Source organism: Prinia subflava, chromosome 1, assembly GCF_021018805.1.
Source record: "Prinia subflava isolate CZ2003 ecotype Zambia chromosome 1, Cam_Psub_1.2, whole genome shotgun sequence".
Lineage (NCBI taxonomy): Eukaryota > Metazoa > Chordata > Aves > Passeriformes > Cisticolidae > Prinia > Prinia subflava.
Window position 1 is genome coordinate 40,129,869 of NC_086247.1, and position 144,179 is coordinate 40,274,047.

At 36.9% G+C, this 144,179-nt stretch overlaps 1 protein-coding gene across 3 annotated transcripts; it reads left to right on the plus strand.

Annotated features, from left to right (window-relative positions):
- The first annotated feature begins 40,563 nt into the window (after nt 1–40,563).
- Nucleotides 40,564–106,133, plus strand: RB1CC1 (RB1 inducible coiled-coil 1). 3 transcript variants are annotated; one of them, XM_063394247.1, is made up of 25 exons: nt 40,565–40,807; nt 52,841–52,992; nt 53,522–53,640; nt 55,601–55,728; nt 58,008–58,134; nt 58,397–58,567; nt 68,743–68,945; nt 70,058–70,493; nt 74,250–74,420; nt 76,224–76,408; nt 77,332–77,518; nt 77,600–77,681; nt 78,521–78,582; nt 79,583–79,686; nt 82,110–82,236; nt 87,281–89,196; nt 92,892–93,051; nt 95,254–95,362; nt 95,483–95,723; nt 97,295–97,346; nt 98,378–98,425; nt 101,355–101,413; nt 103,126–103,262; nt 104,770–104,840; nt 105,168–106,133. In XM_063394247.1, the coding sequence occupies exons 4-25, from the start codon at nt 55,658–55,660 to the stop codon at nt 105,243–105,245; spliced, it is 4,797 nt and encodes a 1,598-aa protein (XP_063250317.1). In that variant the 5' UTR covers nt 40,565–40,807; nt 52,841–52,992; nt 53,522–53,640; nt 55,601–55,657; the 3' UTR covers nt 105,246–106,133. The 3 variants fall into 3 exon arrangements, with proteins under 3 accessions (XP_063250326.1, XP_063250317.1, XP_063250308.1); XM_063394256.1 differs by lacking the exon at nt 52,841–52,992 and having other exon boundaries at nt 40,564–40,807; nt 103,126–103,253; XM_063394238.1 differs by lacking the exon at nt 52,841–52,992.
- Nucleotides 106,134–144,179: the final 38,046 nt, after the last annotated feature.

Sequence of the window (144,179 nt, forward strand, 5' to 3'; positions counted from 1 at the left end):
TTCGCAGTTGCCTTTAGAAAACAAAAACAAGGGGAGATAAGGACTTTCAGAAGAAATCTAGACTGAAACATTTCATGCAGAATCGAGAAATGGGAGAATGACCACATGCTTGGAAAAATTGCATTTAATTCTTTAATGGTTCCCACAATCACAGAATGGCTGAGGTGGAAGGGACCTCTAGAGAGCATCTGGTCCAATCTCTGATTCAAGCAAGGTGACTTAGAATTAGGGCTGTGTCCAGCCAGCTTTTGATTCTCTCCAGGGATGGAATCTCCAAAATCCCACTGATAAACCTGTGACTCTCCTTGGTCACCTTCATGCTCAAAAAGTGCTTTTTGTTGTTTAGAAGGAACCTCCCTTGTTTCAGTTTGTGTCCATTGCCTCTCAGTGATTGCCATAACTGGGAAAGCAAATTACCTGGTTACTAGCAAAGGTAAGTTTTTGGCTTTTGGAGGTTGTTTACTAAAATGGTCAAAACCTACCCGCACTATTTTTCCCCTTTATTTAATTCAATTCCACTTGCCAGCAGAGAACTCCTTAAAAAGAGAGTTAACTCTGTAGCTGTGTTTCATAACTGTAATCATCTGATTTGTGAGAAGTGAGAAAATGCAGATTGTGCATGGATTTCATATCATCTCTGTGAGGTGATGCAGTGAAGCTTGAGGAGGATTGTGAAAAATCTGAATTTGTAGGCCTGGAGTCTGAGTTGTTCAATCATGTAGTGATTAAGAAGCTGCAGCCCTTAAGAAGCTGCAAAATACAATTCACCTCACCTTAAAAAATGGACTCTTAATACCTACACCTTCTGGTTTTATGATTAATGCTTAAATTGGAAGCATCCAACATTCCTCTTTCAGAGGGTGATAAAAAGAACAAGAGGTTGGGATAAGAAATCTGCTACTACCCTAAGAAAATGCATCTTAGGAGAAGGTTTCACATGACACTGTGATTAGTACGGACCTGGCAACAGTTGGTCTTAGGTTTTTATGAGCATTTTTGCAGAAGATTCAGAAGAACCAGTTCAGTCCAGTGTCTATATAGACATGTTTGTGTTCATGTGCAGTGCAAGATGCCTTACATACATACTTTATCATAATTATCAAGAGAAAAATTAATCACCACAGAAACACCTTAAGAAATTCAGTAAGCAATAATTTCATAGTAAGCATTTTATATATAAAGATAAATACTTAGTTGTGAATAAATATTCAGAAACAATTCCCTATAAGCTGATTTATTATTCATAACAAATAAAAGGACTTGATAGTAATTGAAATACAGAATAGTACAGAATAACTTTTTTTTCAAATCAGTGACAGATGCTTTTTAGCTTAAGGTGATATAAAATATTGGGACACGACTTTGGTACCTAACATGTAGCTGCTAAGATTTAATGTTTCTGAACAGCTTGCTTGGATGCCTTTCCAATGATTTGCAAAGCCTTGACGATTTCACAGTGATTAACTCTACCATATGCCTTTTTTTTTTCAAAGGCCAATTTTGCCAGGCCATCAGTTTATATGCAGATTAAACTGGCAAGTTTGACCAAATTTTAGAATCAAGTAAAGTAAATGTTACTTGTAACTTGTAAAATATTGCTTGTAACTACTTTCAGTTTTCTTATTGCAACTGGAAAGTTACAAAATAAGGATAGATAGGTAATAAATGAAATTCCCATTTGGGATGACAACTGGAGTAGCAGAAAATTCTGTTGTCATGGGATATAGTTAGCAGTTATTTTACATATACATCATTTCACTCATCTCTTGTTGGCAAGAGCTCTTGGCACCACAAATATTTACAGTGGCTTATTCTCTAAGAGAAGGCTGAGAAATATTTTCCTTTCTCTTTGTTTATGAATGACTTGTGTTTGGTGCCAGAAAGAAGGCAGATTTCTAAGTACACAATAGAGTTTTTGGGCCCTAGAAATGAACAGAAACAGGCAGGTATGAGTAAATACACCATAAATTAACTCAGTTGGTTAGAGCACAGAAATAATACCAAGATCATGGGTTTCATCCTTGCATGGGCCTATCACTTAGGAGTAGGATGTGATGACCCTTGCAGGTCCCTTCCATCTCTAATATTCTGTGATTTAACTAGCAAGGAAGGTGGTTAGAGAAACCCTCCCTCAGCAGCACCCCATTGTCCAATGAGAGGGTAATAAGTGTTGATTCTGTGGCCACAGACAGTGAAGTGAAACAGAATAGATACTGGGTGGCAGGAAAAGGTGAGGTGTCTGCCACAGTAGCCTATAAACCAAGGTCAGGAATTCAGTAATCAAAAAATGCACTTTATTACTATTGTCCATAGCTCAACTAAAAAGTACACACATAATCTCATAAATACACACACACACACATATATATGCATGTAACATGTGACAGTTCTGATTTCTTTTTTCCTCTGCCAAGGACAGGATGAATAACAAGAGAAATGCCAAGTTCGAGATTGGACTTGGAATGTTTATTATCTCATCTATTTACAGTTCTTACAGACTCACAAGCTGTGAGCCCAATCTAGCAAGCTAGAAAACAAAGGCAAAACGGAGTGCTTCTAACTCCTTCCAAGGTTATTTAACTGCTAAATACCCAGTAAGATGACACCTACATTATTTATATTTTTGATCTAATAATGACCACTTAAGGCCTGCAATGCAGACCTTTTTCACTCAGTTACAGAAAATCACTTAAATCCATGAAGAAGAAGGAAGAATGTAAAGAAGAAGGACCCAGACAACGCCCCAAACCTTCCATCTTTACTCACACACTTTACTATATACAAAAATCTTAAATCTAAGTTTTTCACCCTGTGAGATTACACAATATTATTCAAACTACACACCCACAACCCCCATGCTATCACACAATCTCAGAAGCCTGTTCCAAGGCCTCAAGTCAAATGTAGTGTTTGCCTAAATGTCAGTACTCCTCAGCTCAGAAAGCCTGAAATTTTCAACCTACAGGGTTCCAACAGTAACATAGTCTTACAATTTAGAAATAGGTTGGTGCATAACCTCCTGCTTTTGTCCTGAGATCTCAACCTCTCTCTGACAGGAGGGAAAGAACATTTTGCTTTCAGAAAACGGATGAACTGCTTATATCTGGTTATAGATGGCTTTACTTAGATAATAATGTTTTCTTAATTTATGGGTATGTGAGGAAGTTTTCCCAAGGAAAAACTAAATTCAAAGCCTTGACTGCTTTTTGCTCTCAGAAATCTTGATGCTATGAAAGGCACAAGTCTGAAAAAAAATGCAAGGAGAGATTTAGGTTTTAAATTTACCTGTGTACTCGGATTGCTGAACCCTTCTAGTGTGTCAGACCTGTTTGTCAGAGCAGACACACAACTGAGCTTGTGGTTAGATTACAAGGGAGATAACTGCTAGATGACAAGAAGGGAGGGATCTGACACTGATACTGGTGAATGCTTGCAGCTTGTTTTATTTCTGTGAACCTATTCATTAAACCTTTGTTAACTTTATTGTCTAATTCTAAATATGAAAATGAATCATTAATATTCACTTATCCTGTGTCCTTTGCAAACACTAAAGCACATAGATAACTACTTAATAAAACTACTGAGGGTCTTAAGGGAGAACAGGGGCATGTTCTTGCTTAGAGGAGCTAAAATAGCCTGTATTTGTAATACAGCTTCGCTGTGGTGGGAATACTTTCATGTAAAGAGACTCTACAGGGACTCTCTGATGATGGGAGAAGCCACCAGAAATTCAAGAGTGTAGAAGAGATTACAGGCGACTTTGCCCCTGAAAAATACCAGCTGTGTTAATTACCAAGACAGCGTCACCCCTGATGAGTCACAGATACAGCCAATAAAGATAAATGTGATAAAAGGGAGTGGGTTAGCTGGTGAGGGGAATCATGAAGGAGGAGGAGCCTTGAGAGAGAGGGATCCAGAGGACCATGAAGTAGAAGGATGCTGAGGACAGAGAATCACTGCTGTGAGGTCAATCTGGGTCTGCAGTTGGAGCCTGTTGTTGGAACCTGCAGCCACAATCTAGCCAGGTAAAAGCCTGCACTCAGAGTTCAGCAGGAAATAACCAGCAGTCAGAGCCTGCGAGGGAAACCTACAGCAGGAGCTTGTGCAGCCAGAGTCAGTGAATGGTTGGAGTCAGGATGGCTGAGCTGTAAAGAGGAATAAACCAGGACCCTTTCCATGCTGTGATAAACAAGGAGTCTGCATCTCTGCTCATTTCTACTCTCTAACAAGTGGGCTGATGCAACACAAAGGTTTGCAGTATGTTTGTAGATAGCTTCCTGTTCTTTTAGACTGGAGACACCAAGAAGAGGTACTGAAAGCAGTCCTGATTTACATTTGTAGATCCTGTCACTAATTTTTATGTTCCAGGAAAAGGTTTCTATGCTGAACAGGTTATGCGCATTCAGAATTAGGGGAAGAATAATTTTATTTCCCTTAAATTTATTAGCTGTTATGGTGAAAAAGTTAGCAGGATCCTAAAAAAAGCACAATGGGTATTCAGTAAGATGAAGTTTTTTCTGGAGGGGAGAGGTGGGATGCTCAAGGACTAAAATAGGTATACCTTAGAGGGGTCAAAAACTTAAATTAGGGGAGCAAATGAACATGGAATAAGAAAGAGGAAATGAAGATGACAATTTAATGGATAGCAAGGAAATGGAAGTATTAGCTGTAATTAAACACTTATCGGGGAGACAGAAAATTAAGAGAGGCTGAAGTGAGGAAATAAGTGATTTACTAATCAAGTCATCTAGGGGAAATCGATAAATGCATCAAGGTAGTACAAGGTAGAAAGAAGAAACTGCACCACCATGAATATAAATGACTCAATAAGAAAGACTATGCATAAGTATTGCAGATCTAAATGAACAGGAGGTAATTATATCTCATTAAAGGGCAGATGTAGGAGTACTTGGAAGTATTGCCCACACTGATCATTTGAGACAATATACACTTCCCACGATACTGGTAAACAAAATCCATTAAGGAATGCAATTGGACATAGGGATTAACATTTCTCAAATTTTAAGCCAGGTTAAATAATAAAATTAGAATAAATTAGATGTCAGGTCATGCTTAGAGGTGAGTTTCTTAAAGATGTAATTAACTTAGTTTGAAGTTGTAAACTTCTTTTTGTTTTTAAAAAAGGTGCTGTAAAGTGTAGAAATTTGCCACACCTCAAGAACCTTTAAAGTCTCTTTTGTTTTTAAAGGTAATGTCTTCTTTGAGATGAATCCTAGGAAAAAAAGTTTAGTAGACTAAAGTAGATTATGCGTAAATAACAAGAATAGAATGCAATGAATAAAACACTTCCTTCTTTGTTGGAGCACAGAAGTTTTCTTGGGGTGACCAGAAGGTGGAAAAGGAAGGTCACTGACTCTGAAGAAACTTTTATTGTGCAAAGGAATTGACTAACAGAAGGAGGTTTTCCCAAAGCTCTTTCATGGAGACAATATAGAAAAAAATGAGGGATGTGGGAAACTGAACTGCTGACATCAAGATTTCCATTTTACTTATGATATCTGTCAAGGAAAATGGAGAAGTTCTAAATCCTTTGCAAACTTTTTTCCTTCCCACTATGCATACACATGTTCACAAAGAGAAGACATGACACTTGGAAAGGCAGTAGTAAGAAGTAAAGGAGAAAATAGAAAGAAAATGACAATAAAGAAGAAAAATATATGTAACAAAATGCCAAGGCTTGTGGACATGGTGAGGAAATAGTGGAACTGTGTTTCATCTGTTTCATAATGTTAACCCTTGTGTTAGAAAAATGTTTTACTGAATATACTGAAATACTGCCTTTATTTTTGGTTGTCATATTCAGAAGGGTCAAAAAATTCTCTTTGTTCCCTCTCTCTCTCTGCCCCCTAAAAGCACAAGCTAATGCTTACTGTGTCCTTTTAAAGAGATATACAGGAGAAAAGCTTCCATTCACCCTGAGACCCACTTTGGTGGAAAATGAGTCGTGAATACAGAGCCCAGTGTAGCCCACATGAAATTTGTCATTTGCTTGGTGTTGCAAATTAATCTTAAACTGAGTTAGCATATTGAAAAAGTGGATGTGTCTGAAATAAAATTTATGTAATACATTAATTATAGACTAAATAACAGGAAGTAATTTAGAGAGCCAAACACAAATGGTTAGATCAAGGGTATCTATTTTCATGCTAACCCTATGAAGACAAGATAGGTGAGATTGCTACAGAAAAGAAGAAAAATTTTGATTCACTTTAATGTTGACCCTTAAAAGTTTGGTGATCTGGAGGCATATTTATGAGCAAGCCTCCTCATGATTTCTGGTACCATGGCATGGCAGGTGGGTCTTGATAGAATTAGAATTTAAAATGGTAGAATTTAAAATCACATCTTCCTACTGCAAAACATGGAGATATTTTCAAACCAGAATAATGAATTCTCTACTTTGTAAGCCCCAAATAGCTGAGGTTGGGAGGCAGCGCTGAAAACAACCAGCACCCAGTTCAAAGCCAGGGCAGGATGCTCAGTGCCACAGGTGGATCCCTAAACCCAAAGGTTATAAGGAGTGTTCAATTTCTTTCTTCAAAGTTTCACAGCTGGAGAAAGAGTCCTGATGTGTTTTTAGAGAAATAGCGTATCATGTAGCCACTTTTTTTTATGTGCGTGCTGGGAATCTGGGAGGCGTAGCAGTAACCAAGCAGAGGAGGTAAATAGACATTTTTGATTAGTGCTCTGAGAAATGTTACAGCTTGAGGCAGGCTATTCTAGACAGAACCCCTGTGGTAGAGAAAAGATCCCTTTGTGGCTCTCCAACTTGTTTAAATATGCTAGTTACTTGTTCAGCAATGTTATTGGCTATTCTGCACATATAGCAGAGAGGTATCTGCTGAACTTGGGCAGCAGACCCCCTCCCTCACTTCCAGCTTGTTTTTATGGGACCAGAGTCTCCCCAAGGTGAGACAGCAGCTGGATAGAGGTTCCTGGGGTTAGTTTGGATTCAGAGAGAAATTTAAGTCACTCCCTCTCACTTTCAGTGCATTTTTAATTTGAGCTGAGTTAGGCAGATGGCAACATATTCATCTGTAAATTTGTTTTTTCTGCCCTTTAAAAGGAAATTGAAAATAGCAGATAAACTGAATTCATAGGTAATTAGAATGACCTGTTAATTGCCACAGTGTAGCTTGACACTCCAGCTGATTTGCACATTATTTGCTCAGAGATAATCTTCTGACATTTTCTAAGGGCCCTGAGCAATCTGTGGCTGAGCACCCAGCTGACCTTGCTGCACTGGTTAAACTACAGGTTGCCTGAATGATTTGTGATTCCACATCTCACTACACCATTTAAATGCCTGCTCAATTGGATTGGCCACTGGTGAAGGTGAATGAAATGAAGCTGCTGAGCCATTCACTAGGGAAGCAAGGTAGAGGCGTATCTTCCCACTTCTTGTCTCACTACAAGGATATTTCCTCAGGGATGAGACGGAGAAGACTGTTATAATTTCTGAGTTGCTGGAGGATATCTCGAATCATATATTTGTGCAAAATAAGAGCAAAAATCAACTAGTAAAAATTCTATCTGCCTCTCTTAAAAGTAAAGGGGTATTACTACTGAAGGAAGGAATGGAGTCTTCCTGTTAGTGTACCAGGTCTGAAACTGAAAGATTCAAATGTGTAAATCCTTTTCTGCTGTATTCTAGACAGGGTTAAAAAGCCTTTGTTAGGGAAGAGGATGTGATGACCTGCAGACTCCTGCAGACCAAAGTGATGAGTGGTAATCACACTGAGGACAAAGTAAGTGAAGGATCAGGATGAGATTTGTTTGCACCCCTGGGTGCAGATGATGATAGCTCAGTAACTGTGAGTGGTGCCTTTTGTTATGCACTATCCTATCAGGCAATGCACTGGAGGGGAGGTAAGATAAAGAGCTGATTGATATGATTGTCCTGAAATCTCAGTTCAGGAGAGAGGAAATACATAAAACACTCTTCTTCTTTACTCAAAGTAGAAGGGTATTGTCACCCTTTTTTTTGTCACCCTTTGTTTTGAAAACCTTTTTAAGCCTTGTGTTATATTCTTCATATTAGAGTCAGAAATTTCACCTTATCACATTTTCTACTATAAACACTAGCCATGTTTTGCTAACTGTCTTTTATTGTTTACATATTTCTAAGTAGGAAAAGAAATGTGATTGACAGTTAGCTCGACCAACGTGGATTGAGAGGTGGAATTCCATCCTCCAATCCACGGGCACCATGGGAAATGTATAAAACTGAGTTTTGTAAATAAACTCGCCTTTTTTTTCCTGCTTCACTCACCAGCGTGTCCTCGTGTGGTTCTTCCCGTGTCCACTGTGACAGGGTATGTAATTTAAATGGAATATATATATATATTTCTACTTTGCCACTGTTATAGTATGAAACTGCAGAAACAGCAGTCAAATAGAAAGTATGGGAATAGCACAAGGATGGAATGGTTTTAACAGTAAAGAGAGGAGAGATTTAGATAAGATGTTAGGAAGAAGTTCTTTATTGTGAGAGTGGTGAAACACTGGCACAGGTTGCTCAGAGAAGTTGTAGATGTCCCAGCCTTGGAAGTGTTCAAGGCCAGTTTGGATGGGCCTTTAAGCAACCTGGTCCAGTGGCATCACTGCCCATAGCAGGGGAGTTGGAACAGGATGATCATTAAAGTCCCTTCCAAACCATTAGTTACCATGATTTTATGAAATATTTTGATTCAGGATGAAAAGAAGTTTCAACACAATTTGGGAGGAGGAAGGAAGGAAAAGAAAATCATTGATTTTGGATAAATTTTTGGCTTGGTTTAGGTATATTTGATAGGCTCTACTGTCTTAGTAACTTGATAATTTGAAATTAAATTTTGGAAAGATTTTTCAGTATGGAAAGCAACTTCCAAACTGACTTTCAAATCACCTTTTCAAAAAAAGTAGAATCCTAGTTTAATGAAAAATAGTAATGTTCCAACTCTTGGTTTTCTTCCACAAGAAGAGTAAAATCAAGAATAGACTTTATTCAAAAGCAACCAAAAGCCTGTTATTTAGACACCAGTTAACATCCCAAGCCTCTCTTGCTCTCAAACACTGCATTCTGAACCAGAGAAAATCTTCTTTCACAGCTGTTATTATTTCAATGATAGACTTCCACAATGTCTTTTTAGAAATTTGATTTTTCTAATTACTCATATATCCATCAAATAAATGCCACTGTAATATAGCATATGTTTTATTTGAAATCCTAATTATGCTAGATATATTTATGGAAATTCAATTTCCTGTTTTATTGTTCTATTTCTTAAACACATATATAACATATTTCAGAGCACAGCAGGACTGCATAAAATAAAAGGGTTGGGTACTGGTTAATATGGAAGGCTATCATTAGTGAAAATTAAATTAATTGTATTATGCATGACATGCCATTGGTGTTTTAATGAAAATACTAGAACAAAACAGCAGGATTTCTTGAGAAGAGAAAAAATCCTGTAAACAAAACATCAAATACCTCACCAGGAAGCATTAAATTTCTGAAAACTAGAAAGAAATGAACCTTAATTTCTAGCCTAATGGGGAGATTAGAACCACAGTCTCTAAAATACTGTCTGTACTTTCAATTCACATCAATGACTTTGCTTAGTCTTTTTAGCCCATTACTGTTAAATTCAGGTAGTCTTCAGAGTAACTTGTTTCACACCACAGAAAGATTCTTCAAACTCTGGCCCACTGGATGGGACTGGATCATATTTAAACACAATGTTCATATTTGTCATTTACTTCATTCTGCTTGAGAAATTCTTGGAAATCTTTAAAAACATTTTTTCTTTTCAAATGAAGTAAAACTCCATCCAAGTAAAGACTTTAAATGTTCCTTTTTGTGTCTGTGTATGTGTAATTTTGTATTGATTACACAAATATTGAAATGATCCATGAGCTTCTAGCAAGATAATTGCTGTGATATCTAGAATGTCTGTTAAATAAACAGAAGTTAGTCAAGGTTGCCACCTTGACTACCCACCAGAATATCCATAGACTTTGAAATGTATCCCAGGGTTTTTCAGTGTAAGACATAGATTTTGTGGTTTATATTTGTGCAGTGCCAAAATGGAGGTATTAAAAGCCTTTTTAATTCATCACAGGACCTTGCAGCCTGTTCTAATCTGGAGCCTGAAAGCTGCATACACCATGAATCTCTCCTGAGTATTTACAAATTCACTTCTATTTTTAAAAGGCACCAGAAGGAAAATTACCCCTTCTGAACACTTTTCCAAATAGAAGAGAGCCTGAAGCATCTATTCAAATTTCTCTCTATTTTTGTGAAACCCTTAATCCAATATTGATATGTAATATTCCCTAAAATGTGAAAGTGTAAATACTTAGGCTGTGTACAATGAGGTATTTAAATCAAATGGGCATTAAGAAAATTGAAGTACTGCATTACTGCAGTAATCTGTAACTGTTGTTTGCTTGCTTAGCTGATTTCCTTTTTCTTTACAGGTGAGAATTTATGTAAACCATAAATTTTAATTTTTTCATTTTTTCTCAGGTATGTAATTTGGTGTTTCACTGTACTAGCTCTTCAGCTGTGAATTGCACTGCAGACCAGTATGACACAAAATGATATATTTTAATGGATTAAGAAGGTGACTAAGAGTTGTTCAAGTGGGAAAACAAGAAATTAGTTGGAGCAGAAACAGAGAAGGACTCTGGGGAGTGGTAGTGATGCAGATGGAAAACAGGAGTCTGTAAAACAAACCTTTTGACTTGCATCTGTGGAGTGAACTTGGAGTGAGAGTACTATCCAAGACACACTGCCTAACATGATGAAAAGTAGGACAGCTGGCCAAGGGCTTAGTTTTCATATGGGGACTGATATTTCAAAAAAAGAAAAAAAGAAAAAAGAGCCTTTTATAGAAACAGCCAAATCACTGACAAAATGTAGTTAGAAAGCTTTAAATCCTACAGAATTCAACAAAATTGTTTGATTTTTTTCCCCCCCAACTGACTAAACTAGAATGAGAAAAACAAAACTTTCAAATGTAAAATGAAAAATATTTCTTTTCTGGAATTGATGATGACAAAAAGAGGTGTAACATAAAGTACTTTAAAAAGGTTTTGAAGATGATTAGGTCTCTGGTGTTCATAGGAATGCTTTTAAAACTGTTTTGAGGCCGATCTATCAGTGCCTAACACAGATAAGTGGAGATGGGATGCTGTGCCACATCGTTTTCAGTGATATCACAGCTAAAAAAAAAAGGAGAAAAAACCCCATGAAACCTGACAAATCTTATTTGTTTTTTATGGGTCTTATTAGGGGAAAAAATATTGAAACTAAATAATTTAATTCCTGCAATAGGTTTCCTTCTGTTCTCCTTACATTTTGTTACTCAGGATCAAGAGACTTTCTTTTGTTTGTTTTCAAGCCCCTGCTAGTAAAAACTTCAGAGGTGATTTGAGATATGTAGGCTTAAATCAGGCTTAAAAAGTTGCATTTATGCATTTGCTATTATTTCCAGTACTGTGCATCATATGGTAACAAACCTTTAAAAAGGTGGTAGGCAGTGCTATGCACAGCTAAGGAGGATTGGCTTAAACAATATCCAAAGAATCAGACTTACCTGAAGATAAGTCAGAACTTTTGGCTTTTTCTTTGATTTTAGTAGGTGCTACAGAAGGATTAGTTAAGAGACACTTATCACGTCCTCATATAATGACCTTGAATTTTAAAATTAAAGCAATACTCTGATGTCTCAGGTCTATAAATGTGTATCTAAGTGGTGGCTATGGCTTTCTCATTGGCAGGGAACAACACATAGTGTTGTGCCTAAATGCTCTCTGTAAATTACCAGCTAGCTTGCCTAAAGGTGGCATCTGAATGAAGCAGATGAGTAACAAAAATCTCTTGTAAGGCTCAGAATTAAAACTGGTCTGTGAGAAGGGAACTGCTTGGGCATTTTTCAACATTTTCATAGGAACAGTAGGATAGAGTAACACTACTTCAATAATATTAATTCAGATGCAGTGGGGCCACTCCTTGTGGCAGATAGTAGGGCACAGAAGCAGATTCCTCAGACATCTTTGGTATTTTTCTCTCAATTTCTTACCTTTGTAACTCTGATATTTTTTCAATATCTCTTATCCTGTTTTGAATTTCATTAAGCTTTTGTCTTCACTAATTGTCACATTTGTGACACACTTTATCATTTCATCATCTTAGGCACTAAATTACTGTTTCTGCTGTGTAGATTTGGTGCTTCTGGTTTCATGCACTGGCTAGGGACTCTCACCTTGACATTTCACCTTGACATTTCATTATCTAGCTCTCTTCAGATGTGTTCAAAAACTCAGTGTATATGGTTTTATAACTACCCCAAATACAGGCAAAGTTTGTATATCTATTCTACCACTGACAACTAACTTGATGTGCATCCCTAATTTGCCCCCTCTAGAGGGATTTGGTTTACAAAGCCTTTGAAGAAAGAGGCAAGATTCAGTGCTGAAACACTGCGTGTGCTTAGGTGCATTGGATCCATGCCTAACTCAAATAATAAAAGGCTGTGGCATTGTCTTGGAAAATGCTAATGGACAAGGATCATTAAAGAAGGCAACAGTCACACAAATGTAGTTGTCTTGGTACTCTTCTATTACATTTCCATGCCTACATAAAAGGTAATTTTATAAAAACCCCTCAGTTATTGAAGTATAATTTCATTTTGAAATTACATCTTCATTTGATTTTAATTCATTAAAATACAAACGCATTTACATTCTGTTTTCTTTATTGTCTGTGTAGATTGGAAAAGCTGACTTGCCATTCTTTCTTTTTTTTGAGGCTGACTCTCTCCTCATGCTCATGGTGATAGCACTACACTTATTCACAGATACAATAGTACATTACCAGATGGATGAAAACAGATGGGCTGGTTTTATTTCTTCTTTTTTTCCTTCCTCTTAGTCTCCAATAAGGCTAAATTTCTTGCACCTAGTAATTTCCCCAACTTTTGTATGGGGGGAAAAAAAATCAGATCTTTCATAAAGTAATTATTTAGCCATAATAAGCAAATCATGCCTGGAAATGTAAAAATATTTAGAAAGATATTCATAAAAAATTATGCAAAACACATAAGTCAATACAGTTCCTCCACTGAACTGTAAGAAACAATTCAAATGCAATTTTTTTATTATTAGCCTTTTATTTAAACTTCTGGCCTATAATATCACTGATGCATTTTGGAAATTTAAATGAGTACTTAATTTTATTAATCCTTCTTAAGAATACTGTTATAATTCTTAAGAATACTGTATGAAGTACAAATAAGGTACAAAGATGTATGAAACCTAGCACTTTCGTTGCCTTTAAATTCAGGTTTGTGCCTATGAAATCTTCCTTGGTCCTCGTTTTATTCTTCAGAGAAAAAATAAAATCAAGACCCCCTTCATCAAAGACATTTCATGCACTAGTGAAAAGCTAACCAGGGATGTTTCAGACATTTTAACTGTCTGCTTCACAGGAAGCACCATCTTCTAAAGAGAAATTTGACTGATTGTCTGCTGCAGCCAGCCCAGCCAACTGAAGTGATGTGTTTGGTACAGGGAGGATGTGGGCAGAGCTGCAGGGAAAGCAGTGACTGACACAGGCTGCTTCTGTCATGGTCTCTGTGTGAAAATACAGTTCAGCTTCTTGTGGAATGAGGCAGCTGAGCCTGAAAGAGCTGTGACCTCGGCTAAGATATGCCTGAACAAACAACTATGCATGCAAAAAAGCAGCTTTTGGTAAGGAGGCTGAAGGTAAACACTCATTGGTTGGTTTTGGTTTTGATTTGTTTCTGTTTCAGCAGCAGCATGTTTGCAACAAGCAGCCAAGTCTTGCAAAAGAATATGTAGAAAGGATTTGTAACTACAGAAAAATTCCATCCCCCACCCCACAGCAAGTAATAAAACACAAAGCCTTTGGGAAGGCTTTACAGATTGATAGAGGCATGGAATAGTTTGGGATGAAAAGGACCCTTAGATGTAATCCAGTCCAACCCTGCTGCAATGAATGAGGACATCAAGTAGATCACGTTGCTCAAACCCTGTCCAACCTGACCTTGAAGTCTGCGTTTGTTACCTCTAATGTGCTCTCTTCGGGAGAAGCGCAGGGAACAAGGCTTGGACCTGGCAGGCATTTGTCCCAGTCCTTCATTGAGGCAGCTGGACATATCTGGACAGTCTCCACCTGTAGATGGAGGATCTTGTCCCTTTTGGGGTGTCAGAAGGCATTGAGAGGAAGCAAAGAGTGCACATTTACTGTGGTATGTAGTGTTCCTCTTCAAGGAAGTTTCAGATTATCTGGAAGTCATATGCATGGAAGGTCAGTTCTAGTGAGGAGTGTTTTAGAAAGGCTTGAAATGTAACTGAGCCTACTCAGTCCTTGCTGAACTAGGTTTTTCTGTTTTAATAATAATATAAAAGCCCCCTGTCGTGGTTGCAGGGGGGAGGTGAATTTTTCCAGGGGGATGTGGGCAGGCCAGTCAGTGATCAGCTTTTCTGCTGGCACCTGGATTGGTCACTCGGAGGTTTGGACACTCCTCTGAGGACACAAAGAGTTAAAAGCAGGACTCCAGGGGGGTTCGATCTCTTTTGGGTTCTGGTTTCAGCAGGGAAACATCTCCTCTCCCCTGCTCAGCTCTGGGCTGGGTGGGGGAGGGGAGCCACGTGGCCGGGCTCAGGAAAACCACGTGGTGGAATTAAAGTAAGCTGGGCCCCCGAGGGGAGAAGAGAGTGGACAGGACTGGAACTGAGCTGCCCCAGCCAGGATGGAGGGGTAGAAAACTGTGGAAGTGCTTTCTGTGTGTGCTCACCCTCCCCCCTCCGGGAGAAGGTGCCCAGCCAGGTGGGAGCTGCCGAGCCTGGGAGTGCCTGAGCCTGGAGCCCTGCCGAGAGCTAGAAACTGTTAACCCTTGCTTGGCAGAAAGAAACTTTTCTTAGACATTGATTCTCACGACTGGTAGTTTCGGAGGAGAGAGGGAAGCGGCCTGGGACTGAGATGGTAAAAGGAGATGAAAAAAACCCAGATGGGCAGAGATTGAAGAGGAGTGGCTTTTGAGCTGGACTTTTCTTGCATAATGTTAGCCATGGACTGAACTTAAGTCTCTTTTGAACATAAACTGCATTTTGAGTAGATACAGCTGCCCTTGCTTTTGCTACAGTGACTGGCACTTGAAGAGTGGAGCGAGCAGAGAAGAGAGGGGGAGGGTGAGGTGGTGCCCTCTGCCCTCAGGGCAGACCTGCTCCTGGAACCCCGGCCCCTGGGTAAAAAGGGGAGAGCTTGGCATGCAAGTATCCTTAAAAGAGCCCTGTATGCAGTTTTCAGCCTGTGGACAGCGGTGAGAGCGCTGGACATAGGAAAAAGAGAGTGTCACCCTGGCAGACTTCTCCGGGCGGTGCCACGGGTGACATGGAAACACATAAGGGGTAGACCCGTGTTTTCTGAGGAACAGTCTGTAGTGTGAGAGAGACTCCTCTCTCCCTTGCTGAATTGAAGATTGGGTTTTTTTGAGTGGTGATTGTTTGATTTAAAACCCAAAGGTGTGGTCTATGGAGAGTAATGTGTGGGGGGTAAAAACTGGGAGAAGAGAAGAAATGTTCTGAGAAGTTTTTATTTCTGTCTCTGTGTGTGTTTAAGAGTTTTCTGTCTCTGTTCTTATGTCATGTAATAAAGTTTTGGTGTTTTTTTGTTTTCAAGATTTAAGCCTGCTCTGCTCTGTTCCTGATCACATCCCACAGTAGTTGTTAGGGAAAAAACATATATTCACAGGTGCATTAACATCTAGCCAGTGCTAACCCATGACACCCCCCTACAACTAATCCTTTGCTAACATTTTATTCTTTTTCCTTTTGGAGAAACTCACAAGGCATCAAGTATGTCTTAATGATGGGACTTGGGAGGATGACACTATGTATGAGACTAAGTTATAAAGGAACACTCTTATGCAATATGTCTGTACTTATCAAAGATGGAATATTGGCTTCTGCTCCTCCTTCCGCTTGCCTGTGATGCATTTGAATTCCATTTAAAAATGTGGAGTTTTTTGGTACAGGCAAGAGACCTGGTCTGTGACTGTTCTTTAAGGTTTCCAAGTGTGGGATGGGTGTTGAATGATGCATCAACACTGTCTTGAATTCAGCTTTGCCTGAGCCTTATAAAACATTCCAGTGTGAAATCTGTCCAAATTTCATGGAAGTTCTCTTAGAAAGATATGGTACCATCAATAGGCATAGTAGTCAGATTTTATAAGTAATAGTAATTAAGAGAGAAAAAAGCTACGTTTTTCCAATTCTAAATGAAAAACAGCATGAACTGCAGAAAGGATTCTCTCATAAAAACACGTGCTGTAATGTAAAATTGTTGCATAGGCATAAGGAAAGAGACAGTAAATACAGGAATTTTATTTTAAGGCCAAAGAAGAAATAGAAACCTCATAGCTATTTCATGACAGGACAGAAGCTGGTAAAGCTGCAGAAGACAATGAGTCTACTTCAGAAATGAATGGGATGATAGAAGTTCTAGTTAAGTGGAATTTTAATAGCACTGGGAATTTTCATTGCAATGCTATTGCACTATTACAGCCCTGTGTTTTCAGAAATACTCAGTTTTATCTTTCAAGAAGGTCTCTAGGGGTAAAATAGATTCTGATTCCTCTGACAGGTTAAGTCAATCAATTCCTACCAATGTTAAAATCCCTAAGCCCATGCTTTGGGGAAAGCTTTTGTAGTCAGAAGCATTGCAAGAAAAATTCTCAAGTGTACACAAATGTACAGCTCTGCCTATACCTGTCTTCTCGAATACATTTAAGAGTGTCCTGATTCTGGCCACAATAGAATTAGTTTTTGTAGCAGCCAAGAGAGGATATGTCTGGGATGCAAAGGTTATTCTGTACCACTTTGTTATTTTCCAGGATGGGGAAGGGTTCCCTTCCCAGTTGTGTAGTGTGGTGAAGGGGGAGGTCAGGTATTATGGAGGTTTCTGTGAGAATAATTTGCCTCTTTCTCGTACCCTCTGTCATTAGTATTGTTGCAATTACTGTTCCTTTTCTTATCTCATTGTTTTTTCCAGGAAATTGTTATCTCACCCCCTGTTCTTTGTGCCTCCAATTCCCCTCTCCAGATCATTTCAGGGAGAAAGCAAGGGGGAGTGGGGGGCAAGTGAGTGGCACATGGTTTGGAGAGACTCGGTAGAGGCACAAAATTGGGGAGTACCATTCTTAAACTGCTACAGCCTTCTTGGAAAATTAATCCTGTCTTGGCTGGAACCAGGACAAAGAGCTGTTTAAACCACCCTACATAAAGCTCCAGCTTTACAGAAAAGTAGTTGTGATGATGCCAAATCTATTGAACGTGTACAGGAGCTGGACTCTTGTGTTTTTAAAATATCAAAAAATGCCTTATTCCTAACCTTCCTGGGCATAATTTTCATGTATTCCTCTTTGTAACTGTCAACTTCATTTTCATTTCATTGTTATCAGTCTGAATTTCTTGTCTCTATTTCCTGTGTGCTATGTATTGGTGTTTTGCTTTCTCAGTTTTCTTTTAAATTCAACAAATTCTGAATTTTAATTTAAAGGGCTTTCCTTCTCTGGAACATGCTAAGATATTTTAAAATAATTCCCCCTTTTTTAGCCACAATTATAAAATTTTATTTTCTTCCTCTTCAGTCTTGCATATATATACTTTGACAATAAATAAAAAATAAGATAATTCATCTTAATTTTTGTCTAATCTTTCTAAATTGAAAATTAACCATCTTTTCACTTTTTACTGACCATATTAGAAATGAGTTTTCAGCTTCCAGACACAGCAGGAGCATGTCAACATTTGGGTATTGGACTAACAGCAAATGGTCATTAATTTTGTCATGAAAATATGCAGGACAATGTAAATAATTGTTTAGAAATGCAAAATATAAACCAGAGGGAGAACAAAAGGATTAACCCACCTGTCTACAGCTATTAGTAAAATTGCTAGTCTACTTTTTGCCTGGAAAATGAAAATCAAATCTGATTGATCGCAGCATTTTTATCTCCACAATTTTCAGCGACAGACAAAGTATTACAGGGTAACAAGGCCTACAACAATCCTAACTTGGTTCCACACATATAATTTATCTCTCTATCCACACACAGTTAAGCAGTATGGTATGAGGCTCATCTAATTTCCTTCTTCCAACACAGACACCCACCACTGAAGTTAATGGCTTTTACACTATTTTACAGAGCTATCCTAAGTAAGTTAAATTAACAGGAACATTTTTATTCAGTGCTTGCAATGGATAGTCTCTTGCTAATCTCAGGGGCATTAAATGGTTCATACAGAGGGTGTGTCTAGTTAAACACATCCAAGCACTGATATATCCTCAACTTGTCTCATGAATACAAACAAAATGGCTGAACTGTATTATATGATCAGAGCTCCAAGAAGCTTGAGTTAATGTCAACATTACCTTTCTTGCTATTTTCAATCTGCAGAATGAAATTATAGCTGAAGTATTTGGAAAAACATGCATATTTTTAACCTTTGGAAACATGGATGGAGCCACTGGTAAAGCTAAGGTTGAAATCACGACAGTTTCTTTAGGGTCTAGAAGTCAACTCTTATGAGCAAGAGCTCAGGGAACTGGCATTGGTTAGTTGGGAGGAAAAAAGGCTCAGGAGTGACTTCATTACTTTCTGCAATCACCTGAGAGGAGACTGCAGTGAGGTGAGGGTCAGTCTCCTCTGACATGTCTCAAGTGAAAGGATGACAGGAAATGCCCTCAAAATGTCCAGAGGAGGTTTAGATTACATATTAGGAAAAAAAAATCACTGAAAGAGTCATCAGGCATTGGAATAAATTGAGCAGGGCTGTGGTGGAGTCACCATCTCTGCATGCATCTTCGTCATCTGCGTGTGGCACTTGGGGATATGATTTTGGGGTGATTATGGTGGTGCTGGGTTGACAGCTAGATTAGAGGATCTTGAAGGTCTATTTCAACCTTGATGATTCTGTGATTCTGGGGTTCTTGCCTTGCTGTACTTTCTCCAGCATGGAGGTGTGTTTAATTCTCAACTGTACAGTGTGAAATATTTGATTTTTTTGTAATTTTTAGGAACATTGCTTTAATAAAACAGCTAGTTTTAATGTTCACTTGTTCAGTAAGAGCATTCTTGTGAGACCTCTTGTATTTTCCTGTATCACCACCTGTGGCAGTGTGTTAATTTAATTGGTTATGCTTTGTATAATTTTGTACTCGTTGGGTTCTCTGTACCCCACCCCCGATTGTTCCTTTGTTTAACTCACATGACTCCTGCACCTGTTATGCGGCACACAGTTAGCTGTCTGTTATTTCTCCCGCCTTTGTAAAACCCCTCCTACTCTCTCCTGATTAGTCCAAAATATGTTCTCCTACCCCTGGATCCCCTAGCAACCTGCCCTGGTTGGCTGGCAGCGGCTGACCACCCCCTTTGCCCCCCCTCCGACTCCCTCGGACAAAAACCCCCTGCACCCTCCTCGCCCCGAACAGTCCCGGGCTGGAGAGGTGTTTGTAATAAGCCCTCTGTTCGTCTGGAATTTGTTTCCTCCTTTCGTTCCACTGCCTGTCGAATTTCCATCGCTCACCCGAGCCCCTGATAAGACAAGAACCCACAGGAGTCAGTACTGCCTGCGCTGCTCGCGGTCTGACCCTTGCAAACGTCTGTCGCGGCATCTGGGCTGGTCGTAATAGAGCCGTCGGCTCTGAGTGAGCATCCTGACAACCACCCATCAAAGGCAAAGTGGAAAAAATACAACAGCATCCCTTACTGAAAATAAAATTTACTTAAGCAAGCTTAGTCTGGAGTCTTAAGTTATTAACAGATAGCACTATATATCTAAGAGCAGACAAGCCTATTTTGGCCCTCTGGAAATAATAAAATTACTATTTGCTATGTATTCCTAGTCTTCTTCAAAAATTGCACAGTCATCAAGGATCACAGGAAATGTGGTTGCATTAAATGTGTTCTAAGAGTATGTTTTCACACTAACCACAAATAGAAAAAATAAAGTTCTTTACTTTCACACATAATACCTAAGATACCATCCCAAGAAAACAGACACTGGTTCTTCATAGTGGAGCAGGGGGAGTATGAGAGAGCACAGGTACCAAATGAAACAAGAGAGCTGCTGCCTGGATATACAGAAGAACTTTTCCCCGTGAAGACCTTGTCAGTCACTTACTTGGATCTGGTAAAGCATGTCCTGTTCAGCTCCACCATGTGAAGTAACAACACACACACACACACACACACACACACACACACACACACACTCACACTCCTAGACATGCATATGGTTTATAGACATAAAATCAGGATAGGTAAAAATTCAAGCTGTCCTTTGGAGGGTTTCAGTTCTTCCTGAAGAATTCTGAAACATGTACAAAAAAAAGTAGTTCAAACTCAAGAACACCTTAGTGATGCTTTAGATAGCTAAAGCAGATGGAAGAGCCTGTGTGTGAACATTTTTTTTAGAAGTTTGGAAAGGCATCAAAAAAAATCCCTAATTTATTTTTCTGTACTGATCGTCTAATGAGAAGAGAGAATTTCCCTTCTCTTCTGTAATGTCTCTGCTAATTTCTTAATACTCTCCTCTTCATTAATAACAGCAAGAAAGTTTCATATGGAAAAAAATCATGGGAGAAGTATTTCAGTATAATTTCTTAAGAAATGACACAAATGTTGCATTGCACTGACCCAAAATGTAGTCTGAATTTGGTATTTTATCAATATTATTCAATGTATATATCATTTGCTGTTGGGTTTCATGAAAATTATTGTTCATTCACACTTGCAGTCTTCTAAGAGATCAACTTACCTCAGCTTTCCAAGTATCTAACACAGCTTCTCAGTGTACCAGGACCTTTTCCTTCTGGGTGAGGATTTGATGTGGAATAAAAGCAAAAGTAATTAGTTTTGGAATTCTTTGCAGGATGAGATTTCTATTTTTCGGTTCTCTTTAAACCCAGTCTTCTCTGTAATTCTCCCTGGCCATGTTCTGAGAGGGTAAATAATGTGATCAAGTTGGACAGACAGATCTCCAGGGATGGAAAATACTAGTGGAGAAAATTAGCAACCTGAAAACACTGTAACCAGGTTCCCAAGAAAAAGAATTGAAGCTGTCTTTCAAACAAGAATTTCCACGTCTTGTACATTCCACATGCCAAATTGTGCCAAACCTCCAAGTAGAGTTACCAGCATATTAGGTTATTTCTTACAATAAAAGAAAAAACTGCTTCCAGCCCTGATCCCTGCTTCTGTACCGTCTTATTAATATATTGTGATCAACTGGAAGAGGAAATTCACGGCTGAAAATTAATCCAGTAGTGAAAACAGGCTGTTTTTAGCTTGTCCCTGTTCCTTGCCTATCAAACAGCTCCACAATCATAGTGATGCAAATGAAGTAATGAACTGGAGCAATAGCTGACATGACTGTTCAAAGAAATATAAGTATAAACTCATGATTTTCCTTCATCATGATGAGTTGGGTATAAGTGCTTATGCGTCTTCTTTCCCCTTATAAAATTATCCTTTGAGAGCTGTGAACTGTGAAATAATTTTAATGAAATACCAGCTCTGCAGTGTAAAGATGTTAAGGTTCATACTGCACATTGCTTCATCACTGATCATCCTAGCAGATGCAGCCAGCTAATGGGATCCTCTCCTGATTCTGCATTTCCATTTCAAATATTTGGAAACCAAATACACATAAAACGCTCAACGAAATCACCAAAAAATTCTTAGGATCCTCTTCCCTCACTCCATTTCTTTCCAGATTTTATGGATGTATCTGTTACTGAACAAGTAGAAATATGACTTTCGTAAATACATTTATATGGTGAAATGGATAGTATTATTAGTTCATGCTGTCTTCCTTAAGCATATATTTGTGCAAAGAATAAAACTGAGTAGATATTGTGCTATCTTTACTTTTCAGAACTAACTCTTAACAGCATTCTTGTCTCTTGCCAAAGTTTTTCTTTGATTTAGTCTCCTCAGCTTTTCTGCATGTTTCATTTTATCCTGCTGTTTGATATGATTATTGAATTGTCTTGAAGACTGAATATCTTAAAACAGCAGCAATCTCTTGTCTCTTGGTACCAAGTAAAAGATGGACAAACAATCTAATATGGTTTCTTTCTGCTCACATTGACATGCACCTCTAGGGTCTTCTCAAGCCAGTAATGAAACATTCACTGAATGTGTTCACCAGACACTGAGAAAGCATGTGAATAACTCACTAAAATCATGTTGCATATCTTTCTGTTATGAAGACATGTTTCTTATTAAATAATGTAAATGCTGTTACCTAAATGAATCCTTAAATACTTCCACTAAATTATTGCTACTTGTAAATGGATAAAATAAAGTTGTCTTTTCAGGAGTTGTTTCTAACTCAAAGAGTTATTCAACTGACTTTTTGTTGTAAAATTAAATTTAGGTAAATGGTCAGGTTTTTAACTCTTTTAGATCAAATACATGCAGAAGTAGGAGCACAGATTTTTAATTGGTTTTGATTGATTAGTTAGTTTTGAGGGAAAGAGGTCTGCTTTGCTCAAAAAAATGTGTGACCATAAGTCTGTAATTAGTGATGACTTGTGAAAGTAGTGCAAACTCAATTTATATTTCAGCCACAGCTGTACAGACTAATGCTGTTTTTTCCATATTTGTTACTCCTGTTTGTGCTCCTTTGTGCAAACTCTATATTGCTACAGTATATTCCCCTTGTTTCTCAAAAATTATCTTCAGTTTAAGTGTTTGTTTTGTTCTGCTTTTAAAGAATGGGTTTGAAAATACTTTTTCAGAGCATTTCTTTAAGCCTGTAATTTCAAGGAGTATAATTACAGTTTTCAATCATTTATTTTTAATACTTAGAGACATTTAAATAAATATCTGTAAGTATATCTTGTAATAAATCCCTTAAGATATTTGGAAGAAGAAGCTATGCAAATAAGTTATCTATTAGTTAGAATCATCAAAGAAAGATTTTTTAAATTAATTTTTCCCCTTTAATATTTCTTGTCTGTATCCCTTCTGATTCCCATTATGTACATGGGAAGACATAATATTTTAGACAACTATTTTTCAGATATCCCTATCTCTTGATCAACTAATCATGACCTTCCATACTAAGAAGTTATTTTTCACTGAGTTGAACTCTATTCACCTTTACTAGCAGCAGGGTGAATTTCTAGAGGAGGGGGAAAATATATTTTTAAATAGATTTTGTACTCAGGGATGGAAAGTTGAAGATAACAAGTTGTCACAGTTACGGTACAATTTTTCATTTCTCGTGATGTGGCTGCTTTTGAACCTGCAGGTTAGCGTTAGGTGCTTCCATGCTGGCATCAATTTGGAAAGAATTAGCTGTGGGCTTGAGTGAATTTATCAGCCTGATACCACTAGGAAGAATTTCTAGTGAATTTGCTCTAGCACCAAAACTGTTGCTGTTCCTTTCAAACTTTTAGGTGTTTCTGTAACTCAAGCAAATTTTTCAACTGTCATACATTTTTCCAAGCCAAAACTATGGATCTAGTCAGTGGAAGTGTCTTTCCTTTATATATGCATACTACATTGTTTGATTATCCATTACCATGGTCTCATCTCCTGCAGAAAAGCAGCTTTTTCTCACTGACACAGTTCCAAGGTGCTGCTGTTGGAATGGAAGATTATTCAGGTTCCCAAACACTTGTTGCTATACCAACCCAACCGATGGCATGGCCTTGCTGCTGAGCAGCTGGCTTGATACAAATTGAGGTTTTTCAAGCCAAAATACAAACACATGGCGTGGTTCAAATAAAAGGTTTACAAGACAATCTACAACTCCTGAAATCTGCCTTAACACATTTGCTGAACTAAAACTCCAAGTTTTCATTTAAATAGTGCAATTTCTATTCTCATGAAAAATAAGCTGTATTTATGAAAACTAATTAAGAAAATATGTAAATGATTGCTAACAAAACTTCCTACTGTCATTGATGTTCATGATCTGTCAAGACACTGAAATTAAAATTAGAGAATTTTCATATATATAATCTGGAGAAAAATCTGATTTGCTCTTGCAAAATTCTCTGCTCTTCTATCACACAGAAAATTATTTGATAAAGTCTCAGTACAAGAATGAGGCAGTATTTCAAAATCTCATTAGAGCTGACTTACTTAAACAAATATAACTTTTTTTTTTTAATTATCCTATTTCTTAATTAACTAGCGTGCTTTATTACCGCTATACAATAAAGGATGTGCAGTCCCAAATAAGTCAGGAGTAGAGGTTTGACTCTGGCTGGCTGGAGTATAGCCCTGCAGAAAATAGCCTGGGATGATGGTAGACAAGAATTTAGGTGAGGTTTCAGTGTTCCCCTGTAGTGAGGGTGTGGCTGCACTAGCAAGAGTGCATCAAGAAGTCAAAGGGAGTGACTATTCTTTTCTAGTCAGTATTTGCAAGGGCAAGTCTGTCCTCTTCTGTGTCCTCCTTCTTCCAGTACAAAAGAGTCTGAGACACTTGAAAAAGTCCCCCAGAAAGGCTCTAATATGGCTGGGGTGCTGTAGTTTACCATATGAGGAGACACTAAAGAAAGTGCTTATTTGAGGCTGGAGAGGAGGAAACTAAAAGTCTAGTTGGTCTTCAGCTACATAAATGCAGGCTATAGAAGGCTCTCTATAGTGCATAGAATGACAGGCAGTACTCTCAAGTAGTAGCAGAGGAAATTCTGACAGGTACAAGGAAAAACAAAAAATAAAAATGAGAGTGATTAAGCAGTGGAATATGATAACCAAATATGTGAAATCTCCATCCTTGCAGATATCTAAAAGATGGACAAGACAAGAAATCCCTTCTGGACTAAAATATTCTGTGATTCTAAGGTCAAGTTAAGCAGGATATCTGTTCTTTCCCAGGAAAATAATAAATGGCTACATTTAGTCACTCTGATAAGGTCAGTGAAAGCAATAAATGCCTCCCTAGAACTGCTGAAAATGAATTAAACACTGCCTTCAGCTAACCCAACATTAGAGCTATCACGATCTGTCTACTCTTTGCCACTCACTGTCCAGTGACACATGTTGGCATTGATGATTTATCAAATAAATGTATCAATTGCACAGCTGAAATTTACTTTGTTTAGTGAAACATCCCTGAACATCTCTATCATCTCATCTGCACTCTGCCTACCAGGCTTACAGTTAGTCTGCCTCAGAGATGAAGGGGTTTGTGTATCTTCTGTCTTTTAAAACTATGACACAGGCACTACTGTACTGCATTACACTGATATTTATAAACATAGGTCTTCATAAAAATGTAATCTTGACCTTATTGAAAGGAGTGGTTAAGCCCCACTAATTGCAGTAAGGAATGCACTCTGATCCCTCTTCATGGAAATGGTGTATGGGGAAGAGTCTGGAGAGAAACACCCATAATAAGGAATGCGTGATGCTTTTCCCAGTCATTTATTCAACAGTAGTAGCTGCAGCACTTCTATAAATCAGACTCAGAATGTATCTCTGAGAATATATGTCACAAAAAATGCCACTGGAGGCAGCATTACTGTACCACAGATTAGAAGTCAGAAAGCTCTGCTATTTACCACAAAAGTGTAGAAATGAAAGGTTGTATGTATGTGCCACAGTAAGTCTCCTGCTCTGTCGAAAGATACTTTATGCTTTAAAAAGGTTGCACAAAAATTTTTGAGTCCAGCATTACTTTATGCATTATCTATGAAACATTTCTTTTTCTGTATTTAACTTCCTTCTACACCTACAACAGCATTATGTCAGGAACACCTTCAATTTAAGTCTTTTCCAAATGATGACACAAACCAGCTGGACTGTATTTTCATTTCCCAGGAATACTTCCTGGCCCAAAGCATGACTCTGTTTAACAGTTTTATCTTTTTTGACCCTGTGAAATAAAACTTGAGCAAAAGGTAATTATTCCCAGGCAAAAATCACTGACACATATTATTCACTATCTAGACAGTGACTGTGGCTGTCTGTAGCCCTGAAGCAACATCATTTCACCATTTTCAGGTTACCTCTGAATAAAGAACAACTTTTGATACTCTTTAAGGGGACTTCTGCAAGGACTCCTCACTGACTTACAAAACAGCATGTGGCTTGGAAAGATATCTCTGTGTTTTTTTAGTTTTACTTACTTTGCAGAGAGAAAAATGTGGGGCAACACTGGTTTAGCACGTTTTGTTCTGCCTTAAAGTTTCCTTGACTGAAAATAACCAGTCCTCTCTTCAGTTTTTTGTTGGTTTGTTTTTTTTTAGCTGCCTTTTTAAGTAAGCATTTTTATCAGCTTATACCATTAATCTTACCTGAGTGACAGTAATGAAACAATTCACCCATCACTTTTGGATTATTTGTTGTGCTATATTAAGGACTGTTTGCCAGATATGAGGAGCTCTTTGTACTATCAAGACAACTCATACTGCTCTATTGTACTCAATATGCTACTCCAGTATCCTGAAACCAATTACATCATGTGGTATGTTAAAAAAAAGACATACTTTCACTCACATGTTGATTTAGATTCACTGAAGAAATCTAAGATAATTCTGTTTGTTATTTGCTCTAGACCATGTTTCATAAAAACTTCAATATTCTTGAAATGCATCTTGGGTGTAAATTTATCACTTTTTAATAAGACAGGAAATAGTCTTTTCTAGTTTTCCCTCTACAGTCTAGATCTGCCTCTCAAGAGGCAGTCTGGATCTCATATCAAAATATTCCAAAGTCTTCTGAGGTCTGGAAAAGGCTTTGTGATCCAACCTCTGGAGAAGGCTCTCTTTTTTGGTGCCAGCCATATGTTTGTAACTAAGATTGTTAGCCAGTATTTTCAATTTAACTTTCCAGAACATACTGTCTCTGTTCACCAAAAGGCATTGTTAGTTTTAGATTAAGTCCTGGTAAGCTATCTCATCCATCTAAAATGCAGTGTCCCATTCTCATCGATTTATATAACTTTTCCATTTTTATTGGTAACAATTGCTTTTTCTTGTTTTCCTTTGAAACAGAAATATGTTGCCAGTTCCTTGGTTTTGCTACATGTTTAACTATTCTGTTTTTATTTTGCTCATTCCAAAGATGCTTATTAAAAATGTGCTTTTATTCATCTATCATTACACTGGATTTATTATTGATAACAAGAATAACTCAAAGCAAGAAAAATTCAGATGAATGCTTTTTCAGACTGCAGATCTTTGCTGCATTTGAATTCATAGATAAAGTACCTGTTTTAAATTAGTTTTCCAAGTCCTTAATGATGAGACTGTTAGTGATGAGACTGTTAGAAATTTTGCTTTCTTTCCTTACATACACAATGGAACTTTTTTTTTGACCAAATAAATAATTCAAAAGCAGAACTTTTACCAGAGTATACTTTACATTTATCTGGCTGCCTTAACTCTGGCTGTGAGCTGGATGCAGGAAAAAGAAAATTGGAAATGATGGAATAGTACCTTAACAGGAGCTGACATAGACATTCAACATCTAGGATTTTGGATGCTGGATTATTTTTCAGAGAAGGACATCTAGTCTTAAAATGACAGTGAGCCAAAGCTCAAGCTCACTGCTCCCAGAAGCTGTGGTTTTCAGAAATAGTCACAGTGTATATGAAAAAAATCTTTGGCCTTATTAATATATGTTAATTAGAACTAAAAGGAATGTTTCTTTATTTTTTATACAGTTCCCTTTATTTTTTTTTGTCTGTTATCAACCTCTTCCTTCAGTCTAATATGAAATGAAAGTGCAGTAAGGGTCCTGTCTTTCTGTTGTACAAGTTCAGCTCTTAGCTGTGTCACAAAACCAGTAATCCCATTTATCTTTGAATTAAACATGCCACACCTTTCTAAGAAAATAAATAAAGCTAGGCCATTAACATTCAAAATACTAAAATAGAAATATATTTAAGCAAAACTGACAACATCAAAATCATCCCTTCTTATATGCAAAATATCTAATACCATAACATCAGTGATCATAGTAGATAACCTTACAGAATGTGTTTCCAACTATCAGTTATCAAAATCTTGTTTGCAATTGCTATCTTTCACTGTCATCTAGTGTACAAAAACACTTTCTGCAAGTGCTTGGAGATGAACAATGCAAGAATATGCAGAAGAACGAAACACTAATTTTTCCCAACCTAATTTAAAAACTTTTAATTAGAAAGTAATTCCTAAGGTTTACTCCTGTCCATCTAGTTACTCAGTCTTGAAAAGTCTATACTGCTGAACACACATGGCCAGCAAGGAAATATGAAATGGAAAGGAAATACAGAGCTTTAAAGACCAATACCATTACAGAACATAGCAGAGCAGGGATTTCACGTCTCAGTTGTATCAGGGCTTTAAGGGCCACAAGAAAGTACAGTCAAAATATGTCTGTCAATTTGAACAGAAGAAATAAGTATCTAGTAAAGAAAACCATGAGAATATATTGCTAAATAAAACCCCCACCCCCCCAATAACTAAAATATTAATTGCCCAAATAAGAACATGCATTATATTTCATATGTTCCCATGAATTGTTCATCTTTTCTACATAAAGTAGCAAGAAAGCAAAAATTTCATTAGCTCAAGTTCCTGTATTTTAGCTGATTTTCTGTAAACAGTTTCTTCTATAAGTTTGAAGTGTCATTTCCTTGCATTTTTTTAGCTATGGTTATTTCTGAATTATGAACATGGTAATTTTCAATTGGAACATAACTTTGAATCCATTAAGAAGTTCAAACAACTTCAATCCTTTGTGAAATTGAGTATATGCATCTAGTAAAATATCTCTTTATCAGTACTTGAACATTTGATGTCACACTGTGTTGGACCTCTAAATTTCTGCTTGCTGTTTATTAGTGCATTAGAAATATTCAAGGATATAACTTTCGGAAATAGTAAAAGACTTGCAGACAACTTTGCAGTCATTTGACTGCAAAAGGAATAGAATAAAGTTAAAATAACTTTCTGAAAAATCTCCTAGCCTCAAAAAAGACTCTACAAATGATATTATGCATTGGAATTCAGTAGATATTCCCAATGTTGTCCTTTAATGAAAAATATCAAAAACTAAATCCATCCTTGCTAAATAAGAGTTTGGAAAAATACTTAAGAACCAGTTAGAGAGAAATTAATAAATTGCATAGGGGTGGCATGCAGGTTGCTTTTTAATGTATATATTTTCTTGTCTCTTCTGGGATGGCTGTCTTACTCCTAAAAAAAAAAAAATAAAGGAACTATTTTAAAAAAAATCTTTAAAAACTCTAAAAGGAAGTGTGCAAACTTATGAAACCATACATCAAGAGTGGATATTCATCCCAGGCATACTCCACACCATGCATGTTTAAAGAATTTTAAAAAGCAACTCCTATCACCAAACTGTGAGCTCCCAAAACTCGCTTTCAGAGAGATTAAAAATGTAAAGACTAGCAATGACCTCTAGTGTTGTGGTTTCAGTACTGCAAAACACTCTTGCTAGAAATAAACCACAGCATCCTTGGAGCATCCAAGTAATTTTAGACGGCATTATTCAGTTACTAGTGCAGCACACAAGAAGATCCTTTAAAGAAGTGAAAATGTTTTTTGTCTGTTGCCTAAAGCTAACAGCAGCAGAAATACTCTGCTATTTCTCCAGTTTAAAAAAAATTGAAATTTTAGGGTTGAAAGTGTCTACATCTCGTGATACCATTGATAACTTTCTGTACTCTTCCCCTGTTTCAAGAACAAGGATTATGTATCAGGTGAGATGCCACTCTGGCTGGCTTGTAAGCCCAGGGCAAGTAGGGCAAGGGGAGCAGGAGATAGTGAATGGAATTCCAAGAGGAAGTGTAAATAAGAAGGTATTATATTTCATGCTAATGCTGGACACACATATATTGGACCATTTGACGCGAGAGGACAAAGCAGTGTTGCTTTCTAAGATGACCTTCATGCCATTGCTGTCTCCTTCACAAGCAAATGTTAATGTTTTATATTGGTTTTATTAGCCATGAGAGTAAACAGAAAAAGCCTAGATACACAAATGTTGTTGTAAAATGACAAAGTTACAGTACTGGCACCTAAACCGATTGCCCATTGAGGCTTGAGAGGAAATGCACTACTTGTCTTTGGCACACCACAGAATTCTTGGCCTTACTCTTACAGCTCAGACCTCGTTTTTAGATTTTTTCTGCACTTTTTTAAGAAGCAGGATATTTTTTTTCTCTACTACATATTGAGCAAAAAAGTCTACAGCTTCAGTGAAATATGAAAAATTGTCTTTAGGGACAAATTACCATGGCAGAATTTAAAAGGTTAAAAAGATCATACAAAATTCATTGTGCAACCATTGTGTGGGTAACCCGACCATTGAGGGGTGCTTCTAAAACACAGCTGAATTGAAATTACAAAGTGATCTTCCAAGGTTTTCCAGAGCTTCCTCTTGTCACCAAGCACTGAAGAGAGTAATGTTTCTGTGTCTAAGTCCATTTTTGAATCTTGCTTACTCTCACTTGTGCCTCATTTTTTTCCTTCTTAATATTTCCTTCTTTTTTTCTCTCTAACAAAATGTTAAACACATTGCTGAGTTGTTCCTTATAAGTAAGAGTTTTCATGTGCTTTTTATCAGTTTGATTTTGTTTAAGTGCCTTAATTTTACTGCCACTTTCTATATCAATGTGGATATGCTGTTTTTTTTCAGAGTACACCTGGAAATACTCTAGCCACTCTTTATCTGCGATTTGAGATTATTTTTATCACAGAGTTTCAGCAATGTAGTCCTGTGGCCAGACATCATAAAACCTCCTGCCACGAGTTTGACTCTGCTAGCTGGAAGCAGCACTGTCTTGCAGCATAGCTGCAAGAGCACGGTGCTCAGGCTGGTTGCCCCATTGTGGATTTCCCCTCTGCTGGCTCTGCAGCCTTGCCTGAGCCACACGATATTTCCTACGGTTGTGTAAAGCAAGTTGCCCTCTGCTTTGATGGTGTGAGATCCCATACAGAGCAGTAGCAGTGTGTGCTCATCCTCAGATTAGCTGCCTGCAGTAAAATCATAAAACAGCCCCCTTCATGCTAGAATAGACTTCACCAAAAAGTTAATAGGCACAATGACCTTAAGGCTGTGTGGGGGGAAAAAAGACTTTTTGGGATGGTAGTCTGGAGAATTTCTGAATTACAGATAATTGCATGAAATCCTTGAATTTCTATATGGCATTGGACAGCATAATGCAATCCCAGACAGAGGCAGGCTCATATTATAAGGAGTATTTGGGACAGACCAAGGTTTCTCCTCTTCTGCATCCTAAGCAAACTCAGAAATTGCATTAGCATGCAGAGAAAAAAATAAACAATTTTTTTAATGACAGTTTCTCCAGCACTGTCTTTAAAAACAAGCTCATAACTAAAATAGAAAAAAAAAAACCCCACCAAAACAACAATTTCTTCTTTAGATAAACCTAGATTAACTGAGTCTTTGTGACTGTTCAGTGACAACCAACAGTTTTTATTTTATATTTAAAAGAGATATATTGTGTTAAGATTAAGGGACATGTAAGCTTGGCAATTACTTTTGACTAACTTTTCAGAGATCAAAGTACTGAGAAAAATTAATTGAAAACACACATACAAATTAAAATGTAGATGAAAATTGAGTATCTTACAAAGGATTTAATAAGCAGATAAAAAATTTCACCATCTAGAGAGCTACTGCTATGAGCTTTTTCAGATTAATCACTTATATAAAAATACAGTTCAAAATGAAAAAAAAAAAAATCACTAACAAAACTAATCAATATTATGTAACAAAACAGAGGAAAAGAGAAACTGATAGCAGTAATGTGAACTCGAAGCTATGAAACATAAGCAGTCAAGGGAGGGGTCAGCTCTTTTTTCCTCCTAGAGTCCTAGAACTAAACATTGAGCCTACAACAAACTGCTGAAACTATTCATGACATGAAAATTATCTGCTGCTAATTAAGAAAGTGACTGGACAGAGGTGGAATTTAAGTAAGTTGAGCTAACTTGGGGTTTTATGCTGTAGTCCACTAAAGTTAGTATAAATAAAAATGAGAGAATCAGGGAAACTTCAGAAGATTAGAAATATTCATGTTAGGGCAATGTTCAAAAAGGGCAAATAGATAAAATGCTTAATCTATAGTCTGACCTGACAACACACTTTTGTGTTGTGTCTACAACACACTTTTTCTTTATGATGCCAATGGTGCAATTTAGTTAATACAGATAGAAGAATTAAGAACAGTAAATGCTGCTCAGAGTTTTGTGAAAATGGACTCCAACCAGTAAATTTTAATTGACTGTAATTATGTATGTGAGCTTACTGAAGTTAATTTCTTTCTTGTTGAATAAGAAAAGAATGCTAAGCTTTATGCACAAATCTGATTTTGTACCCAGCATGTAAAAAAAACCAAACAAAAACAAATGAAAACCCCAAAACAGTCTTCAAGGAAACAGGAATATTGTGCAGGGATTTTGGGCATCTCTACCTGAAACCTCAACCCACAAACCAGCCAACATCACAGCAGTCACTCTGTAAATGTACATCACCAGGCCCTCCAGTGAACCAGACTTGGAAATACAGTTTGACACAATTTTTCTTTCTTTTCTGTGCTTAAATAATCAGTAGGCATGTATTGATCTCTATTACCTCTAACTTGCTTATTTCAGTAGAAGATAGTAACCTGTAATTACTAGGGGTTTGCATGTGTCAGTTTATATTTGGTTATCCTTCATACACTGGCATAAAAATGTACTAAATGAGATAATTTTAGAAATTTCTTTTAGAAAGACATTAGTATTTCAAATTGCAAAATAGCCTACCACAATCTCCATCTATATAAAGAATTCACATTCTACACATATTTGAAAAATCTATACATGTTTTTAAAATGCATAGGAAACACAAATGATGCAATCAAACCAGAAGCCATCTGAGCTGCTGTATTGGAAAGCTCAAGTGAAGAGCAGATTCCAAAGCTGCAAAGCTCTGAAAGAGGACTCTACCAGCACCCACGCCTGATCTCATCAATGAATATAAAAAAGCTCCTAAGAATGAGTAATGAATGCAAGTGCACTCAGAATAGTCAGATTTCTTTTTTTTTTTCTTTTTTTTCTTTTCTTTAATGATTTAAAACCTATTTTAAATTAGTCTACTCCTACAATATCTTTTAAAATAATGTAGCTAGGAATTCAGGGATATTTGAAATATCCCTGCATTTGTATTTGCATTTGGTAATGAAAAGAATCATCATTTCAGTGTACTTAGTTCATCATTTCAGTTTACTCTGTTGAGGTCACTGACTAATTCTTTGAATTGAGACCCTGAGAGCTGTAAAAAAAGGAAGATGATTTTGTTTCTATTCCATTCAGAAATAAAAATTAAAGAAAAATGACTGAATACTATAAGTTACCAGAACAAAGGACAAATAGTATTCAATATGTTCATAGATGATATTTTAAGTTGGCAATTCATCTTTAAGTAGTTACAAAGTGGGTTTTATTTATTTGATTTAAGGCTCTTTGTAGTTTATTTAAATATATTAATAAAATATATTAAAGTGTTTTGGTATCATGAATTTCTAGTTTGTATTACTAGAAAGGTTGGAAGGAGAGGGGAATTTAGATGCTTATTTTAAAAAAGGCAATTAGTACTTAGTAACAAAATGTAAAAAACCCCAAATGGCTAAATTAGTGATTCAGATTAAATATTGCCATACTTTTCTAGCCTCTAAAAATAGACTGCACGTTAAAAGCTAAATATAGAAGGAGTGGACATAATCTAGAGGCATTTGAGTTTGACTCTCTGGAGTGCCTGATGCTGTACATTTCCAGGCCAGCTGCTGCAATGCTGGCTGGCTTGTGGCCTGTGGTTTCAGCTGGAGATGCCTCAAATCCCTGCTCCTGGCACAGCACTGCCGTTTGGATCTGGATTCCCATACTGTTCTGTGGGTTATAGTAAGAGACAAGTTCACTGGCATACTGGGCTAAGGGAGAAGCTGAAGCTTGTATCCCTTGATTTAGAGACTCTATCTTTATGGTTACCAAACCAGGAGAGTGAGCAATGCAAATGATGAAAGGATCAGAATATGTTATCTGTGAACAGAAAGATCATTAGAATGCTATTTTCTAAATGGGGATAGTATATTTTGTTTTTTGTGACTGTAAAATACATCAAGTTTCTAGCAGTACAGGCCAAACAATTCCTGATACAACTTCAACGTGCATATGTAATTGATTTTTTGTTAGCAGGAATTAAACTTAAATTTTAAAACTACAGTTTTATATGTGAACAAAAAGAGCTGCATGGATTAACAAGGAGCTCCTGGACAAAAACAGAAATGGGAGGCCTACAGAGGGTGGAAGTGAAGTAACCTGGATGGAATACTGGCAAATTGTCCCAGCAACCAGGGATCAGGCTAGGCCAATTAAAACCCTGAAAGAATTAAACCTGCCTAGGGATATCAAGAACAGTAAAAGCTTCTCTAGGTACATAAGTAGTAAAAGGAAGACTAGGGAAAATGTGGGTCCTCTCCAGAAAGGAATCAGGGAGCTGGTTACCCAGGACATGGAGAAGGTTGAGGTACTCCACGACTTTTTTTGCCTCAGTCTTCACAGGCAAGTGCTCCAGCCACACCACCTGAGTTGCAGAAGGTAAAGGCAGGGACTGGAAGAATGAAGAACTGCCAGCTGTAGCAGAAGAGCAGGTTTGAGACCATCTAAGAAACCTGAAGGTACACAAGTCCTGATAAGTCGCATGCATGAGTCTTGAGGGAACCAGCACAGAAAGTGGCTGAACTACTTTCCATTATATTTGAGAAGTCCAGTGAAGTTCCCATTGACTGGAAAAGAGGGACCAAATCTCTTTAAAGGAGAAAAATGAAATACAGGCCTATGACTAATACCAGTTTGCTCACTATTGTGTCCCCAACTCCAGTCCTTAGTAAAGCTCTAAGATACAAGAAAGAAGTCTTTTACAATGAAGGTTTTAAAATGATGGAATAGCCTGCCTAAGAGGTGGTGGATGCCCCATGCCTGGAAACATTCAAGGCCAGGTTGGATGGAGCTCTCAGTAACCTGGTCAAGTTGAAGATGTCCCTGTCCATGGCAAGAGGGTTGGAAGCAGATGATCTTTAAGGTTCCTTCCAATCCAAACCATTCTATGATTCTATGAACATGTCTTCAATGCTTTAATAGGAAAAACCAAAGCTGATAGACAGTAAAGACTGAGAATTCTATTCTCAGTAACACTAAATATTCAGTAATGTTGACACAGCCATAACTTTCTACAAATACTATTAACAATATTACTGTTGTTCTTTGTAGTCTGCACTGTAATGCTTGTCTGACCTTGTACTCATTATCATCTGAGTGCTGAGGAGAGCTGATGGTATTGGAAGGTCTCTTACACAAATGCAGCCTCTTAAATGAAAAAGCACAACAAAGGATTTTTACAGGATTATTCAGGATGTGTGTTTTCCCTTGACAGCTTCTGTCCTTAACCACTTCTGAGGGTATGTCCATTCTGACTTTTTAATCTGAGATTTAAATGTCCTTTGCATATTGCTGCACAGGACCAAGAACTGATCTCATGACCTAGATGTTAAATTGATCCTAACTATTCCCTTCCTGCAAGAAGCTCTGGCAGCAAACAAGAAAAATCACTCATGAATTCAAAACTTGTGTAGTCAGAAGCACTGAAACTTTGAGAAGCCATACGATGTTAAAATCACTGGTTAGGTATGAACCATAATGAGGTCAGAGGGAGTGGCATGCTTTCAAAATGGCATCAGCTGTTCTTGAGTCACTGACCATCCAAAAACAAATTAGTGATTGCTTATGTCCATAAGCAGTCAGTGCTCTCGAAAAGAAGCAAGAGATGAGATAGGACTTGGTGTTTGCCACAGACTGCCTGGCTACATTAAAGGATAATTGAAGTTCTTGAATCTCTCTCAAAACATGCAGGAGCACTTGTGCTGTTGGAGGCTGGTGTTCACTTTGCATATTCCAGGTCAGAACAGTACTTTGTCCTTTAAAAAAATATTGGTTTCTGAAGCGGTTGTTTAGTTGGAGGAAGACCTAAATTGAAAACAAATACTTGTTGAAGATTACTTTGCAAGATGTCACAAAGCATCAACAGAGAAGGAAGGAGCTTGGGTTTAGAGCATCAGCTTGACCTAGCAGAGGAATGAATAGAGCTGTTCCTAGTATTTGAAAAAAGGGAAAAAAACAAACAAAGAAATGAACCAACAAACTCCCAACAAAACAAAAATCAAGGGAAATAGAGGAAGATAGCAATATGTTTGGTTTTGACTGGGGCAGAGTAAATGTTCCTCTTAGTATTTGGTACAGTGCTGTGTTTTTTTATTTAGTGTGAGAATAATGTTGATAACACACTGATGGTTTTGTTGTTGCTAAGCAGGGCTTATCCCGAGTCAAGGACTTTCCAGTTTCCCATGCTCTGGCAGTGAGCAGGTGCACAAGAAGCCAGGAGGGTGAAGGGTCAGCACAGCTGACCTGAACTGGCCAAAGGGATGTTGTATATCATAGAGTGTCATGCTCAGGGGATGAACTGGGGGGAGTTGAGGCTGGGAGGGGCGAATTACTGCTCAAGGCAGGGCTGGGCATTTGTCGGTGGGTAGTGAGCAACTGATTTAGGCATTACTTGTCTGTTTCAGGTTTTATTTTCTCTCTTCTTGTTGTCTATATTATTATTATATTACTTTGTTTGAATTATTGAACTGTTTCTATCTCAACTCATGTGTTTTACAATTATTTCCTGCTTCTCCTCCACATCTCACTGCAGAGGAGAGCTGTCTGAGCAAGCAGCTTTGTGGTACTTGGTGGCTGGCTGGGTTTAAACCAAGACACAGCAGTAGGGGAAGCAGAAGTACACAGGGTGAATTTCTGGCAAGCAGAGCTAAAGAAAATAGGAAGATGTGGGTTTTGAAGTACATTTGGAACTAAATAAACACTGACAGTATTGGCCTGTTACCAGCACGAAGATAACAATTGTACAGAAAAACTGTCACCAGACTCATTGATACTGTGGGACTGTGCCCCTTGGCCATGACAGTGTCCCTTGCTGCCAGTCTTGGCTCCCAGTTTGCTTTCCCTTAAAGAGCAGCTCACTCTTTTTGCTCTCTGACTACAGCTGCATAAATACATAGTTTAAGAGATACATTGTTTGGTATGCCAAATTTAGCACACAAAATTAAAAGCACACAGTGAAAAACTCCTTCAACCTTCTTGGTTATTTTACAGAATGTGAAAAAATATATAGGTGGATCCTAAACAGTGTCTTGAAAGAATAATAACCTACCTTTTGTACAGCACTTTGTGAAGAATTCTCAGTAACCCTGATTCAATGCTTTCTTTTTGTGTATCCTAGAGCAAAAACTTCTTCATAAAAAGCTGCTTTTTTGGGAATGAAGTGCTAGATATAATATTAAATTTTAGGTTTTGTTCAGACAGGCTCATGAAAAAACCCTGTAATTAGTTGTTTGGCATGAAGTGTCTCTGGAACACTTTGAGAGGAAGCAACATAATGAAATGTTACAAGAACAAGCCAGAACAACCTGCTCTGCTAGCAGCATTTTGCTTACTCCCCAGAACCGAAGTTCCTGCTTCAGTCCTGCCTGAGCTGCCTCTCAAATCAATCTACAGTTGTCCCACACATGCTGTAAAAACCAGAATCATGCTTAAGTGCCTGAAGCCTCATTTTATGCAATTGTTGAAAGCCTGACTAGCAGAGGTGCTTTGCCAGAAAACTATAAGCCCTGTCGGCACTGCTGCTTTCGTGCTTGAAGAGATGCTGCTGCTTCTCTTGCCAATGCCTCAGCTCCTCAAACTTCAGGAGGTAACTCTCAATAGTTGCTCCTCAAGAGAATTTTACTGAGATTTATTCATGCTTCAGGCTTACCAAACCTCAAAGGTTTTTTTATTACCTTTTGAAAAGAGTGCATGCCACTTGTTCTGTCAAGTTCTATCTGGATATCATTACTTCCACACTAAAGGTTAGTCCTTCATCACAATCAAAATTTTATGAAGAAGATGACCATTTTAGGAGATGCAAAAACCAGAACTCAGCATCTGTAGAAATAAAATAACACAGTTTTGACATAATCAGTGTTATATTACAGAAAGCTGCCTTGAATTGCTTTGATAGAAACTTGTATTATACTTCCCATTACATTACATCCGTTTGAGTACTGATGTCTCCACAGCTCTGTTTATTGTTGTAGCTTGAAGTTCCAAACGTGTGTCTTTCAGAATATGGACACATCTCCCAAAAAGCTGCAGAGTTGGGGAGTACTTGTTTATGAGGTGCCACAAGGTGGCAACTGGGGGCTTTCTTTAAAAGGACAGGAAATTCCTGTCTGGACAGGTTGTGACTGTTCAACATAGTCTTTAATGTGTCAAACAGGCAGGAAGCTCCCCAATGTAGCAGAGGTGGCTCCCACAAGTTTACTGTGCAAACCATAAGCCTGGTCCAGCTTGTGAGAAGTACCTTAACACACTAGAAGACTGCAACTAGGTCACCCCAAAGTCTTTTCTGGGATGAACAAAGCAAATTCTCTCAGCTTTTCCTCATAGAAGAGATCCTCCATCCTCTACTCATCCTGGTGGCCTCCTCTGGACTCTTTCCAGAGTGTCCATGTCCTTCCTGTGCTTGGGACCACAAGATGCTTGCACTCTTTTCAGCAATCCTCTTCTTAGGTACGGAGTATGTTCTATATCTGAATATGCCCTGGCCACAACACTACACTTTGACATGGCCTGCTCCCTGTGGTGTATGTTATGGAAGGAGAGGTGAAGGTAGGCAGCAGAGAAAGTACAATCCAGCTGTATGGTGTTCTCAAGGGATCTTGGTTACAGGATGTCCTTGATGCCAGTACTGTGATCCTCTCCCACACCTCCCAATCAAACAAGCCTCTGGCTTGCATTCCTCTTAAATTCACTCTTCTCTGATTTATGTGGAAATGTCCTCATCTCCATATAAGAAAAGTTCTGTAGCTAAGCCTCTAAAGAAACTTGTAACAAAACAGAAACCAAAAGTGACATTTTGCTTTCTCAGACAAGAATAAAAGGTCAGTTCCCACCTTACAGCTCATGGACTGCTTTATGTCAAAAGTTCTCTGAGTACCTGAACCTGGGGGATGAGTCCGGCCTGGACATTGAGTGCACCCGGGGCCATCCTCACTTGCTGGCACAGGGATGAATTGAACATTTGCTAATTTCTGCCCAGCAACTGGAAACGCAAACTGCCATCCTCTTAAATGCTGAAATAATAGTCAATGCCTATGGCAGGAAAAAGAATAGAGTGACAGAGAGCCCTTGATTCCCATGCTATGAATCCTTCTCTTTTTATTTCTTTCCAGTTTGTCCTTGCTAGCAAGTCTCAACTTTTAGCCTCAAAAAATTCTTGTGTGTTTGCAAATAGACACATCCTTTGGTTGGACTGGCCATGGTAATCTCACTTTCTGTAAGTGACAGGGGATAGCTAGAAGTTTGGTAGGAACTACTGTCTCTGTAGTTGTAAATGTTTGATAAGTTTCTCTAGTAGAAGCTGAATTTTTTCTGTCTGTGAAGAATGTAAGAAAATTTTGCAAATCATCTAAACCGATTTTTGTAATATTTCTTTTTATAATTCCAAATGTCAATGAGGCATCTAAGTTATTTCAGTACAGTTCTTTACAATAAAACTCAAAACATACCAGACAGATATCTAAACCTCGCTGTAGGTTTCCTAAACTTTTGATCTCTTGTCATCTCAGATTAAAATGAAATTGAATAAGCTTCCTGCTCGGTTAAGGCCATGGGCCTGACTTCCAAAAGCCAATCACGTCCTGTGCTGGATCAAAAGCAGCGCAGCCAGCAGGGCAAGGGAAGGAATCCTGCCTCTTTGCTCCGCTCTCCTGACACCGCACCCGCAGCGCTGCATCCAGCTCTGGGGTCCCGCCAGAGGAAGGACATGGACCTGGTGGGACTGAGTCCAGAGCAGGCCGTCAAACTGACCAGAGGGGTGGAGCACCGCTCCTGGGAGGAAAGGCTGCAAGAATTGGGACTGCTCAGCCTGGAAAATAGGAGGCTTTCGGGGGTGACCCGACTGTGGCCTTCCAGTATTCTAAGGGAAGTTGGAGGAAACACGGGTCAAGACTATTTACAAGTGCATACAGAGACAGGGTGAATGCGTTTAAGTTGAAAAAGAGTAGGTTTAGATTAGATACTAGGAAAAAAAGCTTTAGTGTGACGGTGTGAAGAAATGGAACTGGCTGCCCAGAGGTACCGTGGGAAGATCCTGAACACATCCCTGGAAGTATTCAGGGCCGGGGTGGATCGAGCCGCGAGCACCCCGGCCGGGTGGCCGGTGGCCCTGCCGTGCGCGGAGGGGCTGGAAGCGGAGCGCTCCCGCCGCCCCTTCCACCCCACAGCGCTCCCGGGCTGCGCGCGCCCGCCCGGCCCTCGCGCCGCCGCCGCTTCCGCCGCGCGGTCCCTCCCGCGGGCCGCCCCCTCCCGGCAGCCCTCGCGCCGGAAGCGGCTGACGACAACAACAAACACCGGCGGCGGCGGCGGCCGCGCCAGGCAGGGCTCCTCCGGTCCCTGCAGCCCCCGGCCCGCCCCGCCGAGCCGCCTCTCTCGGCCCGCCGCCTCTCCCCGCTCGGCCGCGGGCCCCGTCGAGGCGCTGCGCGCCCCCGCGGAGCCGCCGGGCCCGGCCGCGCGGCGCGGGAGGGACGCGCCGCCACCGCCGCAGGATGAGCGGCGCTGCCCGCGCGGGACCCGGGGGTGAGTGCCGAGCGCTGCCCGGGGACGTGCGGGCTTCCCCCGCCGCCCCGCTCAGCCCCTCCCAGCCGCGGGGAAGGCGGGGACTCTGGTACCGGGAGGGCGGCCTTGGCGAGGGGCGGCGGTCCCGGCGCTGGGCGCAGGGCTGTACCCGGGGGGCGGGCGACAAAGAACTGGGAGGCGCGGAGCGGGGGTCCAGGAGGACCGGGATCCCGCGGCTGGAGCCGGTCCCGGGCGGGGGAGCGGCCCCGGCGCAGCTGCTGTGGGGAGGTGGTGGCTGGCAGCCCTGAGAGGGGAGCAGCGCCGGGCGGGCCGGGGTGCTCCCTGCCTGCCCAGGGCTCCGCTGCCGGGGCGAGGGATTCGCGGTGAAGTTACTACAAGGAATGACTCAGCCTGGCAGCGCCTCCGTGCTCGCCGTCGGCGGCGGTCGGGCGAGCGCCGTGCAGAAGCGTTGTGTGTTTACAAACGTTGTTCTGCCTCTCCCTCGGTTGTTTACTTGGTCCTGCTCCCCAGGAAGCATGTGTCCTGAAATGAATTTTCCCTTCGGTTTTTTCCTTACGGCTCTTTAGTAGACTTTCGGGCTGTTCTGTGGATCAGTGCTCGCTTTTCTTTCTCGCTGACCCCCAAAAGTACTGGCTGCCAGTGATCCAGAGATAGAAATCCTAATACGAATGCTGGGACAGTTAAACGAGCTGACCTTTGTAATGCTCATGTTTCTTAATTAACATCTTCTAGACATGAAATAAAAAGTTATGTCTGGTCCTGAGAAATCCAGAAGTGTTAGTTTAGACCTCATATAACGATAGCTTTTCCTTTCTTTCTTTTTTTTTTTTTTTTTTTTTTTTTTTTTTTTTTTTTTTTTTTTAATTGTAATTACCTGATATGTCCTGGCCATGAGCCATTTCTTGTGGTTCATATTTTAAGCTTTCACCTTTATTTCTTTATGGGAGAGAATGAAGAGGTTGAGGTTTGGTTCTTTTTTCCTTGTATTCACATATATGTGTGTCAGAAGTAGTTTGTGCTGTTGGAGTTATGGAAGAACACTTCTGGAGTTGTGTTTTTAATTTCATGGTAAAAGGTACCTTAGCAGTGCTGGAGAAATAACAAGAATGGAAAAACATGTTTCAGACAGGTGAATATTATACAGATGAGAAGTACTGTGAGGAATAACACTATAAATAGAATCAGAATTGTAGAATGGCCTAGGTTGGAAGGCACCTTAAAGATCATCTAGTTCCAACCTCCCTGCCATGGGCAGGGACACCTTCCACTAGACCTGGTTGCTCAAAACTCCATCCAGCCTGTCCCTGAACACTTCCAGAAGATGGGACATCCACAGCTTCTCTGGGCAACCTGTTCTATTGTCTCACCATCTTCACAGTATTTCTTCCTTATATCCAATCTTATCTTATACTCTTTCAATTTAAAGCTATTTCTCCTTGTCTTGTCCCATACATACCCTTCTAAAAAGTTTATCTCCATACATCATGGAAGTACTAGATAGTAATAATAATAAGAAGAATGAAAACATGCAGTATTATGGTATATTTAAGTTGTGAATTTTAAGAATATTTAGTATGTAGTGCCTTGGGAAATTTTTGGAAGAGGAAGCACATGAAGAAATGACCTTACTCTTACCTTGTGGTCTAATATAAACTTTTGTGCCAAGAAGCAAATATTAACAAGAAAGACTTTAGATGTTCTAACATCATTAAGTTTAGACTAAGATGTGCATAGGATATATTTGTACTTGCTCTAAATGCTGTCAGGAACTCAAAATGGCTTTATTATGTTAAGAGTAGTAAAGAAAATTACTTGCTGAAGAGCACATCATAAAGGACTGCAGCTGTGCCAGTTCTAGAGCTGGAAATACCAACGGGATTTTTTGGGATAATGGATTACTGTAAGATAGACCTAATTGCACGTTGGGAGTTTGTTATTGTTGTCCACTCTGTACAAGTAGCTGTGTGTTTTGTAGATCGTAAAATACCAATCTCTCTTAGCCACAGTTGTGTTGCTCTAGGCTTGTGCTCAGTACAGATTTGGGTTAGTAGTTTCTGAGATCGTGTTCGAGGGGCTGTCTCTCTCCCCATGTCAGGTTACTATATTTATAATTAGAAGTGTATGCAGCAGCCTTGTGCTCTGGCTGGAGAAGAGGGCAAGGGTTATTTCGAGGTCTTTTGTGGTGTCTGTTTAAAAAACGGTGTGTCCCTGCATGTTGTCTGAATACAGCCGTTAGGTAGCCTTGTCGAAACTAAGGTGGAAAACATAATTTCTAAAGTGAACTTCAGTTATTTTGATTTAATAGGGGACTGAGTCTTTGTTGGGCATAAGGGAGTAGCACATGTTGATTTGTTTTTGATAAGAGTGGCAGTTACAGTGGAGTCACTGGAAAGAATTTTTCTGTATGTTATCAGTGTGTCCTTAAGTCTTTATTTGGTTTTAAACTAGCAGATACTTTCTGTGAAAGACTGGCCTAGAGTGGTGTGAGGGTCTTGAGACTGAAATTGGACAGTATGGGCTCATTAGCACGTTGAGGTAAAGTGAAAACAAGTTCTAGTGAAATGTTATAGTGTGTGTACCCAGTTGACATGAGCCACTCCAGTCATTTGGATAGTGCCCAGGAAGTCATGTGTCTCCTTCTGCATTTGCAGTATTGCTCAAGAAATTTGTGCTCCTGATTTTTGGTTCACAGCTCAATGACATTATATGAAGAGTTTCTGAAGATGAGGAGGGAACAAAAAAACCTTACTACTTACAAGGAGCCTATTAATAGTTAGCATTCTGATGCAAAGTTGTTTATCAGTATTACCGAGTAGCAAACACTTGATTACAAGATGCCAACTTACATAATAATATTGTATTATACTGCAGGATGTGATTGAATGCAATGATACCAAACAGGCAAAAAAACCCCATTAATATGTAAATTACTAATCCAATTACAAGAATTACAGAATGTCTGTTTTCTAGCTGATTTGCCAGACTAATGATTTTGGTGTACAAGTTGAAAGATCTTCACATGGATTGCATATTGTAAAAGCCTATAGCGTGATTAAGGGTGATAAAGAAATTGCTAGCAATTATTTTTGTGGAGTAATTCACATTCTGTGGTTACTGCAAAAGTCACTTGGCTATTTATGAGTTAATTCATAGTCCAGATCCACTCTTCAGTTTTTATTTAAATTTTAGAGTTTTTTTAATGTAACCCAGTAGAAAGGCAAGGTGGAAGGCATCATAGCCATGTACCAGCTCTTTCTATCTTTTCTATTTGTAAGCAGGGTTGGAAGTGGATATACTTTGTGTTTTCTAATAGAGTCCAAGCATAACTATTGCTAATAATATATAAATAATATTTCAATACTGATTATTGGAAGTTGTCAATAGAAATGTCAAAACAAATTTATTGATACCACATTTACGTTCGTAGATTGAGACCGGGCTGGTTAGGAGAAACACCAGGGCTTGTTAGGTCAATTCTTGTTTGTCTTCTGTCCGTCTCTGGGTGTGTATTTTCCTTTTGTTGTTCAGGTTTGTGGTCCATGGTTCAGCAGGGTTCTGAGCTCAAGCTACCAGCTCAAGCAACAGCTCAGTGTAGCTTTTTATGACCATCCAAGATGGTGACAGTTTCTTTTGGAAATAGATTTTGCAGCTGGGCCTGCTGTCTTTATTGCATCAAAGTGAAATGATTACAATGTGCTATGTTATATAGCTTTAGTAGTCTGTGCATCTAGAAAATAAGCTGTGGTAGAATGTAGTAGACTGTTTTCTATGATTTAGTGCAAGTAAGTGTAAAAAAGCTTGTTTGAGTGCTGTATGACTTTTTTTCTAACCTGTGTTAATGGAAAGTAAAATATAAAACTGCTTTGCTGATTAGTTGGGTTCCAAATGTCCTGCATGTCTTGCTGTGTAATGCTATAGGATCAATGAGAAGAATAGTGTGTGGATATTTGAGAGCAGCTCTGCCTAAGTAATGTTCTAATGGGTTTTTAACTGACTTCAGAACATGGATTTATTTTCTCTTTCTAAAATAGCTTATGTTTTCTTACCTCATAAGACTTTCTTTTAAAACAATGTTTTTGTTTTTTCAAGAGAGTAGGAAAGCTGTGGTGGTGATAGTGAAATAGGTGTTCAGTATTTCAATTGCATGTTGCTTTTATTTGGAAGGATTAGGTGGAATTAGTATCTGTGTGATACAATCTTTACTACTTTTCTTGAAGATGTGTTTGACAGGCCAGTATGCTGTTTTCATTTTGAACAGATTGAAAACTACATGTATTTTATACATATATTTTATACATATAGGTAGAATGCAGTATTGAAGAACTGATTACAGGGAGAGTTTTACTTACATTGTGGATTCAAAAAGTTGTACCACCCTTAGCAAAGCAAAAATATAATTTCTGTAAAAATTGCTCTTTGCTGAGGTTTTTGAAAGTTTGAGGTAGCTGTTTCTGGGTTCCACAATTCTGTTTTGATTTAGTTTTATAATTGAACATGTTATGCTCTTTTGTGTTGTAGTTATAGCAGCAGTACTTTCTGCTCTTTATCATTGAAATGGTGTGGTTTTTATCCCTGATATTGCAGGGACTTTCAATGTCAGTGGTTTATCTCAAACTTTATTTTGAGTTTGTTGATGCCAAGTAGCTGTGCTGGTATGTGAAAATTTGACCCTTATTTATTGTAGTTGGCTTAGGATAAGCAGTTCATACTGAAAAAATGGTGCTTTTATTTATACAGTTTTTCTTCCATCCTCCACAGTGTGTATCTTTATTAAATTCAGATGAAGATTCTTACATAAGAATATATTGTATAACAGGACTAGAAGCTGTCTTCTAATACATTGTGCTTATGCTATATTGTAAGTGTTCTACTAGTAAATTCAAGCTGACTTCTCTATTTAAAAATATTCTTTACAAGTACTTGTGTTGTCTACTGATTGAAAGAGACTTGTTTCTCACCCAGTGAATGGTTTGAACATATGACTCAAAATTTTCAGTTCTCTCTGAATGAAGGGGGGAGGGGTAGTGTGTAATGTTCATTTTTATATGAAAGGCTTGGTGGTAAAATAAACCTATACATTTCAAAAAGCAGCTGTACTGTGACAACGTTTTGACATGCTTGTTATGGCTCTAAACAGCACAACCAGGGTTCAATAAGGCAGGAATATAGATGTAATACCTCAATCATTCTAAGTTGTGTTTTTCTTTGGTTTTCTTGGGGTTTCTTTGGTGGTTATATAGTTCTTAAGTTGGTAAAACTGCATAAAAGAATTTATCGGTGCAACTTGTTAGGCGTTATAAGCTACCAAAGATTTATATTCCAGAAAGGTAAAGAAGGGCATGTGAAAATTAGAAAACACCTTCTTGAGATTAGAGGCAGTTTAATATTCTGCAAACTATCCCGCAGCTTTTCTCATTTCTCAGCACATTGCTGTTATTTTCTTTCACACTGTTGCCAATAGAGATCCCAAAGTGATTTGTAAATATGTGATATCCAAGGACAGTTAATAAACTGATTTGAGAAGAACTTAGACATTTCTGAATATGTATTCCAAGGGAGACTGGGGGTTATGTCAGCTCTATATCTTGCTGATGGTAACTTACTTTCAGATACCACTGAAAATAAAGAAGGTTGATGAATAGGAGGAGGTTGGTAGGTGACATGTGAGTTATAAGTAACTTTAAAAACAGAAATTTGATAAATTCTATTTTTAGATCATGAAAGTTCTTATATTAATTTTATAGTTAATACAGGATAAGAAAAATTTGAAACAAGGTTGAAAGTTGCAAACCAATTAAACAGTTTACCAAGATGGTAGTGGATTTCCTTATTACTAGAAAACTTCATATTTTTTTTTAATCTGATTGCTTAGGAACAGAAATTAAGGAAGAACCTGTGACTTTTATGTAGGCAGTCAGACTAAATCACAAGGATCTTTACTTGCTTTACATTTCATTATTGTCAATCTTTGACTTTCTTTTCCATCTGTAGTATTTTTATTCCTGTGAAGTAAATGCCATTTAATCAGTCTTATGTTCTGAATTTTCATTTTTTACATAGTTCTGGCCAAGATTTTTCTTTTTCCCACATAATTGTAGCATTAGGATGTTGTATCTGAAAAGGGAAGAACAGGGGAAATGGCCTCCTAGACTATATTTTGAGAAACTCTGTCCTTGGTTGCATATGTATTAATTGCAAATTTTCAAGTTATCTTAGCCTGCTTTTTAAGAGGGTACTGGTTTGGAGTTTTTTTACTAGGTTTCCAAGAAGTGATCTATTAGTAGCTGAGGATGGCATGGGCAGTTAAAAATGTGAATGACGCCCTCTGAGAATTCTCACTTCTTGAATGATAATTGTGATGTTGAGTATCCTCTGTATTCGTTGGCCTCTTTCCAGCTTTAGTTGAAGTGTAGTTTGTGGAGTTATGTAATGAACCGTGGAACCAATTTGAATTATCAGTATCCTGGAGAAGTATACTGTTTCTAACTTATTACAGCAAAGTCATCCAGTTTATTCCACAGAAATATGGGTAGTTGTACCAGTGAAAGTTGATGCAGGGAAAGGACCAGAAGAACTGGCTGAGGAAAGGGATCATAAGTCTGGTGCTCTTTCTGCTGCCACAGTTGGTGGTCTTGGTTGATCAGAGAGTGTTAGTGGAAAAAAGTGTTGGTGTTGACTTGTCTGGGTTTCGTATAAGAAAGAATGGAATTTTTGTTGTCTGTTTCTTGCAGGATTGTTTGCAAACACTGGAAGATTTTACATGCTAATTATTTTAAAGGGTATGTACCTACAGGAAGAACCTTCCCACCACTGGGAGTCAGTCAGTAGCTTGAATAAAACCGCCTGAAGCTCCATGTACCCGAGTACCAATCTTTGCAAAGAGAATGTACTAGTCTCTGTAATTCGAGGGAGGCTTGTACTCCACAAATACTTTCAAATGGTAAAATTATACATTAAAAAAGAAAAATCTGACAAAACCTTCAGTTAAATTTGACAAAAACTAGGGCTCAGGCAGCTGTGAAGAAACTTGTTTCCATCAATTAAAAATGAAAAAAGGAAATAAAGAAAAGGGATTCTTCTACAGGCTGTGGGCTGTTTCCTAGCAATAAGAGTGTCAGAAATCCTAGGTTTGTTTTCTGGCTTATACCTGTTAACTGAGGCACAGAAGTTTCATTTTTTATCATGTAAGAGATGTGAGGTTTTGAAAAATGGGGTAAAATTGTATTTACTATTGGAAGAGGAGAACTTCTGTCTGATCTGTTATATGGACTGTGCTTTGGCAGCTCCTCAACTTGGTGAAAGCAGCAGTGTAAATGGATGCTAACCATCAGATTTGAAGCTTTATAATCACATCCATATGGAATCATGACACAGTGCCTGATAATGGGCTTGTTGCCTTATGAACATGTTTGAAGTTATTGTGTTCCTAGAATTGACAGTATAAGTTTTGTCTGAACTTGTTTTGGGCCACACTGATTTCAAAGCTGCTCTTAAATGAATGGTGTTTTCTTGCCTGCCCAGATTTGCTTTCAATCTGCCCTTTCACCCTTGGTGTTGTTGAGGACCTCTGAAGGCATTGCAGCACCTACTTAGCTGAATGAGGAGCTTCCAGGTAATTCAGAGTTTTAGGAGCAACTCTGAATATGATGGCCATATGTAACTGAAGTATTAGGCTAGTAAAATATAAAATGATTCATCTTAAAGGAGGGGAAGGGGGGATGAAGCCTCTTAGACTATGAAATACTGAATTACTGACTTTTGAAATTGCTTTTTAGTGAATTGGGAAGTAAGGGTTTAGGAGAGTGTCCTGGTTGCTCTGCAGGATTGCTCTTGGGTTGAGTGCAAAAGACTTCCTTTGCTGACCAGCAGCCGAGTTTGAGCTGTTAAGAACACAGTGACTGTTGGAGATGCTGTAATTAAGTAACCGCCTCTGTGCCTGATGCACATCTCAACATATAAATAGAGCTCCAGATGGCACCTTACAGATGTCAGGGATTGACAGCCTTTCTTTAAGACTACAGCATGGCTTGGACATGAGGTTTATAGGATGTGATACAAGGTGGTAATGGGAGATAGGATCTCCACCTTCAGTAATATATATCTGGGTGATTAAATGTGGTCTTCTAGTTAAATTTATTTTGGAGGAGTAGGAGAATTAATTTAGTCTGCAGTTGGGTCAGGAGGAGCCCTACTACTTATCACACAGCATAGGGTTGGGGGTTTTTTTATTTTTTAGTTTTAAGTTTAAGTGCCTTCTAAAGCATATTTCCTTTCAACAGTTGGCTATCCAGAAAATGGTATGCATTTGCACTGTATTTTAGAAACATAACCCTTTCTGTTGCATAAAGCATTACTAAAGAATATGCCCTCACAATGAGGTCATTCTTTCTATTCTTCTGTTGGTGGTAGTAGTAATGTCCTGTAAAATGAAGATATTTCTGGTTAGATGCATTAGGTTGCAGTATTAAAGAAAAATCCTTGAAGCCTACTTTTACAGAGGATCTTACAAGTGACATTAAGAAAGGTGTTAATTGCATTAAATTTAGCTTCAGTTCTATTTTCATTTTCCTTTGATTTATGTGCTATAAAATACTGTTTTTGGGGTCTGCGAGTTGGAGCAAGAGAGCATTTTTTGAGAAGGGCACTTGAAGAAAAAAAACGAAGGAAATGGAGGTAGAAGGCACATTTATAGAAGAAAACAAAATGAACTGTAAGAACTATTCTGTGCTGGTCTTGTACCTTTGTCTGTTATAGAGTTGCTTAAGTCAAGCTGAAGCAGGAAATCCTGCTCTGAAATGTGAAATCACAGGAACTGTAGCATCTGAGAGGCAAACCTTAAGATTTGCGGTATGGAAATGAAGAACAATTTAATAACATTCTAATGTGCTCCAAGTTTGACTCCATCTCGAGAGGTAGTAAAGGTATATTGGCCTTGAGGGGAGATGTTAGCCAGATAAGATATTTACTGAGTGAGGAATAGCACTTGAGTCATTTTAAGCATGTCACAGACTTGTCAGCCTTCGCCTCAGCTGAACTGCCCTTTTGACAGGCAGAAATTCTGTGGTGGTGTCCTGTGAGACTCCTGACCCTGGTAATTGGGGGTAACATTTGTGACTCATGTAGGAGACACTGTTACCTGTAGTGTGGCCTCAGCAGTGTTCCCTTCTGCAGTAAGGGAAGTGAAACTTCTTTATCAGCAGCGCACAGATGGTGATCACACAGAAGTATGTGAATGCCTAATAGCAGTGTGGGAATGCAGGCACTGTGTGAACAGTCTTGCTCTGATCAGGTCATTCAGCTAGTTCTGTCTCCTTTCAGGCTTGGGCCCATTTTGACCTGGAGATATACACAGGGGGAAAAGAGTTTGGGCATTGTTAAGTGCCACACGTAGAACAAAAAGCAAGATACTATATAGTGCTTGTGTGTTGCTATAGTGCATGGAATTTTATGCCACTGGGTTTAAAGGAAAGCCATTACTTTGACACAGTCAAGTTTAAATTTTATGATAAAGAAAAATTTATCAGTAGCTCTGTTTGCTCAAGTTTAGTTTGTAATGCAGATTATAAAGGAAGTATGGGAAATTAGATGTCAGAAGCATGAGTGTGAACAATTAAGATAATACAGAGGGAACTTAATAGCTAAAGTGAAGTCAATTATTGCCCCATTAAACCCAAACACCATAAATGTTGATTTCTATCTTTGTCCTGCTCTGAGTGCCATGATTCAGTGTTCAAGTTTGTGAAGCTGGAAAGAGTTGTACCATGAAACAATGAAACAGCATTGGGTAATTAGAAGCAGGGATTCTGCATTTAAGGGCAGAAATGGATGGTTAATGTAGCTATAGGATTATTTGTAGAGTGCTGTGAAACGTAATGCCTGTGCTGTAATGACAAAGAGTCTGTAAACAGACATTTTGCTTTTAGAGATATAACAATGAGCAGTTCTGAACTCAGATACATCTCAATACTTGTAAACAGCATGTGTTGAAAGTATTGATCAACACCGACTTCAAAGTAGTTTGTTGTTGAAGAGTTTATATAGTATAGGAAAAGATTACAGTAATTGCATTGCGATGTAAATAGAGTGTAGAGCAGTGAAATATATGTTGCAACCAGCACAATGTATTCATGGCTGGTTTTGGTGTGTTATTACCTAATGTGACAATATACATATTTATAGACATGTAATGTATATGTATTGTAATTGTAATATGTAATTGACAATATACATAATCTATCTGATCTGACAGCTGTTACAGAAAATTTCAAATGTTCAGCTATTTTTTAATGGTATTACTGATAATTTGTGGCAGTTGGTCATACAGACTTCTATCCCGTAGTGTGAAGGATCTAGTTTGTATGATAGCACAAGTCTAATGCTGCAAGTCACACAGTTTTAACAAATAATCTGCCTGGATTAGTCATTTGTGATTTTGTTTCATTACATAGGTAGCAGCTCTGTCTTCAGTAGCTGTCAAATTGTGTAGTTGTTGAACCTCTGTTAAAGCAAATGAAAATAATTTCAGCAACGTAACACTAAAAGCCTTGAAACTTGTAACACTACGTAAGAGTTTAAAGCTAAAAATAAATAAAGCCTGATATTCTCCAAATGACCTGTTGCGGTAATACAAACAGAAGAACAAAATGTCTGTGGGTATATTCTGTTCAAGCTTGAGGGTGTGACTTGCACTCCAAGATTGTGTTAAGAACTTGTGTTAGTGCTGGATGATGACAATATTCTGGAATATTGGGAGCAATCTTAAAGGCTAATTTGTGATATGTAGCTTACCTTACCTGTAATAGTCTGCAATAACCTGACCTTTGAAAGAAAAGAAACTTAGGCAACTGTGATAGGTTTTTACGCATACCCTCTGTAACTTTGAACACAGTCAGGCAGATGTTGTCCAGAGATGGCAGACTAAGTAGAGCTCTCAAAGTTAATTTTCTTCTGGTGTTGTGAAGACAGACAGCTGGAGAGAGGCACTTGATATAGCTCCTGCTGAAGGGAGGAAGGGCTGCAGTGTGTCTCTGTCAGACATCAGTGAATCTGCAAGAGGTTGCTGTTTAAGGCATGCATTCTCTGGAGCCTTGCTTAACGTCATTCTCCTCTTCCTGAAAGTGTTCACTGAAAGTTGTAGCAACCTTGAGAGTGGGTGAATTCAGTGGAGTTTTGTGAATTCTATCTTTTTTTTTTTTTTCAAGAGTATCTTAATACAAATTTGTCCTACCTGCATTAGTGTAGTTCTTTTCCCCCAGCACTGTCTGATGAAATATTGGGTGAAGAAACAGCACCTTTTTTTTTTTTTTTTGTCTTAGTGGTTGCAAAGGAATTGTAAGACCAGGGATTGTGTTGTGTTCCCAGTTTGCAGCAGAAGTATTTCAGTAGTTTCACGTTAATGTGCATTACTTTGACCTAAAGCAAGTATTCATAAATTCATTTTGCTCCAGTACTGGCAGCTGAATGGGAGGATGACACTTCAATTACAATTTTTTTAATGGTAGCACTTAAGCACACTGGTTATTTCCCTTTTATTGTACCTTTGCTTCTGATAAAATGTCATGTGTGCATTTTGTGTAGGAGTGAAGAGGGAGTGGACAAAAGGGAGGAAAATAATTCTTCTGTTGCATGACCATAAAATAATTTTTTCCTTTGTTAAGGTTTTCAAATGTGGGATGGAGTGTTTTTGATTTATCTGTAGTAGCATAGGTTGTATAAAATGGTTTACATGTTCTAATGGTTTTCAGGCTTCAGCAAGCCTATTTTTAGTAATGGATTATCACCCTTTATAGTGCCTGATCATCTTCTCAGAAAGCTTGCTAGGGCATTAACATGATAGAAATAATGTTTGCTTGCAGTTTGGAGTTTGTGCAGTTGCTTCACTGCCCTGAGCCCAGCAGCTCATCCAAATGTTGTTTGCCAAGGCTCCTTCTCCTTTGGCACTGCTTCTTAACTGAACAGTTAAAATGAACTAGGGTAGCCTAAGAAGGTCACCTTTGCTGATCTGGCTCATTTTGGTTGTTGTTTCCATTGTAGTTTAAAAAGTTCTGGGAGAGGAAGCCCCTGGCAAAGATGCAGTGACAAGCAGCTGGAAGTGGTGACATCTTCAGTCTATTAAAGAAATAGAATAAATAAATATAACACCTTGAAAGTGGGTGAATGGCTTAGCAAAATAAGTTACCTTTCAGGTAAGGAAGGTGATACTGATTCCTGAAACAATCTGTGGGAGACAGCTGCTGGATAAGACTGTTCATTCAACATCAATAGCATGCATACCTTTTCATGCTGGATTTTCTTAGATAAAATGCATTGTTAAGACTTTCTCTGTTGCTCTCAGTATCACTGTATCCACATTCTGCATGAGTTCTGAAAAATAACTTCAGTTAATGAAAAAGCAAGCAGTTCTTTATAGTGAACTAAATTTCTTTCCTTATAAACACTCAAAAGTATGATAAACAGTTGTTTTAAACAAAAATGATGAGCAGAAGTATTCAGATGTATGACAGATCTGGGCAGATTTGTGACTGGATAGCATTAATTAATTAAAATTGTTTTAAAATTATTGGTTAATTAAAAATGTTAATTAACAACCCCCAAACAACTACCATGTAATTATTTTTGTGGCATTTCTGTATTAGATTTCTGTATTAGATGCAATTGTGATCATAAAATCCTGGTATTTTAGTAGTAATTGCATTCTGACTCTTTTCTTTGCAGATCATCTCTGGCTTTGAACAGCCATGCTACTCTGTTGCCAAAAATCAAGTGAAGCGAATGTGTGCAGTTACTCTCCTCTAGAATTTGAAGAAGGCGGTAGCTCTGTATAATGCCTGAAGGTAATTCGTTCTTTGTCTGAAGTTAAAAAGTTAGACACTCCTGATGTAAGGCAGATGCTGTCATAAATATTGTTTATCTTAGTAATATTTCTTCTTTCAGTGTTTTAGTTAGGTTTAGTGTTATGGTATGGATGGGTAAATGCTTGATTAAATTTTGTTTTGTATGTATCTAGGACACATTTTCTCTTAAATATTGCTTTAGCTTGGGTAGTAATGTTCATATGAAAACTACTATAGAAGCCTTTGACTATGCTTAGATGGAAAAGAGTTGGGGTTTTTGTTGTTTCATTTCTTGGGAGTTTTTTTTCTGCTATGTGGTCTGTGGTGCTTGTTTGAAACCTATTATTTAATGCTTGTTTCTAATTCTACCTGGATCACAGTCTTTGGGAAAAGAAAGGTGTGTACATGAGACTGATCAATTCTGAAACATGGTCTAAAGAATTTGTTAATAAAATAAGGAACTTTTAGCTTGTTCTTGCTGTTCAGCAATTTTTACCTTTCTAATAACTTAGTTTATAGAGTATGTTCTTCTGATTCAAAATGAAGCTGGTGCCACTGAATATAGTACAGTTCAGGTGTAAGGACAACAAAACTCTCTTCAGATCAAATTATTTAACTGGTCCTTTTTTATTTGATGTGGTTTTGTTTCTGAAGCCTTATTGTGAAAATGCATGTTTTAACTAGGACTAGAATTAATGCTTGAAAAGTGTGAGGATAACTGCTCTTTTGTAAGCAAACTCTTGACTTTATGGAATAGATATTCTGATAAAATCTTTACACCCTTCTCATATTAACAGCATGTTTGTTATTTTTCTCTGTGGTTTGTGATTTTTTTTATGTGTAGGCAAAGAGATAAATGCAAATTCATACTAATTTTCGAGTAATGTGATGAGCTGCGTGGACCCTGTATGTATGTCCTATTAATATTTGAAGGAAAAAGGGATGACTTAGATTACCTGTGTAGTAATGTAACCCAAAAAGTCATTTTTATAATGATATGAAAATATTGCTTAGTGGCTAAAACTTCCAGCTTAACGTCTTGTAATTGCTTCCACATAAAAATCTCAGGTTATTAGTGACTGCAGCACTTGTATTTCTGCAGCAGCTTTGGTAGTGTGGTGGAAATTACTCATAAGCTTCCTAGCACCTAAGGAGAAGAAAAAAGGCTCAAAACTTCAGTGATAGAATCTCAAATTAAATCTTCATGTTTTATGAGGCAGGTTGAAATCTTTCATCTGTCACATACAGTGGAAAAACACATGCATAGTTACTCATCCACATTCTTGTCGGGCACAGGACTGAAAATGTGTGTTGACCTGCACATTCTTGCTTGAATATTTCATGTTTGCTATTAGTAATAAAGAAAGAAGCTATGGATTTAGGTAACGCTGATAACAGAAGAAAATGTTTTTTAAAGCTATTACTTATTGTAGAGAAATACAAAAAATGAATTTTGCCTTTTTTTTTTTTTCTTGCCAGTTCTTTAATTTCTGAGGGAAAAAGTATGGATAGGGATAGCTGTGAACAGACAGGTGGAGTTGCTGTAAGTTGAGGAATTACTAGATTGTGCTGCTGTTTGTAAAATCTAGAGAAGATTTCTGGAATTTACTATGTGGGGTTTTAAAAAGGCATTTCATAATTGAGAAAAGCCAGGTAATGATTTGGGATTATGACTTCTGCAATTGAAAGTTGTATTTTCTTTTTTTTCTAATTTAGTTGCTTTTATTCTTCTTAGTGTATATTCTCATGTGTTCTCCTAACTGTCTGTATATGCAGAGACTTACCTTGCCCGTGTTTCTGGCTAGAGGAACAACATCTCTGTCTTTAGTAATGAATAAAGAACTGTGAAATGTGAACACTGGTGTATTCACACACTATATATCTAAAGAGTGTTTTTGAAAGCATGTGTCTGTCTTCTTGATAACTCCTGTGAAACTAACACTTGACATTTTTGTTTCAGTTTCTAAATGATTTTAGCGGTGGAAGTTATAAACTTCAGAGACCTAAAGAAATCATCATGAAGCTGTATGTATTTTTGGTCAACACTGGAACTACCCTTACATTTGATACTGAACTTGCTGTACAAAAGTAAGAGAGCAAATTAATTGTGTATTGTTTGTTTTAAATTAAAAATGTGTATACTTTTATATACTTTTATGTATATATACTTTTTTGTGATTAGCATTTTCAATGCCTTGCCAGGTGACTATGTGCGTGATTCCGTGAAAGAGTTGAGAAGCTACTTTCTGGGGCAGTGGCAGAGAATTACCTGCTCCTGACTGAGTGTGGTGTTAAAAGAACTATCAGAATGACTTCTGATCTTTTGTGCCCTTTTTTGAATAGTATTTTTATTTGTCATTTCTCTATAAAAGGCTTATTTTTTACTGACTGGCATCATAGAGGGAGTTCTGCAGGTTGTTCTTTCTCTTGTCAGTACAGTCATTCTGAAGAAAAGGTGTGCTCTGGAATGTTTTTAAATTGGATGCTAAAGAATTGGCATGAAGGTTTTTGTCACGTGGCTAGATGAGTAAAAGTTGGTTTTGTGCTATGTTTTCTGGCTCCAAACTATTTTATGTGATTTTATATGTAAACCATGAATTTCTGAGTGCTCAACTGCCTGAAGTGTGATCACTATTAGAGGATCACGGTTAAGTCCCAACAAATTTACTGTTTGTGGTTTTTTTTCCACTGCATACTAAAAGCATCTTGCAAATGTATAGATGCTTTTTAGAGATGTTTGTATTGTATGCTTTTTTATTGTTATTATGTGCAAGACTCCTTGGGGGTAGCAAGAGCCAAGCTCACCTGCTTATATTCATATTCTGTCGGTGATGAATGTGTTGCAAGTAATTGGGCAAGAAAAGATTTCTGCCATGGATTTTTTTTCTAATTGATTGTTTCCTTTTTCCTGAATTCCTATTTGTAATTTTCATGACTGAAAAAAGACTGTCTAGGCTGTTTTTATGTGCCCTTCTCTGAAGCCAACTGACAGTCAGGCTATTACTGAGCATGAAATAGTGTTTCAGCCCTTCTGTTTCTACTGGGTCACTTACAGATGTGCCCACACCCCCGTAAGCTGGCTGATACATTTAGACAGTACATTTCTAAGTCATGGTGCGTGAGGTGCAGTATCTAAGCTGCCATACCAGGCACTTCTTAATTTGTTATGGGCCCACTTTTTGCTCAGTTGGATTGTTCTTTGGGAAAGTTTTCCAACGGCTGAACCACACAAAATGAAAGACACTTCAGCTGAACAGTGGAACTGCTTATTCTGTGAATCTGTACGTTTAGACTTGCTCATTGTAGTAAGACTAACTTTCTTGGGTTCTTCGCCTGTCTCCTTGTACATGGACAGGCCAAGTTAATCTTCCTAAGACCATGAAGGTGATAGGTGAATGGTTACTGTAACACAGCTAGCAAGTACAAGCTTGTGCTCCTGAGAGATTTGTAATGAATTTATGATGTCATGCTGAATCATGGTTGTTTAAATAACAGATCTTTATGATCTTTTTCAAGTAACAGTAACACTGTTATGTTTTCTGCCAGTTGTATCAAAACATTGATGTTTATATTATTCACTTGGTACTGTGAAGCTTTTTTTTATACCTTTGCTCAGGTCCTGCCACAATGTGTTATGTTAGCTGGGGTCAGTAACTATATCAGATCAGTAAATTCTTGTTTACTTTGCTGTCTACAAGTGTCTTAATGACAAAGTCTAGATCTGTCTGAAATATGCAGTAATGTTGTCATCAGCTGAAATTGTGTGTGAGGCTGGTGAATTAAAACCAGAAAAGGTCTACTGATAAACTGTTTCTATTTTAAAGTCTGTGATGTTTATATTAATCTGTTGTATATATATCAATTGTTAAATATCCTGTTATTGTTAAGTGCTTTATGGTACTTCATGTACCAGTCAGAGTTTATTAGGTGGACTTGTCGTTATGTAATGAATAATGAAGTATTGATAGTCTTGACTTCTAGGGCTTTAGCAAGTCAGTTGTTTGGTCATGAAGTATAAATTCAAGGAAAACAATATGACTTTGACAGTTGTTATCCTAAATGGTTGGTGTGATTTAATCCAGAATTTCAGCATGCTAACAGATCTTGGAAAAAATATTGCTGGTGACTTATCAGCAATGCAGAGGCTGTTTTCTTTTAGCTGATATCTTATGAACTGAATAGCCACAATGCAACACATCACAGCACTTATAAAACTTAGAAATATATCATTGTGCAGAATAAAAATATTTCTTTTAAAAATATTCTGATTTGACACAGACAAGTCACCTGTGTCTCACAGAAGTACGTAAAATTAGAGACATAAGTAATATGATAGCATCATCTTTTCTTCCCATTTTTTTTTTCAGTGTGGCTGATCTGAAACATGCAATTCAGACAAAGTATAAGATTGCCATTCAGCACCAAGTACTGGTTGTCAATGGAGGAGAGTGTATGGCACCAGACAGAAGAGTGTGTAGTTACAGTGCTGGAACAGTAAGTGCATGCTGCATTTTAGCCTAAACTTTCATTTATAGGGGAAGAAAAAGATTCATTACTTAGAGATTTTTAAGTATTTTTCCATAGTGTGTTGTTTGCTGGATTTCTTTGATTTTAGAAACAAGTGTTTATGTATTCAGCTTCTAAGTTTAGATTTTAAATCTAAACAAGACACATTACTCACTTGAGGAAATAATTGCTGATTTAACAGTAAGTTTCCTTTACTCAGTGATTGGTTTTGTTTCCTTTTTGAGTGTAGGACACCAACCCAATTTTTTTATTCAACAAAGAAATGATCTTGTGTGAACGTCCACCAGCTATCCCCAAAACCACGTTTTCAGCAGAGAATGAGATGGAATTGAAAGTAGAAGAATCTCTTATGATGCCTGCAGTGTTTCATACAGTAGCATCACGAACACAGCTTGCTGTGGTAAGTAAATTGTTACTGGATTTGCACACCAAAGGAAAATATGTCAGAGAGAAAGCTTAATGTAAAATATGAAGCAGTTCCTTCAAAAGGCAGTAAGAGTGGTGTATTAGTGACGATGTACTCTTCAGAGCTTTTGTCTCAGAGTGTCAAGGTAAGTTTTGAAATGTGCATGCTGCTTCAGCATGTTTAGAGGTTCTTTCAAAACTGTAATGTAAGACACCTTTTGGATGTGTACACTTGCAGTATTTGCAAAACAAAAGCCATCAGGTTGCTTTGGACCGTGCCTTAATGCACTGCCTTATTTTCAGTGTCCTCAGTCTGCCTGAACCTGAAATGAGAAAAGTGACTTTGGAAGCATTGTTAACTCAAGCAGAAAACTAACACTATAATTTTTAAATGCATCTTTCCAACCTTCTGTTCCATGTTTTATGTCTAAGCAACATGTGAGGAATTAATAAAACTAACCCTTTTCCCAAAATTCAGTTTGCTTATTATTGAGTTCTGCCTCTTACTTTCGTATTGCATATATTGACTTGCAAACTGGTCAGAAGTCCACTTTGATTATTTCTGTGTTGTTTTGAGGAAAAGTTGCTCCCTCCAACATGGTCAGTAAGATACCAAGTGTGCATGGAGTAAAAACAATCTGCATGCTCAAGACACTGACACAATGCCTTCAGTAGCTGAACTGATTATGTTTCTGTATTAAAAACTGATCTCATTTTGTTTACAAATTCTACATTTAATGGATTTAATATTTTTCATATCTCTAAAGATTTTTTTAAGCTTCCAGTGGCTGGCAGCAGGAGAATAGTTATGTGGAGCACTTCACACAAAATGATTAGTGATATGTTTTATGTCTTGGTAATAAAATTTCTTGGTTTCAGTGGTACCTTCAGTGCAGTTGAGAAGAGCATTTAGTACTTGAAGTGGCTGGGGTTTAATGCTGTACAGCAGAATTTAGAGAAATGTGTTAACTGTTGCATGCAAAATGGATTTTGGTTTCCCCTTTGGCATCCTGACCTGTCAGGAGGGGGAAAAATTCTCCTGAATAATGTGAAATAATGTGACCTTGACATAGTGTCTGATTTAAGGCAACAACTGAGTCCAGTAACTCTTTTTCTCTCTCCCACCTGTTGACAGTTAGAGCTGACTTTGTAAATAGGACTTTGAATTTTTAGGTATGTGTGAGTCATATGACTGTCATAGAGGAGAGAGGATATCAATGTGAATTCAGCTAAGGAGTAGGAGGTTTTCAATTGTGCTCTGTTAAGAGTGTGAGGGTTCTGGTTTTACCAGCTGAAACTGAAAGTGCTTTAAAACCATTTTTTGTGAAGTATTAAGAGGAGGTTATGAAAGTAAGCAAGACTGATAGCTTCTAAACTTTACATGAATTTGGTATGAAGAGAGGCTGTAGTAATTGCTATGGTCTTTTGTGTTGGTGTTCTATTGAGGGTAATGGAAGTGAAAGATGATGATACTCAGTCTCGTGTTTCTCACTGTTTTATCTGGTTTCTCTATTCTGTGCCTTGTTTTCTGCTCTTAGGTTCTTAATTTGGCATTCAGTATGGTAAAATTACTATACAATGATGGAATATGGTTAGTCACTCTGATATAAGCTTTTTTTATTCCAAAGTTTTATAAAAAATACTCCCATTTAGACTTGAAAAGAATTGTTGGTGCTGCCTAATCTTCCCCCTTAGATTCTGAAGATTGTATTAATAGACAGTGCATGCAAGTTTATTGCAATGTTTAAGCCTTTAAATATGTTATTTAGATCTTTACTGGCTCATTCTGGTGGCAGGTCTATAATACTATTAATATTCAGCTGCATACTGGAAAGTTTATATAGAGAGAGTGATCGTGTGTTGATTTGCAAGGAGAAAATAAATCTTTCCATACTGAGTGTCACCTATTACTAGTATTGCAGAACTGGGGGAAGCAGGGGTGGAGGGAGGAATTGTCTTTAAACATGGATCCAAGTAGAATGGAGGTGTTGTTTTCAGCCTTCAAATTTATTTTCAGGAAGATTACTATTTATTCCCCACTTTTGACAGTTTTTCCCTACTTATGAAATAGTTCTAGTGATGGTATTTGTTTTCTCATTAAAAACTTAGAAATTTATTTAAAGATTAAGTAGGTAGTAATATTCTTAAATCTCATTCACCTTTACATCCACAGTTAATTATATCCAAGATTTTAAATGTTCTAAATCCACAGGCTCTGTGTTAGGCTGTGAAAATGAATTGACTTCCCTGGGATGTCATGGGACTGACGAATTCATCCTCTGTGATAGAAGATTAATAAATAGTCTGTTGTGATTTTTAGATGTACCAAGGTGCAAAAACTGTATAAAGAGGTATAGCAGTATTGTACTGAAGTAGTTTGTCTTGATGCTTGCTTGAAGAATTTTGAACACTAATTCAGAAGAAACTGAGGAAGGATTGGCACTGTGCTTAGAGTATTAGTCTTCTCCAAGGTTCATCATAAGCCTCTTGCCTGGGAGGAAGAGGGAACATGGGATATTAATCCTTCTCAAAATTGATTAAAATCTGGGGAGAGGTAGAAAGGCTCCGAACTGCTGTGATTGTGTGATTGATGCACCCAAAGCCGCATTGTGAGTGCTGTATGGGAAGGCTCCTGCAAAATAGACAAGAAAAATCCAAGCTTTGTCTTTTTATTAATTCTAGAGAAATGGTAACCTGCTTTACCAGAAAAGCAGAATGGCAGTACTTGATGATGGAGAGGTTTTCACCTGTTGTAATTATTTAGAGCATTTTAATTAATTAAATTTGATTGATTAATATTTACAACTAATTCAGGTGCTAATACATAATGATAATGTGGTATGTAGTAGGAAAATAAAGGTTGCATTCTAAATTATTGCTCATGAAAAAGTCTAACCTGTTCTTGTGAGCAACAAGAAGCAGTGATGTGTAAATACTAAAAGAAGGGGAGAATAGTTGATAGCTACTTGTTTCTATTTAATCTGGTATCTGCTCTGCCCAGAGACTATAGGATATGGTCTTTAAAATCAGAAGTTATGTTATGAAGTTACAAACATACAGTGATATATGGCCTCTGACTTTTTTTTTTCTCCAATAAAAGTAGTTCTAGAGTCTCCATTAACTAGTGTTTTTATGAGTCCATGCCATTATGGCCTCTCCATCATTTTTTCGATGTCTATAATTGACCATTATTGACTTGAATTATGCTTTTGCTTTCTGCCTTTTTTTTTCCTTATAATCTGTTGTTACTACTCAGGTATAACTAGAAGTCATATTTTAGTTCATAGTGGAGGTCCTGGCATTCTTATGGCCTGTTGCATATATATTTCTAGGATATATGTAAAAGCAGCCATTCCCCCTTCCCCCCCCCCCCCATTAACACTAATTTCTTTGAGTCACATATAGCCTTTTTTAGATTTCATAACTCCGAACCAAAAATTATTCCTGTAGGGAACTTAGCTTGCTTGATTGGTTTTGCATGGTACTGTTTGTCAAATCAAGATAGATCCATTTTCTGTTTCTTTCTGTTTTCATGATTTTAACATCTGTTACAGATTTTCTTAAGTTCCTGTTCACTACCTGTGATCTCATTATGTAGAATTCACAGCATAAAAATTAGGTAGCTTTAAAGAAGCTACATCAGTTCCCTTAACTTGTTCCTTTACCATTTAAACTGAAATTCTTGCCACAGATTTTGTCGTTTGCAATATGATGTCTTTGTTTATATGTTTATATTACAAAAAAAAAAAAAAAAAAAAAAAAAAGCTCAGTTAAATCAACTTTCTAAGCCTGTTTTCATTTTATGTGTTGGCGTTCTGGTTTCTCCTGGGCTAAAATCTTGTATTTGAGATGTCTCTGCTGGAAAGAATCCAGGTTGCCTTTTTTACAACTAGCCTGGTCTCCCACCATTCTTGCAGTTGAGCAGTTCTTGCCTTGAGCTGCAGAATATGGACAATGTGGTGTAAACCAGCTGAGAAGACAAGCTGTTCTCTACACAGTATGTTGTGTCAGTCATGTGGCCTTTTAACACCACTGCTTAAAGAAATTTCTGGTAGCCTAGCCTTTAGGAAAGGTGGTTGTTGTTGTTGTTTTTTAAGTGATCTAACTGAAGTTCCCATGTAATTTGTATGAGAAGGATATTGAACTTTTTGTGATTGGGTAAGTTTCGTATTTCATGGGATGATGCTACTATCATGAGCAAACTGTCAATTCCTGTCAGTTCTTCTTTGGGAAGTGGAAATGAGGATGAGAAACTGTGTGGTCATTTCATTTGGTTGTGTAAAACCACAGCTGTAGTCATAGATCATTCTCAGTTTAGTTTCAAACATTTGGGATATTTAAGTCAAGAAGTATAGTCATACTTCATGAGAGCTGTGGATTTACTGTTAGAGAAATGCTGTTTTCTCCTAGAAAGTTGCTTTGAGACTCTCTGGAAAGAATAACTTTAAAATATTAATGTTCTTCAAGGTGTGTAGTGTTTGCAGTAATTGTGTGGCTGAATTATTTTTTGACTAAATTATTCTGCTAATAGTCAGACACCCTTCTGGCTCCTCCTGAGAAGTCCAGATATCTCTGTAACTCAGATTAGTGATCAGTCTCAGTCTTTTAAAGTAATTGAGCAGGGTAAGGTAGAATGGGTTTTAGTTTATCCTAAGGTATAATGGAAGATTTACTCTAAGGCAGATCTTTCTAAATGCTTCTCTAGCATTTTATTGACCTTTGTAAGCACAAATTTAGATCAAACTTATAAAAAACTGATCAGAAGGAAGAGAGTTGGGTGACTTGGAATCAAGCCTAGTGGAGGTTAATACTTGCCTTGTACCATGGTTTGACTCCCTGTCTGTAGTGGTTTATGTCACTTCTCAGTGTGTTTTTTTTTTTTTTTATGGTGAATTCTGTCACTTGACTTTCCTGAACTTGCTTATAATATCAGAGAGAACTAGTGAAAGCAGTATTGAAGAAAGTCATTAATCTGCGATTTACAATTTGACTTTTTCTCTGCTGATAAAATAAGTACTTTTTGAGTAGGAAATAAGTGGATTATGTGGACAAATGTCCATAGGATGCAGTCACCAAAAATAACTATTATTAAAGGAGAATAGAATAATCAGCTGTCAACTGAAAGGAGAGGAGTTGCCATGAAATATCAGTCTCCCTCACAGTGAAGCTAACTGTTCCAATTACAAGTTTCAAAAACTGAAATCTTGAACTGTATCTTAATCTAGTAGGTCCACTGATGTTATAGCTGTGTATGTATTAGAGATAATGGTCTTGGCTACTAATTCTGGTAAACAAGGTAACAGTTTCTTGTTGTGAAAGTATTTATCTGCTGTTACAGTGTATGAGTTTATGGAATTTTACTTTCAAGGATCATTTTTATTGGTCTGAGGTTGATTTTTATGGTGATTGAAACCTGTAAGGAGTCCCTTTTACAGGGTTTCAGACACATGGCAATAGAGGACTTTGATGACTTATTTCCTTCTACCACAGGGTTTTAGAGAATGGAAAGAACCCTACATTTCCTGAGAACTTTGTTCTTTAGAGGTAAGTCCAAAGACCCTTAAGACAAAAAGACTTTTGTCAGATTTTGCTCATTCAGATGAGCAGAATGATGACAGTAGGATGCAGAGACAGTCTTGAAATTGATCCTTAACACTTCATCAGTTAATTTCTACTTTTGATAAAAAATTCTTTGTTGCTTCTACTGGTTTTTGATTGAAACTTAGAAAACAGAATTCATTATAATCAGACGAATCATCTAAATTTAAGTTGCAATTCTTAAAGGAAATAATTCAACTAAATACTCTGTTATAACACCCAGCCGTAGATCAAATGCATTCTGGTGGCCCTGTGGATTTCTTGAAAAACTGGGTAGAAAAAGTTATTTACTCTTCAACGTAACAGCACGTGGGGATTAGTCTGGGGCTCGGTTCTCATGTTCTGGTAGTGGTGCTCTTTTAGTCCTCATTCCAGTGGTGCAATGAGGTGTTTGGTGTTCTAGGTATGCTGCTGTAGCCCAGTAGGATGAATGTAGCCCTACAAGGCAACTGAAGTTAACTTCTGTGCTCTGTGAACCATTGGGTGTCTGCCAGTAAGAGTTGAGTGTGTCTGTGAATAGTCAATGACAAAAGCAAGCCTGTTGTTAGGCAGGCTTCATTTTCTGTGCTGGAGCTGGCAACCTTACTGAGAAGCATTAAAACATATGTTGGATTGCAGGCCTTTACTTCTGTGCTTAATATAATTCAGTTTTTAGACTTTATTCATTTACAGGGAGCTGCTTAATTCTTTTTTGCATAGACCCATACAGTTACATAAAATAAATTGGTCTAGATCCTTCTAAAGTAGCCTAAGATCTCTCACAAAAGTGTTGTCTATGGAGATAGACAGCAGGTAGGAAGAATAAGCCACATTACCTGAAGGTTTACTTCAGAAGTGTTGGCAAGATAAGAAAGGTGTATTTGTGTAGCTTTTAATTTCATAATTTTAAAGAAAATAGTTGAAGTTATACTTTATATAAACATAGATACTCCAAAGGAAGCAAAACAACTTCTCTACTTTGTTTTCTTGCTGCATGTTTTCACATTTTGAAAGCAGGATTGACTAAAACAAAACAAAGAAAATATTGGTTTAACCTAGTGTTCTTCTTGTATGTACTAGTATCTGCTCAGTATAGTCTAAGACTGAAACAGTTCTGGCATGTGGACAAATAGTTACTATATGTGGTTTGACCTTCATTAGAGGGTCCAAACATCCATGTGTTTGGAACCTCCTGAATTCAGAGTAATATTCTTTACTACTTGAATGTAATGCTTATTTCATGATATGGCTTAAGAAACCAGCATCAAAAGCAGTACTGTGTTTCTGTGGACTTGAATTGCTTTCAGGTTCATCCATACAGAATTAACCTGTTTGCATCCCACCACCTAGACAGAATTTCTTTGCACATGAAAAAAATAACTTTGAGAGGATGATAATATGGGATGCTGTTGTAATACCTTGCATTTGTGCCCTGAAACATGCCTGTTCATTTGTACAATCTGATTTGTAGTCTATTAGCATATGGGTAACTTTGAAAACATGTTACTTGACAGAAACGTAGCTAATAAATTTTGATCTGAGTTGGCTCAGAAAAAAAAGTCTTTCATCTCTGAGAGACATAGTATGTCCCAATGCTTATGATTGAGATGGTTTATGAGCAGTATTAATGATGACTTTCATAAGGGGATTTTTATTTTAATGTCCATATCTCCTGTATACATTAAGAAGCTGCAGCTCATCTGACAATGAATTCCTAGTTGAATACTTAGAAGGTGTTGGGATATTTTTGTGTAATGATTCCTTTGAGCATGTATCTGTTCATATGAGAGATTCTGACACATACTAGAATGTCCTTCTGTTACAAGGTTTCTGAAAAATTAACAAATATTAATTTACTACCCTAGGAAATACTGTTTGATCTTGCTTTTCTAGGAGCCAGGCTGCTGGGATAGGAGCTCCTGGTTTGTTGAAATTGGAGTAAATTGCCACAGGTTAGACTCTTAGATACAGAGTGTCACAGTTGGTTTTCAGTTGTCTAACAAGTGATCTCAATTGTGATGACCTTTTGTTTTCTTGTTGTAGCTTTTGTTCTGTTTTTGGAAGTGTTTTGCTGAGGAAACAAGCTTGTTACAACTAAATTCTTAACTTGGAAACACTTAGGTTCTAAAAGGGGTATCAAAAGTGACATATAATAAAGCTTCCTAGGGCAGCTCTAACTTGTAACTTTTTGCTTCTATTGTGAAGACAATAAACAGGTCTAGCTGAAAAAGCAAACACTGTTAAGCAAATGCAAAAAAACCAAACACTAGTTAAGAATATGTCTCAGGGTGGAAAGTTTGGTCATATGAAACCTAGTGCATACTTTAATATATTAAACATTTGAGTTGTGCTGTGCTAAGTGAGTTTGTCCAAAGGAAAATAGAACTGGCAAAAACCCCTACTGGGGGCATTGAAAGAAACAACTGACTCCAGTCTTTACTTTGCCTGGTTGATATTCATTTGGAGGAACTGCGTAAAAAGATTTTTTGATTCATTTTGATTTTGTAGGTGGATTATCTCATTTTCAACTTCTTGAAACTAACTTGTGGTTTTTTACATGCTCTCACTCCTGGAACTATGGTTTGGAGTGTTACAGGTCCTCATTTAGAGGAAGGTTAACTTTGAGAGAGAATAATATTTGTGAGTTGAAATTGTTTGTGTACACTTCCAGGATGTACATTAGAATACAGCAGACACATTTAGTTACCTTTCCAGCTTCATATTCTTGGTATACTTTTTTAGTATATCTTAGGGTAAAACAACCTGTTCTTTTGATTCTTAATAGGATAACTGAGGAAGCAGTAATTCTGCTTTTTTAATATGCTGAGCAATTTGTCTTTGAATAACTTGTATACAAAGTAAATTTAAGAGAGTAAAAAAAAAAGTTCAGATGTTCAAGTCAATATTGCATTAGTCAGCGTATGTAAATTTAAATTATGTAGCCAAGCTGGGTATAGTCTGGAGAGAATGACTTGGAGATTTCAGCATTGTCTAGATACCATTCCAGTTGTGTTATTGGTTAAGTTTTTTCCTTAAGACAAAAGTTCCTGCAGCAATTAAAATAACTATTCATTTCAAACTGGAAGTCATCAGACTCACATGCACTGGAAGCTGCCAAAGTTCAGAAAACGAGAAATACCATCTTTACTACAAAGTGATAGGAATTTGTAATAACAGCTTCGGATTTCGTTGGAATTGCATATATAACTATTTTGAATAGTCATTGTTCATCTGCTGATAGCTTAGCTGTCAGTGATTGGAAGGACAATAGAATTTTGTCATGCTGCTTGAAACAAGGGTAGGACTTCCGAAACAGGGTGAATGATCATAACTTTCAGGTTTTGTCAATATGAATTGTGAAATGTTTGTTTAAAATGCTGTAGAGTCTTGAGGTTTATTTCAGAATGTTAGTGGTGTTGGTCCCTAAATTTTTTTGAGAGTGCATATGTGCTGCTAACCATGTTTTCAGAAACAAATGCATTCTGAAATATATGAATGTGTTAGGTTTTTAACACTACTTTCTCACTGTATTTTGTATAACTTGTTTTTCTGTGCATGCTTTTCTAACATGTATGATAGCACAGCAGAGTTGTGTTCAGTCCTGGTTTAACAGCATACTCAACCTGCAAAAAGTGGAAAGACCTTTTTCTTGTATGTTAGATACTAAAACCTGAAGTACAGCTGTGTGCAGGAAAGTACTATCCAAGGAGTCTGTTACTGGTGATGTTTGGACTGAAGGATTTCTTGTATGACTTTTCTGTTACTTTTTGGTGTTCTAGTAGGCCCTTTGAGGAGAACAGCCTTTTTCTTAAATTCCTGAACTTAAAAATAGGTTCTCTTCCTACTAGTTGAAATTTTGGAATTGATTATAATGGGCATTGCTGTTAATACACTTTTATTAAGATCTGGTAATTGTCATATGTCGATCTCTGTTTGAACTTTGCCAAGTGGGGTGGTAAACTCTAATGGCAGTAAAATGCCTCTGTGTCATCCAGTATTTGAACAGAAAAACATCCACGTTGGTTTGCAAGTGCCAAGTTTCAGGCTATGTTTTAGAGTTTTGTGGACACTACTGCTGCTTGTCATGTTGCATCTGGTTTATTAATCAATGAAGACTGAAGTTATTAGCCCTGCTGTTGCCTCATGCATCTCTTCTTGCACCTGATCCACCCGTGCTTTTTGCTGACTGATTGTGCATTTTATTGTCTTCTTCTGAGCTTCTGGTTGGCTCCTCAAAAGTGTTCTCCTTATTGGACCTTGATTGCCAGTGTTTTCTATCATATTATTTGTATAAGGGTTATTATTCTCATGTGAGTGCCCTGAATATTTTATTTTATCAGCATTTAATTAATTTTATAAGATGGCTTTGGAGCTACACTTTTCACCTCTCTGTTATGAAGATACTTCCCAGTAAAGTAGTACATACTTTTTGTCATCTAATTAACCTCTTTTATTCTTAAATTTTAAAAAAGATTTTTTATGAAGTTTTCAGGTGTACAACTTTATAGCTCTCTAAATTTCATTCTTCTGTGTTAATATCTTCAGTAAGGTACAAAAATAGCCTGATTTATATTTTCTTTATTGTTTTTTCAGGAAATGTATGAGGTTGCCAAGAAGCTTTGCTCCTTTTGTGAAGGTCTTGTACATGATGAACATCTTCAGCATCAAGGCTGGGCTGCCATAATGGCCAACTTGGAAGATTGTACATACTCTTACCAAAAGCTGCTTTTCAAGTTTGAAAATGTCTATTCAAGCTATTTGCAGTCCATAGATGATATCAAATTGAAACTTACACAGTAAGTTTGCAATTAAATTCATTCTTAGTCTCCAATTTGACTCTATTTTAAAATTAGTTTTTTAAAATATTTTATGTCTAGTGCTTATTCTGCTTAACCAAGCATATATTTGTTTGATTCTATGTCATGGAGAACACTTGTTTTGTTCTGTGCTAGTGACTTTTTAAACTGACATTTTTCCTTGTATTTGTCAGCACAAAGAAACCTGTATTGAGTTATGTGGAAGATAAGCTCGTTAATGAACAGCTGCTTAAGAGCTGGAGTCATTCCAAATGTGCACTACAAAAAGCTGGATAACAAATTTAGACATTAACATTTTAAAATACCTATTTGCACTTTTGAATTAATTGGTTTTTAATAACTTGAACTGATACTTAGAATTACAATCTGTGTTGAAAGTATGAAGTCATAACACAAACTTTGAATTTGTATACCTTTGGAAGGGATAGGGAGCATGTAAGTAGATATATATATATATATATAATGTGTGCGTGTCTGTACTTGTGTCCTGCAAACTCTGGGTGTTACTTCAAAGAAAATCTTTTACACCTTTGTAGGCACTGTGGTATTACAGTATTTCTGTGAGTACTTGGCTTAATAGAATATAAATGGAGATTGGACCCTTAAAAAATTAACTATAAATATGTTTTGTCTTTAAAAAAAAAGTTAAGCTTCATAGCTTTTACCAAATAGATACTATTCAAATTCTGCTAATGTAGCAAGACAGAGGACACTCAGAGCTCTGGTAATAAGGTTTTATATCCATGCAGATGGGAAACATAAGTCCTAGTTGTGTGTTTAAACAAAGAAGTAAGTGGGTGTCTCTCAGTTTATCAAATTGTCCTTTTTTTATTCAGTATAAGCTTGGAAGTGTAGAAGATGTCATATTCTGCAGTGGAAGAGAGCAAAAACTCTGACTTCTTTGAGCTGTCCTTCCATGATGTTGATATTCAACACAGAAGTTTTAGAGGGTAGTTGCAAAATTTTGAAATCTGCTTCAATTCTAAAATGAATAGCAATTGATATTGTGGGTGATTTTTTTATCTAAGATTTTTTGTCATGTTGAGTTCTAGATACTGATGGATTTTTTTCTTTTCACTTTTTAAAAAAAGCTTGGGTTCTGCTGTTTCTATCATGGCCAAGATACCACTGCTGGAGTGCCTAACAAGACACAGTTACAGAGAGTGTTTAGGAAGACTGGAGTCTTCACCTGAATCTGGGGGAGCAGAAAGTGAAGAAACCGAGGATGGGAAATCTGCTGAATTGGTGCTTTATCCTGATGTATCTAAAGTGAACAGTAAATCAATGTTAGCCTCATTTTGCAAGTCAGTTGAACATTCAGCTTTGGAAGGCACGGATCCTGGAAATGTAAAAGATGATAAGGAATCTGGTCAAAGTGCTGCTGTCCAGGACAATGAAATGTCAGTAGAATTGAAAGATGATGATCAGCCTTCCTTCAATGTGTCTTTGTTAGACTGGATAAATGTTCAAGATAGACCTAATGATGTTGAATCCCTGGTCAGAAAATGTTTTGATTCCATGAGCAGGGTAAGTTAATAACTTGCTTTGAAATCAAATTGTATTGCATTGAATGCTGCTGCTTTTTTTTCCAGATGCTGGTGCTTTTCAAGTGACTGACTCAACTCTTTTGTAATTTGTTTCTCAGATAACTTTCTGAATGAAAGCCAAAGCAGAGTCTGGAGAGGGATAAGTGTGGGGAAAGTGTTTTATGAGTTTAGATGTTAAGAATTTGATCTTTAGGAAGAAGTATAATTTTATGAATGCTTGTTATCTTGCCTCTTTTTCAAATACCCATTTCTTTTGGAAAGCCAAAAGGTTCTTCTAGCGTATAAGCAAATTGACACTAGTATTATTTCTTTGCCTTTTTTATAAAAACTACATTTATAATAAAAATAAACATTTTCCTGGACCAAAATTAATGTTGAGTTCAAAATGGTTAAGCCTTTATTAAAATGTAGGAAAAAATTATATGGTTAATTGGGATGAATGTATATTCTGTATCTCTGCATTCTTTATTAGCTGATACAGTGGTGCTCAGAAGGACCCAGTCAGTCATTTTGTATTTCTGCTGCTGGAAGAATACCACAATGCTCACTTTACTTTCAAAATTAATATTTTAATCAGTGAGGATTATTATAGCCTTTTAAAATTCTTTTACCTGTAGTTTTCCTTCTCTCTTTGCTTTCACCGTAGCTGATATTTCTTACATTGTCTAGCCTTGTTTGCATAGGTATAATATACTATTATGATACAACATACCTTGATCAAAGAAAACAACTTCTGTTGTCTTTGACACTTTATTTCCTCTGTAAGGTAGAACTGGAAGACTGAATCAGTGATTTCTAAAACCCATCTGTTGTAGGGAACATCATGTTGTGGTCAGTTCTGTACATTGATATTTTGATTTTGTTTTAAAATTAATTGGAGAAGTTGGCTTAAGTTTAAGGGCTGTCTAAGATTTTAATAGTCCAGAAAAGGGTAAGGAAAAGATTGGACATGCCAGGGGTTTGGGTTTTTTTTTTTCTTTAGCAAAAAACAAGAATTGATTTTGTGTGTAAAAGACTTCCTATTGGCTGAAGTCTGAGACAGTCCTCTGTCCTGTTTGGTCAGTAACATAAGGTACTTTCTACTATTTTAAAACAAGAGTAACAAAACGCAAATGTAGTATGTTTTAAGAATCAGTATTTGAAGAAATGGACATTAAACAATTGCTTCCAAATAAATTACAGAGATCCAAAAGACGAAAAAATGCAAAGAATACTTTGGTTAAGTACATAACCTACCTTTTTGGATCAGCTTGTAGTCTTATCTGACATATATCACATGTTTTAGAGGCTCTGTCTTGTACTTGTCTTTTCTGACCCTGTCTTATCTAAGATTAGGCAGAAGTCATTTATTTTGACTGTTGTAATTGTTTTGTAACTGCAGTCATTTTTTATGGAAAAAAACCCTGTGATTGAACCTGCAAAAAATGCAGTTTCTTTTTATATTCTTGGCATAAGCAGAATTGGCAGGTAGGCAAAGTGCATCAGTTAAAGTATTCTGGCCACCACCAGAGCAGTTGTGATTGATCAATCCTGATCCATTTTGGTTCACAAAAAAAGCCCCAAAGCTTTCAAGTAATCTTTTCCTGATTCTCCTTAAGAAAACATCAATTTACTCTTTTTTGATAGCAGCACAGGCAAAGGATTGAATCTTTGCTTCCCATTGACTTAAAATTAGTTGAAAATAGAAGTGGCAGCTGAAAAGAAAATCCTAAATAAATATCTTGCAGCATAATTTTTCTTTTAATATTCATTTGAGGTGACACTTTAATATAAAAAGAATTAGAATAATAAAATAAAATGGCACTATCTTTTTAAAATTGTTTTGCCTGCGTTCTCCCCTGTGCCCTTTCCTTCTTGGAAATATGAACCATACAAATGGTTTGTGATTGCAATTCTTATTTCAAAAACTGAATTCAGGTAAGGTTTTCCTGAAAGCTTAAAGCACCAGAGTAAGAGCTTTATACATTTGGTACTGGTAGTCTTGACATAAGTGGTGTGTTGCACTGAGTGCTGCTAAGTTTCTGATGGTTCTAGCCTCTAGATGCTTCTACAGAACTGCACTTCTAATTACAGAAACCTTGGCTGCTGTAAAAGCACTGGGTAAGGAGCAGCTAACCAGATGTTTTTGTTAAGTGCTGTTGTAACCACTTAAATAAGAGTCTAGAAATGGAAGATACTTTTAAAAGATGGATTAGCTACCACTGAAAATAAAGCTGGATCCTACAGATGGAGTTAGGTTAAAGATGGGATAAAAACAGTAGGTGGAGGAAATGGGTAAGAAAAGAACGAGAGGAATAGCCATTCCTTGTAAAAAGAGATAAAACACTGTTCGTTTAAGAAGGTAAAAAGAGGAAAAAAACCACCATCTTGTTCTTTAGTATTTTGTTAAGAAAATGTTTGTTAAGAAAATCATCTTGATGGTTGCAGTGGACTAATTCAGGATCTTAGGGAGTAATCCTGAATAGGATGGCAGTGAAAATGATCCTGTAAAATCAATCTGGTTAAATATTTCTGTTACTGCTTCTTGAAGATGGACAAGTGACTTGAGAAAAGACCAAGATTCATAAGACATCACATACGAAAAAATAACCTTTGTTTTCAGAGAATTTGAATGCATTTTGTCACATTAATAACAGCACTAATTGTTTATTCTAAGGCGTTCTGGGCTAATTACTAGGTTTTGGTACTTCCCCATGAAGTTTTTGGTTGGCTGGTTGGTGGTTTGTTTGTTTGTTGGTTGGTTTTTGTTGTTGTTGTTTTGTGTTTGGTTGTTTGTGTTTGGTTGTTTGTGGTTTTGTTTTGTTTTTTTGGTTGTTGTTGTTTCTGTTGTTGTTTTGGGGGTTTTTGTTTTCATTTGTCTGCTTGGTGGTTTATTCTTTTTTTGTTTTGTTTTTTTAAGTAAATGGAAGACCTGTTCATTATAGTTGCTCCTTAATTTTTAATGTTTCTGCTCTCCAGATTCCTCTCTCTACCCTCCCCCAAGAAGGTTGTTTCCAGAATGAAGTGCTTTGTGTGAAAACTTGAATAGTAGATTGATGTTGTTTCTAGAACTCTTGTTTTAATTTACTGCTCTTATAGTGAAACTTGAAGAGTCACCCTTAATATGTGTGGACATTGGTAGACTCTTAATGTTTCAAATACTTCTTTTTTTCCAGATAATAGTGTGTGAAGGAATATTATGAAATAACTTTTAAGATGTATTTCAGTTAAAAAAAACCCCTGTAGCTAAAAGTATGACAAATATCCTATTTTTCCATGAGGTCTTCTCCAGTTGCATAGAAATGATCTGCTTTTTAAAGTAGTCAATAAAACCCTTATTTAGTGGGAAAAGATTGATGATTCTTGCATCTTTTTCTCCCTACCCTCCCTTCTGCAATTTCCATTGAGCCACATTGATGATTGGTTTTGATTGTAGCTGCATGGACTCTGTCAAAGGTCGGACTGTCCATTAGCTGTATAGTGCCTCTTCCTCATGTACCTTGCCTTGTCCCTTCAACCAGTCTCACTTCCATTTATGAGGATCCGGATTGCTGTGATGGTCTGGTTGGAATACTTCAGAAAAATTCATGCTGTGGTATAGAATCCACAGATTCATTTACTCAGAATTCTGAAACAGATGATAAATGTAGTCATACATTAGATTAATAAAAGGAAAATATTGAGGTTAAAAAAACTCATTTAGGTAGCTTAAATCACCTTTCAGTGTGTCAGCTACTAATAAAGTTCTTTTTTTTAGCTTGATCCAAGGATCATCCAACCCTTTCTGGCAGAATGTCGCCAAACTATCGCCAAACTAGATAATCAGAACATGAAAGCTATTAAAGGTCTTGAGGATAGACTCTATGCATTGGACCAGATGATAGCAAGCTGCAGCAGACTGGTGAACGAACAAAAAGAACTTGCTCAGGTAATAAACAGTTGTGTGTGCAACATTGGAAGATGGTAGGTTTTTGATATGTGTGTGCTGTTAAAGTTACAATGAACCAATTGCGTGTCTTTATGCAAGATTGCAACATAGCACACTGGGGTTGGTCAGTAAGGTGCTATTTCATAATAATCTAACATTTAAATATTGGCAGTTTTTATGTCTTGTTGCATTTTCACATTTTTTAAAGCTACAGCTAGAAAAACAGAACTTTGGTTGGAGATATGGAGTAAGAGTTAAGTAGATCAGTTTCAATTTTGAAGGGAAATACTGAGTCCATGCTAATTCATCACTCAGTGATACAGGATCAGGGAATAGGTTAATGTTGATTATCAGTATGGTAGTAAGGAGAAAAAGTAGTATGCCTTCACTGGACAGAGTCATTTTAAGTGATAAGAAATTTAGTTACAGACTACTTTAGATATAAAATATGTAGCTCCTATTTTTAACAAACACTCCAGTATCATATGAAAGTTATTTTATTAAATACACTTTCTGTAAAGAGCATTAGTTTATTTGATAATTAGGATTTTCCTTTAATGTCTTGTTTGGTACTGAAAGTAAATGGAAGTCTATTTGGCAATAGATGATGATGTTCAGATTTTCACCATGACCTTGGAGTTGGGACTCTGATTAAAGGCATGAGTTTCTTACTCCTGCTTGCACACTCTGATAAATTATTAGAAGGAATACATGAACAATCTTGCCTCCCTATCTTGAGGGGGGGTTAGAGGCCCCTTTTGAGGAGGGCAATGCTGGGCTGAGAGTTGTGTAGGACCATGTTCCCTGTTGACTCTTTGGTCTGGTTTGTGAAGGTGGATACAACCAGTACTTCTGGCAGCGTTGTTTAAAAATGCAGCCTGTCTCTAGATAAATCCAGTGAGTAAATTTAGAAGCAAATTTTTGCTAAATTACAATCTTGCAGTGTTTATATTGTAGACCAGTGCTAAACCCAGGAGAATTAGCATGATGGCTAAGCTAGTCTTCCCATCCCTATGCTTGGTTGCCCTATATTGTGAGTGGTGCTTCTAGTTATTTTTTCCTTCTTCACTTGGATGAAGAGCCTACCTCAAGTTTGCAAATCCCACTTTGGAGTGAGAAGCCTAGCAGTCAGCTGGAAAGAGAATTTGTCACCTTGTTTAAATGCTCCTGTAAATTTAGAATTTGTGCCTTTTCAAGCCTTGGCAGAGACTTAAACTTTCAAATCTTCATCCTTGCCATTCATTTATTTTTATAAATTGTCTCTTCCTTTAGTTAGGATGTAAGGGTGCATTCTACATGCAAATAGAATATGTGACTCTTGATCTTGGCTCTTGAGAAGAATTAGTTTCATGTGTGAATTTCTTTATGCAAGAAATATAAATTCTTTAGCCCACAGTGGTATTGAATAGGCTCTAAGTTGATATTAAATCTTGCAAATGCCAGAAGTTAAAAAGATGGTTGTTAGCAGAAGTTAGAATGATGGTTGATCCTCTCTGTCTTAGTAATTATGTTTCTACTTCATTAACTTCTGTGGTCCTTTACTGGTGTTGGTTAGTTGTGTAAAGTTCTATTAGGATGGTGTTGGTAGCTATTTGGAAGTGAAATGGAACAAGATTGATTTGGACTGGACTACAGATTGGAAAGAAAGCAACTTTGACACTTGCTTTCTTCATGTATCATTCTGTTATTCTTCAAAATGGTTACAGTAAGTTTGTTAAAATTCTTGCATTCTTAAAGAAGATGTATCACTTTCATGCCTTTTGACTGTCACAAAGCTTGTGTAACAAATGTCTCTTCCTCTAGGGATTTTTGGCTAATCAGAAGAGAGCTGAGAACTTGAAAGATCCTTCTGTGCTGCCTGATTTGTGTTTGAGTCATGCAAATCAACTGATGATTATGTTAACTAATCACAGAAAACTGTTAGATATTAAACAGAAATGTACCACTGCCAAACAGGAGCTTGCGAATAATCTCCAAGTCAGACTGAAGTAAGTCAATTTTTCAGCTTTATATTACTTCCACTTGCAGCAAGGCTGTCTAAGGAACGTGTGTCTTAAGGAAATCATTACTATGACAACATCAAGCATGTGTATCTTGTAGTGTCTCAGTTAGTGTATATTCCTGATTGCTTAACGTTAACTTGTTTGTATTTGTTGTTTCACTTTTGCTTCACTTATGTCAATAAAAGCAATTTTGTATGTTTTTTATTACTTATGGGATATACTTTCACCTTAATTCTTCTCTGGTGGTGAAGTTGATGTCATGTTTCTCCTCAAGCACACCAGTTCATCACCTTCTCAGTAGTTATCCTGTGGTTTAATTACATTGGTGTCTGTGCTTGAACTTTATCTATTTATCGTATGATAAAGGGAATTGAAGATGTGGTTACAAGATGTGAGAATTTGTTACAGAGGCTGTTTGCTTGTAGTACATGAGTGCACTGTGTGAACTTCCCAGATAGTGTTGTGTTCTTATTTTATTGACATCATTCCAAGCTTTAATACCTCTTGCTAAAGCTTTTCAATAAATATTTTTAAGATTTAGAAACAAAAAGTAGTAGGTTTTTTTTGCTTAGGCTATATCATGAGCTTTATATCATTCTACTGGAGGAAGTTATGTTATTATTACTCCTAGGGTTATTTATGCTAAGAACTTGCAAAAACAATGTCTTAACTGAAATGGTGGTAGGGGTTCATTTTTGATCACTAATGTTGATATTCTGTTGTGAGAAATTAATAGAAAATTGCTAGGTGACTACTGAATTCTGAATAGCTTGGTACTTTCAAGTTAGCCTGTTGTTGTCCTATGTGAAATGATGTCATGGTTTATTTCATTGAGACATGTTGCTAATCTAATTCAAATGGAAAAAATGCTAAGATGTGATCTTCTAAAGTGTAATCTACTTTTGTAGGTGGTGTTGTTTTGTGATGCTTCATGCTGACCAAGATGGAGAGAAACTACAAGCATTGCTTCGTCTTGTAACAGAGCTCCTAGAAAGGGTCAAAGTTGTAGAAGCTCTCAGCACTGTTCCTCAGATGTACTGTTTAGCTGTTGTTGAGGTTGTGAGGAGAAAAATGTTCATAAAACACTACAGGGAGGTCAGTAAATAAAACTTTGAGACCAATCCTTTGTATCAGCATATAAATTAACAACTAACTACATATCTTCCCCTTTCACAGTGGGCAGGTGCTTTAATAAAAGATGGGAAACATCTATATGAAGCTGAAAAGGCAAAAAGGGAATCATTTGGTAAACTCTTTAGTAAGTACTTGCTCTTCCGTGAAGTCAAATTGTGTTGAAGTATATCTCTTGTCTTTGTAGTTAAAATAATTTTCATCATATTCTAATTTCAAGACCTAATTGCAAAGAAAATTTACTTAAATAGGAAGTGCATGCCGGTTGTATTACAAAGAGAATATTTTTATATTGATCAAATCAATTAACTATTTCATATAGGTTATCCAAAATAAAACATAAAAGTTGTGATTAATGGTTGTAAAAGATCTAGTTTCTCATTATCACATTTAAATGCGGTTTGTGCTTAAACATGCCTTGTGAGCTTTATTGTTCTTTTAAATAACACTTCTAAAATCATTACTGACTATTTGGGTACTGCTATGACTTCCTCTGTACTACTCCAGAAACATCCAAGAGCTAAGACTCATGTCTAAACACCTTCACCAGAAGTTTAAAAAAAATAATTAAAAATAAGGATTCTACTAAAATAATTTTGATTACTTTTTCTGCAAAGTCTGCAACTTATGTTCTGAATGGACAGCTAAAGTTTCTGAGTGAAAGTTTATCAAATTTTTTTGGAAAGGAGGTGAGGAAGATTACTGTGAAAATTTAGAAAATGAGTTAAGGCTTTTGCCTGTGGGAACATTAAGCAAAAAGAGACTTCTGTGGAGGGAGTTCTGCTTGAATGGTGGGTTTTGCCACTGATGTTCTGTGGTCATTTGCCATTTTATGTAGTCATCAATACAAGTAGTAATGCTTCCAAATGTAGTTCAGCTATTAAATTGCAGTAATTTTAGTTGATTTCTTTTGAGATGTTGCTTTTCTTCCTTTAAATAAGTTGTTTGTTTGCATTTTCTCTTCAGGGAAGTCTTTTCTAAGGAATCGTTTGTTCAGAGGACTTGACTCCTGGCCTCCATCCTTTTGTGTATGTACTCATATCTTTGGGTTTATTTCATTTCTATATAGTTTAATAAATTAAAAACCTGGGCTTAATTCATTGAAACTATATATCTCTTGCATTGCTGTGACACAGATGAAAAAGCTGGGAGGTAGTGTTCTCTGCCATTTCAAGTGACCTATTTTAACATTGGTTTGTAACTTGCTGTACAGTGGGAAAGTAAATGTCAACTCTCCTTTTTAGCAGTCCTTTTTCAGTCTGTGATGTTGAAAAAAAAATTACTCTTAATGGTCAGAAAAAAGAAGCCAGGAGGAATAATTTCATCATCTAATTGTCTTGTGAATAATAGAGCGATAAAATTAATTGGATGGTGAAAGCAAGTAAAAGGTTTCCATGTAATCATTGGATGAGTGGAAGAGCATTTTTGCCTCTTAATTGGCTGATAACATGAGGGCATTGTAATTAAGCATTGCCTGTTAGCTTTGATTTCATACAGTTTGCTTAAGTAACTCCCTCATTCTAATACTGCTGTCTCACTTTACCTTTTTAACCTTTTCAGCTTCTCCTTTTCAGCTTTTTTTTTTAATTTAAAGGATACTTGGAAAGTAAGAATACTACTCATGTCAATGTTTTAAATACTGAACTGAATTAATATTTCATGTGTAGCAGTACAATAAATAAAGCTTCAGTGCCATCTCTTATCCCTTAACTTCTGAACACATCCATAATGTTTTTTTTGAACCTTGGTAATAAGGAGAAAGTTGGATTAGACTTGGTCATTGTAGGTCCCTTCCCTAGAATACTCTGTTCTACTGCTGCCCAAGCACTAAGAATAGTTAGTCATTACAAGTGTAAGGGGTTTTTTAGAGACAGAGGACCAGACATGGTTTCCTAACAATTAAAAATCTTTTGAGTAAGAGATCAGTTTACTGCTAACTTTTCTGTGTTATTTATTAAGCTCTTTTTAATACTTCTTTAGTGATCTGATACTTTACAGCAATGTGTAAATTAATTATCTTCTTTACAGACACGAAAACCTCGCAGATTTGACAGTGAGCTTCCAGATATCTCATTGAGTGACTTGCAGTTTTTGCAGTCTTTCTGTCCTTCAGAAGTACAGCCATTACTCAGGTAAGGCAGCTTTTTACACTTTGTGTGTTATGGAAATAACTTTGCTGGGGACCCCACCCTCATCGGTTTTCCACTCCCTTAGGTCATTCTCTGTAAAGAATAAAAAAAGGATATTTTCTGATCTGCTACCATTTTCAAGCAATGATCTTCACTGACTTAATATAGATACATAAATACTCAAGCTCTGATGATTTGAACATATCTATGCTGTATTGAGATGTAAAGAATTTGGGGAGTTCCTTTGATCTGCTTCAGCGCGAAAAAGCAAAAAATACTTCCATCAGTTTTAAACTGAAGTAAACTCATAACTATGTTTTCTCAGATCAGAATGAGATTTGATTCTTTTTTCTTTTGCTCTTTCTTGTGTGGTATTCTGGAGGAAATAAATATCTTTTGCTCAGCATGAGATCTTAGAGCTCTTCTATATTCAATTACTACATTTTCACCGATTTTATTTAACTGATTTCGCTAAAAAGTGTATTCTCTGAAGTGCCTCTGCTGTTTATGGAAATCCATCATTTTGAGTAGAAGCTCTATTTCTCTGTTTCTTACTTCCCCACAATGAGGCAGATGTGCATATGTAGACAGGAAAGCTATTGGTTTGTCTCACAAGCAATTTACAGGATTAGTTCCTTATCTAGAACTTGAAGATATCTTTGTGAAAAAGATGTTAGTGTGAGCTTCTAAACTCAGAGCAGTCAAGGTGGAGAAGTGCCAACCAAGATACTGAGCCAGAAATGGGCAGTAGCAAGTTCTATGTAAGGTTCTCCTTAGGAGAACTATCAGTATGACCAGTCAGATGTTGTATGTATCATCCTCCTCCTCCTAAAAGAGATCTGCAGTTAGAGATTTGAGATTTGCTGTGATTCCTCTGTTTTGGTGGGGTTTTTTTGTTGGTTTTTTTTTTGTTTGTTTTGTTTTGTTTTTTTTTTTAAGTCCAGTGGCCAGTCCCACGAAGTTGGGATTACATTTAGAAAGGTAAATGCAAGACGAGGATGCTTCACTGCCATCTGTCAGGTTCACCAACAGCATCAGCCTAATACCTGTTACTGGTGCATAAGGCAGGAGCTGAATCTACTGCTTTTTTTCATCTGTATTTTGGACTGGCATTCTTTTTGATTCAAAATTTCTGACTAGCTGTGTTGGTAGAGTTAACAAGTGTAATGAGCTTAGTCAGCTTGACAGTGGATTTGCTGTAGGTATTTTTATAGATGATGTACCCTTTTAATTTCTTTTATTCTGCTCCTTGGCTTGCTCTTCATCAATTTTGTGTGAAGAAAGTGCTACTATAGGATCTTATTCCTAATGTTTGCCTGATTTTTTTAATTTGTGAGAATTTTACAAGGTTCCTGAAAGTTTATACTGAGTTCAGGAAGAATTTTGCCCTGCTATTGTCAGAAAACCAATCACTGTTAGTTGGTTTGAATTGTAGTGACAGAGCTTTCCACTGGATGGCAACAGAGGTGGGATTATGTAATTCCTCCTGGTTTCTGGGCTCAGGGCTGCATTTGGTGAAAAATACAGAGGATAGTGGTGAACTTGCAACTCGAGTGGGCAAAAGCTGTCACACATCTTGGGTAGACATTGATCCTGAGAAGAAACTTGATAGCAGTAATTTCTTTGGTTTTTTCATTTAACATATAAAGAGCAAGCAATAAGCAAAACTTAGACCCAGCACAAAGTCCTTTTCTATGAGCATTGAACCTCTCAGCTGTATAATTAAAATGATGTTTGGATTTAATTATAGTGCTTCAGTCTTCTGAAATTGTGTGTTTGATAAATTATTGGAATCTTAATTCTGCAGACATACACTTGATGCCACTTGCCCTATATGTTGAAAAGAGAATGGAAAATACATTGAAGTGTAATCTGCTTTTACTACATTGTTAGTCTAAATGAACTCATCCTTTCCTGTGTTTTCAGCTTGTCTTGCAACACTTGAAATGTGATCATGACACATAAATCAGTTGTTTAATTTGAGTTACCTGTCATGAAAATAAAATAGTAGAGAATTAATTTCCTCTTCAAAGGAGAAGCTGGACTGGAGAGAATCCAACTGGAGACAAAATACAGTCATTTGCAAACACAAGTGCTTCATTAGAGATCCAATCACTTTTGTTACTGTCATTGGAACTTTAGGTACTATTGGCAAATGCTTTCCTTGGGAGGAAAGATTGGAATTACTTGCTCATCACTGTGTTTATTGTTATGGACTCCTTAACAGTGCCCAAGCTTTTAATTTTAAACAAATATACCAGGGAATCTTAGTGGACTTTTTTCCATATAAAATAGATGAAATCAAGAAAGTACAGACCTTATAGAGAGGGAAGCTTAGTGCTGTTGAAATATATACTTAATAATTTCATAGATTGGAGTATTAAACGAACAGTGTGGAAGAAAAGTAATCCTGTACTGTTTTTAAGGGTTCCCATACTTTGTGACTTTGAACCTCTTCACCAGCATGTACGTGCTCTGCATAACCTGGTCAAGGCAGCACAGAGTTTGGATGAAATGTCACAAACCATTACAGACCTGCTGAATGAACAAAAGGTATTTTTTGCTTTTCTTTATCAATAAAAAAGAATATTACATTTAAAACAGTAGAATATTTTCATAATATTGTTTTATCAAACACTTTAGAATGCATCTTTGTTTTTCCTGATATAAAGATTAACTGCATAAGTTTCCTTTCTAATCATGAACTACTAAATATTCTGAAAATATTTAACAGATGTTTGTATTCCACAGAAGTTGTAGAAGTAGAATTGCACTATCTATATTCTTGTTTTCTGTCATTTTCAAATCTTCTGTCTGCAGAATGTGTGCATTCTGCCTTCACTGCTTCCGTTTGTATTCAGTGAATTTGTTACTTCTCTAGATTTCTGCATTGTTAGGTCCTTTTGGCACAGGCAGTTAAGGAGATTATAGGGCTTTGGTTGGCTGTTGTGCAGTCTTTTTCTTTGAGCATAGAAGGAACAGATGGCAAAAAGATTCTTCCTAGTTTCACTCTGCCTGTCAAAAAGATTCCTTCTCCTAGAAACTGTTTCTGCCAATCACTTTTGCTTCTGTGTATGCAGCCGCTAACTTCCATAATACACCCAATGGATTCCTTTTAGCTCTCTGACTGTGGCTTCTTTGAGGGAAATGCTGGGTGAATTTAGCAAAGCTTAAGATTTTTTGTGAAGTTGACTGCTTCAAACAGGGTTTCTTTTACTGTGCAAAATCAGTAGGTTTTTCTAGGGGCTGTGTTACTGTCTGCAGTGTAAATTGTTGTGTGCACTTGGCTGACTGGAAGCATCTTGTATAACAGATAAGGCTATGGGCATGTTTAATTTTGAATAGCAATTTCCTTCTTAAACTGACTGACATGAAGTTCTCTTTATTTCTCTGGGATTTGGACAAGAGATTTATTGGAAATCCTTCATTTGTGTAAAATATGAAATCTGGGCTGTTCTTCGTTCTGTAATAAGAAAATATGTGTCAATTTCCCTACTATTTTCTCTCTTTATGAAGATTTTTTTTTTCAAATGAACAGCCATTAAGAGTAAGAATATTAGGGCCTGAACACTCTAACAGCCACTGAAATTACTGGAAGTAAAATTCTGTGAAATCTTGGCATTTCCTGAACATGCCCTTACCACAGACCTTGCTCTCAAACACTCCTAGTATGGAGCATCTTGAAATTTATCTCATAAGAAACCAGGACAGTGATGGTTATTCCGATAAATTAATTTTCTCACGAAGGCTTGCAATGTTAGAAGAATAAGAAATTTAGGTTTTAATTCAAAATATGCATAATGACAACAGAAAGATAAACAGGAAATATGCTTGAATTTTGGAAGTCTTTGTAGTTTCTCCTTTTTTGTTCAGACATGCTGATCTGAAAAATTTGTATCAGTATCTGGCTTTACAGAAAAAGATGTTTACCAAATCAGGAAAATACACTCTTTTCTTTTTCTTTTGTTTGAGTAATTTGGATTCTTCACTCACACAGAAATGTCAGGTGCTTAGACAGATCTGGATAATTGTCTCTTTCCTTAGAGTAAATTGCACTGCAGAGTCAGAGCTGGGCCATTCATGATGTCATCTTGAAAATGCCCATCTATGTGTGTCATTGCAGTGATTCATTTGAACTGTTTTTGGAATTGAAGCAAACAGATTTGCCAGAGATTTTTTCTTTTCAAAGGCAATGTTCTTGTTACTACCTGATGAAAGACACAAAGTCTTTCTCTGTGTTGCTTTGCTCTGCAGATTATACAGGAGTGGTTTTTTAAATTATTTTTGCCTGCGTAGAATTACTAGTAATTTAAAAAAGGCTCCTTTTTATATCTTCAGTATTGCTGGGAATTCATGGTAAATAATTAGAAGGAATAATAAACACTTAATAATTTTCCTGAAGATGCCTACATTTTCATGCATCCACTTTTTCTGGTGGTGAGCAGTCCCAGCTTGGTGCAGAGTTGGCAATGGCTGTGCAAGTGTTGACTGTTGCCCATATTATTACTCTTGTACTCTTCCAAGGAGACACAATCAATCCCAGCGTTTCTCTTTCCATACTTTGGCAGCAGAAGCCTGGTTCTTCAAATTTGACTGGGATCATTTCCCTGGATTGTTGGTAGTGCAGCAGTTGAATTCTGCCTGGGTGAAGTGAAAGTTCATCCTCTACTGCATCACCCACAGCAACTGACTTTTAACAGTTGCTTTAGGCAGGAGGGAAAAGTTGTGACTGCAAACAAGTGAGCAAAGAGCAAGTCAGAGCAGATCAAATACCTTACTGGGGGATGTTGAGAGTATTTCTTTACAAGTGTCTCCATAACTCTATTTCAGCTTTCAAGTTCATAGAACATTAATGATAATTTTTGACTTTACTTACTTTTACTGCATCAGAGTAGGTAAAGCACATTTTTGTGGATATTTGTTTAATTTGTTAATATTTTGAACTCTATTTGCATTTGTAAGACCTTCTGCTCATTCTTTGTAATTTAATACCTTCGCATCAAAGATGTTGCAGTGTCCTCTTATTTCCATAATACAAAGTTTAGGCAGATGAGGAATTGGATGTCCGAGAAAAGCTATGATGCTCATGGGCAAGATGATGAAGGTTACTTCTCGATAATTAGTAGGTAATTAACATATGCGATCTTTTGGTATTAAAAGCTTTTCTTATAACAGAAGCTGGCTTTTCAAATCAGATCATAAATCTAGCATTTCTTCTACTTGAGTTTGGAATTGAAACACTGCTTGTAATCTTTCTTAGAATTGCACCATTCCCTGACTATGGTTTTTTGTAGTAACATAATTAGAGCAAGGTATATAATCCTGTAATACCTAAGAACTTGGAAATTAATTCTCCTTTTCTGTCTCTATTTTTTTATTGTTTGCTCATGACTCGTCTTCCTTTGTCATTACAAAAACTAGTGTATGATATGCATATATTGCTGTCTGTAGATTTTAAACAGACTAGACGACAGGCACAGGCTTCTCAGTAAACAAAGTTTGCATAGTCACAGCCACTCCAAATGTGAGGTTTAACTTTTCTCTAAGCAGTAAACTGGTGCTCTCAATTAGACACCCAGCTCACAGTAGCCACTGCTGAGGCATGTAGTATGTTACAGCCCCAGGTCATGAGGAAACCAAATTCATTATTGTTCCACAGAGTGACAATTTTTTTTTTCTTCTCTACCCTATATCCTTATGCTTTACCTTGTAGGATGCTTATGCTGGGTTGTCAAAAGAAGATACTATCATTCCTTTGCATGTGAATTTCTGTAGGACTTTTCCATATTCAAAGTCTTTGAAGTGCTTTTTTTAGCGTGTGCTTCGTATCTGTGATGCTAGTTTTTTGTTATTATTAAAGCTCTGGTTTATTAATGGTAGATATTGGTCACTGAAATCATGCTTTGAACCCAGACATGTATCAGCATACACAATACCCTTCAACATCTATTTTTGTAAGCTTTCTTAGATAAAAAACAAGCTGAAATTAAATCTGAGGGAAATCTTTAAACCTGGGCTAATAGAATCATTTAGAAAGGAGCATTTCCTTTTCATTTTTTTGTGTCCTGTCCTGTTCACTTTTCATAAATACAATATTCTGTATGCAATGACCGCAAGGTTTTTTTACAATGTATTTAAAAATCTTTGTATGATTTAGATACATAAAGATGCAAAAGCTAAGGGACCTGAGGGGACAATGCTACTCTACTAACAGATTAGCATTGAAACTGGAAATAGATTCTTCTTAAATCATAACTGAGAATTGATAAACACACTACATCTCCATTAAGAGAGCATTTGCTTGGTGCAGAGGGGGGGATAGGGTCCCTTTTTGAGTAGCAATCATTTACACAAGATCAAGAAAGCAAAAACCGGCTATTTCTATGGCAGCAGATCAATGTCTGTCACTTCTGGGATTTTTGGAGTTCTGTTGCTGAACATTTATTCCCAATTCCACTAACTGTTGCCAGTCAAGTAGCCAAATTTAATGGATGGCAGAAGTTTCTTCAATAGTAGCTTACACAGTAAAGAACACCAGACATGTTTTAGGTGCATTGAGGCAGTGTGGGTGGTTTGGGAAAGAGGCATGAGCAGGATCACAGAATTATCCACTGGAGGCAGTGTTGGCTTTTTGAAGAAGAGCACCACCAGGTTTCCAGCACTCTAAAACTGAACATCTTATGGGAATTTTCTACTGAAAAAATTTTTCTTCAGGAACTATTACTTTTCAAGGTGGTCACATTTCTTACATGAATTAAATCAAACAGGTTGGTAGTGATGAAGGATAGAAGAGCAAGGTAGTGGTTGAGCTGTGATGTTTCAGAGAATGCATCTGCGATCTTTCAGAGCACTGATACAGTCAGAAACTTTGCATCTCTTCCAGTTTGTGATCCTGATGATTTTGTGCAAACCCCTTCATTTTGTGTGTCACAGCTGCTTGCCTTATGTATTTTAACTGTGTGTGTTTCACTGCAATTTTCTAAAGAAAAATTGCTTTGCTATCCATGCTGTTACAGACTTTTTCAGGAATGTTTCCTTGGTGGAGACTGAGGCTGTATGTTGCTTTTTGGCTTACACTGGAATGTGTTCTGTACGAGCTGAAATTTAAGGTTTATATTTTTGTCTTGAGAATCTATAGATGCGTCATTGGCATTAGGGCTTCCATATTCCTTGTTGTATATGATAGCTAATAGTATAAGGTACTAAAGGAGTTTTTAATAACAGTATTGGCAATAATAGAATGAAAATATTTTAGTAGCAAAATTATTAGGAAAACTGAAAAAAGTAGGCAGTAGGGAACCAAAGCCGATGTCTGACTGGTAAGATACAGTTGGGTATGCTCCACATAGGACTCTTGGCTAGGTGAACATTTAGTATTTATGTGTTGACAAATTGTGCTTTTCTGAAACTTAATGGAAGATCTTCTTGACTTTCTGCAACTTTTGCTTAAGTTTTAGTAGCACATATTTTGGATTGTTACAAATAATAGGGCTGATTTTTTTTAAGTTCTTATTTTGCCTGGTGGTTTTGAATTAATTTTTAATATTAACAGTTCTGCTTATCCCTTCATGTTTATTTCTTGTTTTATGACTTGCAGGCCTCCAATAGTCAAGCATCGCCACAATCTGCTACCACACCAAGGATGGAAAGTACTACAGGAACCGGAATTGCTACCTCTCCACGAACTCCTCCATCACTCAGTCTTCAGGGTCCCCTGTGTCCTCCTGTGTGTCCCCCAGCTCCATTAGAGGAATTGTCTCCAGACAGCATCGATGCTCACACCTTCGACTTTGAAACTATTGCCCATCCGAACTTGGAGCAAGCTCTTAAGCAAGGATCATTAGACTTGGATTCACTGGCAGAGAGTCCAGAATCTGACTTTATGTCAGCAGTAAATGAATTTGTAATAGAAGAAAATCCAGTGTCTCCTAATGTAATAAGTGACCCACAAAGCCCGGAAATGATGGTGGAATCTCTTTATTCTTCCGTTATCAATGCAATAGACAGTAGACGTATGCAGGATACAAGTTCTTGTGTAAAGGATGTTTCAGTAGAAAATGCTTCTCTCAGTGTGTGTGTGGAGAAGTGTAGGGTTATTGCTCAAGACTCAAAGGTACATTTAAGAGGTATAAAAGAAGATCTTTGCCATTTCAGAACGCTTGTACAAAGAGAACAGTGTGACTTTTCTAATTCTTTAAAATGTACTTCCTTAGAAATAGTAAATACGATTGAAAAGGTAAAACTTTCACTTGAAAAAACACTAAATGATAAACATCAGAATGAATTACAGGCTTTGAAAAGTGAGTATGAAACTAAAATTAATAAATTATTGGAGGATGGTGAAGAAAGCAGAAAGAAAATTAAAAAGTTAAAAGGTGACCTGTTAGGCCTTGAGGAAGTTCTTCAGAATAAGAATGATGAATTTGCAATAGTAAAGAATGAAAAAGAAGCTGTAGTTTGCCTTCAGAATGAAAAAGACCAGAAATTACTTGAATTGGAATGCCAAATGGAGACACAAAATTCTGAAATCAAGGAACTGAGGCACTCACGTGAAATCGTACTTGAAGACTTGAAAAAACTTCATGTTGAAAGCAACGAGAAACTACAACTCCTGAGGGCAGAACTTGAGAGTTTAGAGCAAAGCCATTTAAAAGAACTGGAAAGCAACCTACAAGCTAGGCATTTACAGGAATTTGAGAAGATCCTAGCTGAGCACAAGGACTGTTTGGATAAATTAAAAAAAGAGAACCAGCATAGACTTGAACAAATGCAGGAATCTCATGAAGTAGTTATGCAAGAGAAACAGCAACAAGTAGAAGAGTTACAACTCAAGGTTTCAGATCTGTCTGATCTGAGGTGCAAACTAGAAGTTGAACTTGCCCTGAAAGAGGCAGAAACTGATGAAATGAAGCTTCTTCTGGAAGAAAGCAGAAACCAGCAACAAGAGACCTTAAAGTCTCAGATTGACAAGGAAACGGAAAGCTTAAGAAAGGAGATAGATAAGTTAAACAATAAAATACAAATCAGCAGTGATGAATATCAAGTGGGCTTATCAGAACTAAGGACTCTGATGACAATTGAGAAAGATCAGTGTATTTCTGAGCTAGTAAATAGATATGAAGAAGAATCAAATTTGCTTAGAACTGAATTAAATAAAGTAACTCTTCTTCATAAAAAAACTGCTGAGGCAGAAAAAAGACTTTCAGAGCAAATAACAGAACTGCAGAGTAAGTTAGAGTTGGAAATGAGTGCCCTAGAGAAGGAAAAAACAGAAAAATTATCTCTCTGTGAGCAGCAGGAAAAATATGAAGCTGTTATCCATAAGCTAAAGGAAGAGAAAGAACTGTTAGTATCTAACCAAGAACAAGACAGGCAGTTGCTCATTCAGAAGCTCAAATGTGAAAAAGAGGATGCAGTACAAACTGCTTGTAAAGAGTTTGAATTACAGAGGGAAGCTGCTGAAAAAGGGCTTTTGGAAAAAATACAACAACTTGAGATGCAAGTGAATCGGAGGTACTGTAAGAATTAAGTTACTGTGTTTTCCTAGTATTTTAATCAATATGGTAAATTCATGACACACTGTGCATTAACTAAAATGGTTGTATTTACAACAGTGTTTATTTGTATTGGTTTCTATATTCACATTTCAAGTTGCTTCCATTTTATAGGTGGTCATGTTCCCATGTCTGTAGTTAATCTCAAAGATTGTAAAATATGTTATAGAGGATTATTTCAAGACAGCAATGAAGGTTTTCTATTTCAGTCTTGTTGAAGGAGTGTTTCCACGTGTGAGAGCATGCAGTGGCTGGCTTTTAGGTTAGCCTGATAACTTTCTTTATCAGGTAACTGCACCCTATGTTGGTGGTAATGGTGGCATGAAAACTTGTGTGGGAATTTATATAGGACTAAGAGCTGTCCCATGGCCACATGGACTTCCATTAACTTTTGCTGCCTCACTTAGGTATTTCAGATCTTCAGTTTGAACTTCATAATGAAACACAAAGGTGCAACATAATTTTAAAGAACATCCCACCATCACCATTTTTCTTTGCTAATTTCTGCAGCGATTTTCCATTTTAAAAATACATTTTTCCCTTCCCAAGAATGCATAGAATTATTCTGACTTCTCATATCTTATGTACTTACGAGTTTGTAATGCCTGCCAGCAGCCTAGATTATGTTGTTACAGAATGGAAATGGTCGAGTTTTTCTATGTCACTTAGGGTTAGCAACAGTATTCTTTTTAAATGCTAGCATTTATCATTTATGTTCTTTTAGTGTGACTCAATGCAGCAGATAGATCTTGTTTGTAAAATATCTTAATGGAGGAATTTTTTTCCCAGGTACTAGGCTGTACCTAGTATGTGAAATGGGAAAAGATCAATAAAATGGACAGAATGGACATAAAAGCAAGAATACTGCAAAAAATGAGTACAGACTTAAATTAGCTTTTGAATTTTGAGTATCAATGTACTATTTAAAAAAAGGTTGGAAAACGGAGGTCATGCAGAGTCCAAGGGAAATGGGAATATATCGGCTTCACTGGAATTGTCTGCTACCCCAGGATTTTCACGTGCGAGCAAATCCGTCGTTACGTGATGTTACGTTAGCGCCTATGTTTGCTTGTCAGTGTATAAAGAAGTGCATCAAGATAGTATTGCTTCTTTGAATTAAGACTGGGATATGATGAAACTTAAGAACAGCCCTTCTTAATTGAACAAAATATTGTCTTAATGAAATATGATGAAATGAGAAGAAAAATGATAAATTCTGCCTTCTTTTTCTTTTCTGTGTATTAATGCATTGTACAAAGTTGAAGAACTTGATTCAGCCGGAAAAAGATGTAGCTGTGTCATCAGACTTTAAAAATCCACCTACATTTAAATCTGAACTTATGAGCACAGCATTGTATATTCTTATCCAAAGTGGATAAAAGAGATAATGTATTTCAAAGAAACATTACCTGCTTCAGTCTAAAGAAGTGCTTGTTAGTTTGGTACAAGTTCTGTCAAGTAATTTAATTTTGAATGTGACATCGAAATATATTTTGCCTCGTAAGGCTTCTTTTTATGCCTTTATTCTGCTGTTAGTTTTTTTGCTCTAGGAATCAAGATTTAGTATGTTTTATCTGCCAAGGGCACTTATGTTAAGTAAATCTGTCCTAATATTTCAAAGTCACTATTTAGTGGCTTGATTTTTGAATTCCTAAAACCCCAAGCTGTATCAGTAACTCAAGATGATTTTTTATCCTCACTCATTGTTTAGCAGTTGACTTGTAATGGTAGAAGACAACTTTTATTTGACATGTGACTATATATTTGTAAGAGTAATGTAAAAGTAGTATTACAGTAGCCATTCAGAACGTACAGACAGATAGAGGTATTGTTAAATTTCACCTGAATATTGCACTGGTGTCAGGAATTTAGTTTTTGAACTTCCATGAAAACTAACAAAAATATTTAGAGGCAACAAAGAAATGTTTGCTAGCCATGCATTACCACAGTATAAAAATTAATGTAGTGTCTCAACATAGTGTCTGAAAATCAAGTAATTTTGACTAGGAAAGATAATAAAACTGCAAGGCATTTGTAATTTCATTTATTCTTTCTGCACTACATAGTAGTGTAAAACAGTAGAGAAAACTACGATATCTAATGATTTGTTGTTAAGCATTTGAGACAGTGTTCTGGTTAGGTAAAATATCTGCAATACTGTAAACATTAAAAGTAGAACAGGAATCCAAATTGCTTTGAAGATGGAATTAATGCTTTGGTATCTTCTAGCCTTGGTTTTGTCCAGCCACTTCTGTCAAACCACCATAAGTAGTGAATCTTCTTCACAGAGCACATGTCTTCTTAGCCAGGCCTCATTTAGAAATAAATTGAAATTTAATCAAGCATGAAGGTGTTTCCTCAGTGGCACAAAAAAAGATTTTCCTGAGTGTTTCATGACTTCCTTTACTTATTTTACTTCTGACTTCTAGAATGTCAGAGGCTGTTTAGCCACTCTGAGAACTTCAGTTGGCTTTCAGAGCTCTTTTATTTTAAGCTTCTTATGGGCTTTTTGAGTGCTTAGCTGCTGCATAATGGTTTGTATATTCAGTATATGCCCACGTGGTAATAGTAGTATTGTGAAATGCATCCTTTGTCATCTTAGAGCAGTGCAAGTGTTTACTTGCAAAGAATCCCCAATCTGAAGATGTGCTTTAGGTATCTTGAAAACAATAAAGTTAGACATTGTCACCACTGCTGTAGTTAAGACCTTTTCAGCTGAAATATTTAAACCTACTGCCTGGTACAGTGATGAGGTATGAGAACTGGTCATGTGCTAGCATCCTTTGCAGAACAACAATATCCTTTACTTGGCTGTCATTTGCAAACAGTAGTCCAGGCAATCCATCTGAGAGGCAGATGATTCCTGCTTTGATTTAGTTCAGCTAACAGCTTTGGGTGTAAATATTATTAATTTTAACATCAATATGGTTTAAATATGATTCTCGTGTAGATGAGTCCTAGAAATTTTAAATAATGCAATTTTTCACAGTTGTTACCTAACAAAGGGGTTTCTCTGTTCTAAAGTTCTTTAGGGGGGTTCTTGATAACTCAAGCCAAAACACAGAAGAATGCAGTTAATTTTTGCTTCAGTGGTGAAAATCTTGACCTATGTAACATTGTTTCAAAAGCCCTTTGAGGTCATTCTCCTTCCTGGCTTTGTGACTGTTGATGATTTCCTTCATCTGTGATCATTACTGCTGTGCTCCAGATTCTACAGTCCAGAGTTTCGAATTTCATGTCTGGATTCCTTAGCATCAGAATTGTTTTCCTTATGTGATATTTCTGAAGGCTTTGCATTTTGACATATTAAGTATCTTTGTGAAGTTGATAGTTGTTTGTTCTTTTTACCACTTTCCACACCTTCTGTTACATTAGTAAAAGTATAAACAGAAGTCCTCCCCCACAATAAAACTTAAAAGTTAGAGCCAGTGTGCTGCGCTAAGAACACAGAATACCCAAGAGTAAGAATTGGTGAGATGCTCATGATTAAAAAGTAGAATTGAAGTTAGTAATGGCTTAATTGTAATATAGTATGTATTAAATATTTCAGAAATAATGTCTTGAATTGAACTGTCTTGTTTGTGTGTGCTTATTTCATATATTGTGGGGTTTGGTACATGCTGCACATTTAAAGCCTAAACATTTTCTTTTAAGTCCTCCTGCTGAATCATCTGCTGAATCAAACTTAGTCGCTGAACTTCAGGAGAAGCTTCAGGAAGAAAAAATGAAGTTCTTAGAGCAACTTGAAGAGCAAGAGAAAAGAAAGAATGAAGAAATGCAGAACATCAGAACATCACTCACTGCAGAGCAGCAGGTAAAGCTGACTTTTTTTCTGATTATTTTTGCTCCCATGGCAGTTGTGTTCTTTCGCTGCATTGAAGTTACAGTACGGTTTTCTCTTTTCCTTTGTAACTCTTTCACATTCTAAACTTGTGTGATTATCTGAAGCCAGGATTTGATGTGTTAATGGAATCAATCATTTAAACATTAAAAAAAACAAAACAAAACAAACCAACACAAAGAAACAAACAAAAAAACCCCACAGGAAAAAAAAACCAAAAACAAAAGGCCAAACCAATTACCAAACAACTGGCAATCCAGATTCAGGTTTTGTGACTTCTCTTGCTTAAGTGCTTGAAATTTATATTCATTCATCTCTAACTGCAGAAAGATACCAGGTATTACATAATTTGTGGACAACACTAAATTAATTATTTGAAATAATAATTGATTTGGAATGCTACTTAGTGGTTTTTAATGTTTATTACCATGGACAGGTGGTGTTTTGAGGTTCAAAGCACATACTGTATTTTGAGGTTCAAACAAAGTATGTTGCATTTTACATAATGAACTTAAAGCCACTAGATACTTCTTATCTTGATAAAAAAAACACATTGCACTGGATTAATATTTTACATCTGTATTCATACATTTTTTTTTTGCTTTCAAAACACCTTGAGCCTCTTAGTTTCTGTAGATGAGTCTTGAGTTCTTAAATTAAATCTCTGTCAGCAACAGCTATTATCTGCAGCTTTGTTGCATTTAAATACTGAGCAAGGATTTTCTGCTTTAAGCACTTCTCCTTACTGTAGCTGTGTGGTAGGATCAAGTAAGGACAAAGAGACAAGGGTGATGATCAGTGAGCTTGGTGAATGAATGCTATGAATCACTTGGTGCAGGGAACACAAAATTGCAGATGACTATAAAAAAAGGAGTATTATTGCAACTGGGCTGCAAGGATGAGGCTGAATTTAGCCTTACATGGTAAATCAAATAGGAAATTTTTCCTACATTGGTAATCATTAGATTTATTTTTCCATCACAGTATTCCTTAGTACTCCATTTTCCTCATTATCTAATAGTATTCTTCTTTTTTGCAGCAGAGCTTTGAAGGGAAGGTTCTGAGGCATTAACAGCAAATTCTGGGAAAAGCTGGAACTTTTTTAAAAAACAGCAAATAAGAACAACCTGCCTCCCCCCCAAAAAAAAGATCCCAACCAAAGCAAACAAATACCCCAAACCCAGAAAAACGGTGTATCAGTCAGTGGTGACAGTTTACTTCACTGGCTCTACTGATGACTGAATATTTTGGGTATTTGGCCTTGCCTTAGTCTTTTTTGGGTTTTGTTTTCTTTCCTCTGTGAAGTTTCCTCAGAGGTGTCACTTATGCTTGTGGTAGGAGAGTTTTGTTATGAAGGCATATAACAAAGGCTGCTGTGCCCTATGTAAGGTGTGTATCCCACCAAATAGTTTGCATTTTAAGACATTGATAGGCATTGATAGGCATATATCAAGACAATATTCAAATATTCAAATTATTTTTCAAATATTTATTTTCAATATTTATTTCAAATTTTCATTCAAATAAATATTTTCAATATTTATTTTCAAATTATTATTCAAATATATCAAGACAATATTCAAATTCACAGAAAAATTCAAATTAATTAGAAATATCCTTTTAATACATGGTTGTTCGTAGGTTTTGTCTGTCTCGTCAGCAGCACCTTAAGAGTAAAAGGGCACAATGGTCAGTAGAAGGATTGAAGAAGTGGAAAGATTGGTCAGACTGGTACTGAGAGCTGTGCTGGTCTCTTTTTGTGTTCACCTAATCAAGCTATTAACTAGGATTCTTGTATATCTTTTGCAATAGTTAAATGTTCACTGAAGAATAAATGCATGACTTGAAGTGTATTTTTAATTCAGTTTATAGTGTATTGATAATGGTATTTTTCATTGTATGTGACATATTTGGATGCAGTTCAGCTTAATCTTAATTTGAACTCCTAATTTGTACCACTTGTATGCATCAAGCTTGACGGAAGGAGAGAGTAAAAAATAAAAAAAATTTAAAAATTTTACAGACAAAAATAAAATGTACAAAGCAATAAGTAAAAAAGCTTTAATTTCTCATTTAGTTATAATAGAGAAAACTTAAATGCATGCTGTCTTTTGTACTATTTTGCGTTACCTTTTTACATTTATTATTTCAGTAATAATTCCTTTCTGTTTTCAGACCAACTTTAACACTGTTCTGGCAAGAGAGAAAATGAAAAAAGAAAACATAATTAATGATCTTAGTGACAAATTAAAAGTGCTTACACAACAGCAAGAAAAAGATAAAGGTAAGCAAAGTTCTGAAGAAGTATTCGTCTTTTCTAATAGGACTATTCCATTTTTTGCAGATTGATTTTGATCCATAGTGTTGCTGTAATTAAAAGAAATTCTGTTCATTTGTGTCATAGATTTGATTGAAACACTTTCTGAAGATCGGGCTCGCTTACTTGAAGAGAAGAAGAAGCTTGAAGAAGAGGTTAATAAACTGAGAAGTAGTAATTTTTCTCCATCAACGTACTTGGCAGCAGCGCCAGAAGCTTGTGGAGCCTGTGCAGCTGATGTGCCTGGTGACACAGACAGATTGGTTGCTGACTTTGGGGCTGAAGGCAGAATGGACTCCACGATGGAAACCAGTATGATGGCTGTGCAGTAAGTACGGGGCAGTAGAGTAGAAATGCACAAAGCCTGCTCTCATTCTGCAAGTGTGTGCTCTTGGGTGGTGTGAAATACAGATGAGCATGTTTAACTCTTAAGACTCCTGCCTTTGATGCTCTTCCTGGAAATATTCTTTGAAACATACATGTGCATACAGTTGAGGTGTGACAATCATTAGGAATGTGTGGGTTTGATGACTCTGAAGTGTGCAGCTTCAAGGTGAAACTTGGCCCCACAATCATCATGTTAAAGAATATACCTAAGTCTACAAAATATAAGTCAAACAGAAGGAAAACTGTAATGGTGAATGAGCTGGGAAGCTGCATGTTACTGACACATCTTTTGAACAGAGTCTCACTTTGATGCCACTAGCATTTTAAAGAACCACAAACTTCTCCTCCATACCTTTCACAGAAGTAAGAAACCTGCCTGGGAACCACACAAGAGGAACAAGAGCAGAATTGTTAGATGTACTTACATTGGCTTTGGTCAGTGTCCATCACAACTGATGCTGCCTAACCCAGAGTCACATACCCAGAGCACCAGTTGGGTGGAAGTGAAGATGAAAACAGTTTGTCCTTGCCGGACTAAGCTTGCACTGATAATAAAACAAGGAAGTACCCTATCTTTAGAAAAAGTGCTGTTTCTTATAGTAATCGTTCTAGTCCTGCACTCTTAAAACAGATGTACAAAAAAAAATTAGGGTGAGCTTGTGAACAAAAAAAATTATGGCTCAGTGTATGATTAGACAGCAACTTTTACAGGTTTCTATTGACTGCTTCCTATTATATGAGAGCTAAACAGCCTTTTAACTGAAGTGAAGTAATGACTAGTATGGTTTAATTATAATCTGTTCATTTTAGTGAGTATTTTGGTTGGATTTATAGCATGTTTCCTCCCAAAACTTCTCTATTTTCTCAACCAAATCAGTTTGGACCAGAAATTACATTGTTTCTTCTCTATTGGAACTGCTTTAAACTACATTGTTACTGCTTTAGGAATTATTGTTTATGTTGTTAAGAATTTACTTGGATGTTAGCATTATTTTATCATGCCCCAGTGCTCAGTGTATGGCTCAGTGAATAGCAACAAGCAGCAAGTTCACATTTGTGTCTCTACCGGAGAGTACCAGGGCACTTCAGACTACTCCCCAGTAGCCTTTGAGCTACAAACTAGGAAAATGGGACATAGTGGAGTTTAATGCAGTATCAGGGGTTAACTGTCAAAGCATGTGGGGCTCTATCTTTGATCCTGGTGTCTTGAAAACAATGCAAAACACCAAGAAATGCCCCCATGTGGCTTGATAAACTAATCAATGGCTGAAAATTAACTGGCTTCTTGCAACAAAGAACCTCCTTGGTTTAAAGAAAAGAAAAAATAATCCAAGACACCAACCAGAAATACTGATGCTGATCCCTAGTCTGTGTTTCTATGCTCTTTGCTCTGTGCTAGCAAATATATAACACTCTTCATTGAGGGAAGATGGCAGGTGGGTGTGGAAAAGACAATTTTTGATTATGAAGAAAATGTTAGTTTTTAACCTGTCCATTTTCTTTCTCTTTTAGTGAAAATGTTCATATGTCTGAAGAAAAGCAGAGGATAATGCTATTAGAAAGAGTGAGTAGATTGTTTGTGAGGTCAATTGTTACAACTAAGCACTTAAAAATGTGTACATGTGGAGTTGTGCTGTGGTCAGTTACCTGCTCTGATACAATACAGTGTCTGCAAGGATTATAAATATTATTTCGGGGAATGTTTTTTCATTGTACTCTTGGATAACTGTAATTCACTAAAGTAATTCAATATAACTATTAAAACACTACTCTTGGCCTATCCTTGTTATGTCTGTAGGCTTTAGTATGAATGACTCAGGAGTAATATTTCTTCTTAGGAGTAACAGATCATTGATTCAGAGAATTTCTATAGAAAAAAAGTTACAACTTCTTTTTCTAATTAGTACATACAAAACAGCTGGACAGGATTTAAAATTGATTTACCAGTTTCTCATGAAAATGGGTAATTTCTCTTCGTAGGCTGTATTCTTGGTAAAATGTCCTAGTAGTTACACTGGAGTATTTCAGATTCTAGTAATTTTAACTGTCCAGTCATATCGAACTTCATCACAGTTGTCCTTTTAAAGTTGACTTTTTAAAAAAAGAAAAGGTGCCATTAGCTTCCAGCTTTCTAGGATCACTTGGACTAAAATCTGGGACCAAATAAAGAACAAGAACGCTTTCTGTTAATGGATTGTGACACTGTATGATGCAACTGCCTGGATTTTTCTGACTCTGAGCACATACATGCTTTTTTCTGTCATCTGATTACAAAGGATTTGTCATGGGTAGAAACTATAACATAGTAATATGTTAGATTTCTTTTGCTGTTCTATCCTTGGCATATTTTTCTAACTGAAAGAGAAGTATGAGTATGAAGGTAAAATTTCAGCAATGGGGTTTGTAGCACCAGGATAATTACTAGACTTCAAGGGGTATTTTGCATGTTTAAAAGATGTTTTAGTAATTGTTTCAGAACTGAAAGATGTAGTATTGTACAAATAGTTGAGCTCTAGTCATATCAGAGCTTCTTAAAAACTGTTTGTACTGTATGAAGTATAATATCCAGTTAATCAGATTAAGATTTTCTTTTAGACTTTGCAATTGAAAGAAGAGGAAAATAAGAGATTAAATCAAAGATTGGTAAGTATTTGTGCAATCAATTTTTTAAGCCTCATGAAAAAATAATAAAAGCTTAAAATGTCAAGTTTGTTAAAATCTAAGAATGTGTTTTTCTTAATTTTAAAAATATTTTAGTGTTAAGGCAAGTGGTAAATAGGTAACCTGATAAGCTTCCAGAGGTACCTGATCTTAGTCTTCTCATGGAAAAAGATTCACAGGACTGGAGAGTGACTTCTTCTCAAAGAACACAGACCATCTCAAGTTGGGGTAAGGGGGTGGTAATTTCTAGGACACCATGACTCAGTTTTCAGCAGCAGTAAATTGAAGGCCAGTTTGCAAGGATACAAATATGTCTGCACTTCAAACACAATTGTTAGTTAACAATAACTTAGAGATTGTTTTGGGAAAACTGTTCCTGCCAGCTTTGTAAGGTATGAAACTGTAATTCTGCCTAGCAGCTGGAAATGCAGGCAGCCACCATATGAAATGCTCAAATACAGTAACTGTCTGTGGAAGGAAAAATGATTTAGTGACAGAGAGCCCTTGATTCCTGTACTGTAAATTCTTCTCCTTTTATTTATTCTCACTTTATCCTTGCTAGCAGGTCTCGATTTTAAGTCTTAAAAATTTCCTGTGTGTGTAGAAAGCAGGTACATCCTTTGGTTGGACTGGCCATGGAGATAACACTTTAAGTGACACATGATACCTAGAGGTTTGGTACGAACTGCTATTTGTGTAGTGGAAAGTTACACTTCATACCAGGCCTAAGAGAGGATTGCAAGGAATCAAAAAGTATAATTTTTAAAGGATTATTTTTAATTCAGAATGTCAGTGAAGTACACAGAATTTATATTAGCGTAGTTTTTACATTACAACTCAGAATACATCCGGACAGTTTTCTAAGCCTCTCTATAGATTTCCTGAATCAAACTCTTGAACTCTTGTCATATTAGAGTAAAATAAAATGGAAGAAACACTGTGTACAAGACAAACAGAAGATTATTCTTGTTATGATTAATGCAAAGCCATGTAGGAGAAATTGGCAGTTGAGAATGCGATTCAAATTTGATTTCTAAATGGGCATAGGAACTTCATATCTTTTCAATTCCTTACTTATAAATGAGTTATTACATAGGTAAGTTTACTATTTGTCTCTTCATCCTTCTTTCCCTTCCCCACCTCGTGTTAGATGCACTTCTAAAACTGAAATATGCATCAGAACTTAAATACCAATTTTTATTTCTGTTGAGATAATCCAAATAAGGAGCTCAGAAGGCATTCTGTGTGAAAAAATCTTCATAGGTCACTGGCTTTTGCAGAAGAACTTGTAAATTACTTCTACAAGGAACAAAAAGGATCTCCTTGTAATACTTGGAATATTATTGCAGTATTTTGGTTACAGTAAACGAATTACTGAGAAAGGCAACCATTTTTTTCTGTGTAAAGGCTATTACAATTGTACTCATAAAACATTCCTTACAAGATTTTAATGTAATTATTCTTAACATTCTAATTTATTCTGTTTTTCTTGACATTAGAAATTAAGGAAAAAGCAGAAATCAAGCTATTTTGTGTTTTCACTTAATGCTTATTCCAATTTTAAAAAACAGCAAGAAAATATCTGGTCTGTGTATCTGAAGAGAACTCTCAAACACTTTTGTGAACAGTATAAGCAAATTTGACAAATTTCATGCTAGCTGCAACTTTTTTAAGAAAGAAAGGTAGTCTCTAAAAAAAATTTGAGGTTGGATCCTGTAAAGAAAACTGCTGAAAATGTCATCAGAATTTGAGAGCTTTCTGTGATGTACTGCATTTAATTTGGACCCATTCTTTGAAGGAATGAAGAAAATGCGCTCTGAATAGGCTTCAAGCCATATGAAGACAGGCTGGTACTGCCTTTGTGGAAGGCAGGGGGCAAGATTGACAATAGGAAGGAAATTCACTATAGGAAACAATGTTTGAATTACAGATGAAAAATCACGTGCTAAACTTCAACCCTGAGCAATCTAGATTTGAATAGCATGTGGAAATGGTCCAGGAAGTAGGAATGGATGGAAAATCTGCAGGACCTCTAGTCAGAGTTTCTGTGGAGCAATTATGAATTGTGTTTTGTAAGGAGGTTACCAGAGGGTTATGAAACTGATACATTTACATCCAAACAGCCTCCCCAGCTACTTGCCTGAATGTGGGATAGGTATTCCTTTGGAGATAGAAGTAGCATTAATTACCCATTGTCATTTCTTGTTATCACAGTTATTGCAGACACTTCATGTGCATTTATATTTATTTTTAGGTCTAGTTTGTCCTACTGAGGTTGGTCCATGTGCCAGTATCTTACTAATTTAAACATTTAAAGGCAAATATACATGGAGAAGATAATTATGTCCAAAACCTTGCAGAATTGAACCTTTGTCTGATCTTAGTAAATCTAACCCCAGTTTTGTTCCAGGAAGTGCTACCCTGTTGATTACAGTAAACTTTAGATTTTGTGGCAGTTTGTAGAAAAACTCAACATCAAGAGTTTAATTGTAATAAACATGTTTAATCTGATGTTCAGCATTTTCTAGTGCCAGTGACTTCTCTATTAGAATGGACAGTTTTATCACAGGTCTTGTGTATCCCCAGAATAAATCTTCACTGACACTGATGTGAAAAGCCCTTCTCAGTTTTAAATAATGAGGGAGAAGTTAGTTATGCAGAAACTTTAATAATCAAAGGTAGCTGTTAAAAAAAGAAAAATAAAAAAATCCAAAACCAAATCACACCAAACCACCAAACCCACTGTAGAACAGGATGACAAAAGTAGATGGTGGGTTTTCTGAGTGAATATAAAATCTGCAAGACTAGGCACTGTTTGAAATCAGTGAAAAATCACCTTGCTGTATTCTTACCCGCAGTGTACGTTTCATCATAGCTTGCCAGTACTTTATAGTTTTTCTCTTTTTTGTAGATGTCCCAAAGCATGTCATCAGTATCCTCAAGACATTCTGAAAAAATAGCAATTAGAGAGTAAGTACATGTTAATTTTCATATAAACAGATGGATATACTTTCAATAAATGTCCATAGTTAATGTTACAATTATTCTGTTCTTGCTCTGTGGTAAAAAGATGCATAGATCACTATAATTTAGCCATCAGCTATTGAACTATTCCAGTTGAGCATAAATCAAATTTTATGAAACCTTTTTATAAACAATAAAATGCTTTTTTTAAATCTATCAGTGACTTTCTTGAATTCTTTACTTCATGGGATTTCTAGAATTTTCTGAGACCTTTTTAAGACTACTTTTTTGTTTATCTGTAACCTTGAAGTCATGCTAAGAAAAAGTTAATCTAGTCACCCTAAATATGCGTAGTGCTGTATTATATTTCAAGAGAAGTCTTACCTTGCTGAAGTCTTCAAAGTTCCTGTCTTATTCTAACAGAGCGATATAAAATTAAGTCAAACATTTTGTTTGGTATTATCTATCTATTAGCAGCTGCATGTAGAATTGTTGCTGGAAAAAAAATAATCTTGTAAAATGTAAAAGTTAGACAACTTCTTAATTAATATTAGGCTCATAAATTACTTGAGTAATATAAAAAAAACTTTTGAGAATTAAAACCTGCACAGATTTTTCTGTTAATGTTTTCTGAATTACACCAATTTTTGTTTTTGCTGTAACAAGATCAACAGATGCAGAATTGTTTTTTTCCCTCTAGCATCTGAAAATTGTCACAAGTGTCTTGGTAGTTTTTGAGTAGGAAAATGGTTTGAAAGAAGAATTCATATGTCCAGTAGAGATGTTTTTAAGTCAGTGTAGCCTGTCTTCATAGTAAGTCCAGGCAGAAAAGCATAATTATTGTTTATTTAATCCAAAAATGAACTTTATAGATGATGACCTAAATTTCTCTAGATTTACTGAGTTGACTGACTGCGTATCTGTAGTCTCCTTCTACAGAGAAAATTTCACTTTCATTGCACTTCCTCCCTCATCACCAGAGAAGTAGTAATATTTATTCTTAAAACTCCTTTGTGATCTAATGCTTAGTTTGTAGCTATTTTAGACTTAATTTCGTTATTGGGAAATAACTTACTTGCAACACTTCACACCATGGAACAAGAAGTTTGGAGACAGAAGTTGTTCTTTGAGTTCTGTTACTGAAACTTTGCATGAGAACTTGGTGGCTTCTTGTGTTACCTTGGTGTCAGGAAGAAGTAGAGTTTTACAGTTTTTTACATACAAGTCACCACAATGTTTCTTTGGCTTTTCATAGTTTGATCAAAGATGAACACTTAATCTCTTCTTTGTCTTGTGTGCTTAAAATTTTAAGATTGAAAGATGCATAAATGTTTTTGCTGTATTTTTCTGTGTTCAAATTTGCTTCAATTTAAAACAACAAAAGAATGTTTGTAAACACCACCAAGTGACACCTTAAGTACCGGTGGATAAAAATAATACAAAATAGAAACATTATCATTTAGTTATGTACTTCTGATTATATTTTAAAGCAAAGCTGACAGTTCTTTTGAGAAAAATAATTTGAGCTAGCCTGCTTTTGTTGACTTCAGAAAATATGAAACGTATGTGAGTTGATGTAGCAAGTGGAAATGTCTGCTGCTGTTCAACTTAGTCTGTCTCATGCAATACGTGGGGGGAAAATGTAGTGAAATTAATACAGTTTTAAGCTTCTGTGGTTTTTTTATTTAAGTTCTGTGATTTTATTTTTTCCCCCCCAGTTTTCAGGTTGGCGATTTGGTTCTCATTATCTTGGATGAAAGGCATGACAACTACGTGTTGTTTACAGTTAGTCCAACCTTGTATTTCTTGCACTCAGAGTCCCTTGCAGCATTGGATCTCAAACCAGGTGAGTGTGGTAAGTGTCAAAATTTTTTTCTAATTATTATCTCCTCTTACAACTAACACTCTTAACTTTCTAACACTTAAGTGATCTTTCTAAGTATGTATGTGATAAATACAAGAAGCATATGATAGTTGTCAGCTGTCTTTGTAGCTTTTGCTACTTGTTCTGATGAAAAATATTTTTCAAAGCAGGATATTTTTAATTAAAAATTCATATAGATCTTGGAAAGCTAGGGGAAAATATCTGCATCTTCAAAGTAATCTGTAAAAAAAAGAAGAATATGCTAATTTGGTACACTCACAGAATATGTGAACATTCCCATCAGGATGCTTTAACTACTCCGAATAAATAATAAATAAAAAATGTAGATAACAGTATATGGGAATTTGCAATATTTTTGCTCATAATTTTTCCACCATATTAAAATGGTGTTGATTATAAATTTTCAGAGAAGACTTTCTGCATTACTGTTTATGTTCAAGTTGATGGCACGTTTACTTTTTTTCTCCCTAATTTTCAAGGCTTTTTGTTTGCTTTTTTTGGGGGGCAGCTACCTAAACTTAGCTGAATTGAAATAATTTTAAATGAGGAAGAATAACAATGCTTTGCACTAAACCATGAGCTACATGAAGTGGATTCATGGAAATGTCTTTAAACTATCATGGGTTTTTTGCAAACCCACCTGTGTTCCCAGCTCTGCAAAAACATCTGAGACTATGCATCAAATGAAAATTTGTATTAATTCTAATTTATCAGTGAAAGTTTCTATGTTGTTGTATGTCACAAGCTGTCAAATAATTTCCCTGAACAGACTCACTGTAGATTGCAGTTATGATGAAAGATGATAGATCTTGAATAATTGTGTAGTCTCCACTAAGCTCTAACTGGATTCTGAGTTTGCTGAAGGATCCATGTGTCATCTATGAAACATAAGGGGAAAATGCCTGCCTTACTTCCAGATGCAATATATTCTGAACTCTGGCATTAGTAGTGCATGTGTAACTGTGTGAAATACAGTAGACTCTTCTTATTGTTTTTTTATGTATACAAGCCATGTCAGTTTGTACGTTACTGTGAGTACTTAGTTCACTGACCTGTCTGTTTTCAAATGGACTTAGCTCGCTCTGGTCCTTACCAATTGCTGAACAGAGTTAATCTCAAATCTGAGAAAACTGCACGTAAAACAAACAACAAGACTCATCAGTTGCCTGAGGGACACATTTGTCTCTATCTCAGTGTTCAGAAAACCATGTCTTGATTCTATTCCTGCATCAGGAAAGTGGGGAAAATGAAATTCAGAATACTAGTTGTATTTAGGATAGGTTAAAATTGGCGTTGGCCTGGGTACTGCAAATTATTGTTCTAAGGGCCACCAAAGTGTTGCATTTAAACCTGACCTTAGTTAATGTTTGTTCATTTATTTAAACGGAGTATTTAAAAAAAAATTAATGGAAATACAATGTAATATTCTGTTACTTGTAGTTACTTATCCAAAATGTTAAATATATTTTCTCTTTAGCATCAGGTGCATCTAGGAGGCCTTGGGTGCTAGGAAAAGTGATGGAAAAGGAATATTGCCAGGCAAAAAAGGTAAGAAAATAGAAATGAGAAATCATCCATGATTAATAGAAAAGAAAATAAATTTTAATATTTTTAACAATTGTGACAAGTTCTCTGCATAAGAATTTAGATGAAAATTGTCCTAAGTTCTGCTATTCCTGCTTTTCTTTTGAGTAAGTGAATAGCAAGAGTAGGGGAAGCAGAAGAGTTGAGTGGGCAGTGGGTTGGATATTTGCATCCACACTGTCCAGAGCCTTGCCAGACTCCTGAATACTGAGTAGTGGGAATCGGTCTGAGCTTAAAAATACAAAAATCAGTCGAATAATTCCATGTTTTAATTTTTTTTTTTTTTTCTAGGCACAAAACAGATTCAAAGTTCCTTTGGGTACAAAATTCTACAGAGTGAAAGCAGTACCATGGAACAAGAAAGTATAACACAACAAAGTTTTAGTTCATTCTGTCTCCATTCTTTTTTGACTTGTCCTTCAGTGCTCGTTCATTGCTCCGAAAACCAGGCCATCTTTTTATACTGAGGTCATGTGACAAGATACGTCATTGATGTACTGCTTTTACTTTTTAACAGGTGACATTTTAGAAATTCATCAAAAACTCTGGCCCTAACTGCTTCGATTTTTTTACCCAGATAACTTTAAGAGTGTGGACCAAATGAGTTCATTTTCTCGAAGGGCAACCACATGAAACATGGTTTGTTTGCCATGTTAATTGCCTGTTAAATATTCATTAGCTTGTATTTAGATGTTAAATGTTAGTTACCATTATTACCAGCATATGTCCTTTTGTGAAATCATTATCAAAGTACTTGCACTCTTTAACAGATTCTTTATATGTGTAAAATTCATCAACTATTTAAAGAGGGTGTTCATTGCATGCAGATAATCATATAATTTTTCTTCAACATGAGTTTGCCTCAGTAGATGAATAAAAATAACTACTGCAGCTTGTTTCATTACATGAAAATGCTCTTTAATGTTAAAAACCCTTGTAATTTGATGGACTGATTTTGAAAATCAGTCACAGTTAGATCTGCAATCTTCAAAAGCACTTTCGATGGATTGATCACACAGATTCTGAAGGGAAGACACCTGTGCCGTTTATTCAAGGTCAAGCACTTGCTCTTCCCGACAAAACAGAAGTCTTGTATTAATCTATTTAGAAAAATCATATTGATGAAATTGTATTTCATGGTTGAGTTTCAGGAAAAAACTCATTGTACATTAACCATACAAGAGTCATTTAAGTAACAAATTATTGTAATTGTAAAAGACATGTAGAATTTTAAAACAATAAAGATTTGAAACTGTATGTGTTTGAAGTATTTGTGTGCCTTTTAAATACTATCTCTAATATTTATTTCATGTTAATCTATTATATATTCTCTGTGATTTCTCCAGTGGTTTGGTTACATAGAAAAACCCAAATTTTCTATGAGAGGTAGTAATTTTCAAAAACATTTGGGGATTACAAGAATTACTTTGTAATCATAACAGTGGATTTAAATAGACAGAAATTTTAGTTTTGTCAGCATATTAAATGGATGAAGAACATTTTTTTAGTAGTTATACTGCCTACATTCTTAAAATGTAGTATTATTTATTTTATTTTTAATAACAGTATAAAAGGGATGTACTATAAATATGTAGCCAATGGGAAATGAAATTATGAGTTCAGTTATGAGCTTATGCCTGGAATTCAGTCCATAGCATTATTCAGCTGTGATTTGTCTTCAGGTGTGGAGTGGAAGGGGAAGAGATAAAGACATGACCACATGAAAATCTCAATGCTTCTGCTCATATGTTGCAAATAATATTTCTCAGACTAACCAGTCCAGTTCAATACCCAGAAACATCTGTGTATTCTTTATTTAAATATTTGTTCCGTAAAAATTTTAACTTCAGATTTTTATGAAATGCATGGGCTTGTAACTGTATCATATCTTTGATTAAATAAATCAGAGACAACTGATCTGTGGAAAACAGAATGTAATTTCATCAAGTTGCTTTCCTACCTGGTTGTTAAATTTACTAGTTGTTTACTAGTAGTTTACTAGTTTACTTTTTAAAATTAATTTTCAAATGTGCCTTGTTCTTCAAGAATAGTATTACCATAGTTGAGTACTGCCCAGTGTCAAATATGTAAGTAGCATAGATCTATAGGACAGGTTTATTGCATAAAAAAAGCAAGCCAAACAACCCATGATACAATGGGGGTTTTTTTAATAATTGAATGTTTTACCTTCAGTGAAGTGGGAATCCAGTTTTGTCTGCAATTTGGTGCAATCTTGTTCCTTAAGTCAGCTGAGTCACAAGTGGTAAGAAGTTGCACATAGTGTGACTTACTTCTTTTAAAATGCCAAATATTTAGAAGCCTTGATGTCTTTTACCCATTGACAAAAGTTTCCCAGCCTCAGATACTACTGTTGTGAATATTCTAAGTCTTCCAGGGTTTAGTTATCTCTTGGAAGCATCAGGCTTTGTTAAGAGGCACTGAATCCTTCAATTTCTGTGAGAGCAGTTATTCCTTGAGTAGCAGTAAAGGGGCAATCCAGTGCTGTAACATAAGAACCCACTCTTCTGTTATTGAGCAGTCTATTTCAAAGACAAGTAAAATGTTGCCTAGAATTTTCTTCATGGAGGAAAAGATGTGTTGTCAATCAAGTTCTTCCAAGTTGGATAAAACTCCTAATTTGAGGATGGCCCTACATGACAGAGTACCTACAAGTGGCACTCCTTTTCAAGCATACAAAAATAAACATTTTTTTAATACTGTGAGTCATTAAGCACTAAGGTTTGTGTGACGTTCTGCTTTGTGTTGATGACATACAAAGAAGTTCATTTGTTGCAGGCTCTGCGATGGTGCTCTAAATGCTGAAGTGAGGTGAGTACAAAACTCATGCTGAGAATTAAACTCCTCACCAAAAACCCCAAAAATCCTCAGAAATTCCTTCATCATTGTCTGTAAAACCAACCTAACTTCCTAGTCTTGTTTTACTGTTGCCTAGATTAAAAATATATGCTTTTTAAGCTTGTATATGGACGGTAGCAGTGATGATTTATGATACTATGAAAGTTGGCTTGATTTCTAATTTAGGATAAAAAGACGTGACTGAGGTTTATATAACTCAGAAACACATGTACAATATATGAAAGTGAACTTAGGAAGCACCTAAATAAATTGATTAAAACAAAGTGCTGTAATGCAAACTATGAGGGAAGAAAAACTCCTTCCCTGCTGATATCTGCCACTTGAAAGAATGCCAGGATGTATCTGTTATTGTTACATGACATCATATTTTTAAAATATAAATAAACAGCAGTGGCTTTGGGTTTTAGGAATATTTGTCATGTGTTTCATTTTATAATCTTCATGTATATTCAGAATGGAAATTCTGTCAAACAAACTCCTAGTGTATTCAGTAATGATTCTGAACAGTCATTGAGAAAAATGTAGTTTACATATTTTTTGTATGTCACAGCCTTACTAGTTCTTGAAAGTATGTTTGTTATGTACCACCTATGTGCTTCATCTTGCTCCATAACAAAACTGTGAATAGCTATATAATTTGGATGAGGAGCGTGGTCAGGAGGGATGGGGGAGAAGTTGGAGGATAAATTTGTTGATCTCAAATTTCCCTAATTCTTCTGTGGAGCAGCATGTTGGAAACTTAACAAATACTAAAAAAAAAAAAAAAAAAAAGCTTCTTGTGCTACTGCTAATACATGTTTATTCCAAAGTCTGGCTTTAGAGAGAAGAAACTAATTTTTCTGAACTGCAAAAAGGAAAATGAATGGTAGAGAAAGTTGATTCAAAGCAAATGCTGTCCTGCAGTCTTAACATTTAAGAAGGGATGTGATAATTTAAAAGGGATTTTTCCAGTGTTTCTGGAAAGCTATATTCGATTGAATACTCTGAGAAACATCAGTTTTTGCACTGCTCTGCAGTTGGTCTCCTGTCGGGAGCTTGTGCTGTTTAGAATTCAGCTGTATCGCATTTGAATCTTAAGATGGTCTGAGTAGGACCATTTTTACTCTGAAGTATACACTTTTCCTTAGGTTACTTATGTTATATAGTAGAACTGGGAAGTCTGCCCTCTGTGAAATTAAGTGCCTTTCTGCAGTGCTGGTTTTCTTTGTGACCCACATTGCACCCTTGTTTCGTGGAGTTTAGCTAGCAGCCACATTGGCTGTAGGCAGCTATGGCAAGAATTGAGTAGTGATTCTTGTTATGGCAAGAATTTGGAGTGTTGTTTCATTCTGTAACCTTTTTCATTAATAAATTGTAATGCAGGGAATTACTGCTTAGTGCCAAATTGATAATCCAGAAATGGAGCATTCTCCACACAAGAACTCCCTTACCTTCTCAAGCTTTTTACACTTCAGTGATCTATCTCAGTGCTGCATTTTAAGGTCACTGATGTCTTTAGCTCACTTGAAAAGCCCTTCTGCAGTCCTGAAGCAGCAATGATAAATGATAAAGGGTAAACAGTTACTTCCTTTACCACTCGCTCTATTAACACTCACTCATATTAGCAACATCCACATAAAATACTGAGGAGCATGGGAAAGTCTAGTCCCCAGACTCCAAAGACTCCAAATACTGGCTAAGAATTGAGTTCACTGTTGATGTTCTCGAGCAGCATCAGATTTAGAGAATTGTTGAGGTTGTAAGGAACCTCCTGAGGTTGTCTTGCTTAACTCTGCTGGGGCTGGACTCCTGTGATGTTTTTAATAAAGGTCTTCAGTTTGCACCTAATTTGGTATTGGATGTCTGCAACGTTCAATTTAGTCCTTTGCTTTGAAGCCTGGATTGAAACTGCTATTTTAATTTGAGTAATTTTTAAATTACTCCCTATTTCTGGCTCAGTTTTCTAAAATTAATCATGGGTGACATCCTTGCTTTCTTTTTCCTGACTTTTGCTTCTTGGACTTAAATTCACTGTGTTTTTGACTTTTTAGCAAAATTACTTAGTAAGTAGCAGATTTATTTTCTGCAGTGGGAAGAGCAAGCTTCTTACTTCCTAGTCAAAACTTTGTACTGTTTGCAAAAGCCTGTGAACAAAGAACTTTTTTCGTCACACTCAGATTAGTAAGTCGTGTTTCTGCCACACACCTCTGCGTGAGATGTATCTTTTCTGGATGCTTGTGTGAATGCTTGTACACACAGCTTTAACAAATACTGCAGCAAGCAGCAGCTTTGGGCCTGTTTACCTGTCCTGGGAGTACTAAAGGTGCAGAAAAATCATAAAATAAGTAATGGCTCCTTTTTATTTTTTAGTGGAGATTAGGTACAGAGCCGTGAATTGCATATTACCAAAACATTCTGCTCTGTTGGTATTTTACACTTACGAGTTGACACATTGTATAGTCATTATCAAGGTCATCATAATGTTTATATGTCAGTTATCAAGGAGGAACGAAAAAAACCAGCTTGAAGATCCTGGATCCTTAAGGGGTAGCAGTCAGTTTTAAGTACCAGTCCATCTCTGAGCCTGTTAATTTAAGCAGTTGAAATGTCAGCACTTAATGTCTAATATAATCAAAGTGCTAATGAGTAGACTGCTAAGCTATGCTTCTTGTGGGGTGCTGGTCAGCATTAATTGTCTACCATGTCTCTTGTGAATGGTGGGGTGTATTTTTAGCAATGATTAAACAATGATTGAAATGATAGAAAAAGGTTACACTTATATTGAATACAGTACTGAATACTGTAAATAATAGGTGATAAATTTGTAGACAGTGGATAGCTTTTTAAGTGGCAGAAGACACCTTTATTTTATGTAATTATACAGGAAAATTATTTATTTTCAGTTGAAATCAGCTGACTAAATCTATCTGTCTGCTTTTAAAAAGCTGTAAGCTAGAAATAGCCTTTTTTGGTATATACTAAGATTTCTTGAATGGGGCTGAAGTAATATTTCAGAGACTGTATTTTTAAAAGTATTTAATCAACAAAACAGCTAAGCAGTAAAATATTTTCTCTTAATTTTAGACCATGTAATACTAATAATAGTTCTGTTCCTTATGTTTGTAGCTCTTACTTATAAGTGAGTTTTTGGAAGCTGAAATAATTTGCCCCAGATATGACACATGCAGTTAAATATGCTTCTGTTGACCTTATAATACTGCATTGTAGAGTATGAAAAGAATTCTGAGTTAACAGTAGAATATAAGTATATATACAGTGTTGTTGCTGCTGTGGAACACCAGATCTTCGGAATGTAGGTATGGGATAGGGTGACTGGTAATGGTTTTAAACTAAAAGAGGGTAGATTTAAACCAGATAAAACCAATTTTTTTTATGATAAGGATGGTGGAACACTGGGACAGGTTGCCCAGAGAGGTGGTGTGTACCTAATCCCTGGAAACACTCAGTGTCAGACTGGATGAGGCTCTGAGCAACCTGATCTAGTTGAAGATAGCCACTCACATTGCGTGGGGCTTGGACTAGACATCCTTTAGAAAGGCCCTGCCAATCCAGAATTTTCCACAATTCTGTGTATGATTACAGTATGTGTGTATATACTGGGAAGGCATATGCTTCAGTTTTGGCAGTTTTTAAGCACTGAAAAATTGAGAAATGTCAGCTTATGACTGCTTGTCAAACTTGGATTTTATATGCCCAAGGATGTGCTTTTCAATTAGCTAATTAGGTAGTCTTTTCCTGCACTTGTGCTTCCACATCTGTTCTCAGTTATACATTAAAACCTTGCCTTGAATATATGATTACATTCTTGTCCTTTTTATGGTGGCAATTTCTGAGCAGAATGCTTGCTGTGTATCTCTTACGTAAGACCTGAGTTTCTCCAGATAATTTACTTATTTTTGGTATCTGACAACCAGGGTGACCAATTTGAGATACTTTGGCTGCTCTTTCAGACCGTAGCAGTTTTATGTCTTCAAATATGACCTTCAAATGGTCTTTCACCATTTTTCTCTGTCCATTATATAAGTAAGAGGGTAAAGCAATGTGTTCAAAGCCATGTAACACTTCAAGTAAATTTTGCAACCTTGTTTCTTCTTTTTGACACTTGGGATTCTCACTCACCTCTGGAAACTGTGTTGGTATCCATTTGTCTCAGTTCTTACTCTGTATGCCAGTTTTCCATATTAATACAAGACACACAGTTGTAATGTGGCATGTGTGTTACATCACATTTTATTTATTTTTCTTTGAGATCTAATATAAACACACAAAACAATCAAATTTTTACAATTGTGTACCTGAAAGTGATAATTTATTTTCAGTGGACTTCTATTTGATTTCTGTCTGGAGATCATCTGTGTTTTTTAGCTTTATACTAGACTTCCATAACGTATTAAGAAAAAAAGAAAAAAAAAAAAAAAACCAGTATTGGTGCTTCTCCATCTGCCAGATTTTTTCTTTCCTAAGCTACAAATGTCGTCTTGAACTTTGTTCCTATAGTCACCTAGAAATCATCTTGAGAAATTTGGTTGAAGTTATTACCCAACACTACACAGGAAACAGGATGAGCCATGATTCTTTACATGTTACCTGTGGTCTGTCTATTTTAATCTTTCTTCTTCTGCATTTTTAGTGTCACTTGTCCTCTTCCCAGCTCTTCAGTGAGTTCAGAAAGAGGAACTTACTATGGACAACTCAAGTCCGTTTTCTGTATCCCTCTATGGTTAAACAAAGCAAATGTGTCTCACTGTGTAGATGAATCACATTTTCCATTGCACTTAGGTAATTTAACCTATTCACTGGTGACAAAAAAAGAAAGTTGTGCAGAAGCTTTGATGCCCTGGTGCTGGAGTTGGTTGGCTAGTGTGTAGCATAAAGTTCTTTTTGGAAAATCTCAACTTGTGGGAGCTTTAAAAGTTCCATATATGTACGTGGAAGCTGCTGTGAGTAGAGATGCTGCAGTGTGGTCTGGCCTGAAAGGGGCCATTTGCTCCTGAGGGAGGACACCTCACTTCTAACTGCTGGGCCATTGATTAAATAGCTTTCTCTAAGGGGTCTTAGTGTTTGGAGTTTGGTTGGGTTTTTTATTACTTTTATTATTTGATTTTTTTATTAAAAAAATAAGTGCATTTTAAACTTTTTACCAACTTATTTTGTCACGTTATGTTCCTTAACCCATCAGACAGTGACTTATTTGTTGGTTTTGTGTTTCTCAAGCAAATGAAATCATCTGTTATCTCATATCTTTTGTTTTCAACAATGGGCTACAACAGTTTATTCTGCAAGCACATCTTGGGATGTCATAGATTCTCAGCCTAACTTAGATAATTCTGTAATTTCACTGACAATCAAATTTTGAGATTAAAATCAACATTTTTGAGATGTCATTGTCTATTCCCTTCTTGCTTCCTATCACAGCTATAGGGGATGAAATCATAAACCTATTCAGGTGTTCAGTGCATAATTTGATTTTTTCCTAACTATAGAAATTTTTCTTCAAGCATCCTCAATATTGATATAGAGATTATATCAAAATTTTACTAGGAAATATTTTTATTTTAAGGAAAATAAATCTGTAAAGCATATCTTGTACTTCTAAGCATAGATTAATATAAATAGGAAGGGAATGTAAAGAGGGGATTGTTCAGTCATTGCCCAGTAGATGTTCTTGGAAAGCTGATTTAAAAGATGAGGTGAGAAAAATGACAAATCTGCTGTGTTGTGCTAATGGCTACGTTTCTCAATTGCTGAACTTTGTATGTTGACCGGTGAGAGAAGAATATCCTTAAGAGTTTATGATCATCATCTTCACTGGTGACTTTTTGTTTTCTACTTGCCACACAATTTAGATCATCCTCCATAAATACTCTTCACCTGCCCTTCATGTTTAACTTGTTTAAATGAACTTACTTCTTGTTTAAGCTTATTTCTCTGGGTTGGTGGGATTTTGTGGGTTTGTTTTTGGAGTTTTTTTCTGTGGGGGATTTCTGCAGAAACTGAGTTGTTTTGCAATGGGCTGGGTGTTGTTTTCCTTTACGGCCATACCTTGTTGTGTTCAGTAAACGTGGTGCAGAGGAGGAATGATGCTGGATATGTGCTCAGGAGCAGTGGACCTCAGCGGGATCAGAGCTCTGACAGTGGTCTGTCATCATCCTCACAGCACAGGGTCACAGGCAGGTTCTTCAGGATGCCGATTGCCTGCAGTTCTTCTCTTCCATTGATCCAGGCTCCTGTGGCTGTTCTGACCCTGGATGTACGGGTGAGGAAGATGACATGAGGAAGAGGAGGGGGGTTGAAATAGCTGTGTCAGAAGCTTCCTGTGATTTGTTTTAACATTAATCCAAATAATTTGTACCCAAATGAAAAAACCTTTTTAGCACAAGTTTTAGAGCCTTGGCCAGGGGAACTAAAAGTTGTTTCTGAAAAGGTTCTTGAAGTTTAACCCTGAAGGATGTCCTCTGCAGGATCACTGGTAAAGCAGTTCTGCATATGTAGTTCTGAAAGAAAGTAAACCCAGGACACTCTTCAAAGCTCACCCCCTTTTATATAAAGTGTGTGATGCTGCTAGAGGTAGAGATTTATAGGCCCCCTCAAAAATGCAGTTAGCTGCTGTACAAGCTCTGACGTTTCCCAATCACAAATATTCAGTTCCGATGACTTGGGGTTGTGGCATTTCCATATCCTTAACACACCTCCAGAAGTCTCCACATTTTTAGCTTCCTAAAATAGATGAATAGTTTCAACAGGATTATGTCTGTCACTGTTGCATAATCTCCGCTGAGTTCTTTCCGAGAGAATATTTTTTTAAGTCTATGAATACAGTTATTAGATAAATGACAGAGCAATAGTAACACTTTTATTTCTGTGTGCTTACTTACTCCTTTTTAAATAAGCATGTGATTATGCTTCCACATGAAAGTGGAAGGAGTTGATTTAGTGGTTATTTTCATTTGAAAACCTTTCTAGATGTGGGGGAAAAAAAAAAAAGGAGATTCCAACTAAGGGGAGGTCTATTATAAAATTTTTGAAGGCATAAAATAATTTGTGGTAAGTTACTATTTTAAATATGTCCTAAGAATCCAGGAGTCTTTTTATAACACAAAATCTGTGGGTTACTTCAATGAAAAACAAAGAGAAAGCATGCTATTATTCTCATGTAATTCTTTGACATAAGTAATGTTTAAAATTATTTTTAAATATATATAGAATTAGGTGCTTTCTTATTTTAAAACCAGATTTTAAAAAGATAAAATTCTCTTTTATTGTACTGCATCCAATTACGTATGCAGGGTAGTTAAACAGTCCTTTTGTGGGTTTGAGACAATTTCTGGTTGCTTTTGGTGCTCAGTAGAAGTTGAGAACAAATGTGGAAACCCCTTCAATGGAATTCCCTGCTTTCTTCCTTCTGTGCTTCATCCTTTGACTAAGGCAATATGCCTGAGCCATGTCTCTAACATATGTTTCTGCATAGGTTATGTAGCATGAAAACTGCAGTGCTGTGTGGATAGCTATGTTACTCTGTGGTACTTTGAATGTGCTGAATGTAAAGTTGATAATTCCCCTTGCCTGTTTCTGTCTGACTTGAGATTGGTCCTTTCATTAGACCAACCTCCTCTAGGCCTACTTTTAAAAGTTGCATGTGTTGAAGACAGACATAAAAACAAGGAATTAGTTTAGCCTCTGTTTCCCCTCTTTCCATCAAGTTCTAATTTTGACTTGTGATTGAAAATGTATTGTATCTAAAAAGTTATATAAAAATAATTATAAGGGAAGAATGGATCTACATGACCTTTGTGCTTTGGAAGAAGCAAAACCCACAGCTTTTTGAGTTTTGGAGTACCTCCCAACGGGAGAACTACAGATAATGGATAAAGTAACTTGCTGACTATCAGACTAGAAAATACTTTCCTAAGAATAAGTAACAATATTTTACTATACTTGGAGGATACATTATTAAGGATAAGTAACACTGTTTTACTGTACTGTAGTTTCACTTAAAGCTGTTACTCAAAATTCCAGTCACTTCTGTGTATCACTTTTTGGTAGGTGGAAATGAGGCTCTCAATTGAGTTGCTTCTCCAGGTCCCTGCTTTCATATAAACCAGGCCTTACAAGTCTGCAGCTGCTCAGCATTCCTATGCTCCTATTCTTGAGTTTGAGAATTTTTCCACATTGTTAGCCTTCATTTTTCTTCCTGGTCTCCTGATTTCTCGTCTCTATTATTTGGCTCTGTGAGAGAAAATATGTTGATTATTTTGTCTTGAAGGAATTGTATCACTTGCTACCCCTAAGTGCTGAACTGTGAAAGAAGAAAACAAGCAGTGCCCTGACAGGCAGCTGAGGTCATCTGCTGATGGTTTGCTTCTGATCTGATCACTTCACACTTTGAGTGACTCTTTAATGGCAAATTTAAGGAGAAAATGGCTGTTTGTATTTCAGGAAGATATTAAAACTAGGAAGAGGCAAGAAAAAAAAATTGTTTTCTTCTGGGTAAAAATGAAAATTGGTTATTTGTGGCATTAGCTACTTGGAAAAGCTGCAGTGCTTGTAAGGAATACCAGAGTGGAAATGATGCTGTTCAGGTTTGAAATAAATATTAGCAACGTGATACAGATTCTAGAATGATCCTGGAAGTTAACAGATTAGATATTTTGACTTTGGAGGAAGGAAATTCTCATGCATTTTGCCATGGCCAAAAGGAGACTCGAGGGAAGGTGGCTGGGCACAGACTGCAGGGAGAAGTGAGGGCAGTGGTGACTGGGACCCCAGGGTGAGCCAGCAGAGCTCTGGGGACTGGGTGACATCTGCTGGTGTGTGCTTCCACACGGATGGAAAGATGGCATCCTGGGAATATCGGCCACATCCCAGCTGTAGCACTGCTCAGGGCAGGCTGTGCTGCTTTTTGCCTGTGCTGAAGATGGGGGATGTTTTCTGAAGGCTCCCAAGTGCTTCACTGGATGTTCCAATGGGTTCTCATTTTCCCAGTGTCTCTGGTTTTCTAGCATGGAAGAAGGTTCCCCTACTTCTCACTGTTCCTAAGGTACAAATACATGGAGGAGCTAATAAAGACATCTGATCCCGCACAGGGCTGTATCTCCAAAGCAGAATGACATTCTCTCACATGTTACATAAAGATACACTAAAATAATAGTGGAAGTCTCTGACCTGTTCAGATGTTTGAGGAGGTCTTTCCAAATACAGCTTTGGCTAGGCATCCTGAAGAAATGCTCAAGGTTATGCTGTGCATGTTAAAAATAAGATCAAGACAAGCAATAAAATCCCAGGCTGGTTGCTTAGGAAAAAGCAGTGTTATGCTGACTGGTTTGTGGGCAGAAATAGGCCCTTGCCTTACACTTTGACCCTTAATATCTTGTACCATTACCCGTGTTTAGGCTTTGGTGCAATGCTGTCTACTGCAGAGAAACATCGCAAGGACTTCAGATGAAGGATAGTCTGTAATGAGTCACAGTTTGAGCATTAAGTACAGGGCTTTGCAGAGAAGTTCAGGCTTTGAGATGTGATTCCTTTGGGATTCCTCATCCCAAAGCAATGGGGGGAAGAAAATTTCCATAGCCTTCAAAGATTTGGATCTGTACCCTCAAGGTTTTTTTGCCATTTTCTGTTTTGTTTAAAAGAAAACTCAGAAAAGCTGTTTGAAACCTACCCATCTGCAGTTCATCTGACACTCAAGTGTAAAAACATGCAGTGGCTAAAAGTTTTATAAAAAGAGGATCAACCAATCCTTGGTTTTTCAGGATCCCAGCAGCTGACACTGTGGCAGTAGCATGATGACCGCAGTGAGAAAGGTGGTGCTTTCTGATAACAGTGTTTACAAATAAGATACCTTCATTTTCTTAAGAGATTATCTTCAGAGAAGGGCAAACAGAGGATTAAATTACTTCAAGGCACACAAGAAAGTGAATTAAAAATGCCAGATCTTCTGTCCTGCTGAAAGAAAGCATCTCTAATACTTTGAGGCCCAGTGCCAAATGCAATTAATGTAATATCGCCTGATGACAGTGCAGTGCTATGGAAATAATGACCCATAAATCCAGGCAATGGCAAAACATCACCTATAAAATGAATTCAGAAGACTGATCCTAACAATTCAGAGTTTGGAATGTTTTGTTCAATTTTTAGGAGGCATAGAATTATCTTTTTTTTTTTTTTTTTTCTCTTACCTGTAGTAGGAATTAGTAAGTCTACTCAACTGTTTCTTTATTAGTGGGAGAAAGGGGTAGAGATTATTCTTTGAGAAAGCAGTCACAACTTGATGGGCATCTGTGAGAAAAGCAATTTTTTTTGATGCTTTATAGGTCTGAATATCACAACCACAATGGTGGGAAATTCCCATGAAGTTATGGAACTAATAAAAAAAAAAGCTGTTGCTTTGAAATACTGTCTTCCAAATTAGGAAAAAGTTGTCTGGGACAGGAAATTTGAGCCAAAAGACAACTGATTAAATTGACTTTGATTTTTTTTGTTTTCATTATTCATGAGAAGCCTTATCTTGAGTAAGAATGGTTTCTATTAGTGTCTTGCTGAGATGAATCTTTGACTGCTCTAACATCTGTAATGCCATGGACAAGGTTGTCAGTTAACTGATATGGAGTGTTCTGCAAGAATTCAAGCAGTCCTAGATATTAAACACACCATGGGAGATGGTTGAAGATCCTGCAGCTTGGTCAGAAAAATGGTGCAGCAGCCCTTCTCCAGCATCTTTAAAATAATGAAGGAATCAACAACCACCGACAAAAAAAGAGATGCACCAAAATAAAAATACTCTTAGTGAGAAAGGCTGCCTTTTGGAATTTCATTAAATCTGTCCATATGTTTTACCTAATTTAATGTTTGTTTTTTCAAAGATCAGAAGAATAAAAATCTAATCTTGTCTCTGAAAAAGAATTTTAAATTTGCACCAAATACGATCTTAAAAATCATCCTGCACATCTCATACTTGAAGAAAGGTATTGCAAGAGGAAAAAAAAGAGGGGAAAAAAAGCTGATGATAATTTGTCTCAGGAAAAATAAAACAGTCATGTAAAAATCTCTTGGCATTATGTTGTGAGACTAAACAAGTGTACATTCATTATAATGATCTTAAACATCCAGGTAGCTATTTTGGGAGCTGACCCTTCAAAGCAGTCTTCCACTACAAGATAATTAGGTGAAGAGCCCTCAGAAATAAAAACAGCCATTAAGCAGTGAATGTTAGCTAGAATTTATGTCCTTGGAGTAATCTTTGTGGTGACAAAGTGTCCCAATCATGGATAAATATGAATTTATTTTTAGTAATTCAATAGAAGTCCTTGTGTTAAAAAGTAAATAATGAAAAACATAAATAGTTTTTTCTTTAGACTGATCTATTTCTATGGTGTTAAGGAAAGGCTTTAGAATGATTGCCTTCAGCCAGCACGAGGAATTCTTCCATCTACCAGAAAAGCAAGGGATAGCTTCTCTTGCTGCTGGTCTAATGAGTATTTTCATAACTATTTATGTATTTTAATTTTATAGTGTTTAAGTCAGAAAACTGATTAGATCACTTAATTTGGTCTTAGTTTGGCACTATACAGGCCACTGTATTTTTTTCTCTATTAGGATGGAACTGAACTCATCTTGCCTAAATAAAAATAGCTTAAAACATGGGTCTGTCTTCCATAAGGACACTCAGTCTTGATGTCAAGGCTCCCAGTAATGCACAAGTATTTGTAACAGTGGTTAGTCCCATCTTCCAAAAATAAGAACAAAAGAAAAAAATGGGCCTGACTTCTAAATCCAATGCACATGGCTTATTTTCCAGCTCATGTTTTAGTTTTGCTGGTTGCTGGCCCAGGGTACTTTAGAGAGGACCTGGAGGGTTTGTTGCACTCAAAAAATGGTTGAGTGATCCTATGTTGAGCAGGAAAGCCTCTTCCCTTCCTGAGATGTCTGTGTCCTATCCCAGTTTTTTGACTGGCTTGCATCGATTCATCTCTAGGAGTGTGCAAGATATTGGTGGTTTGTGTTTGTTTGGGTTTTTTTTTTCTATCAGTGGAAATCTAAGATATGGAGGGACATGTGGTCCAGTTCCTGTGTCTGCTGTGTGTCTTTGCCCATGCTCCTTTGGTGTTTGTAAAGTCTCCTGCTCTGTGACTACACCCCCAGAGCTGACTGCCAATCCTGAGGGTAGACTTCAAACTATCCCTAGGGCAGGTCTGCCTTGGCTCTGCGCTCTCTTGCCAGGGGAGAAAATAGCTGAAGGTGCTCTCATCGTATTGACTGTGTAGATATCATATGAAGTATTTATTTAGAAATGCTAGAAATTAGGATATCTTTAAAATTAGTCTCTATTATAGTCAAAAGCAGTAACCAGAACTGATGTGTTGAGCAGGTTGAATACTGATAAAAAGGGACTCTTAAGTGTCAGTGCTCACCTGACTGACAAACCTCCTAGGAGATGATTCCCCCCCCAAGTCCCATTAGATGTAGTGGCAAAATGATTTAGCAGTCTCCTCATGATGGCCTTCTTGAAACATGATGAACATGTTAAGTTGGGTTTATTGTTTGGGTTTTCTTCCCCTTAACTATGTTTGAAACTATATTTAGCCTTTTGATCTTTCTCTGATTGGTTTTGTTAGGTGAAATGATTGCCTAATTATTGTGATAGTATAGGTAATATTCAGGAGTCATTTAAACACAGATGACGGGCTTCCTGACAGCCAATGAATGGCAAAGCTTCCCACACCTTAGGATTTGAGCCTTAGTAGAACACAATGCCAATGCTGGGAAGGAGCAGCTGAGTGGGAGGTAGTGTGCTCCTCCTCTGTGAGCATCTTTGCAGCTGCTGTAGGTGTCAGATGTGCTGAGATCTCCTAACAGGCTGCATCTCCTGCAACACTCATGCTGTGGGAGGTGGAAAACATCCAGTACAGTGTGAGAGGTTCCTAGAAGCCATGAGAGATAATAAATATACCTTTAAAAAAAAAGTTTTCTCAGATATTAATCCATCCAGAGAATTTGTCACTGGGGTAGCAACAGCCCTATTTAGCAAGATATAAACTTCCCATTTTCCTAAACATCACGGGTGTTATGGAATTTGCAGCTTAAATAGCTGAAAGGAACAGCTGAGGTATTTGGGGAACTGCATTGCATAGACAAGTAGGGTCATAACTTATTAAAACATTTGCAAAACACATTCCAGTGAGATGAAGTTAAACAGTTAAAGCATCTTCCCACGTAAGAAAGACATTGCAGAGCAGAATGGGTAATCATGGAAATAGGCTGCTCAGACACATTCCTCGGATTGCTGAACCCACTTTTGATACCTCTGAGCTCACTATCACTAGCTTTTAGGGCAAATTCAATTGGTATTACAGGAAGTGATGCTGGAACTTATGTAAGAATCTCCCCCTTCCCCCACTCCCCATCACACTGTATGTGATTGTAGGCTGCCTTGAAAGCATATGTTTTGGTCAGAAATAGAGCAATGTGCAACAGACACTTCCTGAGCATCCTGCATATAAATAGCACAGGTGGGAAAGATGAACTCAGTTGTCCCCTAGTTCAATGGCAGCTTGAAATCTGGCCTGGCTGTCCTCGTGCAGTGATGTACTATTGGCAGTGGGGAGCAGGAGTAGAGCCAGAGGTTTCAAGGCGGTGCACAGAGCTCCAAGGCTGCTTCCCTGTGCCCCATCCAATGCACAGCCAGTGCAGCAGCATGGTCATTGCTCTCTCCCCTTCCATCCCTGTTAGCTGTGGCACTTTGAGGGGATAGAGCACTGGATGGTGTATCCTCCAAAAAACAGGCAGAATAGGTGGGAAGATGCTCTCCCTCACTTCCTAAGAAAACTGTGCAGCTGCATGTAGGGAAAGTGCCTGCCTTGCAATGGCAAATGGCAAATGTAATGTTCACAGTGGTGCAGAAATATGTCCTGTTGCTGAAGATGAGAGAAGTTCTCTGCAGTCTCAGAGGTCTTTGGTGAGCTGGAAACACAAATCTCTTCAGAAGGCTGCAGGCACTGTTCTGAGGGCACGTTAGAGAGATTTTGTTTGTCTTGTGTCACAAAGTTGTTCTAAATATTAATGATAATCACTGTCATGCACAGAATATATTCAGACTCTCTACTCTTCACAACTAACCATTTAACCATATTAAATTTATTTAATCACCTCCCTTCCTAATTGCAGAATTCAAGTGCATCATCATCGCTTGAATACTTAGTTGAATAATGCTGTACAAAATAATGAGTAAAATCTGCAAAGAAATCAATGAATACTGTAACTGAAGGTGAATAAAAAAGCAGAGATCCTGTTGTCATTGGCCAGTTCCTTAAGACGTGCAGAGTTAGGATTAGTTACTCTTAAATCAGCGATACACTTCTGCAAGGCTGGTGCTGATGAACGTCACATGCTGTTGTATTAAGTGTAAAACATTGATTGTTTTTCTGGCTCTAAGGCTAATTGCTATTAGGCCAAATGAGCTATCAAGGTGATATGATAAAGGCCCTTGTAAATACTTATACAGAATTAAATTAAATACACATGTGCCACTTCCTCTGCAAAGAACATGAGGGAAAATATGACTAATACATAGGAGCAAAGATTAGTTTACTTGTCCGTTCATGATCATGATATAGATGGAATTTTCTTCCATAAAAACAGCATGACAAAGAGTTCATGAATATTTTCATCAGTAGCTAATGTTTCCATTCCCAGAGAGCTCTAGGCCCACAAAAAAAGAAAGGCTGCTACATTTAAATTTCAAGGGAATGTCATCACAAAATGTAAACTGTCTGTAAGAAACTTCCAGCTTTGATAGTTTCACCTCATTAGAGACAAGTGCATCCCAGCTGTGAAGTGCTTCATAGTACAAGCCTGACCCATATTTATAAAAATGTTTGGTTAATGCAGCATTTTGTTATCTTGGAAATCTGTGCAGGGTTCCACAGAGAGCAATGAGGTTTGTAGGTGGGGAGCACTATTTTGTTTCCATTTTGTTATCATTTTCACATGAAAGGTGCAGCTTCTACACTCCTACAAGTGCGAGGACATGTTTTCAGAGAAAGTCATAATGAAATTTTGTGCATTTACTGTCTGACGTTTTGGATTTTTTTCATAAGTATAATAGATTCAAATATAGGTTAGTAAATAACATGCAAGTGCAACATATTTATGTTTTGATTCTGGCTGTGTCATAAAAATAATTGACCTGGTTTAAAATAATTCTCTCCTAGAATAATGACAGTTCTCATAATTAAATATGAATTAGTTAATTACAGTCTGAAGCCTTGTGTAAACGGTTTGTGCACTAAGCTGGTTTGAAATAGCATTCTCAGGTATTTGGAGCTCTGTTAGCTTCTGCCAAAATGATGCCTGTGTATTATTTTGGTCATCCTTGTGTATTTTTCTCAAGCTTTTTATCCCTTCCTTTTGAAACTGGGAGTGATAAGCAAATAAAATTGGAAGGAATTTACCCACATATGGCTAATAAATAGTGCTGCAGTAGATCTGCAGAAACTAGCACAAAAGTCAGAGCAGTCCTAATACTAAATGAAGGAGAAGGGTGAGGGTAAAGTTGGAACAATATTCTTAAAAGTGGATATTCAACAGAACGAGTTAGAGATGACACAGGTGGGGGGAATAGTTTTACAAAATGTATTATGGGTAAAGGCTGGCAGCCTTCAAAATGTGATAATGAGAAAATCAGCAAGTTTCTATAAAGGGAAAACATCCACAACCATCTAGAAATATTTTCAGTTGAGTTCTGTGACATCTTTTCCACAGAAGGAGTACAGAATTTGAGGAAGTTCTTATTATAACTGCTGAGCAAACCCAAATGGGCAAACACTTCATTTTTTTCCAAATATATGCAAGCTCTAATGGCAAACAAGATAATTCTAAAAAAATTAGGTAATTAAGTTATGGGATCACAGACATATAGTTCTAAGGCAGCCTTATAGAGCATTTTTGCTACATTTCCGTTGTTTATATTATTTTAATATCTCTACTTAAGAGACAGCTGGCCTATGTCTGTAGACCATGTTAATACTATTCTGTTGCTGTTCTGTTTCACGTGCAGTGTGGTCCCCACAGCAGCCAGGAGGTATCTGGAGGGGGATGCAGAGTGATGGATCCAGAAAATCAGGGGGTCTCTGGGCTCCCCTGCTGATGCTCTGTGCTGAGGGGACACTGGGAGGCAGCTCCTGCACCGTGTCCCAGGGTGAACCCAGGGGACAGGGAGGGACACACTGTGCAGAGCCATGGGCACTCATGCCCCCCATGCCCACTGGAAATTTGTCCTGCCAGTTTATCCTGCCTGTTTGCCCAGGATTCCCAAAAGTTCATGAAAATTACAGTCACGATGGGAAATAAAAACCATGAGAAGGATGATTACCTCTGGGCTCCTCTGGCTGTGTTTCTAGACACCAGTTGAAATCTGTTTTCCCTGCCTCAGTTTGGAGATATTTTGTTGCTAAATGTTGCAGTATGTTAGTGAGCAACAAGGCCCAAAACCAGACCGTGGAGAAATAGAGCAGAATCACATCAATACAAGTGGTATGCATTAATACATCATACATTACTATCTTGCTCAAAATCAAATAATTGTAGTGGATTTAATTACATACATTTAACAGCAACTTGAGGGCTAAAACATTTTTTTTTTTGTTATGTATGAGAAAGATGCTGCTTTTTGCCCTCTTGAGCAGCAAGAATTATCTAGGTCCATTGCAGTTTAGTTTGCTTTGTAAACCCTGGGCACATGCATTGGAAATACACTTTATTTGCTGAATCTATAATTTTGAACCATCTACTGAGAAAAAGCAGAAACTAGCTTTAAATGCTTTTTCTGCACTTCGTAGCCTAAACATACAGACTGTTGTCTTTGCTGAGCAACAACATCTGTTACTCTGGGAAAACAGATGTGTGAGGTATATTAGCAGTTGGGAAGTATCAAAAAAAGGTGAAGGTAGATAAGGCTTCAGCAGCTTCAGAAGCAGCAAAGAAACTGGGCCAAATGAACAAGGCAGGCAAAAGAGAGAAAAAAAATACTGTGTGAACTGGTTAATTTGGAATGATAAAGGAAAGTTCCAGGAAGAAAAGCACAATATTGTTAGGCCTTGCTTATATTTTGTTATCTTCAATCACATTCCTTATTTCTAACAGAGCTGACAGATTAGAGTTTTCCCAGGAATCCCTTCTTAGTTCTGGGTGCTGATTTATGCTGAATCTCAAGGGTTTGCTACGAAAGGGATGTTGGATTAGTTGAAGCATAGCTGGGTATAATTCTTGGCCATGTTATAACAATTCATGAGATGAAAGTCTGGCTCCGGGAGATCAAATAGCAGGTTTTTATTTGATATCAGGACTTTTCTCTGTTTTTTCATTTTTTTTCACAGCTTGATCAGAGAAGAGGAAAAAAAGAAAAAAGTACTGGTATGTTGAATGTTTGTAGTGTCATTAGAACTGAGAACTGCCAGCCCTTGTAATCTTGTGATTACTTTAAACAAAAAACCCATTGAACCATGGAATTTAATGCTTTATGGGTATTTGTAAACTTGAAAAATTAGCCTGACTAAATGTTTTCATTCCAGATTAGTAGATTGAAATTTAATTATTAAGAAAAGAAATATTATGCTTTTAAGTGTATGAAGGGATGCTGACACATAGTACTAGAATGCTTGGAAAAGGCAGTCTTGGATCTCCCCAGGATTCTCAAATCCTGATGTCTTTCAAGACAGCCTTCTTGGTGGTGCAAAAGGTTGGCTAGAGGTCTTTGCCCTTTCTATCCAAGTCCAGCATGAGAAACTCAGTGTTCAGAAAAAAAAATTAAATCAGTAAATATAGTTCAGACAGCACATTCAGACTTCCAAAGTTTTGATCTGTTCTCTGTTTTCCCTTTGCACTGCTTAAAAGTATGAAAACTGAGAGATATTTTGATACATTTCTTCCTTGGGGTAAGGATTCCTGACCCTTATATGATGCACTGGTTCTTTGTGTGTCTTTGAGAGCATTTTAGTCTCAAGGCTGCAAGTTAAAACAACTGCTGGCAATAGTTGCTCTGCTTCTGGGCACCCTGGGGTGGGGTTAGCAGAAAAGCCAAAACTAGAATTGAGCTGGCATATAGGAAATACATCTTGGATTAGGTCCAATGCTTACTAATCCCATACCATGTCTCCAGCAATGATTAGTGTCATATACATCAGATGAAAATGGGATTACGTGGTCTTGGCTAATGCACAGACGTTTTAAGGCTTATTCTGAGTTGTAATCATTTGAAATTTGCTTACGTCCTGAAGGCTGTGGTTTAATGTCTCTTGCACTGAATCAGTTTAATGTTCCTGTCATCTGCAGAAATGACCACTCTCTCCTCAAACTTCATTGATGTCTTGACCCTGACAGTTTTTCATTGCATCCATGCTCTAATCACACTTGGGGTGAAAACAGTTTTGGAATTTGCTTTGTCCTGTAACAACAGTGAAGGAACAGAGAAATTTTTTGACTACGTGCTCTAGAGCACTGGTTATTTCTGTGATAGTTAGTTAGTATGCGCCAAATTTTCCTCTTGTTTTCAGGATATTTCATACGATTGAGGGGTTGTATTTCTTGTTTAATCATTTTCAGGGCATTAGGCTTCCTATGTCTGCTCAAGCCTGACACTGATTTTCAGGACTGCCTAAGGTGGGAGGAATTTGTTAAGCAAGGCCCACTGCAGATAGTAGGTTCAGAGTAAAGGCAGGTTTTTAGGTTCAGCTTCAAAGGCAGAGTAAAGGCTTTTTAGCTAAGAAAGAGCAGTGAAAAAAGTCCTCAAGACAAAGATGTGGGAGAGTGAGAGGCAGTTTTATCATTAACAGAAGCAGTGACAAGATCTCAGAGCAAGGATGTCTGTGGTGCTGGTTAGGACTGAGCAAAGAGAAAATTTTACAGGCACCCAATCTGGGATGAAATATCTGAGCTAAAACTATTATAAAGTGTGATGCTGGAGTAGATTTTCATATAATTTACTTTCATCCTTCTGTAACTGTTTTCAACTTTGTAGCAAAAGATTTACCCCCTGTTTTTCAGGAATCAATAAAGACTATAAACAGTGCAATATTTTATATTATCAAGATAGTGTTAGACAACTACAGATCACCAGCTACAGAAAAAAAAAAAAGTATTCTAAAACTACTGCATAAACTTTATTGACAAAATTTTTAAGTATAGTCTTGAGAGGAATCATTTACTTTTCATTGATTTGAAATCATTCAATTAGGAAATGGTAAATGGTTTTTTCATTCTGAAGAACAGTGGTTTTTTTCAGGCAGCTGTTGCATTTTGGTCTGTTGAGCTTATCTGTGCTGATTTGCCTAAAAGGGTTTGTATCATCTGCATCAAAATACAAACAGCAGTTAACTGGAACCATTTCCAAGCACCGTCAAACCTCAAACTTCTGTTGCCTATTTTTTGTATAATAGTTGCAGCTAAGGGGCCACTTTTGTTTGTGGCAAGGTTTGAGCCTCTTTCAAAGAATCACACGTGGGTGCCTGGGCTGTCTGAAGTTGGTTTTTAGACCATGTGCTGTTGTTTGAATAATTTCTTTACTCTGTCACAGGAGGAGAATGCGATTCTCAGCACCCCAAGTGCTGTGCCCAAAATACTTGCCAGGCCTGTCACATGAGGGTAATTGCAGTGCTCCTTGCTTTGCAAACCTCTGTTACCAGCCAGGTGGGTGACCTGACTGGCCAGGCTTGTGACACTGTGATGCACGTGAGGACAGCAGAAACAGGCAACAATTGTTCACTGGGTTTCTTGATACAAAAAATGGGGCAACCAGGTGCAATTAGAAGGCAGCAAATGTAAAGGAAAAGCAAGTATGTTTCTCCCCAGAAATTGTAGTAAAATTGTGTTGCTTACTTCAGTGAGGTATGTCTGTACATAAAGGTGTGAATACAACTGCTCTTTGGGGTGCTGGAAATTGGGCAAAGACACACTTAAATTCTTTCTCTTCTCTTTTGTTACTGGCCATCAGGAGAAGCAGCTGGGGCAAAGCACCTGAGCTAAGGACCTTTATCTGGACATTATGGCCATTCCTAGTTTCTTAGTTCGAGGAAGCAGAGCTTTGGACAATGTTATAAAATACCAATACAATATTCCAATTAAAATAATAATTTGGTTTATTAACAAAAGATCGAATTACAGAATTTCAGTAAACCCACCAACAGGGGAGATACTTGACAATTTTTACCCAGGGAAATGCCAAGGGTGAACCTTGAGACACAGAACCTGGCCGTCTGCTGCCTCCCCCTAGGTTCACAAATTTGCCCGGTTCGGGACTTGGTTTTTATACATTTTATTCTGCCCTTGGCAATATTTCCCCATATTTCCCTTTGTGTTCATGCTAGCTATTCAAGTCCATGGGTGTCTCCAGCTAAGCTGAAAAGAGTTCTCTCTCTCAGTTCAGATGTTAATGTCCAGTTTCTATAGATCTTCATGGCTGATGCATGGTCGAGATATTGTCGATGGTTCTTGCTACCGTTGCTGATGCTCGAGGAGGGAGGTGTCTGGCTGTGTTGATGGCCCTGCTGATTTCTTATCTCGAGAGTTTCCTCCAGCGCTGCCCATTCATCCTTTTTCTATTTCTGAACAAGAGGACCTAGGGTGGTGCTTCCCTTTTTGTTTCAACCTTATGTTACAAGACATGCTGAAACACACGTTCTCATCTATCACATATACATATACAGTAATTTATAGTTTTCAATATATTTCATTAACTATAAGAACATGAATTAACATTCTACATTTTTCACACACAACCATTTAAGAATTATTATTGGATTCTCTGGGGTTTTTTCACAAGTGTTTCACCAGATAAGTGCTTGTGTTTCTCTATAAAGCAAATTAAATGAAACCAAACAAACCAACCAGCCCCCTTCCCCAAAGTACCCTCCAAACCTGTGGCTACAACTATACATTAATTATCTTGTCACTTGTGTTGTAGTGATGCTGTGGGCACAGAAGCAACTGCCCACCTGACAATTCAGGATCTAACTGTGCTTTCAAAGCACCTGTGAAAGCACATGCAAATAGTAGAGGTGAAAACTGCCCATCTAAAGTATGTAATTTTTCTAGGTACCCAGCGAGGTGCCATGCTTTATCTAGAAGCAATTCAGTACCAACCATTTTAGAGAGGAAACTTTTTCCTCTCTTCAGTATCCTTTTAAAAAAAGAAAGGAAGAAAGAAGAAAATTTTAAAACAGTAAATTAAAATTAAGTGTTGTGTGTTTTTTCTCTGACCTATTGCTCTCATAGCATTTTTCACATGATTCTCAGTGTGAAAATTACTGCACCCATATGCTTATCAAATGTCTTGCTTTTTCTTCAGTGTCAGTCCTGGGGCAGCTAGAACAATCTGTAAGCTCCAGGCAGCAATGAGATGGGCTGAGTTTATGTCTGTCCAGTGAAACAAATCTAAGTCAAAGGTTCTCAGACATCACCTGAGAAGTCCTTGAAGTTCCCATTGCATGTGACTTTCCCATAAATCTTTAAGGAGGACAGTCACACAAGCAATTACTAAAACATCAGCAACCCTGTTAAGAGATGGTGTTCAGTGACCTTCTGAACCTAATTCAGTGACCTTCTGACCTACTGAACTTAATTCTGGTCCACAAAGGGCACACGAGGAAAAGGCATTTGAATAGGTTTTTCTACCTCTGGTCTATGTGTGTATTTCTATCTGGATTATGGGCCAGTTTGTGCAAATAAAATGAACTGAGAAATCAATATGTGCCATTAGGTTATTAAAATCTCAAGGATATCTTAGCAATATCTGTAAGAATGCTCACATTTTTATACTGTGTTGCCAGTATTATAAACCTAAATTTTGTGGTAACTTGAAAAAAACAAGCTCTGTATTTTCTAAGTCACCTCCAGGCTTTAACACAGAGCAAAATTTTCCTGCTGAGTGAGCCTAACTTTTTTAAAAAAACAACACAAATGGAAGTCACCGTAATTGTGTGAGACCTGAAATACAGCCTGTTTGATTAAGTGTTTAATAACCTTCTTTAGCTGGTTACCTGTTTACTTGCTGTGATACTGCATCTTCTGTGGGGCTGTTAAAGCTCTAAAACACAATTCTAATCCTACACACTGCTCTAAATCTAATTCTAACAAACACAGTTTAGAGCCAGTGCTTAAGCCTTAAGGTTTATGAATGGTCTGGTGAAACAAGGCGTGGAAACCTATTACCTCTGGGCACTGCAGGTGGTGTTTCAGAAGCCTCTGGGCTTGTTGCTCACCTTAAGTGGTGACTTTAAGACTTTATATTTATACAAAAGTAAAAGTTAAACCTCCACCAGTTCAAAACTTTGAAGTGTTTTCAACTGTAATAGAAACAGGCAGATCAGGTTAAAACTCAGCTGCATATTCTGAATTGAATAAAAATCACTTTTCTAGTTTCAATGGATATTTTGGTCCTGTAAAAATCATCTCCCTTCTAACCACCTTTAACTCCTCTAAGAAAATTCAAATATTTATTGATATTTTTAACAGAAATTGCTACAATTAAATTGGGAGGAGCAAAATTCTTCAAAATATTGGTTTGCTTTAGGTACAAATTATAAAAACATTCAAACAGAAACTTACAATTTATAGAAAAGAGAAGTAAATAGTAAATGCTTAAAGGAAATTTAGTACGAGTGATTCCTGTTGAGCTTTGTGTTCTTGCACTTCATTGAAAAGACATCCTTTCCTAGGCAATCCTTCACTATTTCTATTCTTTTATGTCTTATAAATCATAATGAACTAGGTAGTTTCCTGCCATGGTCTTAATTGCTGTAAGCTTCTAAGTTCTCTGACTGTTAACTGAGGCAATTACACACTTTAAATTATTGGCTGAACTGACATGTAGAAAATAAGGGTGTCTTTTCATATGGAAGGCATTTAATTATTTATCACAAGGATGTTCTTAAAATTGTGGTTTTTTTGAAGAAATTTAAAATATGACAAGAAGAGAAATATATAAAACACTGCATTTCTCAGAATAGGAAAAAATGTAAAAATTAACAGGAGGGTCCTTCATTGCTGTTCTTAGTGTTTTTTGGAACTGCAGAAATCTATTTACTGTATCTAAATGTACACTTGTTCCAAAACTACCATATTCAACTCAATATTCAAATACTCTTTGACAAGCAAAAATTTTTTTGGTGAATCTTCTGGTTTGGCATCTTCATCAAGAAATTAGATTTTGTTCACACCACTTTTATTGTAACTTTTTCTCACCTTTTGGATGAGTATGTTGGATGGTGTGAGTTTGGCAATAAGAGACTGTAAGGTTTACCATTTGAGGTACTTATGTATAAATCAGAGGCTTTTGAAGGCTACATTCTGCCTTAATTACAAAGATGGTAAAATGGTAATTATTACTTGCCCTGACAGCTCTATGTTCCATAGAGCTTACAAGCTGACTACCTTTCTTTTTCTTTGCCATTGTGGATAAGCCAGGATGTAGCCAAATGTCTGAACTTCAGTGTTTTGAAAGCAACCCTTCTTCCACGAAGAGTCCACAGCCTGCCCTGCTCCCCATCTCCAATGCAAAAACATACGTTAGTCCTGCTGGAAAAATAACAAAAAGGAACTTCTGAATTCTGGAAGCTGCTGTCTATCTAGGGAGCAGGTAGAACGGAAGAGTTTTGCAGATTTCCTCCAGATGATCTTTAGAGAGTGGCCCATACCCCGTGTGATGCAGTCAGTGCTTGGCCTCAAGGGATTCAAGGGTTCCATGTCCTCATAGACAGTCCATCCTCTGTGCCAAAAATTATGTCACTATTCTACCTTATCACTTGAAAAATTACCTGATCACCAAATTTCCCCCACTTTCATGGGTTTTAGCCATTACAAATATAAATTTAATTGACTCTGCCAGTACACGTATGTCCTCATATGTTGGTTTAAAACTGGTGATGCCATTTCCAGAAGTCTTTTTCAAAACTCCACCAGATGACACCTCTTTAAAGACATTTTTTCTTTAAGTTCAAGCTTTATCTCAAAGAAGTTCTAAAATTTATACTAGTGCCTTGTTCCTGAGGGCCTCCATTAAGCCAAGGCATTTGGTGATTGTAGAGAGCATGAGTAGCCCCAGCACAGGCAGCAAGACTGTGAATTTTCAGGGCATTTTGTGCTTTGAAGGCTGGAGTAGTTTGCTGGCACTAATGCACATTAATGTGTCTGACTTTAAAGGCTTCCATTTGACCTATGAGGTAGAGAAAATTTAGGGTTCTTAAACTTGTTTTCTCTCTTCCCAATTCAATTGTGCTGATTCCTTGTTCCCCATATGTTGTCTTGGACCAGAATGGGTAGCTGTCAACTCACCAGGCAGGTCTGAGTTGCTCCTGCTTCGTATTTTTTTAAGCAAGCAAATATTTCCCTCCTGAATTCAGTTGCTGCTGGACTGGTCTTTTTCACACTAAACAAATAGCATTGCAGAACAAAACCAATTCCTTTATTTCAAAGGACATGATTGTTAAAGTTGATGAGGGATAGTGGTTTGGATGCTCGCTGACACAGACTGCTCTTCCAAGGTAAAGGAAAGAATTATTTTGAAAGTTTAGCTATTTTTTATTGGCTTTTTACCCCATAGTCATACTGTGGTAAAAGTAAACAAAGTCAGTTTCTAAGAATGATAAATCATTTAGAAAACTTATCTTCTAGAAAAAAATGTCTATTAGAGAAACAAAACCCAAATGAAGCTATTAGTACTCTGTCTGTAAGACTAATCATGGTACCAGATCAAAAGAACAAATGATGATGGTTTGTTTTGTTTTTATTGTTGCAAAAACTGGAACAGAGTAGGATGCTGTCTTCTCTTCTTAGACTTGGAAAATTTTCTAAGTTGATCTGGGGGCTGTACCGAAGAGGAGAAAAGTGGGCCCAGTTGAACAGTCCAAAAGAAACTGATTTGACTTCTAGCTGTGACTGACAGTGCACTTTCTTTTGGAGAATGTCTTTGTACTGTCATTCTCAGTGGCACCAGAATGGGCTTCAGGGATGTTTTCTGTAGCAGGAATGGGCCACCTGGTTTATTTTCTTGATGAAAGGAAACATTTAGTATCATTGATCTGACATGGAAACAGAAGCAGGTAAAGAAGAGATGCAAAAGATAGCTTGACCTAGGTAGGAGAAATAACAAGGATTTCTATAAATTATGAAAAGAAATTATGTAAGATTCCATGAAGTTTTATGAGATTCAGACCCAGAAAAATGCCTTGTCCACTAACTTTCAGAGCCATGTGTGTTTTGTTACATTTATTTTCAGCATCTTCTTATCAGGCTAAGGATTACTTTTAAACCAAAGTGATGTGGTTTCAACAGTGAAAGCATCACACATTTTGAGCTATTTTGCCGTAACTTTCTTTCCAACACAGTGTTTTGCAGGGGAGTTTGCAGTGTGATGAACTCTAAGGAGCTTTTCTTTCTGTTCATTTGAAGGTTTCTACCACAGAAAGAATGAGAGCATTTCTCTTCAGACATGTTATCCACAGATCTGGGTAAAATTGCTAAGTAAAAAGGTTCCATGTGAAGTAAAAGATGTCAGACCAAAGAGCCTTGAATAGTCAGCTAAGTAATCAGGAAATTTGCTCTTCTGTTAAATATACTCTCATCTGAGATGGAAAATATGTTAAAAAGAAACAGGGGGAAAAATGTAGCTGTATCCCTCACAACAAAATTTGATTGATTTTTTCAAAGTAAGAATATGAAAAATGTGAGTATTTTACCTTATTAACATAGGTACTGTTGTTAAGGGACTGTTAAAAGCTGTGAAAAAACTTGATGTATTTCAAAGATCTCAGTTTTATTTATCAGCACTGGAAACAAAATGCTACTTTGTTATGATCAAGATTTTGCATATTAAGATTATAATGATAAAAAAGAAAGATGAGGCTTGTTATCAGAAAAGTATCACTTTTTGTGATTTTAGTGAAGTGGATGACTGGTAGTCTCTGGCATGGTACACATCTGAGGATACTTTACATACTAAACTACTTCTTCAAAGGTGAATTTAAAGGTAAGCCTAATTGAGAGTGTAGGTACTAAAAATTTAAGAGAGGACTGGCTTATGGCTTAGTTGGGGACACTTTGTGCCCAGTTCTTGTTTGCTGCTGAGCTAAGAAATTCATGATTTTAATTTGGTTCATGACTTTTTTGACAATTTTTTAACTTCTTAGTAGGTATGGCTGAATTCATGTGTAGATCCCCAAGTTCCCTGGTAGCCCATGTGTGATTTAGGAAATGCTTCTGTATGTCTGAGGTATGGAAATCACCTCTCCTCTGACACTGCTGTTACTGGGGATAACTCACAGAAAGCTGTTTTGTGACTGAGATATTTGCCATCTTGGCAGTTCCCAGCTCCATTGGGAAATGGTGATACCAACTGGCTTGGGGTTTCACTGAGCCCTTAGGGGAACTGGGTGCTGCAGGCTCAGGCAGCTCAAGAAACACAGCTGTAAGTCTGGGAGCTTTCATGGGGAGAAGGGAGGAAATGGCTGGAGATTTCTTCTTCCAGTTTGCTCTATCGCCTTCTCACAAAGGGAGAGGACAACAAGTACAGTTGTCCTCAAACACATACAGATATGAACGTGTCAGATGAACAAATTAATTACATGCTTAGAGTCACAGTGGCTAACCAGTGGTGGCCCAGACCTTTCAGAGCATTGCCCTCATCAATCAAGGACAACAGAAACACCCTTCTACAAGTGAACAGCCGCTTTCTTCTGGGAAGAATGCCACAAGCAAATTAGGAGTATTGTAAACAACACTGGGTTTATGTGTTTGACATCAATGCTAATTAAAAAAATGGTTACTATTTTTTCTATTTAATTTCAGCTGCTTATGTTGTTCTTTCTGGAGTGTGTCGCTGATATCTGTATGTTGCTGACAAAATAAACTGAATTTATGTTGCTGAAATGATCACAATGAGTCATTAAAAGCATTAAAATGAGTCAATAATATGAGTCATCAAGTGAGAGAGCAACACCTGCAACCAGCTCCTGTCCCAATGTTATGCAATTACATTTTTGATGATGGGCTTAAAACTTACGGCTGTCACGTTGAAGTGTTTCTTAACAGCTCATACTGCCACTGGAGCTGTAATATTTAGTACTGCTGAATGAATCCTGGTGATTGAATTAAACTGTTAGTCACAGAAAGAGAGCCTGCCACACAGAAAGGGACCCTCGTTGCTCAAAGTGAAGTGCTCTTTTGGAAAGGTTGTAATAAACCTATGCTTGGGCAGAAATCATTGGTATATCAGAACTGGCTTTCAAAACTGGTATATATTATGAAGATATATCCTGCTTTCTTCGTTAGAGTTTATTTACACCTTCATTCGTGCACTGGTAAACTTTTTTATTTGTGTGAATTGAAATGGTTTCACTTTTTGGGGAGGGAAATTATATTTGGAAATCATATGTTGTATATATTTGTATTATATAAACTAAGCACTTGAGGTTTTTTAGGAAGGGAACTACACATTTTAAGTATCTGTAAAAGGCCTGCCATACCTCTTTCTCCGTCTTATAGTTGGTGCCTTATTAATTTTAAAAAAAACCTAAGTATTATCCCAATTTTTTATGTGTTAGGTATTATTTGTCAAATATTGAAGATTAGAAGAAGTTTCAAAACTTCTAATGATTGAAGCTACATCATCCATTTCAACAAAAATCTGGTCTCTGCATTACTGGAGCTTTTTTCTGACCATAAGATCAAATTTGCAACTTCGCTTATGTAAATACTGACTTCAATTCTTTTTCTCTTTGTAGATTTTTTAATACTTTGCTCGATTTTAGGGACATAAGCATAGCTTTTGTTGTCCACCTTTACAAAGCCATTCATGAAAAATCTGGCTTTAGGTATTGGCAATAGGTTTTGGAATGGTTAGACTAGAAGAAAAATAATTGTTCAACTACTCTTATTTGTTATTCTAGTAGTCTCTTTCCAGATTTTCCCTGTTACTACTTTAAGATCTAAACAAGCTTGTAAGAAAAAAACAGATTTCCAATTCTTAGCTGATTAATAAGAGGAGAACTAAAAATGAAAAATATGAAAAAGCACAGTAGAACAGCATGTTATTTTAAAAGAGTTTGGAGTCTTTCATAAGCGGTTTCAGATGGTGGGGAAGGAATCTGCATCTTCCCCGTGCCTGCCCAGTGCTTTTTCTTGAGTGGATTTAAAAAGTTCACTGAGGAATTAAGGAGTTTTAGCCTTTCTTGCAGTTTCTTCAGCAGAAATTTATACCATGCCACAAAATGCCTTTCCTAGACATTACACATTTGTTCTATGAGTCCCTTTCATAGTCCGTCAGATCACAGAGAGGTACCAAAGGGAACTGCATTTTCTTCTGTGCTAAGCTTCTATTTTAGAAGTGATTTACAATTCCTAGACAGAAAATCAGAGCAATAGAACTATAAAATTTATTATTGTGATCATACCACCTTTCTTGGCGAGCTTCTGAGTATTTAGTAAGTAAAAGAGTGAAAACCCATCTTTCATGGGTAGCATATAATCTGCACAGTGATGGCAATCTTTCATTTTACTTTGGCTTGCATAAACAGGGAGATACCATTTCCGTAGGGAAATCTCTATCAGGTGGTGATCATTTGGAGCTTTCTAGAGCAAACACTCTGCTTTTAGTTCGCTTTTACCAGTCACATCCCATGAAGCAGAGTAGTGGTTTGGCCACTAAATAATGATCTTTTTCTCCATATCTGTTTGCTACTCAAGCACACTGTTTGTAGATGGACATGTAATGAAAGTCGTGCTTCGGATTAACATCTAATACATCTTGGACAGAAGAGGGGAGGAGAAAAAACAGAATTTTGAGAAAACTAATTTTTGGAGGAACCCTTTCAGTAAGGCTCTTTGTGAAGCTAGAGTCAGATTTGCTAAGCTAAGGCAAAGCAGCACCAGCAAGAGACCCAGATCTGTGAAAATGCTGATCCTTTTACATTAAATTCCCTTTCTTTTCTAACTGCTAGTGTCAGAATATTTCAAGTAAATACATGTAAAAATGATGCCTCCAGCTGAATTCTCTGTCTTGCTTTATATTTGCTTTCAAGTTAAATAACACAAGACAAAAATCAAGAGGACTTTTATTCCTGTTCTTTTCTCAGTCTTAATGTTTCAAATGTCTTAAGGGAAATTCTCAAAGGACTCTAATAGGCAATTTCAGTAATACAGCAATGCTATAGATTCTCGGCTTTTCTGTAAGGTGGACTATGATTTAAGAGACAGATCTTTTTATTTGCCTTAGTCTTCTATTAAGGCGGTTTTGCCTTCCTGGAAAAATGCTTATTTCTATCATTGATTGATGGCTTCAGTGAATCACGGTTTAAAACCTGGTTCAAGGGTTAGGTAATTCTTAGTGATATGATTTAATATTTCTGGACAGTAACTTTTGCTTTTAAAATCTAAAATATTATGTATTTTGGGAGATGGTGCAGACTGTTGTTTTACCAGCCGTAACCAGAGCCAAGCCTGCAGCAATGGTCATGAGAATTTTCTTGCAGAAAAAAACCACAAACAATAAAAGAGCAGAAAGCTTCTCCTGGATTCCTATGTCAGAAAACATAACAAAAAACCCAAAACAAAACAAAAAACCCCAAACAAACAAAACAAACAAACAATCATTGTCACTTGTCCTCCATAAAGATGGGTGTTACTTAAGGGAAGAGAACATTTGAAGATTTGATAATAATCTTCAGTTATGTTAAATGTAGTTGTGTAATATTAAGCACTCACCCTATTTTAATTTGTATTAGTAATAACAGGTTTAAATTATAATAAGTGACAATAAATTATATGGAGTAAAACTTTCTTACAGCATTGAAGTAGTTTGTTTTTAGAGATGGGGGAGTCTCCCAGCACTGTAGGCTCTTCAAAATAGACTGTGCAAGCTTCTGTTTTGGAGAAGGCTGAGAAACTAGATGTTGTGTAATAAACACTTCCAGCCCTACTTTCTTATGAGAAGAGGGAACTCAAGAACTGCATGCAGAAAGAGTAACACTCTGCTAAAAGAGGAGAGTGGAGAGTATGCTTCCCGTGGTGCCAGTGCTAGACTATCCACCTATTTGTAAGGCAAGTGGGAGAGCAGCATTATGACCTGTAATGGCAGGATGACGAGGAAGGCTGTGCCATTTCTCCATTGTGCCCGCAAGGCGTAAGCTCCCTCTGCTTTCATCTGTGCTAATGGAAGAGGAAGCATTTACTGGCTGCAGGCCACCTCTGGAGGAGGAGATTCTGACACAATTCCTGCGCAGGCAGAGCCGTCCCTGCAGGCATCAGGCTCTGAGAACTCAGCTACTGCTTCTGGCTCTCAGCTCTCACCAACCTCTCTGCTGAGGATCTCAGGGTGCTACTCAAGCGATTTTACCCCATTTGGCAGAGAAAGGAAATGGCTCACAAGGTGCCTGAGTGACAGTTCAAGACCACACAAAAGCAGTCAGGTGCTCACGCCCTGTCAACCTGGGGTAAAACACAGCAGTTTGCTCTGTAATTTTTACCTGAGTGAAGCTGAATACTGTTGTCCCTATTGCTGAATGGACCAGCACCGTATTCCCAGGAGACCCTCAAACAAATTTGCTGAGACTTCTTCAAGTTTAAACATTCCTTACATGTGTTGGTTAATTCCAGCCTCAATAAACACAAAACAGTGAAAAAATGCCTTATCTCTGGAGGTATTTAAAAGACTTGTGGATGTGGCACTTGGGAACATGGTTTAGTGATGAGCATGGTGGTGCTGAGTTAAGGTTCAACCCAATTATCTTGGGGGTATTTTCCAAGCCTTAGAGTTCTATGATTTTCTCTTACTAAACATAATGCCAAACTAGGAGAATTCTTTCAGGATGTGTTTAAAAGTAGCAATGGAACTACACAAAATTAAAGAAAATGGGTGATTTTAAGTACATTTTACTGAGTGTAGTGATGTTGCTATAATTTTGAGACACTAAATTTGCATGAAAATATTTCACAGCCAGGCTTACTCCCTTGTGTAATCCATCAGACTTGTTCAATATCCACCTCTGGGGTTTACATTAACTGTGGTGGACTCCAGTAAAATGTCTCAAATTTAAACTAGAGCTACATTAAAAGTTTTGGTGAAATTGAAAACTAAGAAGTTTACAGGAAAGTTCACTGTACAAACCCAGTCTGAAGTTCAGTTGGCACAATGCCCAATTTTCCCTTGGATGTTACTGCGGATCCCTTCCTTTATGAGGTAAATGAATCTTTGTTTCTTTAGGTACCTGCTGCTTGTACTATCTCTGTGCCTCACAGTCAGTGACTTAAATGTTAAATGTTTGTAAATGATCTGGAATTCATGTTTCTACCAACAATGATGGGTGACTGCAGAGAAGATCTGCCAAAGGTCCCTGTTGAAAGAAAAGTGGCAAGAGAAGTGAGTCAGAGGGAATGGGATGGTTGTCAAACTTATTTTCCTAACATCTCTTTTCTGAAATAAAGATCATCTGACTTGACCATCCTCTTGATCAGAGCTCAAAAGGAAGTGGATCAGGGATGTTTTGTCTCAAAGGCAATAGATGTGTAGCCTACTAGGGAATGACTTTTTCTCCCAGAGTCCTATTTAGGGCAGTTGGATTCTCAAGTGAATGTTGGTATGTTAGCCATGTAAACCGTTTTTTTTTTTTGTCATCCAGCTGTATATCCCTAAGGTCTGAGGTTATAATATTAATGTTTTGACCACCTTATTTCAAATTGCAGCAGCTCATACTCTCAATAACTTGGTCAATTCTACATCTAATATTTTCAAAATTTATTTAGAGTTTGTAATTAATTATTTTTTCCAGATGATAATTTTGGTTTAGTAGTGTGATCTTTATTGCATTTATCCTTACTAAACTTTTTAGGTTAGAACCGTGCATGGTGTTTTAATAGAAATAGGTTTTTGAGTTTTTAGTTTCTATTTATATGCCTGAGAATGTGTTTATTTTTCTAAGATTTAATTCCTGTTTGTGAAAAGATTGTGTTGTGTTTTAATATTAATGGGTTAATATGAAAAGTTTGCAGTTCACAAATGAGATTTTTCTAATTAGAGCCATATCAAGTTAGCCAGAAACCAGGAGAGACATTTATTACATATCTGTCGTGATTGAACAAGTCTGTGTTATCACCAAGATAACCAATCTAGGACAGATCCTACATGAAAGTTACAAAATATGGGTGAAATATTAAAATGCATTTGTTAATTTATGGTACGTTGAAGTTGATCTTTTATCTTAACATAGCCATTGCTTTGACATGAGTAGATTTAAACCTAGCCCCAAGTCTTCCGTAAATTTTATTCCAGCTTTGTCAGTGAATAGAACACACAAGAGGAAAGGAAGCTTTAAAAAGCACTGAAGGAGCTAAACCACCTACAGTTAACAGGGTGAGCATCCACTGGAACTTCTCGTTGTGGCCTGGAAATGATCCTGACTGGTGAAATGGTCATAGCAGGGGGCTCAGGTTGTATCACTTTGCCTTCCCTCCCATCCCAGTGCATTTGGTAAAAGACAAAAACTCTTATGTATTAGCTCAACTAATGTTTCAATTAAGTATTATACCAATTCAAGTATAATCTCTGTTGTAAAACAGGGATGGACAGAGGAGCTCTGATCTTTGAAACCTGTGGCATAATTTGCTTTTCTAAAGAGATACCAACCAAGGCCCAAAATACATTTCTGTCAGTGACTAATGACTCTGGGTTGATTTTCTCTTTTAAAAGCCTGTATGTTATGCGTGGGACCTCATTAAATAGAAGACTGTTCCTCACCCAAATATAGGTTATATATGCATATATTGTGAGCTGCGGTTGTGTTCTCTCTGTGTGGGTCTCACTGAATCAAAAAATGTATGGTTTAGAGCAACAGATTGTTTGATACCTGTGCTCAATTAACAATCTTGGTATACTAATCTTTATTATCAGTGCATTGATTCTAATGTATTAAGTCCACTATGAAATATGTTTGTTATAGATCTTAAATAAAGTTTTCCTACTTTTCCAAGGATTCAAAATTTTAGAAGTGTGTTTTCACATTCTTAATGACTTCTTTTCCATTCAGATTTATCTTAGATTACAGCAACAAATCTGACACTCTGATCTTGCAGTCAGTAAAACCATAAGCATTGTTCTGAAGCCAATTAGATAAAGAGTATGTAGGTTTCAGAACTAATGTAACAGGTGAAAAAATGAGGTAGATACTTCCATTTCTGAAACAAAAAACACCACCCCAGACAGATTTAAAACATGCAGTAATGACTCTGGAATTATTCACAGTGAATGAGAAACCAATGGAATTCATAAATAAACAAGTACTGCTGTTCTGGCAACTCTTCTGGCACAGTGTGGAGACTCAAGATATCATCAAGGCAATCTGTAGCTGGAGTTTAGGAGTGAGAAGTCCGAACTCCTTTCTAAAAAGGTCAAAGAAAAATTGTTGACGCTGATCAAGGCTCACTTGAAAAAAGGCATCCTGAGCTGAGAAAACTTCCTGGCATCTTGTCTCGATGCCCCTAAGTCCTGTGTCATAAATTACATTATTTATGGATGTCATGCACTGAGTCAGCTGTGAAAGTATGGCCCACAGCTAAGTTAAAATTTTACACTGGAATAAAATCTAGTGAAACACGTGTCAAAACTAAGATCTATGATTCTGGCTGATTCTTTAGACTCAAAGCAGAAACGAAGTCTAATGAGAAATTAAACACAGATTTCTATATGAAGACAAATTAGGCGATATATATACGCTCATGTTCAAAAACTTACTGGCTAATTAGTTTTGAAAATTAAGGCAGGAGGGCAGAGAAAATTCAACTCACTCTGTCCTCTGTTTCAGATTCTATCCCTTCTTTCACATTCTCTTGTCCTTTTGAATAGTATTGAAACAGGAATGATGTTGAATATTACTGGCACCAACTATGAAACAGGTGCAATAAAGGCATGAGGTGTTATAAAGGACATTGGATGCAAGTTCTGTGTTTTGGGTTCAGATTTTGCCCAATTCAGCTGTGCCTGTCATGTTGGAGGCATTCTAAAAATACTATGGATTATTTCCTATTTTCTTTTTTGTCTTTCATGAGCTGCTTATAGCATGGTAATTTTTAGTTCTCTGAGCACACCAAGACTGGATTAGTTTCCATAGGAAGTAGACTACATCTGTTTCTACTTCAAAACAAAGTAAGGGAGGTTCTGTTTGAATTACTTCTGTATCTTTTACTTCCACATCTAAACTGTCACAGCCTGAATTTCATTATTTGGGTTGTAGTGAATAAACAAATAAAATTGGGTTGCTGTTAGTTTCATTGAGTTGGAGAGAACCTGTGAATAACTTAGAAATTTTGCTGTATTTTATCATGTGCCATTTAGATGAACATAAATTTAACAAAAGGCAATTCAGTTATATTTAATAAATGTAATGGAAGGAAATTGTGTAATATTCATTGTTGTAACAGGATCTAGAGTCAGCCAAAGCTGCTTGCACCTTTCCTAACATTGCTAAAACTAAAGCTTTTAGAAGATGACCTTGAACAACCTCCCTTTTGCATTGCTTATCTGTTGTTCCATGACCTCCTTGACTGAAGTATTCACTTGTGGTCCTAATGTATAATATGATGCTAAAATTGCTGTCATCACCACCTCTGGCACTTGGATAATCTTGGGATGACTCTCAAGGAGAGAGGCTAGAGGTTAAAAGTTCATAGGGTTTTTTTTTCAAGGAAAAAACTTGCATAGATGATTTCATTAGCTCCCATCATTTCTAGTTACCATTGTTGTACCAAGCTCTTGGATTTGTCTTTTAAGTTTGTTCATTCACTTTGAAGTCCAGACTCCTCTCCATCACCCTTCCTGTCTATTTAAGGATGCTCACTCATCTTCCACTGCAGTTTTGTCCCTTCCCTTTTTCCTGCTCCTTCTGGCAATATTTATGGCTTTATCCATTGTGTCTGTAGCTGCAGTTTCCTCCTCCTTCCTTGCATCTTATGTTTAGACAGCACCCGGTGCTTTCTGTCTCTTCACAGATAAGTATTCAGAATTCCTCTTGATATTTCTGTCGCAATGGTTTCAAATCATATTAACAGGTTTGTTCTCTCCTTTACCAGGAAATACAATGAACTTTTTCAAGGTTTAGATTAAGGAGGCAATGCAGAGTACAGAGTGAAGGCAGCATCAGAGGCAAGAGGCAGCCATTTGATGACAACAGATTAAACATATGCTTATTTGTGTTACCCTCTTCTCTTTTCAGGTCAGATTAAACCAGGTTTTTTGAATGGGAACCTAATCTTCAGGTACTGGTCTTTTGTGTTTCAAGGTAAGGATGGAAGCAACCAAGTTCAAAAACATTTTCTGCCACATAGGCATTGTGGAATTGCATAACTATACTTCTTTTAGAGGAACAATATAAACTTTCCAGTGGTAAAAGTGGCAGTCAAAATTGATGTAGTGGGATTTTTCTACAAGGGTTGATCCAAACAGTCAGTGTAGAGATAGTCTGGAGCAATATGCAGCTGGTCTACAGCTGGATCAAATGAGTCTGATCACAACATCCAATTTGGCTAACCTGGCTTGTTCTAGAACTCCCTAGGGGAACAAAGACCTCAGCCAATCCCATCTAAGCCCTGGGTGTGGATACATCACTGTCCAGAGATCTGGGCAGTGCAGAGATTCCCAGCCAATAGGCTTTCCAAGCCCAGGAAATTCCAACTCGCTATAAAAGGAAGCTTAGAACAATAAATGAAGCTGTTTGTCTCATCATCAAGAGGACTCAAGTAATGATTTCTGTCTCCCCACTTACAACCATCCATAATAACAGTCTTTTTTTTCCCCCCTGAATTTACTGTGCAAAGAAAGAAAAAAATTGAGATGATTCTGTGTCTTAAAAACTTATTCAGAACTGTTTAAATTATGTACACGTTTGTGCATGTTTTAAGACATTTCTTTGTGTAGTCGGTGACCTTTGACTGATCCATTTTTCTGAAGGCTTGTTCAGTCTTCCTTTAAATGTATTCTTATATATGGCTGCATTCTCTGAATTAAGGGAAGCGAGAACATTCAAACCTTTCTACAAAAATGAACCAGGCATACTTTGCTTTCTATAACATCTTTGGCTTCCAGTTGGGTATGTGAGTGCAAATATCAAAATAGCTTGGTTTTGGTGAAATTTTGGATCTAAACAAAAAACTCACTGTATCAGCTGGTTCATTACTGAGCCATATGGAGAAAATTACCATCTATGTATTTGCAATAATGCATTGGTAGGTGAGAAATGCCTGCTCATCTCTACCATGATCCATCTTAAATCCTAGAGATGTTCCCATCCTAAGACACCAAAATTACTAAATAGTTCTCTTCACATATCTACTGGTGCATTGTTGCAGCAGCCCTCTTTTTAGAGGGTAGAAATGAGCAGAGACACAGACTTCTTGTTC

What these genes read in the sequence shown, in the direction of transcription:
- RB1CC1 (XM_063394247.1), top strand. Translation starts at nt 55,658, where the DNA reads ATGAAGCTGTATGTATTTTTGGTCAACACTGGAACTACCCTTACATTT. An exon ending in TCATAAAACACTACAGGGAG is followed by an intron (nt 77,519 to 77,599) that starts GTCAGTAAATAA and finishes CCCCTTTCACAG; the next exon opens with TGGGCAGGTGCTTTAATAAA. An exon ending in ACCTGCTGAATGAACAAAAG is followed by an intron (nt 82,237 to 87,280) that starts GTATTTTTTGCT and finishes TATGACTTGCAG; the next exon opens with GCCTCCAATAGTCAAGCATC.